The sequence below is a fragment of the Melozone crissalis genome, unplaced genomic scaffold (assembly GCF_028551555.1).
Source record: "Melozone crissalis strain CALT ecotype California unplaced genomic scaffold, PUWL_Pcris_2 ptg000124l_1, whole genome shotgun sequence".
In the NCBI taxonomy this organism is placed as follows: Eukaryota; Metazoa; Chordata; class Aves; order Passeriformes; family Passerellidae; genus Melozone; species Melozone crissalis.
The window spans coordinates 445,068-588,470 of NW_026535900.1; the positions used below are offsets into that span (position 1 = coordinate 445,068).

Consider the following 143,403-nt stretch of genomic DNA (forward strand, 5'->3'; position numbering starts at 1 on the left):
CCTCAGAACCAGGTCGCCTCGCCTTGCATCAGAAGGCGACAAGTGGTTCCAGAAACCCGGGATCGAACCAGTGCCTGGGGAACGGGGATCGCCTGGAGAGAGGACGGCGGCTGCACAGCTGGCCTTGTGCAGCGGAGGGGACGCCCTCGAATCATGGAAGCGATCGCAAAGGTAGTCAGTGAAATGCATGCACAATGGGGAATCGATTGTAAGCTCAAGGATATGACTCTCGCATTGCCGAGATTGATTAAGCTGGGGGCTATAGAGAGCCCCGTGGATATTTTACACCCGGAGGTGTGGGATAATTGTACGAAAACCCTGGCCGAGGATACCATGTGTTCAGGCTCGGGGAAAGCCCTAAAATCGTGGGGCAGAGTCATCCGTGCTCTGCAAAAGGCTCGACAAGAGCAAGAAACCTGGAAAGCTGCCAGAAGTTGTTTAATAGCCACTCCGCAGCTAGGGGTGGGGGCAGCGACACAGACCACCCCGGAAAGTGATCAGATTGCAGACGGGGATGTGCGGGGGCTAGGCGCGTCCCACCTCCCCTCGAGCCCGAGCCCAAAACCCCCGGGAGACCCCCCAGCCCCCCCGCGGAGCCCGCCAGATCCCAGCCCCCCCTCGGAGCCTCTCGACAAAACCGCGGCCCCTCTACCCGTCCCCCGCCCGCCGATTGCCGACCAGACGGAAGAGGCAGAGCAACGTGCGCGGTCTTTTTGGGGGGGGGCTGATGGAGGAGGCGCGGGAAGCGGCGGGACGGTCAGAAACCGCCCGGATCGATACAATCTCTCCGCCGCCGTATGGGCTCGAAGATGGCGGCCGGCCGAGTGGTCAGGGCGGAAGAGAAGAGGGGACAAAGGGTGGAAGTGGGATCAGCCCGCTTAACATCGCATGCGCGGGAGAGCGGGGAGGGGGGGCGGTCCCCGCGGTGAGGGGTGAGACCAATCAGAGCGCTCTATTCAAATTAAGCCCGTATAAGGCAAGGACCTCCCCCAGCAGGAGGCGGGGAGACCCCAGGGGGAGGGAACGGTCCGCCCCCCACAGGAGGGGGTGGGGCCGGAGCCCGAGAAAAAGGCAGAGCAGCCTGGAAATGCTTGGCCATTCCACTTCCAACTCCGACTCAGACTCGAGCCGGGACGAGTCCGAGAGGGAGTTGGGGAGCTCCGGTTCGGATACTAGCCTTAACAGAGGGAGAGCAGCAGCATACAAGATCTCTAGCCACAGCGCTCCCACATGGGTGAAGGGGTTATCAGAGAAAGACCGGATCCCTCTTACAAATTGGCGAAAAATAAAGATAGCCTGCGCCGAGTACACCCCTTCAGCCAAGCTAGTGTTCCCTGTCCGTGTGGGGGGGGCAGGCGAAAACCAAAGAAGGACCTATTCTCCAGTGAATCCAAAAGAGGTACAGGCAATTATTAAAGCGATTGCAGACAAGGGAATTAATTCTGCCATGGTTAACATGCTCATAGATGGGGTTTTTGGGGGGGATGACATGCTTCCCTTTGACATCAAACAGACACATAGGATGATTTTCGATGGCGCGGGGATGATTGTTTTTAAACAAGAGTGGGAGGATCAATGCGCAAAGGAGCTAGCCCAGATAACGGGGCCTGACCATCCACTGCACGGCTCCAGTATACAGAGATTGATGGGTAGAGACCCCACAATGATCACCCCCCAGGCTCAGGCTGAGGGATTAAGGGCCCATGAAGTTATGACAACCACTCGTGCTGCCCGGGAAGCCATCCCTGCTGCTGCCAAAGTAGTAGCCAAACCCTCACAGTGGTCTACCATAAGACAGAGTGAAAGTGAGAGCTTCACTCGGTTTGTGGACAGACTTCAGGCAGCATTAGATTCCTCCTCATTGCCCCCAGAGGCTAAGGGTCCCGTGCTGGCAAACTGCCTACGCCAGCAATGCAACTCAGCCACCAAGGACATTCTAAGATCACTGCCACCTGGGGCCAACATAGCAGACATGATCAGACACGTTGCAAAGGAGGAACACCTTGCTCCCATCCAAGCAGCAGTCCACACTGCAATAACCAGTGTGATGGCGTGCCTTAAGTGTGGCCAGGCAGGCCACGTGGCAGTAAACTGCCCCCAGCCAAGGCGCCGATCAGCAGCTGCTCCACCACGCCAGGGAGAACTTAGGGGACCGTGCTGGGCATGTGGGAAGAAGGGGCATTTAGCTAAGGAATGCAGATCCAGGCTTCAGGGAAACGGCAGAGGGAGGGGGTGGCCGGGCCGTGCTCAGCCCCCTCCCGCCTGGAATATGCAGCGGCCCAGCTACAGCAACCCCCAGTGGGGACCCTCATACCCCATGCCCCCACAGGGAGCAGTCAATTTTACATCCCCACCTACAACGCAATGCCAGAACTACACAACACCGCCAGTAATGCTTTCACACCCCCCACCACCACAAGCCACGCCGGTGTCACAGGACCAGCAGGGGACGCCTCAGCGCGGGATCCCTGGGTGGCCCTGGCCATGAGAATGGGGAAGGAACCCCTGATGGTGTGGGGGACATGCCGTCTTTACGGCGGTCAGGATCCCCACGTCATAGGGTTTCAGTTCTGGGCCGACACGGGATCAGACTGCACAATTATTCCCCAGGCGCATTGGCCCGGACATTGGCAATTCAAAGAAGTCCCTCCAGTGAACGGAGTGGGAGGGCAGTCCCGGGCATGGAAAAGCACCCAGCTGGTGGCTTTAACACTTCATACAAAAGAGGGACCAGAACAGACAGTAGCAATTTACCCCTACATTTTACAAAATTCTCCACCCTTGTTGGGAAGGGATGTTCTTTCCTTGCTAGGATTCCGGATCACAAATTTATCCTAAGGGCCACTGCTATGCACCCCCCGCTGCCAATCAAATTAACTTGGAAATCATCAGACCCCGTATGGGTCGAGCAGTGGCCCCTGACAGAGCCTCGAATGGCAGCCTTGCTGGAACTGGTCAACAGCGAACTGCAAAAGGGTCACATAGAACCCTCCGTCAGCCTGTGGAACACCCCTGTATTCGTGATCCCCAAAAGGTCTGGAGAAGGTTATCGCCTCGTCCACGACCTGAGAGAAGTGAACAAGACAATCCGACCCATGGGTCCAGTCCAGACACTGCTCCCCGCGAACTCAGCCATCCCCGAAGGGCAGCCGTGCGCAGTGCTGGACATCAAGGACTGCTTCTTTTCGATACCCCTGCACCCTGAGGACTGAGAGCGATTCGCCTTTTCCGTGGTGTTTCGGAACGGCGAGCGGCCCAACCTTCACTTCCAATGGAGAGTACTTCCACAAGGTCTTGTTGACAGCCCTGTCATATGCCAAATCACCGTGGACAAAGCACTGATGCCAGTCCGACACTCCTATCCCGATGCGACCATCATCCAATACATGGATGACATCTTAGTCGCAGCACCATCAGCAAGCAAAGTGGATCACCTGGTGTCCACAATCACGGAAACCCTTCAGGCCAACGGCTTCGAGATCGCGAGCGCAAAGATCAAGAGAGGACCCTGCGTGACCTTCCTGGGAGTGGGGATCACAAGCTCCTACGTGACACCCCCCAAAGCGAAAGTCCGTCGAGACATTGAAACACTCCACGACGTGCAACGCCTGGTGGGATCGCTGCAGTGGGTTCGCAACATCCTCCTAGTTCCCCCCGAGGTCATGGACCCTCTATATGACCTCCTGAAAGGAAAGAACCCTTGGGATCCCAAGAAGCTGACACCACAGGCAAGGAGCTCCCTCGACTTCATCGAAAGCCAGATGGCCACTGGCACACTTGCCAGGTGGAACCCAGCCATGCCCCTGGACCTGTACATCCACTTTACACCGAAGGGGGGAGTGGGAGCACTGGCCCAAGGACTTTCCGAAAAAGCCCGACCCATCCAATGGGTGGTGCTCGGAAGACCTGCCCGTGCGTTTTCCCCAGGAATAGAATGCATTGCTAACCTCATCATGAAGGGCAGGAAACTCGCTTTGAGACACCTGGGAACAGAGCCAACAAGCATCCACCTTCCTTTCCGCAAGCAACCGACCTTGGAGTCAGCCATAATATCGAAGCACCTAGCCCTCGCTCTCACCGGCTTCGGAGGGGAAATCTCCTACTCCTCCAAGCCACCCTGGACTAAGCTACTGACCATAGTCGACATGGACATGCCGCCAAAGGTCATGGGTCGACCGCAGCCAGGACCAACAGTCTTCACAGACGCTTCCTCCACGACCTCAACCGCAGCAGCAGTGTGGCAGACAGGAGAGCAATGGCATTGCGTCAAAGCGTGTGACCCCACACTGTCGGTGCAACAGCTGGAGGCAGCAGCAGTGGTCTTGGCATGCGGACTCTTCCAAGAAGAACACCTCAACATTGTAACAGACTCTATATTCGTGGCAAGGCTTTGCCTAGCCATGGCAGGACCAGGTGTGTCAACATCTGCAGCAGCCCTAATGCTGGAAGAAGCACTCTCCTCGCGACAGGGCACCGTGTCAGTCATTCACATCAACAGCCACGACCCAATCAAAGGTTACTTCCAGATCGGCAACGACAAAGCGGACGCCGCAGCGAAAGGCGTCTGGACGTTGCAGGAAGCTCGTCAACTGCACGAGTCGCTCCACATCGGAGCCAAAGCACTGGCAAAGAGATGCGGAATCCCGACAGCGGACGCGAAACATGTGGTAGCCACCTGCCCTCATTGCCGGAAGTCACCCCTGTGGACCTACGGGGTCAACCCGAGAGGTCTCAAGCCCTCAGAAATCTGGCAGTCGGACTTCACTTGGTGCGAACTGCTGAAGCCCCGAGTATGGCTTGCAGTGACAGTAGACACTTATAGTGGAATGATCATAGCCACACAGCACGCCAAAACAAACTCCAAGGCCACAATTCAGCACTGGCTGACAGCCATGATCTGGCTTGGTATCCCTAAACAGATCAAAACTGACAACGGTTCCAGTTTCATTTCTAAACCAGTACAGGAGTTCGCTTCGAAATGGGGCATCACATTAGTGCGAGGTATCCCGTATAACAGTACCGGACAGGCCATAGTCGAGAGAGCAAATCAGACCCTGAAAACCAAGATAGAAGTGTTGGTGGAAGCAGAGGGCTTTGCCAATGCCATTCCCCCAGGAGATCAGGCACGTATACTGGCAACCGCTCTGCTGGCATTGAACCAATTCCCCAGGGGAGATGAAACAAACAGTCCCGTTCAAAAACACTGGGTCACTCGAACGCTAGAGGAGGGCCCGCAGGTTGTAATCAGAAATGAGCTAGGCGAATGGGAACGGGGCTGGAGGTTGATGCTCACGGGGCGAGGGTACGCAGCTGTCAAAAAGGACAGCAAAACTAGGTGGTGTCCACTTAAGTCAATTAAGCCGGACCTCAATAGCGAGCAGAATGAGACTGATGAGAGTTGCGAGTTTCTGTTTACAGGACATGCTCGTGGGACGTCCTCGTGACGCGTACATCCCCATTCCAGAGGTCAGCGACAGACCACCAAGCCGTCAGGCAGCGCCCGAGAGGTCCGCACGGGTGAGACCCAAGCATCAACGGTGTTTTTGTGTGATTTTGCTGTTGGGGCTTGTCGCCAGAGGGCAAGCCAGCCCAGATCACTACCCCCATCGGCCATTCAGGTGGGTCATGCAACACCTTAGTAGTGACAAGGTGCTCAGAGAAATCACCACACTGAACACCCCATCCTTCGTGCTCCGCATCACCGACCTGTTCCCAGGACGACCAAAGGTAGACCCTCATTCCCCACACGCCACACACATGTACCTATCCTACTGGTGCCCAGCTTCTAACCCTGGGAAAAGCTACTGCAACCACCCAGGGTGGGGACACTGTGGGCACTGGGGCTGCGAAACCATTGTCACAGATGCCAGACCGTCGGGGCCTGGGTGGGATCCACAAGAGCCTGACAAATTCTTACAGTTCACTTGGGCACCCACCGGTTGCAAAACATCCATCCTCATACCTGGAAACTTCCATCGATATCGCCATAAAATCCCCAGATTTCGGAAATGCACAGATTACAACATGACAGTTTTACAGCCTCATCACCCTAGCTGGGCAACAGGCAAAACGTGGACAGTAGTCCTTCAAAGGTCAAAAGAAAAGGTGAACGCGCGAATTATTAGGCTCCAACCGTCGGCACCCCGAGCGGTTGGACCCAACAAAGTGATTAAAAGTGTGCCGAAAGGGAGAAACGCGACCCGCCCCAAAGCCTTACCCACAAGGGTCGCTGATATCCCGACCGGCCATGTAGAAGCCTTTCAGGTAGACCATTTAGCCGAGTCAGATTTAGACCCAATCCTTCGTATGTTAGAAGCTACCTTTCTATCCCTGAACGAATCTAACCCTAACCTAACCGAATCCTGCTGGCTTTGTTACGATGTCGAACCTCCCTTTTATGAAGGAGTTGCTCTAAACACTCCCTTCAGTTACTCCACAGCAGATGCACCCAACCAATGTAGATGGGACACCCCCCGCAAAGGAATCACCCTGAGTCAAGTCACAGGCCAGGGCAGATGCTCTGGCAATGCAACCCTAGCTAAGCGGAAAGGCAACGTCTGCACCGAAGTTGTCAAACCCGATGGGAAAAACAATAAGTGGGTAGTCCCATCCGCATCTGGGATGTGGGTTTGCCAGCGATCAGGAGTGAGTCCTTGTGTGTTCCTTGCCAAATTCGATGACTCTAACGACTTTTGTGTCCAAGTTCTGATTGTTCCTAGGATCCTGTACCGCGCAGATGAAGAAGTATACCCCCTTTTTGAGGAACCCAGCCGGCTTCACAAAAGAGAAATATTGACAGGTATAACTATCGCAATGCTGCTCGGCCTAGGAGCAGCCGGAACGGCCACGGGAGTCTCAGCCTTGGCGACCCAACACCAAGGACTGTCACAGCTGCAGGCAACAATCGACGAGGACCTGCAGAGGATCGAGAAATCCATCTCCTTCCTAGAGAAGTCAGTCTCCTCACTCTCAGAAGTAGTCTTGCAGAACAGGCGAGGTCTAGACCTCCTGTTCATGCAGCAAGGAGGCCTCTGTGCCGCCTTGAAGGAGGAGTGCTGCTTCTATGCAGACCACATGGGAGTCGTTAGAGACTCCATGGCGGAACTCCGAAACAGACTGGCTCAGAGACAGAAATTCAGGGAAGCCCAACAGGGTTGGTTTGAATCCTGGTTCAACCAATCACCATGGCTAACCACTCTGATTTCTACCCTAATAGGTCCCTTGGCATTGCTGCTTCTAGCAGTTACCTTCGGACCATGCCTGCTGAACAAGCTAGTCTCATTCATTCAGACCCGCCTGGAACGGGCCAACATCCTGTTCATAGGCCGGCAACAACTCCTGTGAATTCAACCAGAGAACACTGCCAGTCACAAGATTTTCTACCCGAGTTTACCAAACCTCTTTCTTTGTCAACAATCTCATACCTCGTCTCAGTGCCTATGTATATGACTACCTCATTCATTTGTGAAAAAGGGGGGGGAGATGTAGTAGACAGGGAGAGGCGCTCGGAAAATCTCGCGATGTCACGGAAAGCAGCAGGATTCCTCTCCCCCTAACTTCTAGTGATAAGGGATCACCCAAGAATGTAGTTCCCCCTAACATTAGTAACTTTTACTCCTTGCTAACCAATTACAGTAAGGTAAGACCCCCTGACGTAGAGAAAAAACTTGCAGAGTATAAAACCCGACGAGACAGGACAATAAAGGTCTTGAACCGTCCACCATACTGGTGCTAGCGTGTGTTCTTGGCCCGAGTGACCCTGGAGAGTTTGGGTTGCCGTGCCGTTTCCTCAGAACCAGGTCGCCTCGCCTTGCATCAGAAGGCGACACTCCGCTGTCTTTTACCTGGTTTGTTAGGCTGATTAAAATGGACCTGAGTCAGTCTTTGAATACACTGATCTAACTCCAAATCAGCATCCTTGCTCACAGGTATAGCATATGGCAAATTTAAAGGCAAATCAGCTTTACAGCGAGCTGCTATAATGCGTGAGGCACTAGTAATTTCAAGCTCTTTAAGTGCTTGCTGCAACTTCCATCTAATATATGCTATAACCACTTGTTCTGCACTCTCAAAAAGCTCCAATCCTGCCCTTCCTGGCAGGCCAGTACTTTGTTCAAGAGCTCTAACCCAGACAAAATCTTGAATCCACTTCCCGAAACAAGGTCCACACCATAAATTTGCTATTGTCTTTTGTAAGTACCAATAAATCTTATTACAACCTGCACAATGCAAAGCTATCCATGCATAGCACTTATCAGCATCCCTTTTGCAAACATAACAAGGAAGTGAATGTAAGTAAGGACCAGTATAAAAATCTGTCTCTTCGACCCAATGCAACCAGTTTAATGGTGATGATTGCAAAGCCTCTTCAACTTTCTTACTATATAAAGCTAATAGTTCAAGTTCTTTCTTTAACACAAGGTGTATCTTATTTCGTAATCGTTGTTCCTGCTCGTTATCTTCTTCAATAACTATATCCTCCCGAGGGTCCCACAACTGTAAAATTGTCCTAATCATAGAAAACTAATTAGCCTTATTTAGAGGAGGTTGTTCCCTTTCTAGCCTTCTTTTTCTTATCAGTTTTCAGTTTTGCTGCTCCTAATTTCACTGGTCCTGTCACTTGCAAACTTAATTTTTGCAACCTTTCAATGCAACAGTCTAGTGCTCTTTCAGGATTCCCCCTGAAGGGTCCTACAATAGAACGTTGTGTTGAAGGAACTAATTTCATACACCTTACAGAGACTATATGTGATTTACTCTGAACCTTAATTCTATTTACAACACATTGTACTTCCCAAAGATAATAAGCAAGAATTTTTTGTTCAGGAGACTCATAAAGATTTAAAGCTACATATGCATTTAGCCCCGTCTGCCTCCTTAATTCATCTTGCCAGTTTTTACCCTACGTGTGCTCGTGCTCACAAGTATGACACCATAAATCCCGTAATAATGATTGTTCTATCCAAAAAGTATTATCACAACCCCCGCAGCGTAGAACTATCCAGGCAGCACAATGTGGATCGTAACAGTCAAGGCAATGTTCCTTTGCCGGATTTGTTAAACGCAAAGTTGATAATGAGTCAATAAAACCAATCAACTCCTGGGCCGTCCGATAGTGACGTGTCAGTGCTCTGTCCAACACTTTCGAGTGTCCCTTCAACTGTAGCAGCAGCGGTTGTAGGACTAGAGGCAGTTTCTCCCTCAGTTGCTCCTTGTCCTCCTCCGTGAGGCGGTCCACCAGAGGCTGCATCAAAAACAGGTTTAGTCCACTTAGCAGGCACCCACAAAGGCCCTGTAGGTGAGGAAACACAAAGATACCCCCGACCCCAATATAATACTTTCGCAGGTTTTTCCCATAATCCTGTAGTCGGGTTCTTATACCTAACCCAGACCTCTGTCTCCTCAGTATTTTTCTGACCTGACCTTGGATGATGTTTAATCGCAGGAGGGGTATCATCTTCTCCAAAAATACATAAATGATTGATCACATACAGAACCTTAGCCAAACATGATTGTGGGTCTGTTAAATCTTGATGCTTCTCAATATACCGTTTAAGGGTACCGTTTGCCCTTTCCACTATTGCCTGTCCAGTAGAAGAGTGTGGAATACCTGTCACATGCTTAATGGACCACCGATTTAAGAATTTCTGGACCCTAGCACACACATAAGCTCGACCATTATCCGTTTTGATACTTCTTGGAACTCCTATAACAGCAAAGCAACTTAACAGGTGCCTAATAACATGTGTAGATTTTTGTCCTGCCTGAGCCGTAGCCCATATGTAGTGACTATATGTATCTATAGTGACATGCACGTACTTAACTTTACCAAATCTAGGTACCTGTGTAACATCCATTTGCCATTTTTCATTTATTTCCAAACCTTGAGGATTAACTCCCATGCCTAAACCTATTCCCCCATTATGATAACTACATGTTGGACATGCTCTAACAATGGCTTTGGCTTCTGATAAACTCAGCTCAAAATGTTTTGCAAGCCCTCTTGCATTTTGATGATATCTGCTATGTGCTTCTCTGGCCAATGTATGCTTGTCAATAGGACAAGAGTTATCAATGGGTAAAGTAACCAATTTGTCTGCACGTTCATTCCCTTCTCCTAAACCTTCAGACCATTTATGACTCCCAATATGAATCACAGAATACACTGCATTTCTCTCTCGTAAAGCTTTCCTTAATTGTATCAATAACTCATACAATCGTTTATTATTCACTTCCTTAATTGCTGCTTCCTCTATTCGTCTGGCTATTCCAGCAACATACATAGAATCTGTGACCACATTTAAAGGCTCCTGTAAGTTAGACATTGCCCATACTACTGCTAACAATTCCAAAGTTTGTAAGCTATCTGCAAGGTCTGCTGTGAGAAGTTGATGCTTCCATTGTCCTTTTTCTTGCCAGGTGACAGCAGCACGCCTTGATTTCTTTCCCGCATCTGTAAAAGCTGTAATAGCTCCTTCTATAGGGCGTTCTTCTCTCAATGGTCGAGTAATCCAGTTCCATTCTGTCATCCATTGCAAAACTTTAATTTACTGGTTTCTACTTTAGCAGATGATGCTAATAATGCTTCCTGCAAGTTCTTTGAATTAATCAAGTACCAGTCCAAAGTTTCTTTCTCCATAGGAAATCTAATGGTAGCAGGTTCTCAACCATCCACTTCAATAATTCTGAGATGCCCTTTTTTGACTAACACAGCCAATTATTCAATTTTTGAGAATATTGTTCTCTTATGTTGTAATGATGGTGACAACCATTCCAAAACTCATATCTCCCCTGTTTTCTCCTGTTGTTGAGAGAGAGCACCAAGCAAATGGCAAGGACTATTCCAAATAGTAAGGTCAATAGGGCAGTTGAGTTGTCGACGAGACACATATCCCTGTTGTACACAATTACTAATTTGTTGCAAGGCAAGGTGGTGCTCCTTTGTCAGGTGTACAGGAGTAGTAGGATCAATACCCTTTAACAAAGGCCGTAGGGTTTCTAACAAATGATTTGGTATTCCCACAATAGGTTTTAACCACTGTAAATCTCCCAGCAACTTCTGTGCATCATGCAAAGTTTTAATGTCCAATTGTAATTCCAATTTTTGAGGTATTACTTTTTGATCCGTTAAAGTCCATCCCAGATATTTCCATGGCGTGGTGGTCTGAATTTTCTCTGCAGCAATAACAAGCGAATATGCTGAAAGAGTATCTCTAATACTGTCAATCTGCAGAGAGGAGAATGGTTGTTGCTGTGCAAACAAAATATCATCCATGTAATGATATATTATAGTTGCTGGCCACTTACGACGTAGTGGCTGTAATGCAGCATCAACATAAAGCTGACATAACATCGGGGAATTCCGCATGCCTTGCGGAAGAGTCGTCCATTCAAATCTTTTATCTGGCTCTCCACGATTTATTGCCGGTAAAGTAAAAGCAAATCTCTTCATATCATCAGGATGCAGCCCAATAGTGAAAAAACAATCCTTTAGATCAATAATTAAAAGTGGCCAGTGTTCTGGGATCATAGCTGGATTTGGAAGACCAGGCTGTAAGGCCCCCATTGATTCCATTTGTTCATTTACAGCCCGTAAATCATGTATCAAACGATATTTCCCTGATTTCTTCTTGATAACAAAAATAGGTGTATTCCAAGGGCTTGTAGAAAGTCGTAAGTGTCCCTGTGAATATTGTTCCTTTACCAATTCATGGGCATGCATAAGACTCTCCCCTTTTAATGGCCATTGCTTAACCATCACCGGTGTGTCCGTTTTCCAGGTGAGTGGAATGGGGAAAGTCCAAGCAATGGCAATTACCCCAAAGGGTGATGATTAGTTAACACCACTCCCAATTGTGTTAAAATGTCCCTTCCAATTAAACAAGAAACTGTAGGTGGTAATTGAACAACTGAAAACACAGCAGACACTTGTTGATCATCAATACACACTAACAAAAGTGGTGATCTACTTGCTAATGTAAATCCCCCTACTCCGGTGAGCATATTTGATGATGGGAATAGAGGCCAATGTTGTGGCCATGCTTCTGGAGAAATAATGCTGGTATCTGCTCCTGTATCCAATAATCCATAAAGGGTTATGCTTTGATGTCCATGGGTAATTTCCACCTTTTGTTTTGGTCTATTTTGTAAATCCACAGTAAAAAGTGTAACACCAGTAGAGCCAAAACCTTTTTCATCCCGCGTTTGTCCAGTAAATGATGGTATACGAGATGTCATTTCTGATAGTGGTATTAATTGTGCAATGCGTTGTCCTTTTGTTATTTTAATAGGAGGATAAAGGGTATAAACCATAATTTGTATTTCCCCTGTATAATCCGCATCGATAACACCAGGCAATACAAATAATCCCAGCATAGTTGTTGAAGAATTTCCTAATAACAATGCTCCACATTTTTGTTCATTTAAAATGAGAGGACCCTTTACTCCAGTTGGTATCCTCTCAGGCCGGTTTGTCATTAGCGTGATGTCTACTGCTGCTGCTAAGTCCAAACCGAGGCTCCCTGCTGTGGCTGGTTGCAGACAGGAGGTAACAGCGATGTTGCGTCGGCAGCTGGTGTCTCCGATGTCACGGCGGCTACTTGTGTCTGGGCGCGTATGTCCCTCATTGCCGCATCGGTAACACTTGATGAACGGTCTCGAGCTCTGCGTGTCCGCCAGTGAGCCGCTTCGGAGAGGAGCAAGAGCAGCTAACACCTGATTCTGAGCAGCTAACACCTGATTTTGAGTAGACTCTGCTTGCTTTTGTAACCCTAATCCTAATTCCTTTAAAGTTTCTGCTATAAATGCCTGTGAAGCTGTTGGCATTAATGCCATTCACTCTAAAGCTTCCTCAATAGTCCAATTTGCCCCTAAAGTAGCCAACACTCTTGCATTTGCCTAACAGGTTCACTCTTTACTCCAAACTAACTAACCGTAGAACGTAACTGGGCTAACAACTTCCAATCTAAGGGATTATATTCCGCTATATTATGCGTAAGGTTCCCCTGTGCATCATATTGTGGTGTATATGTAACCGGACATGCAAGACTAGAGGCTACTTCCATCGCCTCGCCATCCCCCATTTGCTTTACTTCTTTTGCCACAGCAGCCCAAGCTTCCCTTCTCTGCTTAGCCATCTCCCCCAATAGGTCACTGTGTGCCCCCGGGATAGGATCTGACTTTTTAAGGGTGCTATGCTGCTGGCACTTCGGTACCGAGACCGAGGTTTCCGGCGGGGGAATCGGCCCCTCCCCCGCCGGAGCTGACTCATTCTGGGGAAGCGGCGGAGGCAAAGCCGGTGAAACCGGAGCCGGCTCGCGCGGGGGAAGCGCCCCCCCCCCACCGAAGCCGAAGGTGAAACCGGAGCTGGCTCGCGCGGGGGAAGCGACCCCCCCACTGAAGCCGACTCTCACGGGGGAAGCGGCGGAGGCAAAGCTGGAGGCGGAGGTGAAACTGGCTTGCTCCCACCCCCACCATCCAACCCGCCTGAAGCTGGCAGCGGAGGCGAGCTCTTTCCTCCACCATCCAGCCTGCCCTCCTCCCCCAACAGTAAAGGTGCAGACGGTTCCACACTATCTATAGGAAAATCCTGCACATCACTCTGCTGGGGACTCTTAGGCATAAGTATCTGAGTTACAGAAGGTGCCAGGGGATCATCCTCACGACCATACCCTATATTCTTCTTATAAGCTTCTGTTGCCCTTTCTGCTGCCTTTCTCTCAGAGACCTGCTGAAGCAACGTGTTATATACCACCCGCCATAACTTGCCAAATTTCTTTGCTGACTTATCATCATCTAACACTGCATCCCACAGGATATCCCCAAACTTTTTCCACTCTGCTATCTCACGAACTGTATGTGGATTAGCAAAAATTCCTTTAGAATGACCATAAGCTAATAACCCTGGTAACTCCTTTTTTAAATCTACCCCTTTTACTCCTCGCCTTTCTAAATATGAGGAGAAGAGGTCGTATGTCGCTTGCCTATCCATACCTATATATCAGCGCGCGCTGTTGCAGCCCTTCCAGGCTCCTGCGACACGTAGAGACTTGAGTCACCGTTGTGATCCTCAAGGGTGCTTTTAAAATCCGGCACCGTCCCGGCTGCAAGGACTCTCACCCAACTTCCCCAACCGTGGCGAGTTTCTTTGTAATCCAAGAAAGCAAGCGTTCAGGGGGTTGCCCGCATTCTCCACCATTTGTCGGAGGAAGGAGACCCAGACACCAGTTGGTTCATCCAAGTCCAATTTATTGATCGAATACGGCGGGTTAAATACAGTTCTTAATAAGCTTCATACATATTGCAAAAGTTGAGCTCAGGATTGGTTAGTTACATATCAGCAACTACACCTACTTCTACATTCTTGTGCTTATTCTTCTGTTACATTCTGCAGATATTCAGGACTAATCTCACCTCCCTTTCCTCATGTTGCAGCAAGGCCATCCGGCATTCTTGCTTGTCAGCAGTCACTGAATCAGAGACTGCTGACCTCCCTTTCAAGTTTAACCAGTGGCATTATGTCAGTATGGCCTTTCTCAGATAACCAACTCTTAATAAAATCCTCCACAGAAAGGTTAATGTTCTGCAAAGTTTTCCTTGTCCGAAAAAGGGTTAAAAGCTCGGGCTCTGCCCATCCAAAGCTCCCACAGCTGCCGGACCCCTTCTCGCTGCATCCCCCTGCCCTTCTCCACCAGCCGGGCTGTGCTGCCAGCACAGGATATCAAATTTCACGGTGGCACAGGCGCTCTCTGTCTCTCTCTCTCTGTGTCCTGGGGGGGAGTTGTGGCTGCCTGATGCCTCTCGGGGCTCTTCCACCCTTCCATCCTCGGGCCAGGCCTACCTCACCCAGCCCCAAACCAGCCAGGAGCTGGGCAGGGTAGGCCCGACCTGCTTCCCTCGCTGGAACCCAAGAGAGCTTCCCCCGGGAGTGCTCTGCTTTTTAACCCCTGAGTTCTCAGAGGCGTATCCAATGTCCCCAGCGGCCAAACGAGGTGCCAGTATTCAAATGTGAGCACCTATTGGCCTGACCACTTCATATCCCAGAAAACTAACTTCCTCTCAAACCACGACATCTATATAATCTCAGTCCAGTTCATCCCAGTCTGTAGGAACCCAGTCCATTTGATACCAATCCATATTTGATCCCAGTCCATAGCTTATCCTAGTCCATATTTGATCCCAGTCCATAAAATCTGTCATATTTGATCCAGGGCATATTTGATCCCAGTCCAAAGTTGATCCCAGTCCTGATTTGATCCCAGTCCTGTTTATCCCAGACCATAGTTGATTTTAGTCCATATTTGACCCCAGTCCATTTTTTATCCCAATTCATATTTGATCCCAGCCTGTATTTGATCTCAGTCTATATAAGCTCAGTCCAGTTTATCCCACACTGTAGTATTCCAATCAATAGTTGATCCAAGTCCCTGTTTGATCCTAGTCCATATTTGATCCCAACCCCTATTTGATCCCAGTCCATGTTTGATCCCAGTCCGTGTTGCCCTGCACACATTCCAAAAGTCTGCAATTCCAGCTCCCATCCAGGAAAAGATGTTCCTGCCCTTGAAGGGAAACGGAGCAAAATCCTACAGAGACATTTCCCTGCCAGCCTTCAGGACTTCAGCTCCTGGGACCGGGAATTAAAATAATAATTGGGAAATAAAATAATAAATAATCAGGGGAGGGTCTGTGAGGACAGAGGGGTCATCTAAATCAGGGCAGGGGTCAATTACATCAGGGGAAGGGGAATTAAAACAGGGAAAGGGTAAATTAAATCAGGGGAGGGGTCAATTCAGGGGAGGGGTCAATTAAATCAGGGAAAGGTCAACTAAATCAGGGGAGGGTCTTTGGTGGCAGGGGTGAATTAAATCAGGGGAGGGATCAATTAAATCAGGGCAGGGTCTCTGGTGGTCCGTGGGTCCAGGAGAGAAACAGAGCAGGCAAAGAGAGGCAGGAGAGAAAAGGGGACACAAAGACAATGAGCTGAGAAGGCGGCACTCTGCAAACAGAACTGCAACAGACTGAACATGAACAGGAGAGAAATCAGTAAGTCTCAGAGTTTTATTTGCTGTCAAATACATCCCACACACCCAGCCCCACACAATCTCCATCCCACCACTCTAATTGAGATCCCACAACTCTAAATCACCTCCCAGCCTCATGTCAGCCTGATGGCTGCGGAATCGAGTGAGTTTGGCATGAGACTGAGTTTTTTGAGGTGGGTTTGAGCTCTTTTTGGGGTAAGGTTGAGCTGTTTTCACTGGGATTTGAGTGGTTTGGAGGTGACAGATCTATTCCTCTTGGCTTTTGCAGTGCAAAGAGATGGAGAATAGAAAAAAATTAAGGTGAAATTAAAAGGTGAAGCAGCCAGCTGTGTTCTCAACATGGATCACAGAGAATGTGGCTCACCTGGGCAGTGCCCAAAGTGCCTCCTCCAGTGGGGGATGGAGCTGGAGCAGCGCACGAAGCTCTGCCCGCACTCGGGGCACTCGCAGGGCTTCCCTTACCGGTGCCTCCGTTGGTGTCGGGTCAAGTGAGAGCTCCTGGAGAAGCTCTTCCCACACTGGGGACACTCGTAGGGCCTCTCCCCAGTGTGGATGCGCCGGTGCCTGATGAGGTGGGAGTTTTGCTTGAATCCCTTCCCGCAGTCGGGGCAGCGGAAGGGCCTCTCCTCTGTGTGAATCCAATAGTGCTGGAGGAGACAGGAGCTGGTCTTAAACCTCTTCCTGCATTTATCACACTCGTAGAGCCTCTCCCCAGTGTGGGTGCGCCGGTGGGTGACAAGAGTGGAGTTGCGCTTGAATCCCTTCCCGCAGTCGGGGCATTGGAAGGGCCTCTCCTCTCTGTGAATCTGATAGTGCTGGAGGAGATCGGAGCTGGTCTGAAACCTCTTCCCACACTTGGAACACTCGTAGGGCCTCTCCCCAGTGTGGATCCTCTGGTGCGTAATCAGGCTGGAGCTCTGGCTGAAGCTCTTTCCACACTCCCCACACTCGTAAGGCCTCTCCCCAGTGTGGATCCTCTGGTGCCTGATCAGGTTGGAGCTCTGGCTGAAGCTCTTCCCGCACTCCCCACACTCGTAGGGCCGTTCCCCAGTGTGGCTCCGCTGGTGCACAATCAGGTCAGAGCTCCACCTGAAGTTCTTCCCACACTCCACGCACATGTGGGGCTTCTCCCCATCATGGAGCTGCTCATGGAGCACCAGCTCCGAGCTCTGGCTCCGTCTCCGGCCGCCTTCCCGGCCCAGGCTGGCTCTTTCCCCCTCAGATCCCCGCCGGCTGCGTTTGCAGCCCCTCCTCGTGCGGCATCTCCGGGGCTTTTCCTCCCCGTTGGCTTCCTGCGCCGTGGAGCCGCTCAAAACGGCCTCTTCCACCAGGTTCTGCCGCGGGCATTTGTCCTCCCTGCTCTCCATGCTCAGCTCCTGCTCTGGGGGAGGAAGGACAAGGACAGGATGGGATTTGCCTCCATGCCACAGGCAAGGGCAAGGAGAACCCCCAGGGCTGAGCTGCAGCCGGGGCCGTGCTGGGCTGGGAGATGGAGCAGCACAGAGGGGAAAGGGGCACTGACTTCGTCCTCACCTGCCTCAGTGTCCCGGGGCATCTTCCTCTTCCTCGCAGCCTCCCTGGGGTTGGCAATGGGAAATCCTGGTTTGGGGAAAACAAGGGATGAGCGCGTTTGTAGGAGCGTCGGGGGTAGGACGGTCGGGATGGACGGAGATGAGAGATCTCTGCAGTCAGGGCATGGAACTTGCACTTTATTGCAAAGGGCTTGGGCGCAGGGCCCTGCTGGGAGCTGCCAGACACAGCTCGGAGCAGGCCTGAGAGAAGAGAGGGGTAGAGAGGATGAGAGGGTAAGAGAGTAAGAGGAGAAGAGCATAAGAGAGTAAGGGTCCCGTTACAATACAATCAATCTTCTTCTCTTTTGAATATTCTATTTCTCACTAACCAATCTAGTACAAGATACAAATCCTAGAGCATTTACATATAGCCTGTAAGAATCATTACATCACCATACTGTGTTACATTTTACACCCTAAAAACTCCTCTTTGGACCCCTTCTATTGAGCTAGTAAGGTCTGCTCTGACCCTTGGATCTCTCTGCAAGCAGAGGGAATAGTTTCATCAAAAGGGGATTACCTTCAGTTGGGTCACACCATTGTTTTCCAGTTGTTCACTAACTGAGCTATCTCAGAGCTTGCTTTCATTTTAATCTTCCTTATACTTTTTATTTTCACAAAATCTTTTGCCACACAATCTTATTTATAAGGCTTTCCTGTTTCATCTTCCCCAACACACATTGAGTTTGAACGTCCCTCTGCCCAAGTCCATCTCTACAAGTCACTGGCCATCAGGGCTCCAGAAAAACCTCCCAAACATCCAAGATTCAGCCCTGAAAAAGCCTCCCAGGAGTTCCCCATCCCTGGTCCCTCCCCTCTGGTGTTCGGGGGTTCCCCCTGTCCCATCTGCTGGGGTCACGCTTGGATTGGGGGTCCCCCTTCTCCTCAGTGCCCGCCCTGCCCAGGCTGCTGGCAGTCCCAGCAATGCCAAAAGCTCCCCCTGCTTCCCTCTCCCCATTTCGGGATGCCGGGGCTGTTTGGGCTCCCGGGCTCCCTTCTCCCCTCATTCTCTGCTCTGGGCTGTGAATGAGACGAGGGCTGGTTGTCCCAGACCTGCCAAGTGAGTGCTGGAGTCTCCCACACTGCGTTTCCAACTTTCCTCGAGGGAAGCAGCCAGTAAAGAGACACAGCGAGTGATAAGAGGAGTGAGAGAATCCCCCGGGGTAACTGGGACTGGGTCTCAGAGAGGGGCTGGACCCCTCGGAGGAAGGGAGCAGAGGAGTTTCTGAGCCAAATCCACTAGGAAACAGGACAAAAGGGGCTCCTAAAAATTCTGCAGGATTGAGGGATAAGAGAGCCCAAGAGCATCCAGAATTAAAACCTGCTGGGTTGAGGAATTAACATTCCAAGAGCATCCAGGGTTGGGCAGAATTCTGCCAGATTGAGGATATGCTCAAGAGCATCTGGGGTTGGACAACACAGCTGGGTTGAGGGATATACAAGAGCACAGGGACTGGCCAGAAACACCTAAACTTGGAATAGGTGATGTGAAAGTGTAGTATATGGTAGAGATAATTCATGCTATTAATGTATAAAATATTGTAAAAATCCACACTAAGTCTCTTGACCATCCTGGCCGGCAGCACTGTCTTATTCATATACATCTAGCTCCTGGACTTGGTTGAGATAAACATCAGGGTTTTTAATGAAAGCATAGAAGCTTCCAGGGCGATAATCGCTGGCTTCCCCGGGTCACCATGGCCACCCAAGAGTGATTATTGCCTCGATGATTATACAGCTACCAAGATGATCCACAGCCCGACCCTGATGCATGTGAATGCTGACTTCCCTGGAGTCTACTGACAACATCAGACACCTGGACTGAGTCTTTGTCCACCTCTGCACAGGTAAAGACATGGTTATGCATGGGAAGAGACACAAAGAACATTCGGTCATCTCTGCCTCGGGCAGAATAAACTGAAAAAGAACTCGCTGTGTCAGGCAGCATTTGTGAACAGGGGGAGACTCTGACATTCGGAGCTCAGATCCGTGTTCACCCAGCACCAAACCCGGGCTCGACGCTGACCCTTGGCTGTGCTGGTTTTGACAACCGAACTTCAGTCGCACAGACAAATTAATAAATCTTTGCTAAATTTTCTTATAAGTTTGGCTCTCGATTTGATCATTTATAACAAAAGGTACCTTATTGTTGTCTTGTTGTGTGTGAGAGTGAGTCACACACAAAATCTGCCTCAGCTTCCCGGGCGGGTGGGAAGGGGGGCTGTGGAAAGAGGAGTGTGTGACCCACAAATAAGCCATTGTTCTCCTGGGCGTGTGGGGGCTGTGGCATAAGGCACAGGTGACCTGCAAAGGGGCCATTGTCCCCAGGGCGTGTGAGGGGGCCGTGGCTAAAGAGTGTGAGTGACACACAAATCAGCCTCACAGGTGAACGGGCACCGGAGGCAGCAGAGACAGGGCCCTCCCAGGAGGCCCGGAGATACTGAGACCCAGAGGCCACCCCAAGGTGAGGGGGGCCACAGGGACCCGCGATTCTCTGTCAACAGGGATCCACTCTGTGTCCTGAGGGTGGGAAAGAATGTGTGGAAGTGAGTGAGAAATAAAAGTGAGTGAATGCAAACGAATGAATGTAAAGGTAATGTGGATTGTGCATTTTAAGCTTCACTGTATCTCCTTGGAGGGAGGTGTATTGTACTGAAAGTAGTGTGAGAAAAAACTTTTTTATTTTTCTGTGTGTAGTTGAAAGAAAAGTTGTATTTAGGTTGTTTAGTGAAAGTAAAAATCAGAAACAGAAGATGATAGATAAAATCTTGAAAAATGAGATCAAAAACCAGTAAGCTGCATACAGGGGAAAAAAAGGAAAAAAATAGTCCTTTGGGAGTTATGTTAGCTAACAGAGATACACCTCCTTGCAAAAGGAGAAAATACAGGGTATGTACAAGTTGATGGGAAAAACATGCAAACTATGGAAAAAGGGAAATTAACCTTTAACTAGTAAGCTCAAACTTGTGAATTATATACTTTAAAAAGAGCACTAGAATATTTAACACAAAATAAAGGAACTATACATACTGATTCAAGGTATGCCTTTAGAGTAGTACATACCTTTAAAAAATTTGGAAAGGAAAAAGATGACTTAATTCAAGAAGAAAAGGACTAGTACATGAGGAACTTATTTTAGAGGCATTACAATTACCCAAAAGAGATAGCTATAGAACATATTAGGGAACTCCAAAAGGGAAAGACCCCAGAAAGGAGAGGAAATAATTTGGCAGATCACGAAGCTAAGGATGCAGCAGAAAATGGAGGTGAAAGAGTTATGTTAATATTAACTCCAAACCAGGAAAATCTGGAAATTCCAAAGTTTAGGGAAGCCAAGAAAAAAGAATTAAACAAGACAGGAAGTGAACAAGATAAATCAGGGAAATGGAAACTTCTTGATGGAAGACAATTACTTAATAAAATGTGCTTAATAGGAAAATATTAGAAGACAGGCATCAGAAAACCCACTGGGGTACTCAAGCTTTGTGTGATCATTTTTTAAGGAACTATGGGTGCACTGGGATTTTTGGATTTAGGATGTATCCTTAATTTGCCAAAGGATAAATAAAAAGGTGATGAGAGAAACAACATTAGGAGGTCATGACTTAGCTCGTTGGCCATTTCAAAGTATCAAAGCAGAAGTTTAGATTTGCTAGGCTCTGGATTTATTTGTAAAAAAAACCCAATTAATCTAGAAGAAAGAGAATATGCCATATGTAAGACAGGAGATTTTAGGAGAATAAAAATCTTTAAAGTATCAGAAAGCCCCGAGAAAAAAAAAACAAGAAAAGAAAAAAGGGGAAATGAAGGGGAAGGGAACAAGAGGAAAAATAAGAAAGAGAGTGGGATCCTCTACAGGTCTTGCCCCCTCTGTTCGCGGCCGAGGCGCCTGTCCCGGGTCCCGGCTCGCTGCCCGCCTCAGCTCCGCCTGCCCCGGTTTCCATCCCAGGTGTGGCCTCACTGCCCAGGGCAGCTCCACCTGCCCCGGCGCTGTCGCTCAATTTGTGTGCCCTGCTCCCACTGCCTGGCCCGCGGCCGCTCTGCCGGCCGTGCTGGGGAAGATGGGGGTTGCTCTGTCCTGCCGCCTGCTCCGAGGTCACCGCGCCCACCGCACCCAGGGGGGGTCCCAGCCATCCCATCCCCGGCTGCCCTGCCCGTGCCACCTGCGCTGGGCACCGCCGCTGCTGCCGGGCTCTCCCACCTGCCTTTGCTCTGCCGGAAGCTGCCGGATCAGCCGCCATCAGCCATGTGGGGGCTGCCCACGCTCCGCCTCGGGCTCCACGGGAAGATCCCCCTCTGCCGATTCCAGCAGCAGACCCTGCCCACAATCCTACCCAGCCTCAGCGGGATATCCTCCCCTGACCCCGTCCTGCTCTGAGTTACGTCCCCTCAGTAACCACAGCTCCGGCTGTTCAAGGAAACTCTGTCTCTCTCGAGAGGAAGCACCATATCAAAACACTAGCAGCTCAGTTAAAAGGCAGCCCTCTCCAAATTCTTTCTCAAAACATGAGAGAAAGGCCATAGAAGGTAAAAAAGTGAAAGAGTTAGCTGAAGGGATTGCTCTATTTCCGTTCAGAGAGGTTCCCATGGGAAGGATGCGCTGCCCCGCCTCGCGGGAGCCACCAGCGCCCCTGCCGGCCGTGCCCGGAACTGCACCCAAGGGGAAAGCGCCGCAGCCCAAAGGCCGGGACTGGGTCCGGGCTCTGTTTGTTCTCAGTGCCGCAGCTGTTGGTGTTTGTTTGCTTTATTATACACACTAGTAAAGAACTGGTATTCCTATTCCCATATCTTTGCCTGAGAGCCCCTTCATTTCACTAGTCTAAAAATTAAGAGGGAGGGGGGTTTGCATTCTCCATTCCAAGAGAGGCTTTTTCTGCCTTCCCGAGCAGACACCTCTCTTGTAAAGCAAGACAAGCACCCACAGGCACTGAGGGGGCTGCAGGAGGGGCACAAGAAGGCCCTGCAGCACTTGGGCACAAAGGCACAGCAGGTGAATGCAAGAAAGGAGCAGCAAAAGGCCAAACTGAAGGCAAAGGCCAGGGCACAGTTCCTACAGCCCCCAAGGGATCAACCCCAGGGCCCAAGGGGGCCCCAGCACCCAGGACATGGGCTCGGCCACAAGCACCTGGCAGAGGCATTGCCCTCCTCACCAGGGGAGAGCCCACCCAAACAGCCCCTGGCAAGGAACCAGGGCTCCAGCTGCAGGGCACAAGGACACTGCAAGCACAGACAGCAGCACCCTCAGGACCAGCAAGTCCACCCCTTGATGGACATGGATTGGCAGGGCTGGCACAGCTCCCATCACATCAGGGACCCTCCACACTGCAGCCCTTGAGAACATTCAGGGTGGGTGTGCATTGAGAGGAGGCATTTTCTGATGGACACAGGGGCCTCTCAATCCACTCTGAATCTTAGACCTAAGGGGGAAAATAGTAAAGGAATATTTTAATTTTTAAGGGAATGAGTGGGAAAGATGTGCAGGTATGATTTGTTCAACTACTACTAGAAGCTGTGGAGCATAGGTTTGAATAAAATGAATTTATTTTTCTTCCTCCTGTGATTGTAATTACCTAGGAAGGAATTTGAGAGTTGGATTTTAATACTGTAAAAGGGGTTGCAGAGGTCAGTTCTGTTCTACGTTTGTGTGAAAAGATTGAAAAGGCCTATGCTGAAGTGAACCCAGAAGTGTAGGCAGCTTCGCGGAAATGGGGAAAATTAGATATGGAGCCTCCACAAATTACTTTAAAGCAACGAGGAGGAGCAATATCCTGTTCCAAGAGAGGGAAGGAAGGGCTCACAGCCTGGTACTGAGTCCCTGTTAAAGGCAGGGCTTTTGGAGCCAGGGATGTCTCCCTACAACACTCCTATCCTGCCAGTCAACAAACTGGATGGATACACAGCAGGAGGAAACACAGAATTTTCAAGTGTTAAAATGAAGATTAACTGAGGTGGGTGGCCTGGGCCTTCCAGACAGGGAAAAAGAATTTGAATTACAGGTGGATGTTAAACAGGGTCTTGCCAAAGGAATTCTTGTGCTAAAATGTTTAATCCTATATAGGACCTCCTATACTTCAAGTCTGGCATCAAGTTAAAGCTCTGATAACCAAAAGAGCCTCTAAATGGATGAGCAGGGCTCAGTTATTACAGTATGAAACTTGTTCAATGGCACAGGAGGATTTCGAACTGAGGACAGGGCAAGGGTTTAACCCAGCCTCCTGTTGGAACAGCCTGGAGAGGGGCTGGCAAGGAACCCAGGACTGCACTCAAGGGACAGAGCTCCAGACCCAGGCTGGGACAGATTGATGGGACATTCCCTGGCCTGAGGGAGAAAATGTGTTTGTGGATGGCTCTGCAAGGGCAGCAGAAGGGAAAAGAGCTACAAGACAGGCGGTTATTAAGGAAGGGGAATCAGACACAGCACAGGTCACCGCCCCATGCTCAGCTCAACCCGCAGAGCTGTGGGTGCTTGTGAGAGCCTGGCACTGAAATGCCCTGAGCAGGAAGGCTTCAATATCTTCTGCTGACACCATGGCACCAAACAGGGGGGCAAAAGCAATTCTCACTGCTTCAGCAACCACTGGAGCAGATATCAAGGCACATTCTCCCACAGGAAGCTGGGCTGGCACTGAGCCTGCCCTGGCACTTTGCTGCTGCCAACACCCAGCCAGGACATCGGCTCCTGCCTAAGGAGTGCAAAGCAGCACCACTGGTGGCCAAGGGGCCCATGCCAAGTGTCCCCGAGGCCACAAACAGCCGCCAGCACAGCTCAACACAGGGGGACCCCTCAGCCTGGCCTCAAGGGCTCTGAAGCCCCGCAGATTTGCACTTCCCGCCTGCAGCAGGAGGATGGGAGGCCGCCCCTGAGCCTGCCCTGAAGGCAACGCAGCAGCAGCCAGGGCTCCACAGCGGGCCAAGCCCCTGCGCCTGCCCACAGATCCTCACCTGGAATCCTCTGCAATCCTGGCCACCCTCCTCTGCCATCTCCAGCCACTGGGGCCAAGCCTTGCTGCCACTGCTGCAGCTTCAGCGCTGGCTGGGCCTGCACTGCCACAGCTGCTGGGGAACACCACGGCAAAATTCCACCCTGGGGCTCACTGACACCCACACTCTGGGCTGCCTGCCATTGCACTGCTGCAAAATGTACCGATTTCGGTTGTTTCAAACCTTATTTCTCTGCTCAGAAAGGTTTCTCTACTCAAAGGTTTGCCTTTGGGAAAGGAATTTAAAGGTTTTATTTAAGGGATGTTACACCACTCAATGGAGATGAGTTTAACATCCGAACACACTGGGAACAGCCCAAAAGACACCCACAGAGATAACGACCAGCAACAAAACATCAACATTGCCCAGCAGCAAGCAGCAACCAACAGCTACCCCAGACACTGCCCCCAGCAGAGCTGGAGACACCTGGGCTGGAAAAGGCTGAGAAGGAAATCCAGGAGTGTGGACCGAATTCACATCAGAGGGGAAGAAATCCAGGTCCAACAGGAAACCAAATGCTAAAAACTTACACAATTGGGAACAAGGAACATTAAAGCATTGGATTTAGACTGGTTCAGACTACATAAAGTCTAGGAAAATCGAGTAAAACTCACATGGCATGGAATGATTTTCTCTGCACAGCCGGGCTATTTGTGAAAGAAATTATTTCTGTTGCACATCCTGGCCAGAACCAAGGAATGCCTTGACTCTCTAACACTAAAGAGATTCTTGGAGAGTTTTTGTTTTCCCTGCAGTTTCAGTGATAAGATAACAACATGATAATAATTTTTTATAAAAATTCCCACTTTATATTGTCAGGTGGGTTTGGGACAGAAGTGTGAGAATCAATTTTTGGTCTGGGTTTTTCCAAGTTCTCCTTTATGGGGCATTTGTAGAACTGAAGAGCTTTAACCGTAATACTTTGAACTTGTAAATAGTTAATACTTTTTTTTAAAACACAGCAGATTCTTGGGGGGCCACATGTGACTCACCAGATGGCTGCCCTGGAAGAGAAGCTCCATTCCAGGCAGCCTCCAGAGGAGCTTTAGAAATGCAAATGAACACTGCTGGGCAAAGTGTGGACAATGCACCTGGGTCTCTTGCCCGGGGCAGGAATTGGGCTGATTCCCTCTGCCCCTCACCCCAAGCTCTGCCTGCTTGCACTGATGGAATTTGCACAGCTCAAGGCAGAGCCCAGGGGGAGGATATCTGACCCTGCAACACAAACGGGTGAAGCTGCAAAGGGAAACAGCAAATGGAGAATGTTGGGAAAACTTCACTATAAACAAATGGGGGGGAATCATCCCTCTGCCCACTCCAATATGTGCTGTCACTGTCTGTGTTATATAGGGTGGATTAGAGCACCGAGAAATTCTTGCTGCCACAAGTTCAGGGAAGTCAGTTGGGAATCCAAGTATTTCATGATTCAATTAGAGAAAAGAGGTAAATTGATGAAGTCTTGGCTGAAGAGAGTGCCCACAATGGGGAAAAGATGAACGGCCAGCAGAACAAATCCTACAACACCATGGACCAGCCCCTGGGAACCCGAACCAATTCATATCAGGAGCCACAGAACCCATTTCTCATTTCAATGGCATCATTAGATTACAAGCTGTCCTCGCAATAACAACCAACCAGGCAGCTCCAGCTCCTGACCTTCCTGCTGACCAGCCCACTGAAATGAGGAACACAACACTTAACCATGGGATGGGATCAGATCATCTGTTAGCAGAAAAAGAGAGGAGTTTGTGGAAAATTAAATGACTCAAACTGCTGTTGGCAAAGAGATGACAAAGAAAAAGTGGTGAAACAGATAACAAAGGAAGTAAGAAAGCACCTCATGCTCCAGCCAAACGTGGAAAGGATGGGAATGGGCCACGGTTTTGTGGCTCCCTGGCAGACCATGGGTTAAACGAATGCTGTTTCTCCTCTGATGTGCAACAGCAACTCTTATCTTTTTACCATGCTCCACACCTTGAGAGTGCAGCTCATTCAGCAGCTGAGGGAGGGGTCAAGGATTTGCAGATCAGGAAGCAAGGGCGAAACCATCAGCTACAATAAATGTTACTAATTAACATGGATTGCTGCTCACAGAAAGACCTGCTAAATTCCTGAACTTCCAGAAGAAGAAAGACTTAACACAGACGTGAATATCGGCTGTTATACAAAAGTGGGGGTGCAAATTAACACGGACATGCAGTTGGCGGACCGGGACGTCTGAACCTTCCAAGCACCTCAGCCAGTGGGCAAAGGGAGAGGGAGATGAAGCCGGGAAAATGAGGATAAAAAGGAGGCTGCGAACTACAACAATGGCAGAGAGCGCACGGCAAATGCCCCACGGCCTCTCCCTCTGCTCAGCAATAAAGTCACTTTTACAGGACTCCTCTGTCTCCTCTGCGCACAGACACCTCCGGCCACGGCAATTTCCCCGCACAGCCCCGGGCACGGGGCAGCCCCCTCTGTCCCAGCCACAGCAACCGGGCCGAGCCAGCGCTGAAATAAACAGGGCCAGGAGACTTCTTCTCCTTTTCAATGCCTTTATTAAAAGTGATCAGCTCAGGAATGGGTGGCTCGACGGGTCTGCAGTCTCCGTCGTCTCTCCCAAAGCGACTCAGAGAAGGAGGATATGCGCAGCTCTGTCCGCAAGGGGCAGAGCTGGGGATCAAGTCCTCGTGGGAGCCTTTAGGGCCTGCTGATCCCGTCAGATGGTACCTTTGCCGGCTCAGTCAGCCTCGTCTCACCGCCGGGGTCGTCTCTCTTGGTCAGGGCGAGAGGCTCTGAAGGTGTTTTGCATCTCTGCAGGTTCAGCATTCGGCTCTTCACGTCTAGACATCACTCCAGTCTCTCAACTCTTAGGTGGCTCGTTGTTTTGGGGTTTTCTCCGTACACCGGGGGACCCATGCTGCATTGTGGTCTTGGAGTCACTTTGCATAGCCCCCCCCACCTTCTACTGTTCGGGAAGGTTCCCACCCTTCTGGGAAAGGTACAACTTAGCCTCGGGCGAGGCTCTGCTGATACAAAAGGAGCGATTAGCCACAACGACTCGTGATTACAATAACAAAACACGAAGAACTTCAGCAGCTACCCGTGGTCTGGCTGCTTTTTGTAACTTTTTTTCTCACAAAAAAAATATTACCCGAATTTTGTTCATAACAAGCGCTGCTCCGGCAGCGGCTCCAGCCGAGGCAGCGGCCGCAAGGAGACCGCGGGCAGCCGCTCCCGCAGCGCCCTCACGCCAGCGGCAACACGGGACCCACACGGCACAACGAACCCGCCCGAGCCCCCTGCCGCCCCCGAGGCCCGCAGCCAGCCCCGAGTCCCCGCACAACCCAGCGCGGCTCCCACCTGCGCTGCGGCCGCCTCCGAGCTCCGCCGCCGCCTCACCGCGCTCCGGCCGCTGCCGCCGCTCACGGCACCGCACACACGCTCCCACATCCGCGCCGCTGCCCAGCCACGGCCGCCCTCAGCCCGCCCCCGGGACCCTGCTCTGCCCCGCTCCCACCAATCAGCGCGCCACAACCACGACTGACGCCACCATCGCCCAATCCCAGACAGGGGCGGGCTCTGCACACGGCACAGACCCGCCCCGCGCTCTCAGGGCCCCCTGGGCTGCGTGAGGGCAGAGCCGGAGCTGAGGAGCAGCCCTAGAACGGGCCCGGGCCCGAGGGGATTGAGGTGAAAACAGAAAAAAAATTCTCCGCACCTCCCGCCACGGCTTTCCCGGCACTGCGGCTCCGGTGGCTCCGGCTCAGCGGGAAGCCCTGGAGCCTCACTTCTCCTATCCCTAATTAGGAGCATCAGTGCATCGCTTTGATTTCCCTCAAAAAGGAAAAACGGCTCAAAACCTCTGTGTATGAGTAGGGGAGGGGAGAGATTTCTGACAGAGAACTCCAAAAACTCAGAGCATGATAATGAGAAGTAAGTGGAGACCCTTAAATCCAGCTGTCCCCCACGCCTCCCTCCTTCCAGCTGCACTTCCTACCCCGGCAGTGCCGCGGACAGGGAATGGGGCCGGGCTCAGTTCATGCCCCGGGGCTTCTCCCTCTGCTCAGGGACAGGAGTCGTTCCCCTGCTGCACCCTGGGCTCTCTCCCACCGGAGACTTCTCCAGGAACTTCTCCAAGCTGAGTCCATCCCACGGGGCACAGCCCCCTCCAAGTGCTGCAGCGTGGGTCACTGTGCCCCGGGGTCAGCCCTGCCAGGACAGGCTGCTCCAGCGGGGCCCTCTGCCCGCGGGGTCACAGCCTCCTCTCAGGCATCGCCGTGCGGCAGCGTGGCTGCTCCGGGGGCTGCAGGGGGACCTCTGCATCCCCGTGGATCTGCAGGGGGATCTCTGCATCCCCATGGATCTGCAGGGGGATCTCTGCATCCCTATGGATCTGCAGGGGGATCTCTGCATCCCCGTGGATCTGCAGGGGGATCTCTGTATCCCCGTGGATGTGCAGGGGGATCTCTGCAGCCCCATGGATCTGCCGGGGGATCTCTGGATGCCCACTGATCTGCAGGGGGATCTCTGCATCCTCACGGATCTCTGCATCCGACATCGCCGTCTTTGGAGTCACCAGGTATAGGCTGAGCTCTGCCTGAAGCTCTTCTCACATTCTCCACACCTTTCCCAGCACAGGGGGGGTTTTACCTCCTCACAGCTCCCCAGGCTGCGTTTGCAGCCCCTCCTCTTGAGGGATCTCTGGGGCATTTCCTCCCCGTTGGATTCCTGAGCCGTGGAGCCGTTCCAAATGGCCTCTTCCACGAGGTTCTGTGGCAGGGATTTGTTCTCCCTGGTCTCTGTCCGCAACTTAGGACCTGGGGGAGGAAGGACAAGGAGAGGAAGAGACAGGGAGAAAGGAAAAGGAAAAGGCAGGAGGAGAGGAAGGAACAAGAAGGAACAAGGGAGGAAGGAGATGGGAAAGGAACATGGATGGATGAAGGACAGAATGAGCAGAGGAAGGAGGGTGGACAAGGAGAAGATGGGATTTGCCTCCATGCCAGAGGGCAGGGGAAGGAGATGCCCCCAGTCCATCCCTGGCAGGATGGCGTTGGCAGTGAGGCTGTCCTGCAGCAATACTGGGCTGGGAGATGGAGCAGCAGAGAGGGGAAAGGGGCAGTGATTCCTCCTGCCCTGCCTGGCATCCCAGTTTGGAGTGTCCTGGCGCTGCCGAGGCCCTTGGAGCGTCCGGCACTCTGGAGCCCAAAGCTCATGGCTGCTTTATAAAGCTGACAAAGTCGGCAGGATGGGTCTGGGTATGATCTGCAGCAAACTGGGTTTATTGGTACAGGAACAGGGCACAGAGCTGAACAGGGCCCAGGGACAAAGACAGGGTGCAAGCTGAGGGCACAGGGGGTTTTTATATGGGGTAGTGAGGGTGGAGCTGAGGGCCAGGGTCCAATGGATATGGGGGGAAATGGTGCAAAGGAGGGGTAAAGGGTCGGGTCAGCTAATGGGGAAACAGGGGCAGAGGAATGCAGTAAATTAGGGCCAATGGAGGGACAGAGAGGGAGAACATTCTAGGGACTAACCAAAGATGGGTAACATGGGTTGAACTAGGGTAATTAGGCCAACGGGCCAATGGGGTAACAATTTTCCATAAATCAGCATGTGCCTGCAAAGATCTATAGGAGAAGCAAGCTTCTCACCATAACCTTGAAATCTGTTCTTCTTATTGGAGACCAGTCCCCCACAGGTGGGTGATTGAGACTCCCATGTGCCTCCACACCAGTGCATCTTCCTTTTCCGTCGCAGCCTCCTTCTCCTCCATCCAGACAAAGTGTAGGATTGACAAATCCTGGCTTTGGGGGAAGAACAAGGGGTGAGCACCTTGGGTTTTGTGAGAAAGGAGCCTCACTCTTTAGAATTTTTGAAAGTTTAATAAGGAATAATAAGGGACAAATCAGTAACAGCGCTGGGTGCTTGGCAATGGCCAGAGGCACACCGGTTAACCACAGCAACTCTTCTTGTCTAGTTTTTCCACTGTATTGTTCAAATACGTCTTCATAATGGTTATACACGTTCAAACATTTCTTTGAACTTGTTTACTTGTTCTAGGAATTCTTTAGGTTTGTTTGACGCCCAACTCGCCGTTTTAGAGCACGTGCAGGAATCGTGGATTGCTGTTTTGAGGGTTGTGTGTCACTCCCTCACAAGGGCCCCTGTTCTGTGGTTTCAGCAGGTGACAGTTATTGACAGTGGAAGGGTCAGTGGCAGGGGTCCTCATCACATCCCTTCCTGAAATGTTATCTGACCATGCAGACGGTTTTACCTATTTCCACAAGTTCTTTAAATGAACATCAGCTATTTCACAGATATCTCTGAAGTGTTATTGTCAGTTATTTACAAAAATAAAAGCATTAGTTATTATTTCGCAACTACAGCTACTTCTGCAAAAGTTAACATTCCAATGCACAACACATGGCATCCACTTTAATGTTTTTCAAAAGCCAAAACTATAGTGTATGTCTTTCACACTGTCCACAAACTAAAATATCATCCATAAATTATGTTCTGAGGATATGAGCTACACAGGGGCCAGGGCATTGGCCACAAAAAGCTGACAAATTATACTATAGCAAAAGCAGTTAAAAGTGATTACAAACTGTACTCTATCAAAATCAGTGTGATTAAGAATAGATTGCAGAAGTCAATACATAATAGCAAAAGCAACACTGCCTAGTTATTTATAACAATCCCAGGGCAGGTTTTTCCCTTGCATGGAGCACTTGGGCCTTCCCCGGGCCCCTTCTGTCCTCGTGCAGAGCCGGTGGCATTTTCCAGCACACCCAGTTTGTAACCAAGAGCCGGGTGCAGCCGAGAAGGCTCCAAGCGCCTCCTTCCAGGCTGACTCTGCAGGTGCCGAGGCTGCTCTGGGCTCTGCCAGGGCTCTGCTGGGGCTCAGCTCTGGGCCAGGCTGGGCCCGCTCTCCCCTCACATTGCTCCGGGCAGCTGAGGCACAGCGGGAGAAGGAAGGGACACGGCAAGGCAGTTGAGGGTTAAGAGAGTTTTATTCAAAAGACTGCCATAACAAACAGGCTGTCCTAACTGCCATAAATAAGTACTAGTGCTAACCACCATAACTAACTACCAGTGCTAATTACCATAACTAACTACCACTGCTAACTACCATAACTAACTAGTTGTCCTGACTACTGTAACTGAAAGCTGTCCTCAAGTGCTTCATCTCCTCCGCTGCTCCCTCAGTTGCTTCGCTGCAGTGATCAGAGGGGTCAAGCTGGAGAGAGGCTTGGCTGATGATAAAAATGGGTGCTGCCCTAAGGATACAAAGGAAAGAAATGAACTGTTACTTTCCAGAGTCAAGTTCCTCACAGGCTCTGTTGCAACAGGACAAAGGGAAATGATTTGAAACTCAGGAGAGGGAAGCAGGCTCAGATTAGATCTAAGGAAGAATTTTTTAACCAGCAGAGTGGGGAAACACTGACAGAAGGTGCCCAGAGATGTGGGAGGTGCCTCCTCCCTGGAAACATCCAAGCTCAAGGTCAGGCAGGGCTCTGAGCCCCCTGAGCTGCTTGAAGATGTCCCTGCTCGCTGTGGGGCACCAGGCCCAGATGAGCTCCAAAGGAGCTGCCAAGCCACAGCAGGCGAGGATTCTGCTTGCTCTGCGTGTGGAACGCAGCGAGACTGGAGACTGTCGGAGGGGGCCCCACAAGAAAACCCCTCCCTGGCGCTGCTGCTTCCCCTGCAGCCCCTGGCCCTCAGCTGCAGCAGCTCCTGGGCAGCCCAGCGCCGCTCCTCGTCCGGCTCCAGGCTGCACTCGAGGCAGTCCCGCAGCAGAGCCGACAGGCGCTGGGGCTCCTGCAGCTGCGGGGTCCCGTTCTGCCGGATCAGAGCGCGAGCCTGCAGGGAAAGCAAACTCAGCGCTCTGCCAGCTCCCTTCACACCCACACGGGCTCACATCCACCCCGGGGCCTCAGCCCCAGCTCCAGGGGCACTTTCCTCCCTGCCACAGATGCTGCTCAGAGCTCATTTTGCTATGCCAACCAAAAACCCAAACCCTGGGGCTGCCACAGCCACTGCAACATCCAAATGGTCTCGCCTTGAGAACCAGTTCCATTGGCTGACTCTGTTAGTAGGAACCTCCATCAGAAATAGCACATTTTGCTTCTCCAAATGGGGACACCAGCTTTACAGGCCATTTTCCAGAGTCAGTGTGGTCTGCCTGTGTTATTTCAGAGGATTCTTGCATCAAGTGCATCTCTGCAGTGCCACTGACACTCAAGTAAATGCATTCCTGATGCCCCATCCCAGAAACTGCCAGGCAAGAAACAGGAGGTTTGTCACCGTGAATGATGATGACCCTGTCACCTCCCTGAGCCAAGCCCTGGCTGCTTGCAAGAGCACACCATGGATCTCCCAGAACCGTGTGACAATGGTGGCCAGCAAGTGGCAGGGGTTGGTGGCTGCACTTGTGGACAGCTGGGCCGAGCTGGCCAGGAAGGCCTCTGAGCTCCGCAACACCTGGAGGGAAGTGGCTGCTGAGGCGTCCACCACCCGGGCCAGGGAGCTGCAGGATGAGGCTGCCCATGATGGGACAGCTCAGGAAAACATGGTGGAGCTGGGTCAGGCCCTGGGCAGGGAAGAGGGGGCCGAGGTGGTGGCCGGGCATGGAGCCCAGGTGAGGAGAGAGGCCAGGGTTGCTGCCAGCGAGGCAACAAGGGCCACCATGGAGAGACAGTGGGTAGAGGCGGCCCTGGGGCTGCTGGAGCGCTTGGTGGCCGCGTGTGACGAAACCACCGCGTTCACCCGGGAGCTGCAGCTCAGGGTTGGGGACATTGAGGCCACCCTGAAGGGGACAAATGAGGCGTCCCCCAATGTCCCCGAGGACTTGGTGGCCAAGGTGGCTGTGGCCGAGTGGCTGTGGGAGGCCAACGCCCGCCTGGTCAAGGATCACCTGGGGGAGACACTTCAAGACATCATTGACTTCTATTTCAGTTGTGGTCCCGACAGTCCCTGTTGCCGCATCGTGGCCGAGTGGTTCCAAAGAGCAATCGAGGACATCCCAAGGCTTGTTCGATCCCCAGAGTGTCCCCAAGGTGTCCCCAATGTCTCCCCAGTGAGCATGGAGCTCCAAGAGGTGCGACAGGGGGATGGGGGACGCGGGGGGACGTGGGGACAGAGGGGACACGTGGCAGGGAGAGGAGGCACAGGGAGGGGGAAGGGGGCAATGGAGGATGTAGGGTACAGAGGATCGCAAAGGGGACAGGAGGGAGTGGCAGGAAGTGGGGACGTGATGGAGAAGGGGAGGAGACACAGAGAGGGATGGGGCAGTGGGGGATGGGGTGACATAGGGGGATGGGGACATGGGAGGTGGCAGAGGCTATGGGTGCGGTGGTAGGGGGTGGCAGAGGGGCAACAGTGTGCAGGCAGAGTGGAAGAGGGGACAGCAGAGGGACACAGTGCAGGAGGGGCTACGAGGGGAGGGGCAGGGGAATGGAGGGAACAAGAGGCTGAGAAAGGGACGGAGGTGACAGAGGGGACCCCTCGGGGGCAGGGGGCCACCTCAGTAGGCTGTAAGTGGCACCAGGTCCCTGACACCTCCCCTGTCCCCTCCCCAACTGTCCCCAGCCCTGCTGCAGCCACAGGTCACCGTGGTGGCCACTCTGGGCGAGCTGCTGGACAACCTGCCCAGTCTGGACATGATGATGCTGCTGGTCCTGTCTCCAAGCTGCCTGTACTGGGACCTGATGGACTTCACCAAGGAGCTCCAGATCACCCTGTACCGCTTTGATGCCGCCTGGTGGCACTGCAATGTCACTTCTGATGATGGCCCTGTCACCTCCCTGGCCGCCTACAAGAGCACCCCACGGACCACCTGCGACAATGTGACAATGGCAGCCAGCAAATGGCAGTGGTCGGTGTCTGTGCTTGTGAACAGATAGGCCCAGCTGGCCAGGGCGGCCACCAAGCTCCACAACACCTGCAGGGATTTGGCCACCAAGGCGGCCGACAGGGCTGCCACAACCACCGCCTGGGCCAGGGAGCTGCGGGACGAGGCTGCCCGTGATGGGACAGCTCAGGAAAACATGATGGAGCTGGGTCAGGCCCTGGGCGGGGAGGAGGAGGCTGAGGTGGTGGCCGGGCATGGAGCCCAGGTGAGGAGAGGGGCCAGGGTGGCTGCCAGTGAGGCAACAAGGGCCACCATGGTGAGACAGCGGGTGGAGGCGGCCCTGGGGCTGCTGGAGCGCTTGGTGGCCGCGTGTGATGAAGCCACCGCGTTCCCCCAGGAGCTGCGGCGCCTGCTCAGGGACATCGATGCCACCCTGGAGGGGACAGATGAGGCACCCCCCACTGTCCCTGAGGACTTGGTGGCCAAGGTGGCCGTGGCTGAGCTGCTGTGGGAGGCCAATGCCTGCCTGGCCAAGGATCACCTGGGGAAGACACTTCGGGACACCATCGAATTCTTGTTCACTGATGGTCCCAACAGCCCCAGTGCCTGTGAGGTGGCCAAGCAGTGCCAAAGAGCCATCGAGGACATCCCAAGGCTCCTTCGACCCCCAGAGTGTCCCCAGAGCGTCTCCAAAGTGTCCCCAGTGAGCATGGATCCCCAAGAGGCGCAACGGGGGGGGGGGTGAGGGGGACAGAGAGGACACTGGGGGGGATGGGCTAATGGGGGATGGGAGGTCCTGGGGGGTGGCAGGAGGGGACAGGGGGTCGTAAAGGGGACAAGAGTCAGTGGCAGGCGAGGGGGAGGTGCCAGGTGAGGAGACATGATGGGGAGGGGGCAGTGAGGAATTTGGGGGACATGGGGTGGTGGGGACATGGGGGCTGGCAGAAGGTGACAGACAGGACAGGAGGGGTTTTCAGGGGCTAGGAATGTGGTGGCAGGGGGTGGCAGAGAGGACAGCAGTGGGAGCAGGGTGGTGACAGAGGGGACAGCAGACAGGCAGGGGGCAGGAGGGGCTGCGAAGGGAGGGGCAGGGGGTGGCAGACGGAACAAGAGGCTGACAGAGGGATGCAGGGGACAAAAGGGAACCCATTGGGGGCGCAGGGCAACCCCAGGAGGCCACAAATGGCACCAGCTCCCTGACACCTCCCCTGTCCCCTCCCCAGCTGTCCCCGGCCCTGCTGCAACCACAGGTCACAATGGCGGCCATCCTGGGCGAGCTGCTGGCCACCCTGCCCAGTTGTGATGAGATGAATCTGCTGCTCACGCCCTCAAGGCACATGTACTCGCACCTATGGTCATTCAGCTGGCAGCTCAAGGCCATCCGGGACTGCATTGAAGTCCCCTGGTGGCGCCACAATGTCCCCTACGATGATGAAGACCCTTTCACCTCCCTGAGCCAGGCCCTGTTCGTCGTAGAGAAACCCCCATGGCCCCCCCAGAAGCGTGTGACAATGGCAGCCAGGAAGTGGCACAGGTCGGTGGTTCCGCTTGTGAACAGCTGGGCCCAGCTGGCCAGGGCGGCCACCAAGCTCCGCAACGCCTGCAGGGATTTGGCCACCAAGGCAGCCAACAGAGCTGCCACCGCCTGGGCCAGGGAGCTGCAGGACGAGGCTGCCCGTGATGGGACAGCTCAGGAAAACATGGTGGAGCTGGGTCAGGCCCTGGGCTGGGAGGAGGGGGCCGAGGTGGTGGCCGGGCATGGAGCCCAGGTGAGGAGAGAGGCCAGGGTGGCTGCCAGTGAGGCAACAAGGGCCACCATGGTGAGACAGCGGGTGGAGGCGGCCCTGGGGCTGCTGGAGCGCTTGGTGGCCGCGTGTGACGAAGCCACCGCGTTCCCCTGGGAGCTGCAGTGCCTGCTCTGGGACATCAAGACCACCCTGAAGGGGACAAATGAGGCATCCCCCAAAGTCCCTGAGGACTTGGTGGCCAAGGTGGCCGTGGCCGAGTGGCTGTGGGAGGCCAACGCCCGCCTGGTCAAGGGTCACCTGGCAGGGACAGTTCGAGACATCATCAAGTTGTATTTCGATAGTGGTACTGGCCGCCCCAGTGCCCACATCCTGAGACAGAGTAAAGATCCATTCTGAATTAGGTGAAGTGTCTAAGAGAGGTGAAAAGTCTGTGAGGCCAAAGCTGAAGGAAGAACTCGCATGCCGAGACAGCAAGGAGACAGAGAAAGAAAAACAGAAAAGACCACAAGATCGATTTGCCCCCGACTTAAAAATTCCTTTAATAAAAAAAACCTGGTGCTAAATGTCACACAAAATAAATATGTATGAACTTATTATGAAACTGTATGCATATGCATTTGGAAGGGGGATAAAAGAAGACCCGAGGTCTTCAGAGGCATGCATGCCTTGTTGGGGGACTTGCGTCCGGCGCGCGTCGTAATAAAAACATACCGGGCTTTACAACTTTTACAAAGTTGTGAGGTTTCTTCTTTTCTCCGCAAAACAATCCCAAGGCTCCTTCAACCCCCAGAGTGTCCCCAAGTTGTCCCCAATGTCTCCCCAGTGACCATGGAGCTCCAAGAGGTGCGATGGGTTGGGGGAGTGGTGGGGGGAGAGAGGAGCCAATGGGGGCTGGAGGGGACATGGGGGCTGGCGGGAGGGGACAGGGGTCACAAAGGGGATAGGAGGGAGTGGCAGGAAGGAGGGAGGTGACAGGTGGAGGGGAAAGGTGGGGGAAGGTGGCAGTGGGGGATGGGGATGACTGGGGGGGTTGGGGACACATGGTCTAGCGGGCAGTGGCTGAAGGAACAGCAGAGGGTGGCAGGGGCTACGAGTGTGGTGGTAGGGGGTGGCAGAGAGGACGAGGGGGTGACAAATGGACAGCGGGGGAAGCAGAGCCCTCAAGGGAGGGGACAAAGGGGACCCTGGGAAAGGACCGGGGCCTCTCGAGGAGGCCATAAGTGCCACCAGGTCCCTGACTCCTCTCCTGTCCCCTCTCCAGCTGTCCCCGGCCCTGCTGCAGCCAGAGGTCACTGTAGTGGCCATCCTGGGTGAGCTGCTGGGCACCCTGCCCAGGCAGGACGAGGAGATGAATCTGCTCTTGTTCCCAGGGTGCCTGTACGGGGACCTGGAGGTTTTCACCAGCAACCTCTGGGACACCCTCTACAGCACTGATGACACCTGGAGGCGCCGCAATGTCACATCAGATGACGATGGCCCTGTCACCTCCCTGTGCCAGGCCCTGGCTGCCTAGAAGAGCACCCCAGGGATCCCCCGGAACCATGTGACAATGGCAGCCAGCGAGTGGCAGTGGTCGGTGTCTGTGCGGATGAATAGCTGGGCTGAGCTGGCCAGGACAGCCACTGAGCTCCACAACACCTGCAGGGATTTGGCCACCAAGGCGGCCGACAGGGCGGCCACAGCCACCACCTGGGCCAGGGAGCTGCAGGACGAGGCTGCCCGTGATGGGACAGCTCAGGAAAACATGGTGGAGCTGGGTCAGGCCCTGGGCTGGGAGGAGGGGGCCGAGGTGGTGGCCGGGCATGGAGCCCAGGTGAGGAGAGAGGCCAGGGTTGCTGCCAGCGAGGCAACAAGGGCCACCATGGTGAGACAGCGGGTGGAGGTGGCCCTGGGGCTGCTGGAGCGCTTGGTGGCCGCGTGTGACGAAGCCTCTGCGTTCCCCCAGGAGCTGCGGCGCCTGCTCAGGGACATCGATGCCACCTTGGAGGGGACAAATGAGGCATCCCCTGATGCCCCCGAGGACTTGGTGGCCAAGGTGGCCGTGGCCGAGCAGCTGTGGGAGGCCAAGATGCACCTGGTCAAGGATCACCTGCTGGGGGCAGTTGATGACATCATCAAGCTCTATTTCACTGGTGGTCCTGCCTGCCCCAGTCCCTGTGGGGTGGCCGAGCGGTGCCAAAGAGCCATCGAGGGCATCCCAAGGCTCCTTCGACCCCCAGAGTGTCCCCAGAGCATCCCCAGTGTGTCCCCAGTGAGCGTGGAGCCCCAAGAGGTGCGATGGGGTGGGGGAGAGGGGGACAGAGGAGACACTGGGGGTGAGGGGCAGTGGAGGATGGGGGGAGATGGAGGATGTGGTGGGAGGGGACAGGGGGTGGCAAAGGGGACAGGAGGCAGTGGCAGGAAGGGGAGAGGTGACAGAGAGGGGGAGGGGAAATGGTGTGGGGGCAGGGGGGGATGGGGGTGATACAGGGGGATGGGGACATGAGGGCTGGCAGAAGGGACAACAGAGGGTGGCAGAGGCTACGAGTGTGGTGGCAGGGCCTGGCAGCAGTGACAGCAGGGAGGGTGGCAGGGGATGGCTGAGGTGATGAGGGGGTGACAAAGGGACAGAGGGGACAGCAGAGCCCTCCAGGGAAGGGACAAATGGGATCCCAGGAGGGCACAGGGGCCACACAAGAGGCCACATGTGCCACCAGGTCCCTGGCACTTCCCCTGTCCCCTCCTCAGCTGTCCCCTCCCCAGCTGCTGGAGGCTCTGGTGTCCGTGGTGGCCACTCTGGGCGATGTGACAGCCACCGTGACCGGGCCACACCGGGGCGTGCGGCGCTGTGCGCCCCCAAAGTTGCTGCATGCGGACCTGAGGATCTTCACCTGGAGCCTCCGTAAGGGCCTGGAACACCCCGGTGTCACCTCCCTGGGCCAGGCCCTGGCCACCCTCGGGGCCACCCCTGGGGCCACCTGGGCCGATGTGAGAGCCGCGGGCAGCGCCTGGCGGGCGTTGGTGTCTGCGTGTGAGGAGAGATGGAAACAGCTGGTCGAGGAGGTCACCAAGCTCCGTGATGCCTGCGAGGACGCGGCCCTCGCCTGGGCCAGGGACCAGCAGGACAAGGCCACCCGCGGGGGGACAGCTGGGGACAACCTGGCAGCCACAGCCCAGCAGCTGATGGTGGCCCTGGACAGGGATGAGGCGGCCTCAGTGAGGGCCACACGTGATGCCCAGGTGGCAATGGCCACCAACGAGGCCATGGGAGAGGCTGTGGTGGCCTCCAGGCGGGCGAGGGCGGCCATCAGGAGGAGACATTGGGCAGAGGTGGCCCTGGAGCCGCTGCAGCGCTTGGTGGGTGCGTGTGACAGAGCCACTGAGTTTATCAGTTACACGGAGTGCCAGCTCAGGGACATTGAGGCTGCCCTGGAGGGGACAAAGGAGGCGTCCTCCAATGTCCCTGAGGACTTGGTGGGGAAAGTGGCCAAGTTTGAGCAGCTGTGGGAGGCCAGCGCCCGCCTGTTCAAGCATCACCTTTTGGGGACACCTGGGGACATCCACGACCTCCTCTTGAGTCCCTATAGTGGCCACGGTGGCCCGGGTGGCCCCAGCAGCCGTGCAGTGGCTGAGCAGTGCCAAAAAGCCATCAAGGACATCCCAAGGCTGCTGCGGGGACAGTGATGTCACCACTGTGATGTCATTGGTGCAGTGATGTCATTGGAGAGACTTGTGGACAGTCGAGTGTCACCAGCTCCTTGAGTGCCACAGCGCTGTGTGTCACCAAGAGCCCCTCGAGTGCCACCAGCTTCTCGTGTCACCAAGAGCACCTCCAGTGCCACCAGCTCCTTATGTCACCACGAGCCTCCGGAGTGCCACCGGTTCCTCAAGTGCCACCAAGAGCCCCCCGAGTGTCACCAGGGCTGGCGCAGTCGCTGTGTGGGGGTCCCTGGTGTCACCGGGGTCTCTCTCTGTGTCACACGCTGTCCTTGAGCACCCACTGGGACCCCCCTGAGCACCGGGACCCCCGAATTTCACCGTCCTCATGCACCGGGATGCCCCCCTCAGGACCCCCCCTCAGGCATCAGGACCCTCGAGTTTCCCTCCCTCTCCTCGTGCACCGGCACCACTGGACCCCCCCCAAGGAACCGGGACCCTCCCCTGGTGCACCGGGACCACCGGAGACCCCCCCATCAATCAGTGCTGTCATCGTTCATTGGGACCCCCCCTCAGGCACTGGGACCACCAGAAACCCCCCCAAATCACCGAGCACCGAGACCCCCCCTCGTGCACTGGGGCCACTGGAGACTCCCCCGAATCACTGAGCACCCCCTGTGCACCCGCACCGGGACTGGACCCTCCTCGTGCCCTGATCCCCCCTCACCGAGCACCGGGACAGGGACCGGACCCCCCCTCGTGTGCCGGCCCCCCCGAGCACCGGGCCGGGACCCCCCTTTGTGCCCCCCCCCCATCACGGGGGTTCTGCCCCCTCCCCTTTGAGCCCCCAGAGCCGCGGGACCCCCGGGAGCAGCACCGGGACTGGGGGGAGCTGGGAGTGGGACCAGGGGGCTCCGAGCGCTGGGGGAGCACAGGGGGATCCCCAGCACTGGGGGCGTCCCTTGGGGCTCAGTCCTGTCCGCCCCTCCCCCATTATCAGCCGAGACCCCCTGTGAGAAACACGGGTCAGAATTGAAATATTTATAAAAGTTCGTTAAAGGTTAAAATTCTGGTGCTAATTGCCAAAAGCTCACCATTAATTAAGCCATGTTCTTTACGTCCTGTTACATCAAAGAGGTTTTCATGCATATTCATTAGGGTTTATGTATATTCATAATATAATGTTAATCAAAATATATATTAGTATTATATAGAGAGAGTAATACAATAGCATTATTATATATTTTATAAAAATATTTTACATAAATGTATTTTATGCTAACAATTTATATTATACTTATGTATTATATATATAATAACTAAAAATTTGCTCCTTTTTATAAAAAATTATGCATATATTTTTCTATATTCTATATAAATTATTTTCCAACATTCCTGTGAGTTCAGATGTTCTTTTGTTTGGTTTTAACCCTTGACTTGCCCCCATGCTATCCTGTGCATTAAACCAATTAATTTTATTTCTCCTTGCAGTTAAATCGTGTCGTGTTTCCACTCTCTGGTGACGAGACAAGAATTCATAAATTCTTCTTTTTTGCTTTTTTGCTACTGGGGTGGAACTGGGGACACTGGGAGAGAAATGGGAGCACTGGGACAGGGACACTGGGACAGGATGGGGACACTGGGATGGTGACATTGGTATGGGGACAATGGGGCGGTGGCACTGGGCTGGCACTGGGAGCACTGGGCTGGTGGCACTGGGACAGGACTGGGGACACTGGGCTGGCACTGGGTCGCTGATGCCAGCATTAATTAATTAATTAACCCCCCAAGCCCCGATTGTTTGCGAAGGCAAAGCTCGTTTTGCATCCATCGCTCAGGGGAACCCTTCCCATCGTTCCTTTGATCTCTCGGTGCCGGTTCGATCTCCCCGCGGAGCCAGAGCCGATGTCCAAGGAATGGCGCCCGCCGGAAAGGGGCGGGGCGATGTGACGTCACAACACCAGGCCCCGCCCCCCGCATGGCCCGGGCCCGCAGGCCGGGTGACACCGCGATGTCCCCTCACTCGCTGGGCTACCTGGCAGGACACGGCCACCGCGGGCAGGGCCAGCAGCAGGTGACCGTCCTCAGCCACCCCAGGGACACTGTGGGGACACGGGGACACCGCACAGGTGGCACCAGGGACACAGCAGTGCCACCCATCCAGTGCCACCTGTTCAATCCCAGTGGCACCAGTTCAATCCCAGTGTCCCTGTGCCACTGCCACCAGCCCTGTCCCCATGTCCCCAGTTCCATCCCCGTGCCACCAGTCCAGTGCCAGCAGTCCAGTGTCCCCAGGGCTGCCCCACTGTCACACCCCAGTGTCCCCAGTTCAATCCCAGTGCCACCAGGTTCATCCCAGTGCCACCAGCCCAGTTCTATCCCAGGGCTCTCAGTGCCAGCCCAGTGCCACCACCCCACTGTCCCCATACCAATGTCACCATCCCAGTCTTCCCAGTCCCCTCTCATTGTCCCCAGCTCCAGCCCAGCGTCCTCAGTCCTGCTCCAGTGCCACCTGCCCAGTTCCATCCCTGTGCTCCCAGTGCCACCACCCCATTGTCCCCATACCAATGTCTCCATCCCATTGCCACCAGTTTCACCCCAGTGTCCCCCTTCCTGTCCCACTATCCCTGTCCATTTTCCCGCCAGGATCTTGATTTGAAATTGGTTTTTGTGGATTGTTTTTGGAGATCCAGTAGGGGTCTGCACTTTCGGATTGGTTTGGATCCAGGATTTGTGACCTTTTAGGATTGGATTTGGGGTATCCAGCGGCATTTGGGATCTGGGAAGTTTTGGATCCAGGATTTGGGATTTGAGACCATTTGGGGTTATTCCTTGGGATCCAGTAGGATTTGGGATCGCTTGGGAGCCTTGGTGTCCCCAACAACCCCCCCGTGTCCCCAAGGGGTCTCTTTTTCTCCCCTTCCCAGGCTCCGCTTGGAACCCCGCCCCTTTCCCACGCCCCATTCCTTGCTCGCAAGGCCCCGCCCAGTTTCGTTCCCATTTAGGCCCCGCCCCTTTCCCCGCAACATCCCTTCTCCGTCAAGCCACGCCCACTTTTGTTTCCCTCCAGGCCCCGCCCCTTTCCCACACCCCCATTCCTTGCCCGCTTTTTCCCGCGATCACCTTTTTTCGCATTCCAGGCCACGCCCTCTCCCCTCCCCATTGGTCGCTGCTTATGGGGCTCCGCCCATTTTCTACGCTCCCATTCCTTGCCTTTCTAATCCTCGCCCCCTCCGCGCTCTGCCAGTCTCCATTGGCCGTCCCGCGAGGCCCCGCCTCCCCGTGGGCGTGACTACAAGCCCGATCGGCGTTGATTGACAGGCTCCGCTCAGCGGCGGCCCCACCGGCGCCCAACGCGGGCCGGGGGCTCGGGGGGGCCGGGGAGGGGCTGGGGGCGTTTCGGGGGGGTTCGATCAATGGGGGGGTGCCGGGGGGGTCCTGGTGAGTGCGGGGGGGTCCCATGGATTGGGGGGCCCTGGTGAGTGGGAGGGCAGTGAGGGGTGGGGGGTGGGGGTCGGGTCCCATGGATGGTGGTGTCGGTGTCCTGGCGCATTGGGGGGAGCTCATGGATCGGGGGGTCCCAGCGCTTTGGGGGAATCGGTGAAGGGGGGGAGCAGTGAATGGGGGGGCCCTGGTAAATTGGGGGGGGGTCCTTGATGATAACGGGGCTGAGGGCAGAGGCAGGGACTCAAGGCACCATTAGGCGAACAATAAATCGGTAACACAGTGCACACATCAACAGATAGATTATATTGTACCAGCAAGCAGCTGCAAGGGATTATCAGTCATCAGTATCAATACCAAGCACCATAGCAAAATACTTGTGATCAATAACAACAATTGCAAAAGCCAATACAGGAATTGCAAAAGCCAATTGTTATATTGTCATTTATAACCCGGCTCCACTGCAGCCACGGCGGAAAGCTGCCTCTGCTGCAAGGCATCGAGGGGGCTCATTCACCCCCTGACCTGCTACCATGTCCCTGCGTGTCCCCAAAGTGTCCCTGCGTGTCCCTGCGTGTCCCCAAAGTGTCCCTGCGTGTCCCTGAGCATCCCAAGTGACAGTACCCCAGGAATTCCCATCAGGATTTGGGACAATTTCAAAGAAAATTCCCAGAAAATTCCCTAAATTTGTCTCAAATCCCATGTGGGGAGTAGGGAGGGGACAAGTGACACCAGTGATGTCCCCAATGATGTCACTGTCCCCAGTGACAGCACAGTGGTGACATCACTGTTCCCACAGCAGACTTGGGATGTCCTCGATGGCTCTTTGGCATTTCTCGGCCACCTCACGGTGGCTATGGTTATCAAGCCATGGGTCATAACAGGAATCCCAGTAGATGCACTCCATGTCCCAAAGTGTGTGCAGCAGGTGATCGTTGGCCAGGCGGGCGCTGGCATCCCACAGCCGCTCGGCCTCGGCCACCTTGGCCGCCAAGGTCACACGGAAGTCGCGGGACGGCTCATTTGTCCCCTTCAGGGCAGCTTCGATGCCCGAACCCTGCGCCGCAGCTCCCAGGGGAATGCAGTGGCTTCGTCACGTGCGGCCACCAATTGCTCCAGCATCTCCAAGGCCGCCTCTGCCTGCTCTCTCATTGTGGTGGCCTCCTCCTCCTCCTCACTGCTGTCCACCTCGGCCTCTCCCATAGCATCTTCTATGGCCGCAGTGGTGCCCTCACCAGCGACCACGTCCCTGCAGGCATCCCGGAGCTCGGTGGCCTTCCCCAGCAGCTGGAACCAGCTGTCCACGAGTGTGGCCACCGACTTCTGCCAGGCCCTGGCCACCCTCGTCACCTGGGCCCAGGTGGTCCATGGGGTGCTCTCATAGGCAGCCAGGGCCTGGCCCAGGGAGGTGAGAGTGTACTTGCGCTCGAAGGTGACACCACGGTGCCACCAGGTGACGCCACCGTGGTCCAGGGTGTTCCGGAGGCGATTGGCGAAGCCCTCCAGGTCTGCGTGCAGGCACTCTGGGGGCACATCCAGCACCTCATCGATTTTTTCCAGCGGGGCCGTGGTGCCTGCCACCTTGTTCAGGGTGGCCACCACGGTGACCAGCGACTCCAGCAGGGATGGGAACAGCTGAGAAGGGGACAGGGGAGGTGTCAGGGACCTGGTGGCTCTTGTGGCCTCCTGCGGTGCTGCCTTTGTGCCCTCCCAGGGTCCCATCTGTCCCTTCCCTGGAGGGCTCTGCTGTCCCCTCTGTCCCTTTGTTACCCCCTCATCCCCTCTGCCACACCCTGCCCCCCACTGTCCCCCCAACCCCACCACCCTCAGTCCCCTCCATCCCTCTGTCACGTCCCCCCTTCCTGCCACACCCTCCTGTCCCCCTTGTGAACCCCTCTCCCCTCCTGCCCCCCCACCACCTTGGTCCCCTCTGGCCCCCCCGACCCCTCCCGCCACCCCCTGTGTCCCCTGTGTCCCCTGTGTCCCCTGTGTCCCCTCCCGCCCCCGCGTCGGGATTGTCGCACTTCGCGGGTCTCCATGGCTGCTGGGGGACACGCCGGGAACGCCTTGGAGACACTCTGGTGACACTTTGGTGACGCTCCGGGGAGTGAACACACCCGAGCGACAGTCAGAGACTCGCCCGAATGGGGCGGCCGGGGGGGTGGGGAGGGGCGAGGGAAAGGTGAGGTCACCCCCCCAGCACCGCCCCCCCGCCGGCAGGGCCAGGGCGGGGTCCCAAATGTCCCACCGATGTCCCCAACGAGACCCCAATGTCCCCTGAGTGTCCCCACATGGCCCTGATGTCTCCTCAGGGTCCTGAACAAGGCCCAAGTGTCCCCCGATGTCCTGTTGGGGACACTGCGGGGACATCAGGGACATTGTGGTGACCCAAAATGGGACAGGGGACGTCAAGTTGGCCCTGGTGTCTCCAAAGGAAGGACACGGGGGTGTCCCCAGGGTCCCCAATGTCCCTCAGGGTGTCCCCGTGCCCTGGCGGTGACAGTGCCACCCACGTGTCCCCACCCTGTCCCTACCCCTGCCCCGCCAGCGCCCCCATGGCCACCTCCAGCCTCCGTGTCACCTCCTTGTGCCCTTCCCCCAGTGTCCCCAAGGCCACCACGATGTCCCCGAGCACCCGGGCAGCGCTGGGGAAGCCCTGTCCCCTTGTTCCCCATGGCGTCACCTCCCTGTCCCGGGTGACAGCGGCCACCAACGTCCCCAGTGCCCGCGTCACCTCCTCCAGCTGCCCCAGCACATCCGCGGTGACCTCGTTGGTGGCTGTGGTGGCCTCGGCGCTGGCCCTGGTGGCCGCCACCCGCCGGGCGCGGTCATGCAGGCGCAGGGCCATGTCCCGCTCGTGGCCCCGCTGGTGGCCAGGTGATGCTGCAATGTCCCCAGATCCCGCCAGGCCACCTTGCAGGACACAGCCACCATGGCCAGGGCCAGCAGCAGGTGACCATCCTCAGCCACTCCCAGGGACACTGCAGGGACATGGGGACACTGGACAGGTGGCACCAGGGACACGGCAGTGCCACCAGCCCAGTGCCACCTGTTCAATCCCCATGTCCCTGTGCCACTGCCACCAGTCCTGTCCCAGTGTCCCCAGTTCCCCAGTGCCACCAATTCAACCCCAGTGCCACCAATTCCACCCCAGTGCCACCAGTTTTATCCCACTGTCACCACCCCAGTGTCCCTAGGGCTGTCCCAATGCCACCACCCCTGTGTCATCATTCCAGTGCCACCAATCCGGTGTCCCCAGCTTCATTCCATTGTCACGAAGCCAGTGCCACCAGTCCTGTCCCAGTGTCCCCAGTTCCATCCCAGTGCCACCAGCCCAGTGCCACCAATTCCACCCCAGTGCCACCAGTTCTATCCCACTGTCACTACCCCAGTGTCCCTAAGGACACTGTCCCAGTGCCACCACCCCTGTGTCATCATTCCAGTGCCACCAACCCGGTGTCCCCAGCCTCATTCCAGTGTCACCAACCCAATGCCCCAGTTCTGTCCCCCTGTCACCAGTGTTTTTGGGGGTTTGGGGGATCCCAGGTGGAGTTTGGGGGCTCCTGGGGGAGTTTGGGGGAATCGCAGATAAAGTTAGGAGGGTCCTGGGGGGTTGAGGGGATCCTGGATGGTTTGGAGGTCCCAGGTGAGGTTTTGGGGGTCCCAGGTGAGGTTTCCAGGGAATTGGGTAATCCCAGTTGAGAATTCCCAAAGATTTGGGGTTTCCCAGGTGAGAAAATGGGCCTGGGGCACAGGGGCACCGAGGGGCTCGGGCCTGGGAGCATTTTGGGGCCTTCAATCAATGGGGAGGGCCTGGGGGGTGCCGAGGGGGAGGCGTGGTGAGTGTGTGGGGGCCTCTCATGGATTTGATGCCTTAGGTTTTGGCTTTTCTGTTTTTCAGATTCTGTGCTGCTTTACTCTCTGGGTCTGGGCTTCATATTAAGGGATGCTGACCTCTGTTCACAGAGCAGGGAGACAAAACAATTCCTGCTCTAGCTGGGAACCCAAGGACAAATAATCCAAACCTCAGGCCCAAGTGCATAAACAACGGGCACTGAAGAGAGAAAAACAAGAAGGATGGGACTTCATAATCTAAAGACATAATTGGACAATTAACTCCAATATGCAAATGGAGCAGAACTTATAAAAGTGACAGACCTTGTGACCGGCCGTCCATTTTGTGGCCATTTTGGTCCATCTTGGGCGTAGCCCTGGCTGGGCTCTTTTTCTGCCCAAGGTGTATCCATGGAGGCCTTTTAACAAATGCCTGCTTTATTGTGTAACCGTGTCTGGCCTCTGTTCTAGGTCAGCCTTGTGAAGGCCTCAGTTTGTGGCGAGCACGAAGGGAGCCGAGGCACCTGGGCAGGGCTGGAGCAGAGGCAGAGGAAGGTGCAGCTGCTGCCCCCAGCCCGCGGCACTGGCGGGGCCCAGGTGCGGGGCAGAGGGTGCGGGAGGCCGAGAAGCTCGGGAGGAGCGAGAGAGGCGTGAGCGGCTGCAGGGGCGCTGTTTATCGGGTGAGCGCGGTGGGAAGGGGCGTTTTGTGCTCGGGAGCGCAGCGGGTGCGGGGCTCGCTGTGCCCCGGGCCGGGGAGGGCGGGCGCTGTGAGCAGCGGGGTTGGATTGCGGGGCTGGGCTTGGCCTGGGGCCGGCAGTGCTGGCGCAGGGATAGTTCCCGCACCGCCGCTCCGGAGCGCCGCGATCGGAATCTCGCTCTTTCTCTCTCTCGTTGGTTTTTTAAATTTCTACTCAGAGCTGTTAAAATTCCGTGCGTATATTCTGCTGCGAGTGCTGTCGTGGTAATATCCCGAGAGACAGTCCCCTGAGATTAGCACTGAGAAACTGGGGCACAGTGACCCACGCTGCAGCACTTGGAGGGGGCTGTGCCCCGTGGGATGGACTCAGCTCGGAGAAGTTCCTGGAGAAGTCTCCGGTGGGAGAGAGCCCAGGGTGCAGCAGGGGAACGACTCCTGTCCCTGAGCAGAGGGAGAAGCCCCGGGGCATGAACTGAGCCCGGCCCCATTCCCTGTCTCCGGCACTGCTGGGGTAGGAGGTGCAGCTGGAAGGAGGGAGGCGGGGAAAAGCTGCATTTAAGGGTCTTCACTTACTTCTCATTATCCTGCTCTGAGTTTTTGGGAGTTTTCTGTCCGAAATCTCTCCCCTCCCCGACTCATACACAGGGGTTTGGGGCGGTGTTCCCTTTTTGGGGGAAATCAAAGCGATGCACTGATGCTCTTAATTAGGGGTAGGAGAAGTCAGGCTCCAAGACTCCCGGCTGAGCTGGAGCCACCGGAGCCGCAGTGCCAGAAAAGCCGTGGCGGGAGGTGCGGAGAAGTTTGTTTGTGTTTTCAGCTCAATCCCCTCGGGCCCGGGCCCGTTCCAGGGCTGTTCCTCAGCTCCGGCTCTGCCCTCACGCAGCCCGGGGCGCCCTGAGAGCGCGGGGCGGGTCTGTGCCGTGTGCAGAGCCCGCCCCTGTCTGGGATTGGGCGATGGTGGCGTCAGTCGTGGTTGTGGCGCGCTGATTGGTGGGAGCGGGGCGGAGCAGGGTCCCGGGGGCGGGCTGAGGGCGGCCGTGGCTGGGCAGCGGCTCGTATGTGGGAGCGTGTGTGCGGTGCCGTGAGCGGCGGCAGCGGCCGGAGCGCGGTGAGGCGGCGGCGGAGCTCGGAGGCGGCCGCAGCGCAGGTGGGAGCCGCGCTGGGTTGTGCGGGGGCTCGGGGCTGGCTGCGGGCCTCGGGGGCGGCAGGGGGCTCGGGCGGGTTCGTTGTGCCGTGTCCGGCCCGTGTTGCCGCTGGCGTGAGGGCCCCGCGGGAGCGGCTGCCCGCGGTCTCCTTGCGGCCGCTGCCTCGGCAGGAGCCGCTGGCGGAGCAGCGCTGGCTCGGCCCGGTTGCTGTGGCTGGGACAGAGGGGGCTGCCCCGTGCCCGGGGCTGTGCGGGGAAATTCCCGTGGCCGGAGGTTTCTGTGCCCGGAGGAGACAGAGGAGTCCTGTAAAAGTGACTTTATTGCTGAGCAGAGGGAGAGGCCGTGGGGCATTTGCCGTGCGGTCTCTGCCGTTGTTGTAGTTCGCAGCCTCCTTTTTATCCTCATTTTCCCGGCTTCATCTCCCTCTCCCTTTGCCCACTGGCTGAGGTACTTGGAAGGTTCAGACCTGCCGATCCGCCAACTGCATGTCCTCGTTAATGTGCACCCCCACTTTTGTATAACAGCCGATATTCACGGCTCTGTTAAGTCTTTACTCTCTTGGAAGTTCAGGAATTCAGCGAGACTTTGTCTGAGCAGCAGTCGATGTTATTTAGTAAGAGTTCTCCGGGAATATTCACTCAGTTTGGTTTTTTTTTTTGTTTTGTTTTGTTTTTTTAGGTTTTTTTTTCTTTTTTCCTTACTGAGTCTTCTTTGGTTTTGCGATTATTCTCAATGCCTTCATTCCCTGTCGTTCTGTAGCCGTTTCTGGATCAGGAGGCCTGGCTGCCGCCTGCATCCCCTCTCTCCGCTGCTGAATGAGCTGCACTCTCAAGGTGTGGAGCATGGTAAAAAGATGAGAGTTGCTGTAGCACATCCGAGGAGAAACAGCATTCGTTTAACCCATGGTCTGCCAGGCAGTCACGAATCCGTGTCCCATTCCCATCCTTTCCACGTTTGGACTGGTACATGAGCTGCTTTCTTGTTTGCTTTGCTATCTGTTTCATCACTTTTCCTTTGTCATGTATTTGCCAACAGCAGTTTGTGTCATTTAATTTTCCAGAATCCTCCTCCTTTTTCTGCTAACAGATGATCTGATCCCATCCCATGGTTAAATGGTGTGTTCCTCATTTCAGTGGATTGGTCGGCAGGAAGGTCAGGAGCTGGAGCTGTCTGGTTGGTTATTATTCCGAGCAGAGCTTGTAATCTAATGATGCCATTGAAATGAGAAATGGGTTCTGTGGCTCCTGATATGAATTGGTTCGGGTTCCCAGAGGCTGGTCCATGGTGTTGTAGGATTTGTTCTGCTGGCCGTTCATCTTTTTCCATTTTTGGCCGCTCTCTCCAGCCAGGGCTGCATCAATTGACTGCTTTTCTCTAATTAAATCATCAAATCCTTGGATTCCCAACTGATTTCCCTGAATTTTAGGTAGCAAAATAATCCCCAGTGCTGTAATATACCCTATATAACAAAGACAGCGACAGCACATGTTGGAGTGGGCAGAGGGATGATTCTCCCCATTTATTTATAGTGAAGTTTTCCCAACATTCTCTATGCTGTTTCCCTTTGCAGCTTCACCGGTTTGTGTTGCAGGGTCAGATATCCTCCCCCTGGGCTCTGCCTTGAGCTATGCAAATTCCATCAGTGCAAGCAGGCAGAGCTTGGGGTGAGGGGCAGAGGGAATCAGCCCAATTCCTGCCCCAGGCAAGAGACCCAGGTGCTTTGTCCACACTTTGCCCAGCAGTGTTCATTTGCATTTCTAAAGCTCCTCTGGAGGCTGCCTGGAATGGAGCTTCTCATCCAGGGCAGCCATCTGGTGAGTCACATGTGGCCCCCTCAGAATCTTCTGTTTTTAAAAAAAGTATGAACTGTTTACCAGTTAAAAGTGTTACGGTTAAAGCTCTTCAATTTTGTAAAATAGAACATCAAGGCGAACATGGAAAAACGCAGACCAAAACTTGATTCTCACACTTCTGTCCCAAACCTACCTGACAATATAAAGTGGGAATATTATGTAAAATTTTTCTCATGTTGTAGTTTTGTCACTGAAACAATCTCTTTAGTGTTAGAGAGCCAAGGCATTCCTTGGTTCTGGCCAGGATGTGCAACAGAAATAATTTCTTTCACAAATAGCCCGGCTGTGCAGAGAAAATCATTCCATGGCATGTGAGTTTTTCAGGATTTTTCCTAAACTTTATGTAGTCTGAACCAATCTAAATGCACTACTTTAATGTTCTTTGCTTCCAAGTTGTGTAAGTTTTTCGTGTTTGGTTTCCTGTTGGACCCGGATTTCTTCCCCTCTGATGTGAATTCGGTTTCCACAACCCTGGATTTCCTTCTCAGCCTTTTCCAGCCCAGGTGTCTCCAGCTCTGCCGGGGGCAGTGTCTGGGGTAGCTGTTGGTTGCTGTTTGCTGCTGGGCAATGTTGATGTTTTGTTGCTGGTCGTTATCTCTGTGCGTGTCTTTTGGGCTATTCCCAGTCTGTTCAGATGTTAAACTCATCTCAATTCAGTGGTGTAAAACCCCTTAAATAAAACCTTTAAAATTCCTTTCCCCCAGGCAAACCTTTGAGTAGAGAAACCCTTCTGAGAGGAGAAATAAGATTGAAAAGAACCAAAATCGGTAAATCAGTACATTTTGCAGCAGTGCAATGCCAGGCCGCCCAGAGTGTGGGTGTCATTGAGCCCAAGAGTGGAAGTGTTCCCCAGCAGCTGTGGCAGTGCAGGCCCAGCCAGCGCTGAAGCTGCAGCAGTGGCAGCAAGGCTTGGCCCCAGGGGCTGGAGATGGCAGAGGAGGGTGGCCAGGATTGCAGAGGATTCCAGGTGAGGATCTGTGGGCAGGCGCAGGGGCTTGGCCCGCTGTGGAGCCCTGGCTGCTGCTGCGTTGCCTTCAGGGCAGGCTCCGGGGCGGCCTCCCATCCTCCTGCTGCAGGCGGGAAGTGCAAATCTGCGGGGCTTCAGAGCCCTTGAGGCCAGGCTGAGGGGTCCCCCTGTGTTGAGCTGTGCTGGCGGCTGTTTGTGGCCTCAGGGACACTTGGCATGGGCCCCTTGGCCACCAGTGGTGCTGCTTTGCACTCCTTAGGCAGGAGCCGATGTCCTGGCTGGGTGTTGGCAGCAGCAAAGTGCCAGGGCAGGCTCAGTGCCAGCCCAGCTTCCTGTGGGAGAATGTGCCTTGATATCTGCTCCAGTGGTTGCTGAAGCAGTGAGAATTGCTTTTACCCCCCTGTTAGGTGCCATGGTGTCAGCAGAAGATATTGAAGCCTTCCTGCTCAGGGCATTTCAGTGCCAGGCTCTCACAAGCACCCACAGCTGCGCGGATGGAGCTGAGCATGGGGCGGTGACCTGCGCTGTGTCTGATTCCCTTTCCTTCCCTCCCCTGGAACAGGGTGTTGCTGTTAGACACCACTTGTCCTGGTTGCGTCAGAGTGCTTTGGAGAGCCTCCATATCTAAATTTCCCTATTTCCCTGGGGCTGCCCACACTTCTGGGGTCACTTGGGCATAGGCCTCGCCAGACATTTGACACAAAGGTACAACAGTACTGGCCGCTGTATCACCTTTTATAATATTAATTTGCATTCCAAGTTTAGCGATCAAATCCCTTCCCAGTAAATCATGATAACAATTCAGACCAAGTAAAAATTCATGAATTTCAAATCCCTCTCCCAGATGTACCAATAGTGGTTGAATGAAACCACGCATGTTTCCCACTTAACTCCTCGCTAATCAAACATGTTTTTAGCATTTTCCCCCCCCATATGTCTAAGACTCATAGTGCACTGAGAGGCCCCTGTGTCCATCAGGAAATGCTTCCTCTCAATGCAGACCTAAATGTTCTCAAGGGCTGCAGTGTGGAGGGTCCCTGGTGTGATGGGAGCTGTGACAGCCCTGCCAATCCATGTCCATCAAGGGGTGGACTTGCTGGTCCTGAGGGTGCTGCTGTCTGTGCTTGCAGTGTACTTGTGCCCTGCAGCTGGAGCCCTGGTTCCTTGCCAGGGGCTGTTTGGGTGGGCTCTCCCCTGGTGAGGAGGGCAATGCCTCTGCCAGGTGCTTGTGGCCAAGCCGTGTCCTGGGTGCTGGGGCCCCCTTGGGCCCTGGGGTTGATCCCTTGGGGGCTGTAGGAACTGTGCCCTGGCCTTTGCCTTCAGCTTGGCCTTTTTCTGCTCCCTTCTTGCACTCACCTGCTGTGCCTTTGTGCCCAAGTGCTGCAGGGCCTTCTTCTGCCCCTTCAGCAGCCCCCCTCAGTGGCTGTGGGTGCTTGTCTTGCTTTACAAGAGAGGTGTCTGCTCGGGAAGGCAGAAAAAGCCTCTCTTGGAATGGAGAATGCAAACCCCTTCCCTCTTAATTTTTAGACTTGTGAAATGAAGGGGCTCTCAGGCAAAGATATGGGAATAGGAATACCAGTTCTTTACTAGTGTGTATAATAAAGCAAACAAACACCAACAGCTGCGGCACTGAGAGCAAACAGAGCCCGGACCCAGTCCCGGCCTTTGGGCTGCGGCGCTTTCCCCTTGGGTGCAGTTCCGGGCACGGCCGGCAGGGGCGCTGGTGGCTCCCGCGAGGCGGGGCAGCGCATCCTTCCCATGGGAACCTCTCTGAACGGAAATAGAGCAATCCCTTCATCTCACTCTTTCACTTTTTTACCTTCTATAGGCTTTCTCCCGTGTTTTGAGAAAGAATTTGGAGAGGGCTGCCTTTTAACTGAGCTCCTAGTGTTTCGATTAGGTGCTTTCTGTAGAGAGAGAGAGTTTCCCTGAACAGCCGGAGCTGTGGTTACCAAGGGGACGTAACTCAGAGCAGGACGGGGTCAGGGGAGGATATCCCGCCGAGGCTGGGTCGGAGTGTGGGCAGGGTCTGCTGCCGGAATCGGCAGAGGGGGATCTTCCCGTGGAGCCCGAGGTGGAGCGTGGGTAGCCCCCACATGGCTGATGGCGGCTGATCCGGCAGCTGCCGGCAGAGCAAAGGCAGGTGGGAGAGCCTGGCAGCAGCGGCGGTGCCCAGCGCAGGTGGCACGGGCAGGGCAGCCGGGGATGGGATGGCTGGGACCCCCCCCTGGATGCGGTGGGCGCGGTGACCTCGGAGCACACGGCAGGACAGAGCAACCCCCATCTTCCCCAGCATGGGCGGCAGAGCGGCCGCGGGCCAGGCAGTGGGAGCAGGGCACACAAATTGAGCGACAGCGCCGGGGCAGGTGGAGCTGCCCTGGGCAGTGAGGCCGCACCTGGGATGGAAACCGGGGCAGGCGGAGCTGAGGCGGGCAGCGAGCCGGGACCCGGGACAGGCGCCTGGGCCGCAAACGGAGGGGGCAAGACCTGCAGAGGATCCCACTCTCTTTCTTATTTTTCCTCTTGTTCCTCTCCCTTTCATGTCCCCTTTTTCTTTTCTTCTTTTTTCTCGGAGGTTTCTCATACTTTAAAGATTTTTACTCTCCTAAAATCTCCTGTCTATCATATGGCATATTCTCTTCTAGATTAAATGGGTTTTTTAACAAATAAATCCAGAGCCTAGCAAATCTAAACTTCTGCTTGGTACTTTGAAATAGTCAATGAGCTAACTCATGACCTCCTAATATTTTTTTTCTCATCACCTTTTTATTTATCCTTTGGCAAATTAAGCATCTTTCAGTTACTTGCTTTGCAACTCCAAAAATCCCAATGCACCCATAGTTCCATAAAACATGATCACACAAAGCTTGAGTACCCCAGTGTGTTTTCTGATGCATGTCTTCTAATATTGTCTTAGAAGCACATTTTATTAAGTAATTGTCTTCCATCATGAAGTTTCCATTTCCCTGATTTATCTTGTTCACTTCCTGTCTTGTTTAATCCTTTTTTCTCGGCTTCCCTAAACTTTGGAATTTCCGGTATTTCCTCATTTGGAGTTAATATTAACATAACTCTTTCAGCTCCATTTTCTGCTGCCTCCTTAGCTTTGTGATCCGCCAAATTATTTTCTCTTTCTGGGGTCTTTCCCTTTTGGAGTTCCCTAATATATACTATAGCTATCTCTTTTAGGTAATTGTAATGCCTCTAAAACCTCTAAAATAAGTTCCTCATGTACTAGTCCTTTTCTTCTTGAATTAAGTAAAATTTTCCCTTTCTAAATTTTTTAAAGGTATGTACTACTCTAAAGGCATACCTTGAATCAATATATGTAGTTCTTTTATTTTGTGTTAATTATTCTAGTGCTCTTTTTAAAGTATATAATTCACGAGTTTGAGCTTACTAGTTTAACAGTAATTTCCCTTTTTCCATAGTTTGCATGTTTTTCCCATCGACTACTACATACCCTCTATTTTCTTTTTTTGCAAGGAGTTGTATCTGTTAGCTAACATAACTCCCAAAGGATTATTTTTTCTTTTTTTTTTCCCTGTGTCCAACTTACTGGTTTTCTGTCTCATTTTTCATGATTTTATCTATTCATATTCTGCCTGTTTTTCCCTTTCACTAACAAGCTAAATATGACTTTTCTTTCCACTACACACACAAAAATAAAAAACTTTTTTCTCACACTTTCAGTACAATACACCTCCCTCCAAGGACATATGGTAAGGCCTAAAATGCACAATCCACATTACCTATACTTTCATTCATTTACATTCACTCATTTTTATTTCTCACGCACTTCCACACATTCTTTCCCACCCTCAGGACACAGAGTGGATCCCTGTTGACAGAGAATCGCGGGTCCCTGTGGCCCCCCCTCACCTTGGGGTGGCCTCTGGGTCTCAGTATCTCCGGGCCTCCTGGGAGGGCCCTGTCTCTGCTGCCTCTGGTGTCGTTCACCTGTGAGGCTGATTTGTGTGTCACTCACACTCTTTAGCCACGGCCCCCTCACACGCCCTGGGGACAATGGCCCCTTTGCAGGTCACCTGTACCTTATGCCACAGCCCCCACCCACCCAGGAGAACAATGGCTCATTTGTGGGTCATGCACTCCTCTTTCCACAGCCTCCCTTCCCACCCGCCCGGGAAGCCGAGGCAGATTTTGTGTGTGACTCACTCTCACACACAACAAGACAACAATAAGGTAACTTTTACTTTAACATCACCTATTACAATTTTAGTTGTTTCTGGCCAGTCCTGGTGGTCTTGGATATCCCTCAACCCAGCTGTGTTTTCCAACCCCAGATGCTCTTGGGTGTCGGAGTGTCAGGGGGTAGGACGGTCGGGACGGACGGAGACGAGAGATCTCTGCAGCCAGGTCGTGGAACTTGCGGTTTATTGCAAAGGGCCTGGGTGCAGGGCCCTGCTTGGAGCTGCCAGGCACAGCTCGGAGCAGGCCCAAGAGAAGAGAGGGGTAGAGAGGATGAGAGGGTGAGAGAGTAAGAGAGCAAAAGCGTAAGACAGTAAGGTTCCTGTTATAATACAATAAATCTTTTTCTGTGTTGAATATTCTATTTCTCACTAACCAGTCTAGTACAAGATACAAATCCTATAGCATTTACATACAGCCTATAAGAATCATTACATTACCATACTGTGTTACATTTTAAACCCTAAAAACTCCTCTTTGGACCCCTTCTGCTGAGCTAGTAGGGTCTGCTCTCACCCTTGGACCTGTCTGCAAGCAGAGGGAATTGTTTCATCAAAAGGGGATTACCTTTAGTCAGCCATACCATTGTTTTCCAGTTGTTCAGAAACTAAGGTACCTCAAAGCTTGCTTTCATTTCAGTCTCACTTATAGTTTCTATATTGTCAAAAAATCTTTTGCCAGACAACCATATATATAAGGCTTTCCTGTTTCATCTTCCCCAACACTTGGGAATTTTTTTATCCCTCAGCCCAGCTGTGTGCTCCAATCCCAGATGCTCTTGAACATATCTTCACTCTGGCAGAATTTTGCTCAACCCTGAATGGTCTTGGAATGTTAGTCCCTCAACCCAGCAGGTTTTAATTCTGGATGCTCTTGGGCACTCTTATCCCTCATTCCAGCAGGCATTTTTAGTGGCCCCTTTTGTCCCGTTTCCTAGTGGATTGGGCTAGGAAACTCCTCTGCTCCCTTCCTCCAAGGGGTCCAGCCCCTCTCTGGGACCCAGTCCCAGTTACCCCGGGGGATTCTCTCACTCCTGTTAACATTCACTTCCTCTCTCTCCTGGCCACTTACCGCGGAAAGTCGGAAACGCAGCGTGGGAGACTCCAGCACTCACTTGGCAGGTCTGGGACAACCAGCCCTCCTCTGATTCACACACATTCATCCCCCTGTACCTGCCCCCCTGAGAAATATTTACCAATCCCTCTTCCTTCCCGGGTTCTTAATGCACATTACTACTCTTAGGGGGCCAATTACCGCGGTTGTAGGGATCCTTTTTCCCTTCTCTTTGTTTTATTGTCCCCTTTTGTCCACCATAACCTGCGTCTGTCGGTCACCCCAGGGGGAACAGAGTGAGGCTGCCAACGGGGCAGGGCGCGCCTTCCCCACTCTGACTCTCCTAAAGCACCGGCAGCGAGGTGTTAGTAAGCATCCTCTGCTACCAAAATTGTGAAAAACGCCAATCACTTGCTTTTAAAATTTTCAAAGTTTAATGGTAATAAAATGGTTATAAAATATAGTAATAATATTAGAGTAATAACAATTGCGACAAATCCAATTCGGACAATATGAGACCACAAATACAAAGAGTTATGGATGTCCAGGTACCTTTTTCTGGGCAGCACGAGCCTGGAAAAGGACACCCAAAGGACACCCGTTAACACAGGATTAACCCTTACAAACAATTGCCTGTTGCATATTCATAGACTTCATACATGATGCATAAATTCCATTCAAACACAGGATTCTGTCTGGTCATCCTCAATTTCTTCCTCTGAATCCTAACAGCACCTTCGAGGTGGGGAAAAGTTCATTTCTTCTGATAAGAGAGCAATAAATTCTTTTTCGCTGAAAGATTTAGGTGCCCTGTGGCTGCTGTCTCGCTGCAAGTAATTTCTTTTAAAAAAGTCTCATACCAAGCATAGTTTCTATTCTAACATTTTTTTAATAACCTAAAACTATATTTAACCCACTACTTCAGAGAATTAATACAGCGTTACTTTCTAACACAAGACATATAATATTCATTTTAATAATTGTGAAAACCCAATCACAAAAAATGCACTTTTCACAAATATTTTCCCACTTATTTCCAGTCTCTCCCAGTATGGTCCCAGCTGCCACCAGCATGGTTCCAGTTGCTTCCTCAATCAACTCAGTGAGTCCCAGTATGATGCCATTTGCTCCCAGTTGCTCCCAGTCAGGCCCAGTATGGGGGATGATGTGCAGGGTGTGCTCACTGTGACACTCAGTTCCTCCCAGTATTAGTCCAGTCACTCCCAGTATGATCCAAATTTGGCCCCAGTGTGCTCCCAGTCTCTCCCAGAATAAACCAGTTGTGTTCCACATGGTTCCAGCTGCTCTCTTTCACCCTCATTTTCCTTCTAGTCAGTCCCAGTATATCCCAGCGTACCCCAGTTCCCTCCACCATCTTTCCAGTTCCTTCTAGTATGATCCCATTTGCTCCCAAGCACTCCCAGTCAGCCTCAGTGTAGTGGCACTCACTGCCAGTATGATCCTAGCCATCCTCAGCACCATCCCAGTTCATCCCAGTATATCCCATTTACCCCTAACATGGTCTCAGTTGCCCCCCCCAGGCTCCTACTCACTCCCAGTGTGATCTCAGCATGATCCCAGTATGATGGCAGCATGGAGTCATACAAACTCAGTACAATCCCAGTATGATGCCAATAGGATGTCAATAGAAAGCCAGTAAAGTCCCAGTCACTCCCAGTATGATCCCAGTATGATCCCAGTGTCCATCAGTGCGATCACAGTCTGCCCTGGCATGGCAATATGATCCCAGAATAATGTCAATACAAACCCAGTACAGTCCCAGTTACTCCCAGTACAATCCCAGTATGATATCTGTACAAGCCCAGTACAGTCCCAGTCACTCCCAGTACGATCCCTGTCCAGCCCAGTCCCTGGCAGTGCTGCCACTGCTGGGATCCCTCAGCCCTGTGTGCGTTCCCCCCTGGCGGATGTGCCAGGAGGAGCCCCAAGGGCTGGCAGTAGCCAGGCAGGGTCCCCAGCAAGGCCCAGTTTGGATGTGCAGCCCCCAGTTTGCCCAGTTTGCCTCTCCTTTGGCCCGGGCCGGGTTCTCCCCGCTCGCTGTGGCTGGGAGCAGCCGAGAGCCCCGCGCTGCCCATCCCGACCTGTCCCGGCTCCATCCCCGCTCCTGCCGCGGGCTGCGAGGGCTGCGGGAACGGGCACCGAGGGTGTGGCTGCTGCTGGGGGAGGAGGAGGAGGGAGGGAAGGGCAGGGATGAAGGGGGAGGAGGAGGTGGGGTTAGAGGGGAGGAGCAGGGGGAGAGATGGAAGAGAAGGGATGAAGGCGGAGAGAGAGCAGTGGTGGAAGAGGTGAAGGAGGTGGCCTTAGGGAGGAGGAGGAGTGCAGGGGATGGAAGGGGAGGAGCGGGAGGGAGAGGAAGAGGAGGGACAGAGGCAGATGGAGGCTGAGCTGAGGGAACCACGCGGTCGATCCCTGCCTGAATTCGCAGCCCCCACCTGTGGGATCATTGCCCCCCCCCCCCCCCCCCATTGAGCCGGTGAGCGAGGAGGGGGAGCTCGGCCCAGATATCACGTGTGGTCCCTGCGTTGGGCTTTTGGGGGATGTTGGAGAATGAAGAAGTCCAAGGCTGAGCGGAAAAGGCCCCTTGGGGGGATATCGGGGCGGTGGTGTTGGCGGCTGCCGGCAGAGGCAGCCTGGAGGAGCAGAGCCCTGTGTCCCCCAGGAGCCCAAAGTGGGGAGCCCAGAGAGGGGGGAGCGCCGCCATTGGCGGGAGCCTCAAGAGCCTGGAGAGGGGCAGGGGGGACTCCTTGGAGCCGCTGCAGCCCAGAGCAGAGAATGAGGGGAGAAGGGAGCCCGGGAGCCCAAACAGCCCCTGGATCCCAAAATGGGGAGAGCGAAGCAGGGGGAGCTTTTGGCATTGCTGGGACTGCCAGCAGCCTGGGCAGGGCGGGCACTGAGGAGAAGGGAGACCCCCAATCCAAGCGTGACCCCAAGCCGCTGGACTGGGGGAACCCTCGAACACCAGAGGGGAGGGACCAGGGATGGGGAACCCCTGGGAGGCTTTTTCAGGGCTGAATCTTGTGTTTGGGAGGTGTTTCTGGAGCCCAGATGGCCAGTGACTTGTAGAGATGGACTTGGGCAGAGGCACCTTCAAACTCAACGTGATCATTCCTTGTTTTCCCCAAACCAGGATTTCCCATTGCCAACTCCTGGGAGGCTGCGAGGAGGAGGAAGATGCCCCAGGACAATGAGGCAGGTGAGGAGGAAGTCAGTGTGTCTGGAATGCTTAAAATCAGAGGGTTTTGGGAAAGCTGCAAAAGACAAGCCTCAGAGACAGTAGAACTGATTTGAGCTTTGCAGCAGCCAATAGATTGGTCAGCAGAAAAATTATATAAGAAGTAGAAAGTAAGGAGAAATAGAACAATGGTCTGTGCATTAACACTTATCTAGAATAAATCCCTAACCTGCGGAAAAGTGTATCTAGCAAGATATTAGGAAGTTCCAAGCTTAATAGTGGAGCTCTGTGCATTGTGTTTTAAGGCTTACAAGCAGGTATTATACTTGAAATAAGCAAGCATTGTTTTAACTGTCAATGTGCTTATAGTGCTTGGATAGAACTACTGTCAATATGCTTTTGCTTTGTGTGATTTGTCAAAAACCTTTTAAAGTAAGTTTTAACATGAAGTCCTTTGTCTGCTACCTGTGAAGTGAGCTACAGGCATCTTCCCATTGTCATAACCAAGTAATGAGACAGATGGTTGGAAAATCACACAGCTCAGGACGCATTCCCAGCAGTCCAGTCCTGTTGGTGATTTGTGCACAGCCCCGAGCTGGCGATGAGTGCCCCTTTCCCCTCTGTGCTGCTCCATCTCCCAGCCCAGCACGGCCCCGGCTGCAGCTCAGCCCTGGGGGGATCTCCTTGCCCTTGCCTGTGGCACGGAGGCAAATCCCATCCTGTCCTTGTCCTTCCTCCCCCAGAGCAGGAGCTGAGCATGGAGAGCAGGGAGGACAAATGCCCATGGCAGAACCTGGTGGCAGAGGCCATTTTGAGCGGCTCCACGGCGCAGGAAGCCAACGGGGAGGAAAAGCCCCGGAGATGCCGCACGAGGAGGGGCTGCAAACGCAGCCGGCGGGGATCTGAGGGGGAAAGAGCCAGCCTGGGCCGGGAAGGCGGCCGGAGACGGAGCCAGAGCTCGGAGCTGGTGCTCCATGAGCAGCTCCATGATGGGGAGAAGCCCCACACGTGCGTGGAGTGTGGGAAGAGCTTCAGGTGGAACTCTGACCTGATTGTGCACCAGAGGATCCACACTGGGGAACGGCCCTACGAGTGTGGGGAGTGCGGGAAGAGCTTCAGCCAGAGCTCCAACCTGATTGTGCACCAGAGGATCCACACTGGGGAGAGGCCGTACAAGTGCTCCGAGTGTGGGATGTGCTTCAGAGAGAGCTCTAGCCTGATCACGCACCAGAGGACCCACACTGGGGAGAGGCCCTATGAGTGTTCCAAGTGTGGGAAGGGGTTTCAGACCAGCTCCAATCTCCTCCGGCACTATCGGATTCACACGGAGGAGAGGCCTTTCCAATGCCCCGACTGTGGGAAGGGATTCAAGCACAACTCCCACCTCATTACCCACCGGCGCATCCACACTGGGGAGAGACCCTACGAGTGTGATAAATGCAGGAAGAGGTTTCCGACCAGCTCCAGTCTCCTTGAGCACTATCATATTCACACAGAGGAGAGGCCCTTCCGCTGCCCTGACTGTGGGAAGGGATTCAAGCGCAACTCCATCCTCGTCACCCACCGGCGCATCCACACTGGGGAGAGGCCCTACGAGTGTCCCCAGTGTGGGAAGAGCTTCTGCAGCAGCTCTCACTTGACCCAACACCAACGGAGGCACCACTAAGGGAAGCCCTGCGAGTGCCCCGAGTGCGGGCAGAGCTTCGTGCGCTGCTCCAGCTCCATCCCCCACTGGAGGAGGCACTTTGGGCACAGCCCTGGTCACTCACATTCCCTGTGATCCATGTTGGAAACACACCTGGCTGCTTCGCCTTTTTGTTTGGCCTTAATTTTCCTCTACTTCACCTTCATCCTTTAAAAACACCCAAAACTGGGTTAAATCAAGGAAATTGATTGAATATATCTGAGTTCCATAATTTCTCAGTTGTTTTAGAGGGAACTTAGGATTTGGGGACAGGTTCTGTGTGGAGTGCTGCTGTTGCTATGAGGCAGGAATTTAATGTCACCCTTCTTGTGTTGCTAAGAACTCCTCCCCTGACCCCAACCCCAACTCCACCCTTGGGATACCCTATAAAAACTCCACTTCCTATGCCCTGTCTTAGGGGGGTAAGAAATGGATTCCCAAAGGATCAGCCCTATTCCTACTGGATTCCAAAGGATCACCGTCATTTTTCACTGGATTCCTAGAGGATCAAGCTTTTCCCACTGGATTCCCAGGGGATCAGCCCTTTTCCCACTGGATTCCAAGGGATCAACCTTTTTCACTGGATTCCAAGAGGATTCTGACTCTGTCACTGTTGTTTTTTTGTTTGTACTAGTGCGTTTGTATTTTTAGTTTTTCCTAAGAAAGAACTGTTATTTCTACTCCCATATCTTTTCCTGAGAGCCCTTTAATTTCAAATTATTTTTATTATTATTATTAATATTAGTAGTAGTAGTAGTAGTAGTAATCAAAGGATGGGCCATATAAAATATTTCATGAAATATGTAAATGAGTTTATTGTTATGCATGAGGGTCTATGAATCTGCAACAGGCTGATGTAATCAAGCCAGAATAATTGAGGGGTGTCCCCGAAAATAACTGGCGCGTCTTGGTGGCCATAACAACCTTTGCTCGATGGTCCTTGTCTCCCATGACATCAGCCTGTTGCATATTCATAGACTCTTTGCATATCCATAAATGCATTTACATATCCTTGGAACAAAATTGGCTTCCTCCTGTTTGGGGTCCCACCCCCATCCCAGCTCAATTTGGGGTGTCCCATCCCTCTCCCAGCTCAGTTCTGGGATCCCATTCCCCTCCCAGCTTAATTTTGGTGTCCCATTCCCCTCCCACCTCAATTTGGGGGTCCCATCCCCTCCCAGCTCAATTTTGGGGTCCCAACCCTCTTTTCCCCACTCTCCCTCCCCTTTCCGATCGTTCCCCCAATCCCCTCCCCCGTGTTTGGTTTTGGGGGCTCCAGGCCCCTCCTGCTCCGTTTTGGGGTCCCGACCCCGTTTTGGATTAATTTGGGGTCCCCAGCCCATCCCCAGGGTCACCTTCCCCCCTCCCCCACCAAATGCGCTCCTGGCAACTGATGAGTCATCAGCAAGACACGCTCTGATTGGCTGGAAATTACCCCGCCAGATCTCTGAGTATTTACCGCAGTGAGAGGCCTTGGTCTGTGCCCGGCAAGTGATGAGTCAGAGTCGAGCCGGGCGCTGATTGGCTGAAAATCGCTGGGCGGGGCTCGTGCTCTGAGTTTGAGCCCAGCAGTTGGAACGTCGTCAGTGCCGCGCGTTCTGATTGGTCGGGATCTGTTTTGGGGTGGGGACGTGAGGAACTGGGGATTCTTGGGGTTTATTTGTGTTTATTTAGGGTTTGTTTGGGGTTATTGATGGACTATTTGGGGTTTATCTTGGGTTTTACTGGGTTTATTTCTTGTTTATTTGGGGTTATTTGGAATTATTTATTTGGAAGTATTAGTGTTTGTTTGGGCTTATTTGGGTTTATGTGGGTTTATTTGGAAGTATTTGGGGTTCTTGGGGTTAATGTTGGTGTATATGGGGGTTTTTTCGGTGTGCTTGATATCATTAGGGGTTTTTTGGCTTTAACTTGGTGGAGGGGTTTTTTTCGTTTTTTGGGGTTATTTGGGGGATTTCTAGGTATTGTTTGGGGTTCTTTGTGGTTATTGGGGGTTTTTTCCAAGTGTTTTGGGGTTATTTGAGTTATTTGGGGTCACGTAGGGTCAAAAGCTCCAGGAATGTTTCTCCTGCAAAAATCGGGAATTTTTCCTTAAAAATCTGAGAGTTTCCCCCCAAAAGTCCGGGAATGTTCCCTTAAAAATCCCGGACTTTTCTCAACCAGTAGTTGCGCGCCCTGCTCCAAACCATCCAATCACCGCGGGTCTCCCCTCGGGAACACCAGGCTCTCTGTGCACCGATCCACCCAATCACTGCATGCCTCCCCTCAGACACGCCCGCCTCTCACACCGAACAATCCAATCACCGCGTTTCTCCTCTCAGCTACTCTCGCCTCTCTCGTCCTGAACCGACCAATCACCGGGCGTCTTCCCTCAGCAGCTCCCGTCTTCTTTGCCTTTATCCAACCAATCACCGTGCGCCTCCCCTCGGCAAACCCGCCTCCCCCGCCCATCTCCTGTCAATCACCGCACCCTCTACGAAACCAACCAATCACTGGCCAACTCCCCATAGCAACTCCCGCCCTCCCCACGCGTACCAGCCAATCAGAACCGAGCCCGAAGCAGCGCCCCCTGACCCCGGGGCCGGGCATGGAGCGGGCGCCCCCTCCCTCCGCCCCGCCCCCCGGGACCCCCTCAGGGACCCCCGGGAGCCGCCCCGGGCTTGGGCGGGTCCTGCGGGAGGCGCTGGAGAGAGCGGGGGAGGCGCTGGGAGAGGACGGGGGGCTCCGGGAGCTGCTGAGGAGGCGCAGGGACAGGTGAGGGGTCCTGGAGGGGTCGTGAGGGGAATTTGGGGAGGGGTCTTGAGGAGATTTGGAGAGGGTCTGGGGGGAACTTAAGGGGGTTTTAGCGGGGTCTGGGGGTGTTGGGGATGCTTTGGGGAGGAATTTGGGGAGGGGTCCTCGGGGGGTGTCACAATCCGTCCTCATGGACGGGTTTCGTGATGGTTCGTGGATTTGATCTCAGGGTGCAAAAAGAACCGACACGGTACAAGGGGGTTTGCAATGATAATCGAAACAAATGCACCTTTATTGAATGACCACAGCAAAATGCAATAAAGGGATTAAGGGAGAGAAAAGATAAAGGAAGAGAGAGGGAATAGGGCTGCCAAACGTAGAGACAAACTCCTTTGGTCCAGTCCAGTTGAGGATCCGCCTGTTGCATCGGGGAGATCTCGAAGTCTCTTGCTAACTCAGAGGTTTTTATTATGATAACTCTATTGGAAATTACGAGGGGGGGGAAACAGATACAATAAGGAACAGATGTAACAGGTAGTCCATGCTCTCAGCAGTGAGCGAGAGCCATTGTCTTCTTGGTCCAGCGGTCACAACCTGCAGGCAAACATCTCGCTTCGGTCAGCTTGCCTCCCCCACACACCTGCCCCGGGCTGGGGGTTTCAGTCCCAGTCCTTGGAAGGAGCAGAGGGGCCTTTTCACATGGGGGTTCCATGTCTCAGTCCTTGATGGAGAGGCTCCTTACATCTCAGTCTGTCTGTCCCGGTGGTTGTAAAACAGGTGAGGGTCTTCTGTGGGGGGACCACCTGAAACTGAGGAGAAGTCCAGCCAGGCCGAGAGGTGGGACAGCTCCCAAGGCTGTTGTTGCAAAAAGGGCGTGGTGCCCCTTCTTCTTCTCATTGGGTTCAGTGTAGCACACAGCAAACAACAGCTGTGAGAACAATGGCTTAGCAACGCTCTCAGATCTAGGGCGTTGTTGGCATGTGACTTTCTCCTTTGGAGCTAGAGATTTAAGACAGGGGTGGTCTTTTCTTAGTGGTCCCCAAATGATGATCCTGAGGCAGACGAGGGAAAATTCGGGACCGACTCTTACATCAATATAAAATTATTTTTTAAATCATATAAATTTAAGTTGTATGGTGTTTTCATAAATTGAAATAACATTTTATTAAAATTAAAAAGTATTAGTTATTTTAAATTAATTAGATATTCTTAACAAGGGTTGAGCTCTCCCTCCCTGCTCAGTGCAGGATGTAGGGAGGAGGCAATGCTGACGGGGCTGGGGGGGCTGCAGCTCTGGGGGCGTGGAAAAACGGCGAGGTTCTGGTGCTGCTGCTCTTCTTCCTCCTCTTCTTCTTCTTTCCAGTTTCTCCTTCCCCCACCTGCTCCTCATTTCTTATCCTGCCTCCTTCTCCTCCTCTCTCTGGCCTTTCTCCTGATCCTTCCTCTTCCTCTTCTTCCTCTTTCTCTTCCTCTTCCTCTTCCTCCTCCTCCTCCTCCTCTTCCCGCTCCCCCCGGGCCCAGCCCCCACCCTTTGTCCCCCTCCCTCTTTCCAGATCCCTCCCCATCGCCCCCCCCCAAACCACTCCCCATCGCCCCCCAATAAACGGCTCCGGGCTCAACTGGGAAGCTTTATTGGGAGCACTGGGAGCAGGCACTGGGCGGGGGCAGAGCGCCAGCGGGGCTGGGGGGGACACGGGACCCCCCCCAAAGTCAGCGGAGCGGGGACGGAGCGGGGGGTCCCGGCCGGGCCCGAGCCCACGGGGAGGGGCTGCGGCCGCCGCCGGCTCAGGAGCTCTGTGGGCAGAGAAAAGGGGGTGACACCGGGCTGGGGGCCCCGGCGGGAGCGCACACGCTCCGCCACGGCGGGGACGCCACCCCCGGCACCCGCCCTGACCTTCTTGCGCAGGGAGAAGCCGAGCCCCAGCGCCAGGAAGACCAAGCCCAAGACGAAGCCCCCGATGCCCGTCAGCATCTTGCTGCGGGCGGCGTCCGGCGGCATCTCTGGGGGGTCCGCAGGGCTCAGCACCCCCAAAACCTCTCACCGACACCCCGAGCCCCTCCCAGCGCCCTCCCTGTGGCCCCCGGCCCAGCCAGGGCCCCCTGAAACCTCCCCCCGATCCCTTTTTGTCCTGGCCAGGAGCCACCAAAGCCCCTCCCGTCCCTCTCAGCATCCCACAGCCCCCTCCCAGGTGCCCCCAGCGCCCCAGGACCCCCAAAGCCTCTCGCAGTCCCTTGGCAGCCCCAGCAGGACTCAGCCAGAGCCCTCCCAGGCTGTGCCCAGCACAACCGAGCTCATGGCGAGCCCCGCTTTGCCATCGCCGATCTCCTTCCAGCCCCTCGGGGCTCACTGCGATCCCTCCCAGGCACACCCAGCACCCCCAAACTCCCTCCCAGTGCCCACCAGGACCCCCAAACTCCCTCCCAGTGTCCACCAGGACCCGCTCAACCCCATCCCACCCTCCCCAGCATCCCCCAAACCCCTTCCCAGCCCTTGCCCAGCCCCCAGCCCCTCTCCCAGTTGCAGCCCGCCTCTCTCCAGCTCCCTCCCAGTGGCTCCCAGCACAGCCCAGCGGCTCTGCCAGCGCCCCCAGGGGCTCCCCCGTACCCCAGTGCCGCCTCAGGGGCTGCTCCAGGCTGACGTGCTCCACCTGGCAGCTGTAGCTGAGCCCGCGCCGGGGGGGCGTTTCCAGCAGCACCAGCAGCTGGTGGGTCCAGTCCCCGTTGGGGACCACGTCGGTGGCCACCACGTGCTCCGAGAGCTCCTGCTGGCCCTGGAACCACCTGACCTGGTTGGCAGCAGGGTAGAAATCCATGACGGAGCAGAGCAGGCGGCCGGGGCCGGGCTGGGAGCTCGAGTGGGCACCAGCGAGATGGACACGCTGGGGGACACTGGGAGAGAGAGCAAGAGAGAGGGGAGGGCTGGGGTGGGCTGGTGAGAGACTGGCATGGACTGGGAGTGATAAGGAATGGCCAGGGGAATGTGGTGGGAGGGACTGGGGATGGGCTGGGATGGATTGGGAATGTACTGGGACGGAGTGGGATGGACTGGGAGGGAATTGAATGGCACTGGGAGAGGTGGGAGGGGATGGAGAGTACTGGGAGAGAGGATGGAGGTCTGGGAGTGAACTGGGAATGAACTGAGAATAGACTGGGAATTGAGTTAGAGTGGGTGGACCGAACTGGGAAGGACTGGGAGGAACTGGAAATGGACGGAGAGGAACTGAGGTGGTTTTGAGAGAAATGGGAGGAGATGAGGGGCCCTGGAATTGGAGATTGTGCTGAGGGAATGAACTTGGAATGAACTGGGAATGGCCTCAGTAGGACTGGGAGGGACTGAGTAGGTACTGGGAGGGATTGGCAATGGACTGGGAGGGAGTTTGAAAGACTCTGGTGGCACTGGGAGGAACTGGGAATGACGTGCGCGGCACTGGGAGGCCGAGCCCAGCCCGGGGCAGTCGGCGCTGCGGGTCTGCCTGGCAACAGATGAGTCATCAGAGGTTCGTGCTTTGATTGGCTGAGAAGCGTCAGCTCCACGCTCGGCTGAGCTGGAGGCGCGGGGACGCACTGGGAGGAACTGGGATGGACTGGGCGAGCCACAAAGGTCAATGGGTGGATCAGGGGGTTCCGGAGATGTGTTCAAGGAGCGCTGAGGGCTCTGGGTCGATGTCCAGGGAGGTTTTGTGGTGTTCCGGGGTCATTGGCAGGGCAGGGCCCGAGGGGACACGCTCTGCCCCGAGCTCACCTCGGCGCCCCAGGAGGAACGGGGTGGCCACCTCGTAGTTGTTCCGGCAGTACCTGTCCACCTGAGCCCTTTTGTACTCCAGTTTAGCCGAGTCGCTGTTCCAGGACTTAGCCACCTTCTCCCCATAGGGGGTGAACCCTACGTAGTGCCCCACGTCGCTGTCGAACATCGCGAACTGCATCCGGTTGTAGATGAACCACTCCACGTACCGCATCTTCTCCGTGCCGTTAATGAAGTGACACTCCGATGTTATCTGCTCCTGAAACACCCCTGTGAGTGCAGAACATAGATCGGGGGGTGCCCTCCCAGCACACCCCAGCAGAAACCGCAGAGCTCCGGGGCCCACCCCGGATCCCCACTCCGCACCCCCTGTGCCCCACGGCCGCCATGGGACGCTCCTGCCCGCGCTGCCGCTTCCTCTTTGCCACCCTTCCCCCATTTCCCCTTCCACATCCTCTCCCCTCCCACCTCCGGCCGCTCCCAAATCACTTTTGGGGTCCCATTTCCCCATTTTCCCACAAATTCCCCAATCCCCAGCCCCCTCGGGGGGGTCACCCCTCCCCCGTTCCCCCCTTTCCCCCCTTCCCCACCCTCTCCCACTTCTCCCTCTCCTCCCCCCACACCTCAGCCCCTCCCGCTCTCCCTTTGGGGGGTCCCCTCCTCCTCCCCCTCCATTCCGGGCTCCCCCCTTCGCCCCCTTTTCCCCATTCTCCCCCCCGTCCCAGCGCCTCCCGCCCCCCGCTCACCCGAGACCTCCGCCCCCGCAGCCGGAGGGGCTCCCAGCACCACCAGTGCCACCAGCAGGGCCCCAGCTGCCGCCCCTCGCCCCATGGCCGGGGCCGGGCAGGGAGCAGCAGCCCCAAAGCAGCCGCGCTGCGCTGGGAGCGCCAGTCCGGAGCAGGGCGGGCTCGGCAGCGCCGCGCGCTCTCATTGGCTGCCGCCGCTTCTGGGCAGCGACCGGCCACGGGCTCTGCCCGACAACCGATGAGGCAATCCAACGCCCCGAGCTCTCATTGGCTAAGCCGCCTCCTGCCTGCGCTGCCATTGGCTGAGACCTTTCCGGGACGCTGCAGCCCCGGGCTGGGGGTTTTTTGGGCAGGGGGAACCTTGGGGCGCTGGGCAGGTGGGGGCGGGGATGGAGAGGCGCGGGCTGTGGTGGGCCAGCCAATCAGAGCCGCTCATTTCACAATTAACCCCTCTTTTTGGGTTACTGAGCTAGTTTAGGATTTTCTGTTCGGATCCATTGGTCCCGCTGTCCTGGTTTGAAAAGGAAGTGCGTTTTTTGGGATCAAACCAATGTGTGGTTTTATCAAACTAATAGGTCAAACCAATAGGTCCTCAGATTTGAATTTTGCACCTGGTGTGGCCACTGCGGACATGGATATGCCTCTGAGCACACAGGGGGTTAAAAGCATAGAACTCCCAGGGGAAGCTCTCTTGGTTCCGGTGGGTGAAAGGTTCAGAGCTGCCCTGCCCGGCTGCGGGCTGGGTGTGGGAGGGGAAGCCATGCGGCCGGGTGAGGGGAGCTGGGCCTTGGACAGAGAAGGGAGGTGAATGCCCCTGCAGGATGGAAGGGTGGTTTAGCAGTGCCAAGTATCTCCTTCAATCTGCCATCAGGGACCTGGGCAGGTGAGTTTTGTTTCCAGGGAAATGGGCTGGCATTGCTGTTCAGGGGCCTGTGTCCCAGAGTGGCCAGCTGGCTGCTGAAATTCCGCATTGCACAGGATGCCTCCCAGATTAAAACTGGCAGGGTTGGTTTGACAGTGCCAAGTGGCTCCTACAATCTTCCATCGGGAACCTGGCCGGGTGAGTTTTGTGTGCAAGGAACAATTGTGGCGATGGTGTTTGGATTCCTGTGGTGCTGAGTGCCCGGCCGTCTGCTGGGGTTTTGAAATCCAGGTTGCCCCTGCCCCGTCCCTCACTTCCCCCACTGCCCACCGGTGACTCCCTGCAGCAGCACGTGGGATCCTGAACGCGCCTCTGGGAGACACACAGACATTGCTGAGGGGCAAAGATGGGGGGGCTGGACAGCTGGAGAGCTGACCCTGAGGGTTGGGGTGCACAGGACACGGGGTACCAGGCAGGGTTAGGGCACAGGTGCCACCCTCATGGTGGGACAGCCCCAGAGCGCTCCCAGCAGCTGCAGGCAGTTACCCCGATTGGAAGGTAGAGATGAGGTTTGGAGGCCACAGAGTTACAGGTAGGAGTTGAACAGACGTTTAGGGGTTTCATTAGGTTTTTTTTCAGGGATTTTTAAGGATATTTTAGGGGTTTTTTTTGCAAGAGTTTTTTAGGAATTCTCTGGGAATGTTTAAGAACCTTTAGGGCTTTTTCAGGGCTTTTAAAAAACATTTTAGGGTGTTGTAAGGGATGTCTTACCACTAATTGGAATTGTTAGGGGTGTTTTCAGATATTTTGGGGGCTTTTTAAGGACTACTTAAAAGGTTTTAGGGCTTTTTGAAGGGTATTGAGGGTATATGGAGAACTTTTTTTACGACTAGGTTATTTCTAGGGTTTTTGGGGGAATTTTATAGGCTTTTTTAGGGTCTTACAGGGCATTTTCAAGATTTTAGGGGTATTCTCAGAGCTCTTTAAAAAATCTCTAAGTAGTCCCAAAAGGTTCTTTGGAGATTTTTAGAGGTGTTTTAGGGGCTTCTTAAAAGTAGGGTGTTTTTAGTGTATTCTGAGGCTATTTTTTGTTTTTGTGGGGTGTTTAGGACACTTTGAAAACTATGCCTTTTTTAGGGAATTGAGAGGGTTTTTTAGGGTCCTTTCAGGGCATGACAGAGGCTGAGGGGCAGCTTGAGGGGTACTGTGGGGGCTGGAGGGTGGCAGAGGCTGGGAGCTGAGGGAGGAGCAGGGAGAGGGGACAGTGGGTGACACACAGAGATGCTGAGGGTGGCAGGGGCAGCTGGAGGGTGACACTGAGAAGCTGGGGGCTGAGGGGCAAAGGAGAGGGATTAATGGTGACACACAGGAGCTGAGGGGCAGCTGAGAGGGGCCTTGAGGGGCATAGGGGGGGCTTGAGGGTGACAGACAGAGCCTGAGGGGTTGAGGGAGGGCTTGAGGGGTCAAGGGAGAAGGCTTGAGGGCTGCACAGTGCACTGGAGATCAGGGCTACAGGGAACAGCTTAGGAGGCAAGTTAGGGTACAGGTGCACCAGCCCTCAGCCCAGCCCTCACCTCAGCCTAAGCAGCCCTCCTAACAATAGCACAGCCTTTTCCCCCAACAGCAGCACAACACAGCAACCCTGACAGGGAGACCAGAGCGGAACCCTCCCGGTGGGACAGGACAGCAACCCTCACACCAGGACAACGACAGAACTCTCAGAGGACAAGATCCACGGCAAAAAGGTAGGCAAGGCATCTGAGGGTTAGAGAGATAGGTGGGGTGTCACAGACATCTTTTCATAAAAATCCTTTCTTTAGGATTTTTCTCCCTTCTGAGAAGCTGTGGCCTCAGCAACAAAGTGTAAACAATGGTTATCTGCCGCTGTGGAATGCAACAGGTGGATCCGTGATTGGTCTCCTGTGGATGTTTGGATTTACTGACCATTCCTGGCAGAGCTGCTCTTGCTTTCTGCCGGGACACAGACCTTTGTTATTCATTCTTTTCTATTCTTAGCTTAGCTAGCCTTCTGAGAACTTTTCCTTCTATTCTTTGTAGTATAGTAATAACGTAATATATATCATAAAATAATAAATCAAGCCTTCTGAACATGAGGTCAACATTCTCGTCTCTCTTTACACCCTGAAGACCCTTGTGCGTCTGTGACAATTGGTGAACCCCGAGTGAGTGAGGAGGACAAAACCATCAATTGGTGATCCCTCGTCTGAAGAGCAAATTACTTGGAGAGACCCCCAGAGGAACAATTGCTGCACTGGGTAAACCCCGAATGTGTGGCATTGATGGTTGCTTCACAAGTGACCACAGAAGTGGATTCTAGCCAGGAGCTGAAGAACTGAAGATCCTGATTTGGAGTTCACAGCAAGGCTGACCACAAAGAGAACCTTCTGAAAAGCCTCCAGGAAGATGTTCGGAAAGCACAGTAGCGCAATGGAGCTGGCAAGAGCATGCTGGACTCTTTCAAAAGGTACTGTTGGCTTTTCCCTTCCTGAAAATGCAGCCCTTGGTAGTTTGTGGCTGCTGATGTGGAGGGCTTCCCCCATAGAGGAGGAGGTTCGGTTCTCCCCTTCAGAGGAGAAGCTTATTGCCCTCTGTCAAAAATGGGGTGAAGAGGACGGACTTTGCCTGTTGGAGACAGATTTCTATGAGTTTTTTCAATGGGCAAAGATTTTTGGGTTCTTTACAAATGTGCTCTGTGCCCTTGATGCTTTCGTATGGGAGTACATGGACTCCATTTTCCAATTCGTTTTGGACCATGGGTTTGGATACCCCCAGATTTATCCAGCATTTAGGATGTTCTTTCCAGTTTTGAACCGGAGAGCAGCTGTTTTTCCCTGGATTGCCAACTGCAACGGGCTCGTCCCATGTCCTCTGACTCCAGCGGGAGAAGATCCTTTGGAGGAGGATGATCTGTTGCTTCCCAGCCCCCCTGCATCCCGGCAGTGGGGGGGAAGTTTTGCCAGGAGACGAAGTATTTTTACTGCGTCTTCGGAGCATGGTCAGATGCAGCCATCCCTTCCCTCCCCCTCTCTCTCTCTGGGGGGATGGGAGTGGGCTGCACCGCCCCTTACAGCCCTGCAGGCCCCGCCCTGGCCGGCCTCCTGGGCCCTGCCCCGCTCAGAGATGGGGGCAGCACCGGTCTCCGAGGTCCCGCCTGCCAGGCCTTCAGGGCCTCCTCCTGGACCCGCCCCGCGGCCGCCTCCCCGGGTGGTCCTGCCCATGCCTTCACCGGCTTCCACGCCTGCGCCTGAGAGCTCAGAAACACCGCTCCCTGCGGCTGCATCGCTGTTGGCAGGAGACGCCCTCGGCGACAACAGCGACTCGGCACCGCCCCCCCGGCTGCCCTGCTGCGTCCACCAGCCCCCTCTCCGGCCCCGCCGCCTCAAACCGAGCCAGTGCCTGTTCAGGATGATGCTGAAGACGGCGCCGAACCCACGGGACCCTCGGAGCAGCCCACAGCGGCTCCTGCACCCAGCGTGGCTTCCCCCCCGAGTTTTTCGGGCTGTCCCGGGGCTGCCCCTGCAGGGGAAGCTGGGACAGGGGAAGAGGGCGCCGGCCTCCCTTTCTGTGGAGGAGGCATGGCCCGACAGCTGGCTGTGGGTGCAGCCCATCTGCCTGCATTCAAAATCAGCATTCTTGGCGGGTTGGGGGCTGTTTGGTCAGTTGCTTTCCCTTGGGGGGTGCGAATCTCTCTGCTGCCCCTCTCGCGCCCCAGCGGCGAGGGGCAGGTGGGTGCCGAGAGTTCTGCCTTTGGTCCCCAGCCCAGAGGGGGTGGTGCCGTGAGGCAGATGGGAGACACACCTGTTGCATTTGCATTGCAGAGGGCACAGCAGGAAGTGATCATGGCTTGTTTGCTGTGGAGAAAAAACATTCCTAGACACGAGATGAGGGTTCTTGGGGCTTCTTCTATTTCCCTGCTGCTGGCATGCCTTGGTGATTTTGGGGAAAAGAAGCGTTTGGTCACCATTCCGTTGGCAGTGCGGGGCCAGGCTGTGGGAAGGCAGAGCCCGCCTGCCATGTTGGGCCTGGGCTGTTGGGCTCGGGTCCCTGGGCCAGGGCCACCTCCCGGCCTCCTAATGGGTTTGGTGGTTTTGCTTCTCCCTATTGGTCTTGGCCCGCCTTTCTGTGGGCCAGATCTGGGGTTCCTGATCCCTCCACATGGGCCAGGGCCCACCAGGGACTTTCTTTGGCTGCTCTGCTGCTGCTGCTCTTTTTGATAAAAAAAAAAAAAAAAAAAAAAAAAAAAAAAAAAAAGAAGAAAAAAAAAAAAGTTGAAATAGCTGGCAGCAACTCTGAAGCATTGAAGGGCCAAAAATTAGCTTCAGCCCAAAATTATTCAATAAAGGGCTGTGGAAGGACATTCCAGAAGTTGTCTCAAATTGTTTGAAATTGTTTGATGACTGTCAATGGCTTTTGATAACTATTGATGGACTTTTCTGCAGCAAGCCTGTTTCAGGACCAAAAGGGACTTTCAGAGATGGCAAAGAGGAACATCTTCAGTCCATGGACTTTTTCCTGAAACTCAGCTGTTTGGGCTTGAACTTTCTTTGCATTGGTTTTGCATTTTCTTATATTGTAAAATTGTTTTGGTGATTTGATAGAATTGTATGTTCTACAGGTGAAGAAATTCCCTGTTCATTCCACACCAGCGCTTGAGTAAAGTTTTGATTGGCAACAGATAACCACAATAATTTTCTCTGCACAGCTCCTTTGTTATTCATTCCTTTTCAATTGTTAGCTTAGCTAGCCTTCTGAGAACTCTCTTTCTATTCTTTTTAGTATAGTCATAATGTAATATATATCATAAAATAATAAATCAAGCCTTCTGAACATGAGGTCAACATTCTCGCCTCTCTCTTCATGCTGCAACCCTTGTGACCTCTGTCACACACCATTTCTCCCATACAAGCACTGAGCAAAGAAGCTGGGTTCCCAATGTTAGTTACCACAATTTCTACATCATCCTGTTCCCCCATTATGGATTGGTATTTCAGGAATCTCTGTGGGGAGAGCCAATGTCCCTCCTTTACTTCCAGCACTGCAGACACTGTGTGGGACACCAGCACTGTCATCTTCTGGCCCAGGGTGAACTTGTGTGCTTCCTGAATGTTCACTGCCACAGCCACAACAGCTCTGGGGCATCCTGGCCACCCCTTAGCTGCTGCATCCAGCTGCTTAGAGAGGTAGGGTGTCGCAATACGACACAAAATGAACGACACTCACACCCTGAGATGTCCAAGGCAAAAAAGGCACATTTTTTTCTGGACCTCGATATTTATAAAATTCCAAAAGCATCCATGGATTGGAAGATGAAATTGCCACCTCTCCAACCACACTGGTCAAACCAACAGTCCATCAATTTTCTCCTCCTGCAGAAAGGACTGCAAAACAATCATTATTTACATGGAAAGTGTGTAAAAAACTCCATTACAAAAATGTAAACATCAGAAGGCTTAGAAGAACCTTCAAAGAACAGGGCGACATCTCACCCTTTTTCCATTAAAAAAAAAAAAAAAGAAAGAAAAACAAGCAATGTTAAGAGGAAAAATGAACAACATTCAGTGTCCACTCATGGAGGAATCATCGGAGTGATCACTCACACCATCTGTATCTGAGTCATCACTCAACGATTCATCCACTTGATGACTTTCAGTTTGGTCAGTTTCCATTTTGCCTGTGTGCTGGATTCTGTCTCTGCAGTCGCAGGTCAGGACGAACACACTTCAAAGGTACCCAGGGTACCCCAGTATCTGTGGATACACAAGCATACCCACGCCCCAAAGTGATAAGGTCATAGAGACCTTCCCACTGTTTGGTGACTAAATTCCACATCTGAACCTTCGCTTGAGGCTGACGTGTCTCGTCCAGAGCCTGCAACAAAAGGTGATGATTCAAAATGACAGGATTTTTTGAGTTCTGTAGCACAGTGAGATGATTGATGGTGTACAAAGCTTTTGCCAACTGACTGTGTGGGGTTTTACCCTACATTCCCCATTTTTGTTTCTGAAGAACCCGCTTCAGAGTACCACAAGCATCTTCTACAGTAGCCTGACCAGTCGGAGCATGAGGGATACCAAACCTGTGTGACACACCCCACAACTGCAGGAACTGCCACATCTTCTGTGATGCATAAGCAGGACCATTGTCTCCTTTCCACAAATCATACAGAGGAGACAGTTGTGTGTTGGTCAGTCCCAAGTACGGACGTAACCAAGTGATGACACCTACCAATTTCTGGGTCTTCAGCTTCAGCGTCTTCACCAAATGTACAAATTGCACCTCCTGGTGTCGGATTGTCTATTCCAGAATTTTGACCCCCAAATACTTCCAAGGAGGTTGTTGTTGAACCTTTTCTGGAGCCACCTGCAGCCCATGAGAGTACAAAGCATTGAGCAACTGAGGCTTAATCCTCAGCAGCTTGTCCTGGATGCAGACACTAAAATGTCGTCCATATAATGATACAGACGTGCATCAGAAAACTGCTTGTGAACTCCAGAGAGGACACAGGCCACATACCTTTGGCATATGGCCGGAGAATTTTGCATTCCTTGGCGCAAAACTTTCCATTGATATCTCTGCGTGGGCTCAGCATTGTAATTGCTGGCACCGAGAAGGCAAATTTTGGTCTTATTGGAATATGAATCCAAATATTACCAGTTAGATTGCGCCTGGGCCAGTCTGACCCTCGCTGCTGGGCCAAAGGCAGCAACTGTGGTGTAATCACCCCAGAGATACCTTGGCTCGCTGGTGGTTGCAGCTGGGCACTGAACAAGTCCAGGCTTGTTAGGAACTCCGTTTACCTCAGGAGGAAGAGCTTCTGGCGATGGTGAAGAGAAAAAGGAGAGGATTCTGCTGGAGGGTTTAAATCCAGAGGTTTATTCCATGGTTACAGATGTCTGAATGTGAGCAACTGCTCCAACAGAATTGATGACCGCATGGCCTGATTACCTTTTTAAGCTCAGGGACAGGGGGAGGGGAGGTACAGGTGAGTCACCCAACTAGGTGAGAGGGGCCAGGTCTCAGGGGGGGAATGACACCTAGACAGGCCAATGACCTCCGGGCCTAAGGGGCATCCTTTGAACTTGACCAACCACACGACGCCTTGCTGGAATGTTAAGCCTGATTGACAGGACTCACTCAGCATGGAGGCAAGGGGGAAGGGAGAGAGGTATAGGCACACCTGGGAAAGGGACCCGGAAGTTTCAGACACACCGCAACATCTCCCCCTAGTTTTGTTTAAAAAGAAGAGGACTGTGTTTGTGGTGCAGAATGATTGCCAAACCATGGTTGGTAAATCAGTTCTTCCTCTACAGGAGGGTCAGTGTTTTCCACTGAGGCTTCCAGGTCGTCCATTGGAGCACTGAGGGCTTCCAAATGGTAGACCTCAGGAGGGGGAGATGAGCTTGAAATTAACTTGAGAATCATGCGTTTGATTAGTCCAAAAACAATGCTAACAACTACAAAACTATAGAAAAAATAAACAGCACTAAAAACACAGTTTTCAGAATAGATCCCAACCAGCCCGAGAGTCCCCAGCCTTTGAACAGTCCATTCAGCCCGTTGTCAGTTTCTCTGTTGATGTCCGAGAACCTTTGCCAAGGTAGTCCATATGTGGTTTGGGCTGCAGCACTATGCAGGATATCGCAGGTGGGATGATCATGAGTAGGACAAGAAGCAGGCTCAGTCTCATGGCATCTCGAGGCTACACACGAACAGTGGGATCTAAACTGGTACAAAAACTTGAAACAAACATATATTACAAACTATTCCAGATAGGAGGCTTAAATGGAATTTCCTCCAGAGAACGCGTGCGGCGTTTCCTTCTCCAGGCAGCATGAGCAACCTGGGGTGCTTCTGTAGATTTCTCTGAGACCTTGGGAACATAGGGCTTTACCCATTTGGAAGGAACCCACCTTAAACCAGAGAGGGTGGACACACAGGCGTATCCACGTCCCCAAGTAACCAATTTGTAAGGTCTCTCCATCTTCCAAGTCTCAGGGTCCTTTACTAAAACTGGAGGTTTTTCTTTCATCAACCTATGATTGCTCCCCCCAAAGTGGCGTAGGATGGGCGGGTTCAGGCTGTCAAAAGAACAATTCAGAAAATTGATTGTGAATAGCGCCCTAGATAACCGGATGTGGGGAGGTTCCACCTTCAGAACCTGTTGTTGCTGGTCCAGGACCCTTTTAATATCACGGTGAGTTCTTTCTACAATGGCTTGACCTGTAGGAGAGTAGGGGATGCCAGTTTTGTGCTCTACTCCCCATTGCTGCAGGAAGCTCCTGAATTCCTTGGATTTATAAGCAGGCCCATTATCAGTTTTCAGCTCCTTGGGGATGCCCATGAAAGAAAAAGCCTGTAAGAGGTGCTTAATAGCATCAATAGATGATTCTCCTGTGTGGGCAGAAGCATAGACCACTCCAGAAAAGATATCTACACTAACATGAACATATTTCTGCTGTCCAAAAGACTGTATGTGTGTTACATCTGTTTGCCATAGTTCACAACTGTTCAGTCCCCTTGGGTTTGCTCCCGTACTCACTGTAGGGAGTGCATGTTGTTGGCAATTTGGGCATGTGGCCACAATCGCTTTGGCCTGTTCTCAAGTGATGTTAAACTGACGAACCAGGCCAGGTGCATTTTGGTGGAAAAGCTGGTGGCTAATCTTTGCCTGTTCAAAAACATTTGGGAGAGTGGCTATCACTGCAGGTGCAGCAAGAGCATCTGCCCTTCTCTTGCCTTCAGCGATAAACCCTGGCAAGTCCGTGTGTGACCTGACATGCATCACATAAAATGGTTGCTCTCGGTGAGTGACTAACTTTACCAGTTTTGAGAGCAATTTGAAAAGTGTGATGTTAGACACATCTTGCAGTATTGCTTGATCTGCCCTGGATACTACTCCTGCCACGTATGCAGAGTCTGTAATCAGATTAAATGGTTCTGAGAACCTTTCAAAAGCCCTAACAACTGCAGCCAATTCAGCAACCTGAGGTGAACCTTCCACCTCAGCAATGTCCATCTCCCACTGCTAGGTTTGAGGATCCTTCCAAGTCATAACAGACTTGTGGGACCTCCCGGACGCATCTGTAAAGACAGTCAGAGCCCTTTTTAAAGGTCTCCTACTTAGAGCACTTCTCAATTTCAGAGTGAATTGAACATCTTGTTCGAACAATTTGTGAGTGGGCCACGCTACGGAAATTTGTCCTGAGTAGGAATCTAGAGCAAACTGCAACACTACATTTTCTTGAAACAATTGTTCCAGTATTTTCATAGTATTTTGACCTGATTTTAACTTAACTGGGATGTGAATGCACTTAAAATCACATCCTGCTAACTCCCTGATCCGGGTCCTTGCTTTCCGGATCAGTTCTGCTACCAGCTCCTGAGGCTTTGTCAATCTCTTGGACCTTTTGTGACTGAGGAAAACCCATTCTATGATCAAGAGAGGGTCCCTCTGGTCCCGGTCCTTTTTTGGTGTGTTCTTTGCCTTAGGTGTTTGTTTTTCCTCCCACTGGAAAATAATTCCATGGAGGTGTGGCAACTTACCTAGAATGATATATTTGAATGGCAGGTCAGGCTGGCATCGCTTGGCCTGTCTTGTGGACATTGCAATCTGAACCTTTTCTAGAGCTTTCCGTGCCTCTGGGGTAATAGACCTAAGAGCACCTGGGTCCTCTCCCCCTTTCAATAAATTGAAAAGAGGGGCAAGGTCTTCGTTAGTCAGACCAAGCCATGGTCTTACCCAATTCAAAGACCCACACAACTTGTGGACATCTGCAAGGGTCTTGATCCTTGGATTGATTTCTAGTTTTTGAGGAACAATGGTCCTATTTCCAATTTCTAAGCCCAAATACTTCCAAGGTGGCATCTTTTGAATTTTCTTTTCCTGGAGCTCGAACCCTGCAACAATCAATGCATTGATCGTTAGGTCAAGCACATGTGTGAGTAAATCATCATTGCGGGCACACACAAGGATATCATCCATATAATGATAGATGATGGCCTTCTCTGCGGCTGCATATACTGGGGAAAGCAGGGAAGAGACATACCACTGGCAGATGGCTGGAGATACCTTCAATCCCTGAGGAAGAACGGTCCAATGGTACCTTTTCATAGGGGCTTCTAAATTGATGGAGAGGACCGAGAATGCAAAACATGGTGCATCGTCAGGGTGCAAGGGGATTTGGAAAAAACAATCTTTAATATCAATAACAGCTAATTTCCAATCTTGGGGAAGTATTGTTGGGGATGGCATACCAGGTTGGGGAGAACCCATATCTTCAATTACATTATTAATTTGTTGGAGGTCGCAGAGGAGCCGCCATCTCTTTTTGTCAGCTTTTTGGATGACAAACACTGGAGAGTTCCATGGGGACATGGTCTCCACAATGTGGCCCTTTTTTAGTTGCTCTTGCACTAGTTCCTCAAGCACCTTTATTTTTTGTTTACTGAGTGGCCACTGTTTCACATCAACTGGTTTGTCTGTTTTCCACTTCAGTTTTTGGGTGGGGCGCTGTTGTTCCATGACTGCTGCACAAAAATGCTGTGGGGAGTCTGGAATATCAATTGTGACACCCCACTGGGCCATTAAATCTCTCCCTAACAAAGGTTCCGAATAATCTAACACAAATGGACAGATATTTGCCAATTGTCCGTTTGGTCCCTCAAATTGAATAATACTTTTGGATTGTCTTGTTAATTGCAGACCTCCTACACCTCGAAGATGACCAGCAACATTTTGCAAAGGCCAATGTGCTGGCCAGTCTTGTACTGGAATCACTGTGCAGTCTGCACCTGTGTCTACAAGCATCTCAATGCATTTTGACTCCCCACCCCCACTGACATTACACCATAATTTGGGTTTGTCTTTCCCAATAACTTGTACTCGGGTGACTGTGGGCCCTTGTTTTTCGATATTTTCAGGTAAAGATGGCACAGGGATAGCTTGTGCAACAATTTGTCCCTTGGGAAGAAACAGCGGTGGGTGGAAACAGTGCAGGCCGAGAACAAATTGCTCAGGATCTGATGTTGTCATTCCCAGAGCAATTTCGATCTCTTGTGGTGTGTGTTTGGTGTCCCCAATGACGATGTACTTACAACGAATTCGGTTCCAAGTACCCTTCTGTTCAGGATTGACAGAGACAAAATGCCAGGCAGTGTCCTTCAGGAGAAGTGACTCTGTCAGCTGCAACCTGTAAGGCTCATTGACAGAAGACGTGGTTAACACCGGATCACCTAAATCATAACAAAGGTTATTTTGTTTCACTTTAAACATTGGACCAGCAGACCTGGTCTTTGAAGCACCTGCTTCACTTACACAAATATTAATATTATCGCACGCTTGATTTGTTTTGCTACCCTTATTCCCTTGGCCTGCTCTTTTTGTGTCTGCATGCCTGGCAGGCCGGCGCTCCCTCTTCAGTTTTTTTGTTGTTGTTGACCCCCAGGGAGGGCTTGTAGTTCTCTTCCCCTGCCATTTCTAAATTCATCAAATTCCCTTTTCAGGGGGCACTGGTTACTCCAGTGCCCTAGGTTATTACAAAGCAGGCATGGTTTTGTGGGCTCAACCATTGCTGGTCTCCGCTGCTGCCCAGGGTACTGCTGTGCTGAGGGAAAAGGCGCAGGGCTGGCAACGGCGACACGCTGAGGTGGTCTTGGCAGCAGCCTTGGTCTGGTGTCCTCAGCTACACTCATCAGAGGCACTTTCCTGTTACAGACTAGAAGCATATCTTTTAGGATTGGGGGAGGTTCTGTAGGAAGGCTCAGGATTGCTGCTTGACACTGTTCATTTGCATTTGTAAATGCCATTTCCTCTAAAATTGCTTCCCTAGCATTCTCTTTTTTAACTTGTATTTCAATAGCTCTAGCTAACCTTTCTACAAATTTCAAAAAAGGTTCTGATGGTAGCTGTTTAATTTTACTATAGGGCTCAAAAGGCCCCTCAGGTTGGAGGGAAAAGAATACTTTTTCAGCTGCTTCTTTTACCTTCTTGAGTGTTTCTGCAGGAATTGCAGTAGCTTGGACTGAGGGTGAAGACCACTGGCCCTCACCGCAGAGGTGCTCAGTGGTGATAGGGTTACCACTGTTGTCTTTGGCTGTGTTTGGATCAGTATGCAAGCCTGGGAGAGCATCTTTTAGCATTTGTTTCCATGCTATTTCCCATAATTTGAATTCCGTGGAGGTCATGAGACAGGAAAAAAGCTGTTTTAAATCATGTGGAATCACCACAGTCCTACGCAATTCAGAATTTAAAAGGCCATGGAAATATGGACTGTGTGGACCATATTCTTTATGAGATTTACAGATCTCTTTAATCAATTGTCGTCCAAAAGAACTCCAATTAGCAGTTGGGGGTGCTCCTCCCTGAGCTGCAGGCTGAAAGGTAACAGGAGCCAGTGACAGCATGGGATTATGCATTGAATCTGCTGTTCCCTGCTCTGTATCCCTTGAATTGGAAGCATTGGGATCACAGATACAGGTTTGGGGAGAGGCAGTGGGTGTGTCCCCACCGTGGGAACCCGGGGAGGGGGCGGGGACAGGGGGCTGGCAAGGGGCGGGGAAACCGTGGGAACAGGGGGCGGGGACACCGTGGTTACAAGGGGCGGGGTCAAAGGGCGAGGAGGGGGCGGGGACACCTGGTGACATCACGTCAGCAGACACCCCCTGGGAGTAGAGGGGCGGAGCTGAGGGTACTGCAGGAAAGGGGGGGGAAGGGGGGAAGGTATCACGAGGAACAGGAGGAGAGGGGGATGGGGCTGGAATTTTGGGATGCTTAAGAGGATTTTGGGAAGAAGAAGACCAGGTTTGGGAAGATGCCACGTGGCATCCACCATTTTGTGGACCCCCTAGGGACTGGGGGCTATTTTGGGCATCACTGCTCTCTGGAAAGCTGACACGTGCTCTGGGTTTCAGAGGATGGGACACAGGGGATTGGGAAAGGTTCCACGCAGCCTGGCCAGGGCCTTGTGGACAGGGCAACTCAGGCATTTCAACAGACTCTGGGAGTCGACTTCCAAATGAGTTTGTTCTCTTTAAAATATCAAGTTTTGGGGTAAGGGGTTTAGGGGTTTTAGAGCTAGGAGAGGGAGAAACAGGGAGTGCAGAGGTACATGGCTTGGCATCTGGCTTTTTCTCCATTTCCTTTTGTTTGCGCAAGGCTGTTCAAATTTGTAAACTCCAGAACACGAATTTAGCTGAGGGTGCATTGCCAGATTGTCCTAAGGTTATCAATTCATTCCCAACTTTATCCCAGAATTGAATATTGTGGATTTCTTCAGGGGGCATTTTTGGGAAGTGGAGGAAAAGCCATCTTATAAACTGTTTCAATTTTCCTTTATTTTCCTTTTGAGAACTTCACATTACCACTGACTAAAATGCTAACAATATTATAAACACTCCTTTTTGTACAATGCTGAGTTTGGAACCCATGTTAGATGTAAAGGCAAAATACTAAATCCTGCCTGACCAAAAACAAAGCCAAAATCAGCTACCAATTTCTAAAACAAAAAAACCACAGATAGGAAAGCGATAACAAACAGACAAGAGCTTCACAATGCAGCTGTATATACTGCCCAGCCGAGGTGGAAACAAAGCCTCCCCCGCCGTGGAATGCAACTCCCCCCACAGAGCTGAGAGAGCAGCCACACCACGTGGCAAGCCGAAACCGGGGCCCCCCGCGCCACGTGTACCGAGAGCGCCCCTCCCCCGCACCGAGAGAGAGAGAGAGAGAGAGAGAGAGAGAGAGAGGGATCCCCCGAGCACGTGGAGAGAGCCGAGCACGCTGCTGCGCTGCAGAGCCGGGGGGAAGGGCAGAGAGCAATCCCACTCCGGCGCGAATTCCAAAAGAGAGCAACACTCGCGGCAGAAAGCTAAAGCTAGAACGCAATGAATTCTCTCTGTGGGGCTACACAGCCAAAAATGCAAAGGCAAAAAAGGAACAGAACTCACGGCAGAGTCTGTTTCTGAGCTTCTGCTCTACCGAAAGCAGAGATACTCACCCGAAATGGAAGCTGTAGCTGGCTGGGTGCAGGCAGGTCTCCTCACTGGAACAGGACCTCTCTGTGGGCAAGAGAGGCTACCCTGTCCTCCCTCTGGAAAATCTGCTCACCAGAAAGGAGCTGGGCTTTCCAGAGGCGCCGAACAGTCCACAAAACTTCTTCTGGGAATATTCCCAAAGTCTCTAGCTGAGGGCGATGCAACCAAAGCCATTCCAGCTGGATGCACGGCTGCCAGAAGCTTCTCCGAGGTACTGCGAGTCTGTTCTCGGGCTGCAGAGTCACTTTGCCCGTCGTTGGGCGCCAAAATATTAGAATATGAATCCCAATATTACCAGTTAGATTGCGCCTGGGCCAGTCTGACCCTCGCTGCTGGGCCAAAGGCAGCAACTGTGGTGTAATCACCCCAGAGATACCTTGGCTCGCTGGAGGTTGCAGCTGGGCACTGAACAAGTCCAGGCTTGTTAGGAACTCCGTTTACCTCAGGAGGAAGAGCTTCTGGCGAATGGTGAGGAGAAAAAGGAGATGGATTCTGCTGGAGGGTTTAATGTCCAGAGGTTTATTCCATGGTTACAGAGGTCTGAACGTGGGTAACTGCTCCAACAGAATCGGTGACCGCATGGCCTGATTACCTTTTTAAGCTCAGGGACAGGGGGAGGGGAGGTACAGGTGAGTCACCCAACTAGGTGAGAGGGGCCGGGTCTCAGGGGGGGGATGACACCTAGACAGGCCAATGACCTCCGGGCCTAAGGGGCATCCTTTGAACTTGACCAACCACACGACGCCTTGCTGGAATGTTAAGCCTGATTGACAGGACTCACTCAGCATGGAGGCAAGGGGGAAGGGAGAGAGGTATAGGCACACCTGGGAAAGGGACCCAGAAGTTTAAGACACACCGCAACAGGTCTGTCATCAGGATGCAAAGGAATTGCAAAAAACAATCCTTCAGATCCACGACGAGGACTGGCCAGTTTGCGGGAAGCATGGTAGGCGACGGCATGCCCACCTGCAATGTTCCCATGCTTTCCATCATGGCATTGACCTTTCGGAGGCCTTGTAACAACTTCCATTTCCTGTATTTTATCTTGATGCAGAAGACAGGAGTGTTACCAGGGACTGGTAGAAGTCTCCAGATGACCCTGGTCCAACTGCTCCTGCACCAGATTTCGAAGGTGTCCTAGGGTGACGTTATGATGCTTGTGTCCCCATTCATGTGTTCTGTTAATGCTGGATATCATGTTCTGTGCCTTTAAGACTGGCTCTGAAGACTGAAAGTTTTGTTTGGGTATTCTCATCAGCCTGGCGGGACATAGAGAGACTGCGGGTCTTGATTTTGCTGCTTTTGCTTTTTGCTTTGCTCTCTCTCTCTCTACTCTTGCTTCTGCTTGCTTTTGCTCCTGCTCATTAACTAGTTTAGCTAAACAGTCCAAATTCCTTCCTGGACTGTTTGTCCTCTCCTCTTTTTTGACCATCTCAAACCTGCTCCAGACTGGGACCTGGGAACACTGTGAGTTTGCACCTTGTGGCTGCAGCAGCTGCCCCAGTGCCGGAGGGACTGAGAACAGAGCGACCACCCCCGAGAGAGACTTTCTGAATTTGTCACCTTTTTCAGAGCGGTGTCATCTGGTATTGTTCATTCTGTGTGCTGGGGGGTGCTGTGCCTGTTAAATAAACAGGTTCTTTCCACTTCTCTCTGAGGAATCCTTCCCAAACCGGTTGGGGGGAGGGGCCGTGTGGGTTTGCTTTCTGGAGGGGCCCCTTTGGAGATTCTCTACCAAATTTGCCCTACACCAGGACAAAATTCAGCACCCATCCTGACTGCATTTTGGTTGCTATTACTCTGTGTTCGTTTAAATCAGCTAATAGCCATGCTTTTTGAATTCATAATATCTGTTGGGGTGAAGGCTTGCATGCATTTCTGGTCCCTAGGGTTTTTTGAGATTTTAATACCTCTCTGGTCCCTAGGTTTATTTTCTTATCCAGAAATAGCTTTAGTATTGTCCCTAATACGTAGTTTTTAAATCAGAGGGGCAGCGACCAGAGTGGCTATCCTGCTGGGCTTGGTGGCAATAATGTGCAAGAAGTTTATAAACATGCTGGGGTCTGCTCCAGGTATGAATGGTTCGTGGCTATGGTTATGCATCCAGTTTGTTGCAGGAGGAGCAGGAGGGAATGAGGGTTTTCAGCCTCTGCTTTCCTTCTTCTCCTATGTATCAGTTGCATCACTATGGAAGGATGTTCAGTTTCCCCTCAATGTTAAAGAAACCATCTTCCTGGTATTCAATCTGGTAACCTTCGTCTATACAGCCTGCTGCTTCTCTAGGATGAGGGCTGAGATTTCTAGACGGGCTGATGAGACCCTTGACTCAGGAGTAGACCCCGGTGTGGAAAATCCTAAGTGGTGTGGGAAATGGGAGGATATGGGCCAAATCCTGAAGGAATTCTCTGACCCTATAGTCTGGGATTTTCCCCATGAACAAATTCAGGACCCAGCTGAGGTGGGGAAATATCTGAAAGAGAAGTACCAGGATGAGCCTAAGGAGAGGAAGGTCATTGCAGTGAGCTGGGCCCTGGCTTGTGCCCATCGCTCACTGCTAGATCCTGTCGGGCAGCAGACAGAGGCAGGGGAGCAGGGAGATAAATCAGCAACTATCCCGGTGACTCAGGCTGCAGCCAACAGCCCAGGCTCGAAGCCAGCAGCCAAACCAGATAGTGAGCCTAAGCCAGCAGCTAACCCAGAAAATAAGCCTCAACCAATGGCTGTTGCTGCCAGTACTAGAAGTGGGAAATGCACGGACAAGACCAATCAACCAAGGGATGACGATGATGATGATGATGATGATGATGATGATGATGAAGGAGAAGGAACCTCAATGCCTCCTGACATAAAATCAGGAGTCAAAGCAGCAGGTGCAAGATCAGATGCAAATATTGAGTCTTATTCCCTGAAGGACCTTCGTGGCCTAAGGAAGGATTACACTTGAAGGCCTGATGAATCCATAATTAGTTGGCTGGTCCATCTCTGGGATGCTGCAGGTGAGGCTACAATTCTGGACGGCACTGAAGCCAGGCATTTGGGATCCCTGTCACAGGATCCTGTCATAGACCAAGGAATGATGAGGGGGGCTAACTCTCACAGCCTCTGGGTCCTAAGAAGTGTAGCACAAAATACCTGTGCGCAGACGATCTCTATATGCAGCAAACCCAGTGGAAAACCATAGAACAAGGGATCCAATGCCTGAGAGAAATGGCAGTGGCAGAGATTATCTTCTCAGATGATGTAACAACTAGGAACCCAGACTTAGTACCATGCACGTCTGTGATGTGGCGAAAACTTGTACAACTTGGGTCACAAGAATATGCTTCTGCCTTAGCCATCATGAAGAGGGATGAGAGGGGTGAGACTATGCTTGACATGGCAAGGAAGCTCCGAGCATATGCAGATGCTGTACATGGCCTGACACATGCCAGAATCGCAGCGGTAGAAACACGTCTGCAGAACTTAGAGGATAAGATAGAGGAGAACCATAAGAAGCTTAGAGAGGAGATTAAAGAAGACCTTCTCTTTCTCCAAATTTCAGCAGTACAGATCCGAGGTTCTGGTATCCAAGGCAGATGTTTCCCAGATGGTGAGAGAAGATACACCCCACGAGTTGAGCTGTGGTTTTACCTGCGTGATTGTGGGGAAAACAGGAGAAGGTGGGATAGGAAACCTACTGCTGTTCTGGCACGATGGGTGAGAGAACTGAAGGAAGCCACGAGAAGGAAAGCAGCTCCAGTTGCCCGTAGCCGAACGGCCAGGTATGATGATGATGACATGTCTGATCCCCTTGAAGGAACATCCAAAACATATGCCCAGGGAAAGAAGGATAACCAGGCTTAGAGGGGCCCTGACTCTAGCCAGGTAGAGGCAAGGGAAAATCGTGTTTTTTGGTCTGTGTGGATTCGTTGGCCTGGCACATCGGAACCACAAGAGTACAAAGCTTTGGTCGATACTGGTGCGCAATGCACATTAATCCCATCAAGACATGTGGGGACAGAGTCTGTTTCTATTGCTGGGGTGACAGGGGGATCCCAGGATTTTACTTTGGTGGAAGCTGATGTGAGCCTAACGGGAAATGAGTGGAAGAAGCATCCTATTGTGGCTGGCCCAGAGGCCCCATGTATTTTGGGCATAGACTACCTTCAAAGTGGGTATTTCAAAGACTCAAAAGGACTCAGATGGGCATTTGGAATAGCTGCTGTAGAGACAGAGGGCATCCAGCAATTGAACACCTTGCTGGGTTGTCTGAGAATCCATCTGCAGTAGGATGCCTGACGAAAGAAGAGCAACAAGAGCCAATTGCCACTTCCATAGTGCATCGACGACAGCATAGAGCCACGCGAGATGCTATGATCCCCATCCAAAAGATGATCCGAGAGCTGGAGAGCCAAGGGGTGGTCAGCAAGACCCACTCAGCCTTCAACAGCCCCATTTGGCCTGTGCGAAAATCTGAAGGAGAATGGAGATTGACTGTGGACTACCGTGCATTGAATGAAGTGACTCCACCACTGAGCGCTGCCGTGCCAGACATATTAGAGCTCCAGTACGAGCTGGAGTCCAAGGCAGCAAAGTGCTTTGACACTATAGACATTGCTAATGCATTTTTTTCCATTCCTCTGGCAGCAGAATGCAGGCCTCAGTTTGCTTTCACATGGAGGGGAGGGCAGTACACCCGGAACCGACTGCCCCAGGGGTGGAAGCACAGCCCCACCATCTGCCATGGACTGATCCAGGCTGCACTAGAAAGGGGAGAGGCTCCAGAACATCTGCAGTATATTGATGACATCATTGTGTGGGGGAACACAACTGTGGAAGTGTTTGAGAAAGGGAAGGAAATCATCCAAATCCTCCTAGGAGCTGGTTTTGCCATTAAAAAGTCAAGGTAAAGGGACCAGCTCGTGAGATTCAGTTCCTGGCAGTGAAGTGGCAAGATGGACTGTAGTAAACCCCATACATTTAGCAAAAGCACCATGGAGAATCTAACAAAAGGAATGCTGACACAGCAGCAAGGAAGCTTCTTGACTCCATGGACACCTGCCCTATAAACTGTCTCTATAACCATGTAAGGCAATGCCATGGTAGCCTTTACCTATCGGACATTTTATGGTCCCCCTAATCCCTTGCCATTGGTCAAGTTTGGATACTTGCCAAGCCTATAAAAGTAGCATGCTGTACCCTACTAGCTCAGAAGAAGAAGAGCCGAGACCCTTCGCGGACCCCCAGATAAAGCCTTCTCTGTGGAACAGCTTCTGCCTTCTCCTTCTCCTCTCTCCGTCTGCTGCTGCCTCAAGCCCGGGGCTCCACTACCCAGCAAGCAAAGAGCTGAGGTCCTAAGAGCTGCTAATCACTATAGAGCTGAATATCACCAGGCTTGCTAGAAAGGCAGCCTGCGGCATTGGCCTGAGCTGGCTTCGGGCACCCGGTCCCTCCTCAGGGACTGAGATCCTGAGCACCAAGGCTCTGCTTCATGATAAGGCTGATCGGAGGCCTTATTAATGAACGGCATCAGATTCCTACAGACGTAATCAACAAGATCACAGCGATGTCTCCACCCACCAATAGGAAAGAAACACAAACTTTCCTAGACGCCATAGGCTTTTGGAGGATGCACATTCCTGAGTACAGTCAGATGGTGAGCCCTCTTTACCTGGTCACCTGCAAGAAGAACGAGTTCCACTGGGGCCCTGAGCAGCAACAAGCCTTTGCCCAGATCAAGCAGGAGATTGCTCATGCAGTTGCCCTTGGCCCAGTCAGGACAGGAGCAGAGGTGAAGAACGTGCTCTACTCTGCAGCCGGGAACCATGGCTTCTCCTGGAGCCTTTGGCAGAAGGTGCCTGGGGAGACTCGAGGCCGACCACTGGGATTTTGGAGTCGAAGCTACAGAGGGTGAGAAGCCAACTACACTCCCACAGAGAAGGAAATCTTGGCTGCCTATGAAGGAGTCCAGGCTGCCTCAGAGGTGATTGGCACAGAAGCACAACTCCTCCTGGCACCCCGACTACAAGTGCTGGGGTGGATGTTCAAAGGAAAGGTTCCCACCCCCCACCACACCACTGACGCTACATGGAGTGAACGGATTGCTCTTATCCCACAGTGCGCCCGTATTGGAAACCTGAATTGCCCTGGGATTTTGGAGATAATTACAAACTGGCCAGAAGGTGAGAACTTTGGTCTTACTGATGAAGAGCAACAAGAACCAGCGACACGTGCTGAAGAGGCTCCTCCCTATAACCAACTGCCCCCACAGGAAACGCGCTACGCTCTTTTCACTGACGGTTCCTGTCGCATCGCAGGGATGGACCAGAAGTGGAAAGCAGCCATATGGAGCCCCACATGACAGGTTGCAGAGGCTGCTGAAGGAGAAGGTGGATCAAGTCAACTTACAGAACTCAAAGCTGTTCAGCTGGGCCTGGACAATGCTAAGGCAGAGAAATGGCCAAAGCTCTACCTCTACACTGATTCATGGATGGTAGCCAATGCTCTGTGGGGATGGCTGGAGAGATGGAAAAAGGCCAACTGGCAGTGTAGGTGTCATGGTTTGATGCTGGCACAATGCCAGTGCCCCCATGAAAATATATGCTCCCTGGTGTCTGCTGTGAGATGTAACCAGGAATAAGCAAAGCAGGCCCCCACTTAGAAATAAAGAAACCTTTATTAACTAAACTACAACTCTAAGTAACAAGAAACACACAGAGAAAATGAAAACTTTCCAAAAATATTTCCTCCCCCCCCCACCAAATTTCCAATACATCTATCCCCCAAATCACCAACTCTCGGTCCATCACCACCCTTTAGGTAATCAATTCTCAGTTCATCAAGGAGAGAGGAGTCCTTCTTGTGCCATAGGCTTCCCCAGGAAACACCATTGAAACCTTGTGTGTTTCCACGTCACACGTGGCACCACCCAGAGAACATCGTGACCTCTTCCTTCCATGTCCAGTGCTCTCACCACTGCACATGGACCAGAGCTGCTTCTAGGGTTGTCCTTTTAAGGATGCTTTGTCCCGTTCCAAAAAGGGCACAGTCTCACCTTTGGGACACCTGTGCCTCCCAAATTTCACCCCCTGGGGCCAAGGGGTACCAACACTGAACCCTCTTGGCTTTGAGCCATTGCCTCCCCCTGGATGCAGTCTCTGTGTCACAGGAAACATGGTTCTGTCCATGGCCATACAGGAAAAGTCCAGCTAAGGCCACTCCATCATCTCTTCCCACCTAAGATTCTTCTCTACTCTCCTGACATCTTTCACTTGCCCAGACCTTCACACTTGCACATTTCCTTCCTCCATTTCATCTCTTATCTCTCTTCTAGGAAAGATTAATGTTCTGCAAAGTTTTCCTTGTCTGAAAAAGGGTTAAAAGCTCGGGCTCTGCCCATCCAGAGCTCCCACAGTGGCCGGACCCGTTCTTGCTGCCCTTCTCCCTTCCCCCCCAGCCGGGCTGTGCTGCCAGCACAGGATATCAAATTTCACGGTGGCACAGGCGCTCTGTCTCCCTCTGTGTCCTGGGGGGAAGGTGTGGCTGCCCGATGCCTCTCGGGGCTCTTCCACCCTTCCATCCTCGGGCCAGGCCTACCTCACCCAGCCCCAAACCAGCCAGGAGCTGGGCAGGGTAGGCCCGACCTGCTTCCCTTGCTGGAACCCAAGAGAGCTTCCCCCGGGAGTGCTCTGCTCTTTAACTCCTGAGTTCTCAGAGGCGTATCCAATGTCCCCAGTGGCCAAACCAGGTGCCAGTATTCAAATGTGAGCACCTATTGGCCTGACCACTTCATATCCCAGAAAACTAACTTCCTCTCAAACCACGACATCTATATAATCTCAGTCCAGTTCATCCCAGTCTGTAAGAACCCAGTCCATTTGATCCCAATCCATATTTGATCCCAGTCCATATTTAATCCCTGTCCATAGCTTATCCTAGTCCATATTTGATCCCAGTCCATAAAATCTGTCATATTTGATCCAGGCCATATTTGATCCCAGTCCTGATTTGATCCCAGTCCAGTTTATCCAACTCCATAGTTGATTTTAGTCCATATTTGATCCCAGTCCATTTTTATCCCAATTAATATTTGATCCCAGCCCGTATTTGATCTCAGTCTATATAAGCTCAGTCCAGTTTATCCCACACTGTAGTATTCCAATCAATAGTTGATCCCAGTCCCTGTTTGATCCTAGTCCATATTTGATCCCGACCCCTATTTGATCCCAGTCCCTGTTTGATCCTAGTCCATATTTGATCCCAACCCCTATCTGATCCTAGTCCATGTTTGATGCCAGTCCGTACTGCCCTGCACACATTCCAAAAGTCTGCAATTCCAACTCCCAGCCAGGAAAAGATGTTCCTGCCCTTGAAGGGAAATGGAGCAAAATCCTACAGAGACATTTCCCTGCCAGCCTTCAGGACTTCAGCTGCTGGGACTGGGAATTAAAATAATAATTGGGAAATAAAATAATAAATAATCAGGGGAGGGTCTGTGGTGACAGAGGGGTCATCTATATCAGGGCAGGGGTCAATTAAATCAGGGAAGGAGACAGCTAAATCAGGGCAGGGATCAATTAAATCAGGGGAAGGGGAATTAAAAGAGGGAAAGGTCAGTTAAATCAGGGGAGGCTCTTTGGTGGGGGGGGTCAATTAAATCAGGGGAGGGGTCAATTAAATCAGGGGAGGGTCTTTGGTGGGCACTGGGGCAATAAATCAGGGGAGGGTATTGGGTGGTCCCTGAGGCAATTAAATATAGGGAGGGTCTCTGGTGGTGCCTGGGTCAATTAAATCAGGGGAGGGTCTCTGGTGGTCCATGGGTCCAGGGAGACACTGAGAGAGAAACAGAGCAGGCAAAGAGAGGCAGGAGAGAAAAGGGGACACCAAGACAATGAGCTGAGAAGGCGGCACTCTGCAAACAGAACTGCAACAGACTGAACATGAACGGGAGAGAAATCAGTAAGTCTGAGTTTTATTTGCTGTCAAATACATCCCACACACCCAGCCCCACACAATCTCCATCCCACCACTCTAAATCATTTCCCAACTTCATCTCAGCCTGATGGCTGCGGAATCAAGTGAGTTTGGCATGCGATTGAGTTTTTTGAGGTGGGTTTGTGCTCTTTTTGGGGTAAGATTGAGCTGTTTTCACTGGGATTTGAGTGGTTTGGAGGTGACAGATCTATTCCTCTTGGCTTTTGCAGTGCAAAGAGATGGAGAATAGAAAAAAATTAAGGTGAAATTAAAAGTAGAAGCAGCCAGGTGTGTTCTCAACATGGATAACAGGGAATGTGGCTCACCTGGGCTGTGCCCAAAGTGCCTCCTCCAGTGGGGGATGGAGCTGGAGCAGCGCACCAAGCTCTGCCTGCACTCGGGGCACTCGCAGAGCTTCCCTTAGTGGTGCCTCTGTTGGTGTTGGGTCAAGCTAGAGCTGCTGGAGAAGCTCTTCCCACACTGGGGACACTCATAGGGCCTCTCCCCAGTGTGGATGCGCCGGTGCCTGATGAGGTGGGAGTTGCGCTTGAATCCCTTCCCGCAGTCGGGGCAGCGGAAGGGCCTCTCCTCTCTGTGAATCCGATAGTGCCGGAGGAGATCGGAGCTGGTCTGAAACCCCTTCCCACACTTGGAACACTCATAGGGCCTCTCCCCAGTGTGGGTCCTCTGGTGCGTGATCAGGATGGAGCTCTGGCTGAAGCACATCCCACACTCGGAGCACTTGTACGGCCTTTCTCCAGTGTGGGTTCTCTGGTGCCTGATCAGGTTGGAGCTCTGGTTGAAGCTCTTCCCACACTCCCCACACTCGTAGGGCTGCTCCCAAGTGTGGATCCTCTGGTGCCTGATCAGGTCGGAGCTCTGGCTGAAACTCTTCCCACACTCCCCACACTCATAGGGCCGTTCCCCAGTGTGGATCCTCTGGTGCACAATCAGGTTGGAGTTCCACCTGAAGCTCTTCCCACACTCCACGCACGTGTGGGGCTTCTCCCCATCATGGAGCTGCTCATGGAGCACCAGCTCCGAGCTCTGGCTCCGTCTCCGGCCGCCTTCCCGGCCCAGGCTGGCTCTTTCCGCCTCAGATCCCCGCCGGCTGCGTTTGCAGCCCCTCCTCGTGCGGCATCTCCGGGGCTTTTCCTCCCCGTTGGCTTCCTGCGCCGTGGAGCCGCTCAAAACGGCCTCTGCCACCAGGTTCTGCCGCGGGCATTTGTCCTCCCTGCTCTCCATGCTCAGCTCCTGCTCTGGGGGAGGAAGGACAAGGACAGGATGGGATTTGCCTCCGTGCCACAGGCAAGGGCAAGGAGATCCCCCCAGGGCTGAGCTGCAGCCGGGGCCGTGCTGGGCTGGGAGATGGAGCAGCACAGAGGGGAAAGGGGCACTGACTTCCTCCTCACCTGCCTCAGTGTCCCAGGGCATCTTCCTCTTCCTCGCGGCCTCCCTGGGGCTGGCAATGGGAAATCCTGGTTTGGGGAAAACAAGGGATGAGCGTGTTTGTAGGAGTGTCAGGGGGTAGGACGGTCGGGACGGACGGAGACGAGAGAGCTCTGCAGCCAGGTCGTGGAACTTGCGGTTTATTGCAAAGGGCCTGGGTGCAGGGCCCTGCTTGGAGCTGCCAGGCACAGCTCGGAGCAGGCCCGAGAGAAGAGAGGGGTAGAGAGGATGAGAGGGCAAGAGAGTAAGAGGAGAAGAGCGTAAGAGAGGAAGGGTTCCGTTACAATACAATAAATTTTCTTCTGTGTTGAATATTCTATTTCTCACTAACCAATCTAGTACAAGATACAAATCCTAGAGTATTTACATACAGCCTGTAAAAATCATTACATCACCATACTGTGTTACATTTTAAACCCTAAAAACTCCTCTTTGGACCCTTTCTATTGAGCTAGTGGGGTCTGCTCTGACCCTTGGATCTGTCTGCAAGCAGAGGGAATTGTTTCATCAAAAGGGGATTACCTTCAGTTGGGCCACACCATTGTTTTCCAGTTGTTCACTAACTAACGTATCTCAAAGCTTGATTTCATTTCAATCTTCCTTATACTTTTTATGTTCACAAAATCTTTTGCCAGACAATCGTATTTATAAGGTTTTCCTGTTTCATCTTCCCCAACACACATTGAGTTTGAAGGTCCCTCTGCCCAAGTCCATCTCTACAATCACTGGCCATCTGGGCTCCAGAAAAACCTCCCAAACACCAAGATTCAGCCCTGAAAAAGCCTCCCAGGAGTTCCCCGTCCCTGGTCCCTCCCTTCTGGTGTTCAGCGGTTCCCCCCTGTCCCAGCTGCTGGGGGTCATGCTTGGATTGGGGGTCCCCCTTCTCCTCGGTGCCCGCCCTGCCCAGGCTGCTGGCAGTCCCAGCAATCCCAAAAGCTCCCCCTGATTCTCTCTCCCCATTTCAGGATGCCGGGGCTTTTTGGGCTCCCGGGCTCCCTTCTCCCCTCATTCTCTGCTTTGGGCTGTGAATGAGACGAGGGCTGGTTGTCCCAGACCTGCCAAGTGAGTGCTGGAGTCTCCCACGCTGCGTTTCCAACTTTCCTCGAGGGAAGCAGCCAGTAAAGAGACACAGCGAGTGATAAGAGGAGTGAGAGAATCCCCCGAGGTAACTGGGACTGGGTCCCAGTGAGGGGCTGGACCCCTCTCGGAGGAAGGGAGCAGAGGAGTTTCTGAGCCCAATACACTAGGAAATGGGACAAAAGGGAACCCTAAAAATGCTGTTGGTTTGAGGGATAAGAGAGCCCAAGAGCATCCAGAATTAAAACCTGCTGGGTTGAGGAATTAATATTCCAAGAGCATCCACGATTGAGCAAAATTCTGCCGGATTGAGGATATGCTCAAGAGCATCTGGGATTGGACAACACAGCTGGGTTGAGGGATATCCAAGAGCACCAGGACTGGCCAGAAACACCTAAACTTGTAATAGGTGATGTGAAAGTCTAGTATATGGAAGAGATAATTTCTGCTACTAATGTATAAAATATTGTAAAATCCGCATTATGTCTTTTGAGCATCCTGGCCAGGAGCAGTGTCTTATTCATATACATCTAGTTCCTGGACTTGGCTGAGATAAACATCGGGGTTTTTAATGAAAGCATAGAAGCTTCCAGGGCGATAATCGCTGGCTTCCCCGGGTCACCAGGTCCACCCAAGAGTGATTAACGCCTCGTCGATTACAGCTACCACAATGATCCACAGCCCCACTCTGATGCATGTGAATGCTGACTTCCCTGGAGTCTACTGACAACATCAGACACCTGGACTGAGTCTTTGTCCACCTCTGCACAGGTAAAGACACAGTAATGCATGGGAAGAGACACAAAGAACATTCGGTCATCTCTGCCTCGAGCAGAATAAACTGTAAAAGAACTCGCTGCGTCAGGCAGCATTTGTGAACAGGGGGAGACTCTGACATTCGGAGCTCAGATCCGTGTTCACCCAGCACCGAACCCGGGCTCGACGCTGACCCTTGGCTGTGCTGGTTTTGACGACTGAACTTTCAGTCTCACAGACAAATTAATAAATCTTTGCTAAATTTTCTTATAAGTTTGGCTCTCGATTTGATCATTTATAACAAAAGATAACTTATTGTTGTCTTGTTGTGTGTGAGAGTGAGTCACACACAAAATCAGCCTCAGCTTCCCGGGCGGGTGGGAAGGGGGGCTGTGGAAAGAGGAGTGTGTGACCCACAAATAAGCCATTGTTCTCCTGGGTGGGTGGGGGCTGTGGCATAAGGTACAGGTGACCTGCAAAGGGGCCATTGTCCCCAGGGCGTGTGACGGGGCATGGCTAAAGAGTGTGAGTGACACACAAATCAGCCTCACAGGTGAACGGCACCGGAGGCAGCAGAGTCAGGGCCCTCCCAGGAGGCCCGGAGATACTGAGACCCAGAGGCCACCCCAAGGTGAGGGGGGGCCACAGGGACCCGCGATTCTCTGCCAACAGGGATCCACTCTGTGTCCTGAGGGTGGGAAAGAATGTGTGGAAGTGAATGGGAAATAAAAGTGAGTGAATGTAGACGAATGGAAGTATAGATAATGTAGATTCTGTATTTTTAGCTTCACTATATCTCCTTGAAGGGAGGTGTATTGTACTGAAAGTAGTGTGAGAAAAAAGTTTTTTATTTTTGTGTGTGTAGTTGAAAGAAAAGTGGTATTTAGGTTGTTAGTGAATGTGAAAAACACAAACAGAAGATGAAAGATAAGATCTTGAAAAATGAGATCAAAAACCAGTAAGTTGGATGCAGGGAAAAAAAAGAAAAAAAAATAGTCCTGTGGGAGTTATGTTAGCTAACAGAGTTACAACTCCTTGCAAAAAGAGAAAATACAGGGTATGTAGTAGTCGATGGGAAAAACATGCAAACTATGGAAAAAGGGAAATGAACCTTAAATTAGTAAGCTCAAACCTGTCAATTATATACTTTAAAAAGAGCACTAGAATATTTAACACAAAATAAAGGAACTATATATACTGATTCAAGGTATGCCTTTAGAGTAGTACATACCTTTAAAAAATTTGGAAAGGGAAAAGATTACTAAATACAAGAAGAAAAGGACTAGTACATGAGGAACTTATTTTAGAGGTTTTAGAGGCATTACAATTACCCAAAAGAGATAGCTATAGAACATATTATGGAACTCCAAAAGGGAAAGACACCAGAAAGAAGAGGAAATAATTTGGCAGATCACAAAGCTAAGGATGCAGCAGAAAATGGAGCTGAAAGAGTTATGTTAATATTAACTCCAAATGAGGAAAAAACCACAAATTCCAAAGTTTAGGGTAGCCGAGAAAAAAGACTTAAACAAGACAGGACGTGAACAAGATAAATCAGGGAAATGGAAACTTCATGATGGAAGACAATTACTTAATAAAATGTGCTTCTAGGAAAATATTAGAAGACAGGCATCAGAAAACCCACTGGGGCACTCAAGATTTGTGCCATCATTTTTAAGGAACTATGGGTGCATTGGGATTTTTGGATTTGCAAAGCAAGTAACTGAAAGATGCCTAATTTGCCAAAGGATAAATGAAAAGGTGATGAGAAAAACAACATTAGGGGGTCGTGAGTTAGCTCATCGGCCATTTCAAAGTATCCAAGAAGAAGTTTAGATTTGCTAGGCTCTGGATTTATTTGTAAAAAAACCCATTAAATCTAGAAGAAAGAGAATATGCCATATGTTAGACAGGAGATTTTAGAAGAATAAAAATCTTTAAAGTATGAAAAACCTCCGAGAAAAAAACAAGAAAAGACAAAGGGAAATGAAAGGGAAGGGAACACGAGGAAAAATCATAAAGAGTGGGATCCTCTGCAGGTCTTGCCCCCTCCGTTCGCGGCCCAGGCGCCTGTCCCGGGTCCCGGCTCGCTGCCCGCCTCAGCTCCGCCTGCCCCGGTTTCCATCCCAGGTGCGGCCTCACTGCCCAGGGCAGCTCCACCTGCCCCGGCGCTGTCGCTCAATTTGTGTGCCCTGCTCCCACTGCCTGGCCCGCGGCCGCTCTGCCGCCCATGCTGGGGAAGATGGGGGTTGCTCTGTCCTGCCGTGTGCTCCGAGGTCACCGCGCCCACCGCATCCAGGGGGGGTCCCAGCCATCCCATCCCCGGCTGCCCTGCCCGTGCCACCTGCGCTGGGCACCGCCGCTGCTGCCAGGCTCTCCCACCTGCCTTTGCTCTGCCGGCAGCTGCCGGATCAGCCGCCATCAGCCATGTGGGGGCTACCCACGCTCCGCCTCGGGCTCCACGGGAAGATCCCCCTCTGCTGATTCCGGCAGCAGACCCTGCCCACACTCCCACCGAGCCTCGGCGGGATATCCTCCCCTGACCCCGTCCTGCTCTGAGTTACGTCCCCTTGGTAACCACAGCTCCGGCTGTTCAGGGAAACTCTGTCTCTCTACAGGAAGCACCTTATTGAAACACTAGGAGCTCAGTTAAAAGGCAGCCCTCTCCAAATTCTTTCTCAAAACATGGGAGAAAGGCTATAGAAGGTAAAAAAGTGAAAGAGTTAGATGAAGGCATTGCTCTATTTCCGTTCAGAGAGGTTCCCATGGGAGGGATGCGCTGCCCCGCCCCGCGGGAGCCACCAGCGCCCCTGCCGGCCGTGCCCGGAACTGCGCCCAAGGGCAAAGCGCCGCAGCCCAAAGGCCGGGACTGGGTCCGGGCTCTGTTTGCTGTCAGTGCCGCAGCTGTTGGTGTTTGTTTGCTTTATTATACACACTAGTAAACAACTGGTATTCCTATTCCCATATCTTTGCCTGAGAGTCCCTTGATTTCACTGATCTAGAAATTAAGAGGGAGGGGGTTTCCATTCTCCATTCCAAGAGAGGCTTTTTCTGCCTTCCCGAGCAGACACCTCTCTTGTAAAGCAAGACAAGCACCCACAGGCACTGAGGGGGCTGCAGGAGGGGCACAAGAAGGCCCTGCAGCACTTGGGCACAAAGTGAGCAGGTGAGTGCAAGCAGGGAGCAGCAAAAGGCCAAGCTGAAGGCAAAGGCCAGGGGACAGTTCCTACAGCCCCTGAGGGATCAACCCCAGGGCCCAAGGGGGCCCCAGCACCCAGGGCACGGGCTCGGCCACAAGCACCTGGCAGAGGCATTGCCCTCCTCAGCAGGGGAGAGCCCACCCAAACAGCCCCTGGCAAGGTGTGGAGAGTTTAGTTCAAGAATGGCTTAAAGAAAGGGGCCATGAGACATACAATTGAGAGAAAAGTAAGAGGGAAAAGTAAAAGCAGTTTCTAACAGTTCTCAGCCTTCTGATTTGTATAAACAATTAGACTCTCTCAGGGATCACTTTATAAACAATAAAGTTCTCAGACTGTCTTCCCATAACAAGCAGAACACCGTCTCTGGGAAGGCCTGCCATCCTGGGAACAGATGAAGAAGTTTTGGGAACACTGGTTCTGTTTTTAATAAACAATTGTAGGTATTCTAAAACAAGAGGAGTGGTTAGAAGTTTCTCTGTTAGCCTATCATGAAACTGGATTACAGAATATTCATGGAGTTCGTTAGCACTGTTATTTAAGGTGATTGATTGATCAATAAAGTTGGAGTTCAATGCATTATAGAATGGTCGTTCACCCCTTCATTTCAATAGCAAGGAACCAGGGCTCCAGCTGCAGGGCACAAGGACACTGCAAGCACAGACAGCAGCACCCTCAGGACCAGCAAGTCCACCCCTTGATGGACATGGATTGGCAGGGCTGTCACAGCTCCCATCACACCAGGGACCCTCCACACTGCAGCCCTTGGGAACATTCAGGGTGGGTCTGCATTGAGAGGAGACATTTCCTGACGGACACAGGGGTCTCTAAATCCACTCTAAATCTTAGACCTAAGGGGGGGAAAATGCTAAAAATATGTTTCATTAGTGAGGGGATAAGTGGGAAAGATGTATGGTTTCATTCAATCACTTTTAGTAGATCCGGGAGATGGGTTTGAAATGCGTGAAATTTTATTTGCTCCTAATTGTTATCATGATTTACTGGGAAGGGATTTGATCACTAAACTCGTAACACAAATAAATATTATAAAAAGGGATACAGAGGCCGGTTCTGTTGTAACTCTGTGTCAAATGTCTGATGAGGCCCATGCTGAAGTGAACCCAGAAGTGGTGGCAGCCCCAGGAAAATAGGGAAAATTAGATATGGAGCCTCTCCAAAGTACTCTGAAGCAACCAGGACAAGTGGTGTCTAAAAGCAATAGCCTGTTCTGGGGGAGGGAAGGAAGGGGAATCAGACACAGCGCAGGTCACCGCCCCGTGCTCAGCTCAACCCGCGGAGCTGTGGCTGCTTGTGAGAGCCTGGCACTGAAATGCCCTGAGCAGGAAGGCTTCAACATCTTCTGCTGACACCATGGCACCTAACAGGGGGGCAAAAGCAATTCTCACTGCTTCAGCAACCACTGGAGCAGATATCAAGGCACATTCTCCCACAGCAAGCTGGGCTGGCACACAGCCTGCCCTGGCACTTTGCTGCTGCCAACACCCAGCCAGGACATCGGCTCCTGCCTAAGGAGTGCAAAGCAGCACCACTGGTGGCCAAGGGGCCCATGCCAAGTGTCCCTGAGGCCACAAACAGCCGCCAGCACAGCTCTACACGGGGGACCCCTCAGCCTGGCCTCAAGGGCTCTGAAGCCCCGCAGATTTGCACTTCCCGCCCGCAGCAGGAGGATGGGAGGCCGCCCCTGAGCCTGCCCTGAAGGCAACGCAGCAGCAGCCAGGGCTCCACAGCGGGCCAAGCCCCTGCGTCTGCCCACAGATCCTCGGCCGGAATCCTCTGCAATCCTGGCCACCCTCCTCTGCCATCTCCAGCCACTGGGGCCAAGCCTTGCTGCCACTGCTGCAGCTTCAGCGCTGGCTGGGCCTGCACTGCCACAGCTGCTGGGGAACACCACGGCACAATTCCACTCTGGGACTCACTGACACCCACACTCTGGGCTGCCTGCCATTGCACTGCTGCAAAATGTACCGATTTTGATCCTTTTAAATCTTATTTCTCTGCTCAGGCTTGGTTTGTCTTTGAGTTTGGGAAGGAATTTTCAAGGTTTTATTTAAGGGATGTTATACCACTCAATGGAGATGAGTTTAACATTCGAACAGACTGGGAATACCCAGCAGCGAACAGCAACCAACAGCTACCCCAGGCACTGCCCCCGGCAGAGCTGGAGACACCTGGGCTGGAAAAGGCTGAGAAGGAAATCCAGGAGTGTGGAGACCGAATTCACATCAGAGGGGAAGGAATCCGGGTCCAACAGGAAACCAAATACTGAAAACTTACACAACTTGGAAGCAATGAACATTAAAGCAGTGGATTTAGACTGGTTCAGACTACATAAAGTTTAGGAAAACTCACATGGCATGGAATGATTTTCTCTGCACAGCTGGGCTATTTGTGAAAGAAATTATTTCTGTTGCACATCCTGGCTAGAACCAAGGAATGCTTTGACTCTCTAACACTAAAGAGATTCTTGGAGAGTTTTTGTTTTCCATGAAGTTTCAGTGAAAAAATTACAGCATGACAAAAATTTTTCATAATATTCCCACTTTATATTGCCAGGTAGGTTTGGGACAGAAGTGTGAGAATCAAGTTTTGGTCTGGATTTTTCCCACATTCTCCTTTATGTTGCATTTTGCAAAATCGAAGAGATTTAACTGTAATACTTTGAACATAAATAGTTAATACTTTTTTTTAAAAAAGCAGATTCTGGGGGGGGCCACATGTGACTCACCAGATGGCTGCCCTGGAAGAGAAGCTTCATTCCAGGCAGCCTGCAGAGGAGTTTTAGAAATGCAAATGAACACTGCTGGGCAAAGTGTGGACAATGTACCTGGGTCCTTTGCCTGGGGCAGGAATTGGGCTGATTCCCTCTGCCCCTCACCCCAAGCTCTGCCTGCTGGCACTGATGGAATTTGCACAGCTCGAGGCAGAGCCCAAGGTGAGTGAAGTAAAGTGAAAATTTTCCAGGATAGAAATCCATTTTAATTTAAGTGAAATGTACATTTTTGAGTTGAGTCTGTAGTTAGAAACCATAGTTATTTAGCTAGACTGCAAGGTCTAAGCTCAGTGGAGTTACTTCAGCGAAGGACAGAGATAAAGGGGGGAGACAGAAGATGATAGAAGGAGACAGAGAGTGCTATAAGGGCAAGTCAACCTGACCTCGGAATTTTTTCTGATATAAAGGAACTAGTGGTAAATGTCACACGAAACCCATAAAAATGAATATGTGCGAACCTATTGTGAAACTGCATGCATATGTATTTAAGAGAGAGATAAAAAGAGACCTGAAGTTCTCAGAGGTACGCATGCCTTTTTTGAAGAGAGCAATCTCCACATGCATCCATCACTGTAATAAACATACCAATTTTACAACTTTGACAAAGTTGTAGAGTTTTCTTCTTTTCTCCGCAAAACATTATGGTGAGCCAAGGCAGGAGTTCTCTGTCCCTGCAGGGGTGGGGGGATAGACAGACCTCCAAGGCGTTCCCTACGATTTTTTTCCTGGTGGGCCTCTGCTCGTCTCGACTTGCTTCCTGCGAGGACACACAAGGACCTGCTGGCCTGCGGAGGAGAATACGGTATGTACTGAGGGGCCCCCGGGGGAAAAGAGAGTTAGGGAGTAAATCACTCAGAGACGTCTAGGTGTAGCTGGTGGAGCAGCTGGATTAGAGATGGGGGGGGGGGGAGGGGGGTTCATTGTTCTGATAGAGTAGCCGCTAGCGACCCTGGGGGTGGGTCGAGTGGACCTCTATGTGTGTGTATGTGTGTAGTGTCCGGACACTGTATTGGGGGTTCATTGTCTGATAGAGCAGCCGCTAGCGACCCTGGGGGTGGGTCGAATGAATCTCTATATGCGTGTGTGTGTCAAACACTGTGTCACTGTATGGTTAATGCATTGTGTGGTCAGTGCACTGTGTTTCTAATCGTGCAAGTGTATAAGTGTATGGTGTATAAAAGAGAGTAGATCTACAGTGCCCTACAGTGCGGGGGAGTGAGTACCACCCGTGTTTGAAGCAGCCGAGTGAGGCCTGAGGCGCCGGCTGCAGCAGGCTGTGGGGGCAGGGAGAGAAGTGTCCCGCGGAGAAGCAGGTGGAGAAACGTCAGTGACGGTATTTATTGTGTTTAAATGTAGTGATTTGTGTAGATTTGGTACATTTTAACCGTGAGTACGAGCTCAGAGAGTTCCTTTGCCCTGAATGTTTGGACTTGATCTCTGGACTGTGTCCTTTATTTTGATTGTGTCCAGGGAAAACTGATGTGAGTAAATGCTGAATTATGGTATGCTGTGCTGTGTTGAGGAAAGTGAGCACTTTGAGAGATATGCCCTTTCCCAGTGATTTTGTGTGGTGATTTTCTTCCACTGCATTGTGGTAATTTGATTCTCGGATTGTATAGTGGTGTTTGTGGAGATTTTAAGATTTTGTTTGCAACAAGAGTAGCATTTTACACAGAAGAACTATGGTATGGTGATTTATGTTTAACTACGGTAAAGCAAATTAAAGGAATTCCAAGAATTCTCCCCTCACAGCAATTCAAGCCCTGGCTGTAGTGAATTTGAGATAAAGGGGGGGGGGGTGCGTGTGTCTGTGTCTGTGGGCGTATCAGAGTTTCTGCTGTGACAAGCACAGCCTTTTTGCAAGGCAGTAAAACGAGTGTAAGTAGACACAGTGCTTAATTAGATTGTGCAAGAAGAGAACTAGGAAGGACTGATATTTTGTAAAATGGAGTTTAGATAGAAGAGATGAATGAGTTTATGAGACTTCAGCTGGTACTATAGTATTGAAGTGAAGGGAGACACGACTATCCGATTGATGCATCGAACTCCAACTTTATTGATCAATCAATCACCTTAAATAACAGTGCTAACGAACGCCATGAATATTCTGTAACCCAGATTCGTGATAGGCTAACAAAGAAATTTCTAACCACTCCCTTTGTTTTAGAATACCTACAATTGTTTGTTAAAAAACAGAAACCAAAACAGAAACCAGAAACTAAAACAGAAACCAGTGTTCCCAAAACTTCTACATCTGTTCTCAGGATGGCAGGCCTTCCCAGAGACGGTGTTCTGCTTGTTATGGGAAGACAATCTGAGAACTCCATTGTTTATAGAATGATGCCTGAGAGAGTCTAATTGTTTATACAAATCAGAAGGCTGAGAACTGTTAGAAACTGCTTTTACTTTTCCCTCTTACTTTTCTCTCAATTGTATGTCTCATGGCCTTTTCTTTAAGTCATTCCTGAAAAACTCTCCAACACTATAGTAAGTCTGGACTGGCAACAGCCTTCTGTAGGGATTTAGAGTTCTCTGTAATAAACAGAACAGCCTGCCTCTGTGGGCAATTCCTTCGGTGCATCAAGAGGCTGGCATGCTGCATGGGTATTATTGCAGTGCGGTGTTTGTGAGAAACGCTGGTATTGCTGTTCTAAAAAGCGTCAGGGCACATGCCCCGAGTGTAAATTAAAGGTTTCTGATCAAGCTGATTCAGAACCTAAGATCTTAAAGCTCGTGTGTGAGAAATCACATCTGACACCTGCCACCTGGAGCTGTGTGTGTGTGTAGGAGGAAGACTGAGAAACTGTTGTGAAGCTTTGTAAAGAGAAGATTGGGTGGAAGCGAGATAGGGCAAAGAGAAAGAGATAATGAGAACTGACCAGAGCAAAGAGGTTGCTCAACTAGCCCCTTTTAGGAGGGGCTCACTGGGAGAAGGCTGCCAGTAGGAGCAGCTCAGAAAATAAGAAGATTTATAATACTTCATTGCAGTTAATACTGTTTTAAAATAGGAAGGTAAATGGGATGGGGTTTTGTATGCTGATATGTCTTTTTGTTTTAAGAAATCACCCAGAATGGCAAAGAGACTGTGAGATCAGACTGCCTTCTGGTCTTGGCCCTTGAAAAGGAAAACAAGGCAAAGAGAAAGCAAATCAAATGTGTTGTTCAGCATGCAGCATAAGATATCAACATATGAAGTCAAACAAAGATTATCATGCTGAAATGCAAAGTGATTACAGTTCACAAAATGAGTACATATGATTTGTAAAGGCTCCTCCTAAGGTAAGGGAGGAAGGATAAAGATGACCTCCCCAAAAGGGAAGAAGGCTTAGGCTCCAAAATATACCCACTCGAACCCATCCCCCTCCTGGCAGTTCAATTTCATCCAGAACTAGGATGTAACAGGCCCCTCTGCAAGAGGCAGTGAGATCAGAAGAAAGAAAAGGGTAGAATTTTAGTCAACACAAGGGCCATATATTCAGTTTTAAATAAAGCTTTAGTACTTGTGGAGAATGTTTAGGTTGTAGTGTGGGGAACAACTGGCCAGTCTGAGAAGGCATGCTTTTGCATACCCTTAAAGTAACATGTGTACTATGTGTACTTAGAAGCTTTTGTACAATTCGCTCAATTCGCTAAACATTCTCAAATGAGAAAGGTTACTCTGGAGGCAAATGATATAAAGATGTTAGGCTTAACATTAACAGCCATTGAAATTAAGAAAGACATTAGTAAAGAGATACTAGAATAAGTAAATAAGTGTTTTTGAGGGTATGGGCCTCTGCTGTACCAGGGAGGGTGAAAAATGCCCCCACATAGTAATCAAGCTTAAGGAAAGAACACAACCAGTGAGAATTGAGTAGTACCCTCAAAAGGAAGATAGAGAAGGAATCAGCCCAATAATTGATAGTACTGGATTGAGGGCTGTCAATAAGATAACACAGAATTTATACCCTGTGGTAGCAAATCCATATACTTTACTAACTTGTTTAACACCTGAGCTAACCTGGTTCACTGTTTTAGGCCTAAGAGATGCCTTCTTTTGCCTCCCTATCCACAAAGCCAGCCAGAAAATTTTTGCATTGAAAGACAGCTCACATAGTCCATGTGCCTGAAGGCTTCAAAATTCCCCACTCTGACTGGAGAACAGCTTGCAAAGACCCAGAGTCCCAGGAAGCTCCACAAGAGGAAAGGAGGCTGTTGCAGTACGTGGATGATCTTCTAGTAGCCACTCGGACGAGGGAAGCCTGGATGGTAAGCCTTTTGAATTTCCTAGGACTCCAAGGATGCAGAGTCTCAAAGAAAAAGGCACAGGTAGTGAAACAGAAGGTAATCTACCTGGGGTAAGAAGTGAGTGCTGAGCAGCAGGCTTTAAGGCAGGGAAGCCCTATGCCAAACCCCAAAACCCCAGACAACAAAGGAACTCCGAACCTTCTTAGGCATGGCAGGGTGGTGCCGGCTGTGGGTTTATAGCTATGCACTGCTCGTCAGACCCCTCTATGCTCTTATTGCCGATGGAAACAGAGATCTCTAGTGGACAAAAGGAGCCACACGGGCCTTTCACCAGCTAGAGAGTGTCCTTATGTCAGCTCCAGCCTTGAGACTTCCAGATGTAAGTAAACCATTCTTTCTATTTTCCCATGCAAGTAATTGCCCTGGGAATACTGGCTCAGGACTTGGGTCCATACCGAAGGGCAGTTGCTTACTTCTCTAAGCAACCAGATGCAACAGCCAAAGGATGGCCAGGTTGCCTCAGAGGTGTAGCAGCAGTTGTGCTGAATACTCAAGAAGCACCCAAGTCTACCCTAGGACAAAAATGACTGTGCTAGTGTCCCACACATTGTCCGTAGTACTGGAAGTAAAGGGTGGCCACAGGCTTTCACCAGAGAGGTTTCTGAAACACCAGGCCATCATAGTAGAGCAAGATGATGTAGAGATAGTGGTGACTAATATTGTCAACCCAGCTTTTATTCTCAGGGGAATCAAGGAGAAGCAGTACACCATGACTGCCTGGAGACCATTGAAGCTACCTACTCCTGCTGCCCAGACTTAAAGGGCACTCCTTTGGACGATGCAGAGACCTGGCTCACTGACGGGAGCAGCTACATTGCCAGTGGAAAGCGACATGCAAAGTACACAGTGACTACCTGCAGAGCGATAATAGAGTCTGGACCCTTACCAACAGGTACCTCTGCACAGAAGGCTGAGATAAATGCATTGACCCATGCCTTAGAAACAGCAAAAAGCATTCAGAGTCGTGCATGCGCATGGAGCCATCTGGAAGGAGAGGGGACTGCTGACCTCACAAGGGAAGAAGAGACAATCCGGCTGCTGGAAGCAGTTCAGCTACCTGAAAAAGCATATTAAGGCACACCAGAGAGTGAGCTTAAAATTGGAGGAAAGAAATGAGCTGGCGGATGGAGAGGCAAAGAAAGCAGCAAAGGGTGAGGTAATTATGGACAGATTTTCCTCGAAGGTAAGCCATAATACAATAATAGTAATCAAAACAGACATACAACTACAAGGGGTGTGTCACCCTGGTTTTTTAGGATTTTCTATGCCTTCTGATGTTGACATTCTTGTAGTGAACTTTCTCACACACTTTCTGTAAATAACTCATTGTTTTGCATTCCTTGATGGAGGAGGAGAGAGTTGATGGACTCTTGGTTTAACCAGTGTCATTGGAGAGGTGTCACTGTCACCCTCCAGTCCACTGTCACTTTTGTAAAACTATAAATATTGGAGTCAGAAAATAAACTTCCCTTTTTTCCTTCACCTTGAGAACGGTGGTGTACTTGTGTTCTTTCGTGTCCTACAGCGACATCTGGTGACCGCCCAAGTGCTCCTCACCACCTTTACTGCAATCACGATTAAGGAAGAAAGCACCTAGATCCATCATTCCCGAGTGAAGAAGGCTCCTGAGGGACTTTAGAAAGTTACAATGGGTAACAACAAACTGAAATTAAAACTTTCTCGAGAAAATAGAGTGTGAGTAAAATGATAAGCACAGTGTAATAATCCCCCCAAAGAACAGAACGACTTGTGGTTGAAATAGATAATCAAGTAGGTGTAGCTTAGAGAGTTGTGGCATTTATGATTATTGCTGTAACCACAGCTAATGCAGCACCACTTCCATATCATGGGACTAGTATATAAGTGCCAAGGGAAAGCCTATGATTTTAACTCCCATAAGTCTCTGGGTCAAATGCTAAAAATTACAAATGCCACTGTGTAAGAAAGAAGAAATGGTTGGGGATGTAAATATGTGTTTGTCCAAGACAGATTCCATGAATCTCATCAAGAATTCTAAATACCGTGACAAATGCTTAACTAGCTGCTCTGAGTTTAGACTTAGATACAGAGCAAAGTATTTATCACTTTGAAATGCATCCCATTAACCAGACAACCTTGCCTGTGTATACAAGACAAGGTTGTATCTGCCTCAGAACAGCATGCCCCACTATAATAGTAGATGAGATCACAGTGAAGGAAACTCAATTTAACTTGTGCATTTGTAACTTTGTCAAAATCAAAGGATGCGCTTTTTCCTATCAGGCACCTGTCGTATCATACCAACATAGAAAGGCGAATTTGGTCACTGTCCAAGAAATATTGCCTGTGCCCATAGGGATGAACTTAATTTTGGTTGCCAAATTGTTAAAACATTATGAATTAAAGAAAATTCTTAAAAAAGTTAAAGATAAAAGGAAAAGAACTTTGATTACAATACACCATGACACAGAGACTATACGGAAAGTATTTAAAAGATTGGAAAAAGGCCCATCCCATCATTAGTGGGATGTGCTTTGTGAGCAGTCTCCAATGGCAACTGACTTGCTCAGTACATTCGTTCATCCAATTATTGTTTTACTTCTCTTGGTTAGTTCAAGTTTGATTTTGTCTGTTACAGTACTTATTTAGAATTAGAGACTGTTGCAGCAAGTAGCAGCTTTAACTTCACTATCGAGAACATATGGTACGGTTTTAAGAAACACCACATAAGTTGGCTAGACAAAGAAGAATCTATATGTTAGTGAAAGAATTTACCAACCTTGAAGAAGGAGTAGGGATTGAATTATGATTTAAAAAATTTAAGATTTTAACTGAGGGTTAGAACCAATTCATATTGAAGTCAGATACACCAACAACTGGTTAATGATTATTAGATGCTTAAGTTAAAGCTAATTGTTACATTATGAGCTCATTTGTAGAAGGAAGAGGAGCAAGTGAAGCAATATAGGAACATATTGAAACCAGCAGAACAATGCCCAGCACCTGGACTCTGTGTCAATCCATCACGAAGCAGGGGGCCTTGGATTGTGCCAGAGGGTCACAGAGAACTGATGAAGACATTCCTGACTTCATCCCTGGGACCACTGACCCAATTTGGGACCACTGACCCAATTCAAGAGAAGAATTGCGCACACGTGAAGGACTAATAACCTCATTTTAATACAAAGCGGGGATGGGAGGTGCTGGGGTTATGCATATGTATTATTTTGGGAAATAAATAGAAGGCAAAAATCCTTGTGTAGTGCGGTCACGCATTTCAAGAATGACCCCTTCCAGGCCACCCACCAGCGTAATAAACATACCACTTTCTAACTTTAACTAGTTAGAGAGTCTTTGTCCCTGATTTTCAGTTTTAATGATTAAGTGACAATGCTATAGACCCAAAACTGACTACATCTGGGACTGCACAAAAGATTATGTGCATACAAAATAATAAGAAAGACCACTTGGAAGAAGCAAAAATTATTTATGAAAAATAAAGGCAAATAATGGAGGATAGAAAAAAAGAAATACTGCTCAAGCCAAATTATTTGTAAAAAGGGAAGAGGAATGATTATTATAGATGCTTATTATATTGTTATATTAAGACGAATCTTATATGTACAATGTTAAAATAACTTTGCTCTTATTTCTGCTGTTAATAAAAACTTAGACATGGCAGTAGTGGTAGCTGATCTAGTCAGGAGTGAACTGTCTGTTTGGTCGGGATAACATCCAGTGAACACGTCATGAGCACCCTGCTATTGATGTGCCAACTATCAGCATCTGCTGTCTGAAGAAAGTGTGGACCAAGGCCCAGAGTGGAAGTGATCAAGAGAGGGAACCAAAACCACAGCCAAGCAACACACATGCTCTGAAAAGGCAGAGCTGAGGAGGAGCCATGCTAAACAGTTCCTGAAATATGTAAACTAGATGATGGATATGCATAAGAGTCTATGAATATGCAACAGGCTGATGTAATAGAAATGGTATCAAAAGGGTGTTTCCCAAACTAGCAGGGATGCTCTTGGCTTAGTACCAAGATGCACTGAGCAGTAATTTTTGTTTTACTGTCTCTGTCTCCTACTGTCCTTTATTAAAGTTTTAAATTTTAACAGGAAAGTGAACCGTGTTTTTCACAAGGAAAGATGGAACCTTAACGTGTATCGGTCCCTGGTTGCCAACAGCTGGTCGTAGTGGGGATTGTAAAACCGGTTCTTTTCTCGTTTTTTAGCTTGTACGTTTCACTATGGGGCTACACTCTTTGATGGCTTTTCTCACGATCTTTCCCCTCCTTCGCTTGCTCAAGGCTGCAATGAGTTCATCAATTTCACCTTCCCCGGAGCTGCTGGAGCAGGAGCTGTCTGGTTCGGCTGACCCTGTTGTACCATATAATCTATTTTGCCGACCCCCGATCCTAGGGAGCCCCACGCGGGATTTGCTGCGTCTTTTAACCCGGGCTGCGCGTCCGCCCGCGCCGGTGACGTCATCCCCCGAAGCCGCTCCCCGGCGTTCAGGGTTGCCATGGAAACTGACAGGGCTGGGAGAGGAGAGACCCCGCCCCCATGGGAGGTTCCCTCTCCGCCCTCCCGGCACAAGGCTCCGCCCCCGGCTCCTCCTCCTCCTCTCGGGGCGGTGCCGTGGGCGGTGCCCGCCATCCATCCCCTCCCCTCTCCCGGCACAAGGCTCCGCCCCCGGCTCCTCCTCCTGGCCCGGGGCCGGCGCCATCCCTGCCTGCCCGGGCTCGCCTTTCTCCTCCTTCCCCGGCTGGGCCCCGTCTGAGCTGCGCCTCCCCCGCCTCCCGATCGTGTCGGCGCTGGCGGCGGCAGCGGCGGGGGGGCGGTGGCGGCGGGGGGGGCGCGCCTTGGCCCGGACCCGACCGACCCCACCCTCAGGGCGGGAGCGACTCGATCTGAGCCTTTTTCCTCACTTGTTTTACTTTTGTTTGCCAATATTGGCTCTTTTTTCCCTTTTCTCCCCTTTTCCCTTTCAGACTAAGGGATGCTCTTCCTTTTGCTTTGCTGCGGGACTCCCCTGACATGCTGGCACCATAAAGAGCCTCGCATACTCCAGCTCACCTGAGCACCCTGAGTATTTATCCTCACGTCTACGGCAAATCAAACTTGATATTAATCTCTTGTCCCAACTACCAAACTCGGGCCTCGTCTGATTGTCCTCTAGCTCCTCTATACCGCGGCCAGATCTTTTCTGAGTCCAATGAGTTTGCATTTGAAAAACAAGGCTCCCCCCGGTAAGGGCTCCCCAGTTTCTCAGTGCTAATCCTACAGGACTGTCTCTCGGGATATTATCACTACAGCACTCGCAGCAGAATATACACACGGAATTTTAACAGTTCTGAGCAGAAATTAAAAGAACCAACGAGAGAGAGAAAGAGCGAGATTCCGATCGCGGCGCTCCGGAGCGGCGGTGGGGGAGCGATCCCTGCGCCAGCACTGCCGGTCCCAGGCCAAGCCCAGCCCCGCAATCCAACCCCGCTGCTCACAGCGCCCGCCCTCCCCGGCCCGGGGCACAGCGAGCCCCGCACCCGCTGCGCTCCCGAGCACAAAACGCCCCTTCCCACCGCGCTCACCCGATAAACAGCGCCCCTGCAGCCGCTCACGCCTCTCTCGCTCCTCCCGAGCTTCTCGGCCTCCCGCACCCTCTGCCCCGCACCTGGGCCCCGCCAGTGCCGCGGGCTGGGGGCAGCAGCTGCACCTTCCTCTGCCTCTGCTCCAGCCCTGCCCAGGTGCCTCGGCTCCCTTCGTGCTCGCCACAAACTGAGGCTTTCACAAGGCTGACCTAGAACAGAGGCCAGACACGGTTACACAATAAAGCAGGCATTTGTTAAAAGGCCTCCATGGATACACCTTGGGCAGAACAAGAGCCCAGCCAGGGCTATGCCCAAGATGGACCAAAATGGCCACAAAATGGATGGCCGGTCACGAGGTCTGTCACTTTTATAAGTTCTGCTCCATTTGCATATTGGAGTTATTTGTCCAATTATGTCTTTAGACGATGAAGTCCCATCCTTCTTGTTTTTCTCTCTTCAGTGCCCGTTGTTTATGCTCTTGGGCCTGAAGTTTGGATTATTTGTCCTTGGGTTCCCAGCTAGAAAGGAATTGTTTTGTCTCCGTGCTCTGTGAACAGAGCTCAGCATCCCTTAATATGAAGCCCAGACCCACAGAGTAAAGCAGCACAGAATCTGAAAAACAGAAAAGCCAAAACCTGAGGCATCAAATCCATGAGAGCCCCCCACACACTCACCACGCCTCCCCCTCGGCACCACCCAGGCCCTCCCCATTGATTGAAGCCCCCAAAATGCTCCCAGGCCCGAGCCCCTTGGCCCCCCTTAAGCCCCTGGCCCGTGTTCTCACCTGGGAAACCCCAAATCTTTGGGAATTCTCAACTGGGATTACCTAATTCCCTGGAAACCTCACCTGGGACCCCCAAAACCTCCCCTGGGAGCTCCAAACCTTCCAGGATCCCCCCAACCCCCCCAGGACCCTCCAAACTTTATCTGGGATTCCCCCAAACTCCCCCGGGAGCCCCCAGACTCCACCTTGGATCCCCCAAACCCCCCAAAACACTGGTAACAGTGGGACAGAACTGGGGCTTTGGGTTGCTGACACTGGAATGGAACAGGGGACACCGGGTTGGTGGCACTGCAATGATGACACAGGGGTGGTGGCACTGGGACTGCCTTAGGGACACTGGGGTGGTGACAGTGGGATAGAACTGGTGGCACTGGGGTGGAATTGGTGGCACTGGGCTGGTGGCACTGGGATGGAACTGGGGACACTGGGACAGGACTGGTGGCAGTGGCACAGGGACACGGGGATTTAACTGGTGGCACTGGGCTGGTGGCACTGCCGTGTCCCTGGTGCCACCTGTCCAGTGTCCCCATGTCCCTGCAGTGTCCCTGGGGGTGGCCGAGGATGGTCACCTGCTGCTGGCCCTGGCCATGGTGGCCGTGTCCTGCAGGGTGGCCTGGCAGGATCTGGGGACATTGCAGCGTCACCTGGCCACCAGCGGGGCCACGAGCAGGACATGGCCCTGCGCCTGCATGACCGCGCCCGGCGGGTGGCGGCCACCAGGGCCAGCGCCGAGGCCACCGCGGCCACCAACGAGGTCACCGCGGATGTGCTGGGGCAGCTGGAGGAGGTGACGCGGGCACTGGGGACGTTGGTGGCCGCTGTCACCCGGGACAGGGAGGTGACGCTATGGGGGACAAGGGGACAGGGCTTCCCCAGCGCTGCCCGGGCACTCGGGGACATCGTGGTGGCCTTGGGGACACCGGGGGAAGGGCACAAGGAGGTGACACGGAGGCTGGAGGTGGCCCAGGGGGCGCTGGCGGGGCAGGGGTAGGGACAGGTTGGGGACACGTGGGTGGCACTGTCACCGCTGGGGCACGGGGACACCCTGAGGGACATTGGGGACCTTGGGGACACCCCCGTGTCCTTCCCTTCGAGACACCAGGGCCAACTTGACGTTCCCTGTCCCGTTTTGGGTCACCACAATGTCCCTGATGTCCCCGCAGTGTCCCCAGCAGGACATCGGGGGACACTTGGGCCTTGTTCAGGACCCTGAGGAGACATCAGGGCCATATGGGGACACTCAGGGGACATTGGGGTCTCGTTGGGGACATCGGCGGGACATTGGGGACCCCGCCCTGGCCCTGCCGGCGGGGGGGCGGTGCTGGGGGGGTGACCTCACCTTTCCCTCGCCCCTCCCCACCCCCCCGGCCGCCCCATTCGGGCGAGTCTCTGACTGTCGCTCGGGTGTGTTCACTCCCCGGAGCGTCACCAAAGTGTCACCAGAGTGTCTCCAAGGCGTCCCCGGCGTGTCCCCCAGCAGCCATGGAGCCCCGCGAAGTGCGACAATCCCGACGCGGGGGCGGGAGGGGACACAGGGGACACAGGGGACACAGGGAACACAGGGGGTGGCGGGAGGGGCCGGGGGGCCAGAGGGGACCAAGGTGGTGGGGGGGCAGGAGGGGAGAGGGGTTCACAAGGGGGACAGGAGGGTGTGGCAGGAAGGGGGGACGTGACAGAGGGATGGAGGGGACTGAGGGTGGTGGGGTTGGGGGGACAGTGGGGGGCAGGGTGTGGCAGAGGGGACAAGGGGGGTAACAAAGGGACAGAGGGGACAGCAGAGCCCTCCAGGGAGGGGACGAATGGGACCCTGAGAGGGCACAAAGGCACCACCGCAGGAGGCCACAAGAGCCACCAGGTCCCTGACACCTCCCCTGTCCCCTCCTCAGCTGTTCCCATCCCTGCTGGAGTCGCTGGTCACCGTGGTGGCCACCCTGAACAAGGTGGCAGACACCACGGCCCCGTTGGAAAAAATCGATGAGGTGCTGGATGTGCCCCCAGAGTGCCTGCACGCAGGCCTGGAGGGCTTCGCCAATCGCCTCCGGAACACCCTGGACCACGGTGGCGTCACCTGGTGGCACCGTGGTGTCACCTTCGAGCGCAAGTACACTCTCACCTCCCTGGGCCAGGCCCTGGCCGCCTATGAGAGCACCCCATGGACCACCTGGGCCCAGGTGACGAGGGTGGCCAGGGCCTGGCGGAAGTCGGTGGCCACACTGGTGGACAGCTGGTTCCAGCTGCTGGGGAAGGCCACCGAGCTCCGGGACGCCTGCAGGGACGTGGTCGCCGGTGAGGGCACCACTGCGGCCATAGAAGATGCTATGGGAGAGGCCGAGGTGGACAGCAGTGAGGAGGAGGAGGAGGCCACCACAATGAGAGAGCAGGCAGAGGCGGCCTTGGAGATGCTGGAGCAATTGGTGGCCGCACGTGACGAAGCCACTGCATTCCCCCGGGAGCTGCAGCACAGGGTTCGGGACATCGAAGCTGCCCTGAAGGGGACAAATGAGCCGTCCCGCGACTTCCGTGTGACCTTGGCGGCCAAGGTGGCCGAGGCCGAGCGGCTGTGGGATGCCAGCACCCGCCTGGCCAACGATCACCTGCTGCACACACTTTGGGACATGGAGTGCATCTACTGGGATTCCTGTTATGACCCTTGGCTTGATAACCATAGCCACCGTGAGGTGGCCGAGAAATGCCAAAGAGCCATCGAGGACATCCCAAGTCTGCTGTGGGCACAGTGATGTCACCACTGTGCTGTCACTGGGGACAGTGACATCATTGGGGACATCACTGGTGTCACTTGTCCCCTCTCTACTCCCCACATGGGATTTGAGACCAATTTAGGGAATTTTCTGGGAATTTTCTTTGAAATCGTCCCAAATCCTGATGGGAATTCCTGGGGTACTGTCACTTGGGATGCTCAGGGACACGCAGGGACACTTTGGGGACACGCAGGGACATGCAGGGACATGGTAGCAGGTCAGAGGGTGAATGAGCCCCCTCGGTGCCTTCAGCAGAGGCAGCTTTCCGCCGTGGCTGCAGTGGAGCCGGGTTATAAATGACAATATAACAATTGGCTTTTGCAATTCCTGTATTGGCTTTTGCAATTGTTGTTATTGATCACAAGTATTTTGCTATGGTGCTTGATATTGATACTGATGACTGATAATCCCTTGCAGCTGCTTGCTGGTACAATATAATCTATACGTTGATGTGTGCACCGTGTTACCGATTTATTGTTTGCCTAATGGTGCCTTGAGTCGCTGCCTCTGCCCCCAGCCCCGTTATCATCAAGGACCCCCCCCCAATTTACCAGGGGCCCCCCATTCACTGCTCCCCCCCTTCACCGATTCCCCCAAAGCGCTGGGACCCCCCCGATCCATGAGCTCCCCCCAGTGCGCCAGGACACCGACACCACCATCCATGGGACCCGACCCCCACCCCCCACCCCTCACTGCCCTCCCACTCACCAGGACCCCCCAATCCATGGGACCACCCCCGCACTCACCAGGACCCCCCCGGCACCCCCCCATTGATTGAACCCCCCCGAAACGCCCCCAGCCCCTCCCCGGCGCCCCCGAGCCCCCGGCCCGCGTTGGGCCCCGGTGGGGCCGCCTCTGAGCGGAGCCTGTCAATCAAAGCCGATCGGGCTTGTAGTCACGCCCACGGGGAGGCGGGGCCCCGCGGGACGGCCAATGGAGACTGGCAGAGCGGGGAGGGGGCGGGGATTGGAAAGGCGAGGAATGGGAGAGTAGAAAAGGGGCGGAGCCCCATGAGCTGCAGCCAATGGGAAGGGGAGAGGGTGTGGCCTGGGATGCGAAAAAAGGGGAGCGCGGGAAAAAGCAGGCAAGGAATGGGGGGGTGCGAAAGGGGCGGGGCCTGGAGCTAAACAAAAGTGGGCGCAGCTTGACGGAGAAAGAATGGGGCGGGGAAAGGGGAGAGGCCTAAAAGGAAACAAAACTGGGCGGGGCCTGGCGAGCAAGGAATGGGGCGTGGGAAAGGGGCGGGGTTCCAAGCGGAGCCTGGGAAGGGGAGAAAAAGACACCCCTTGGGGACACTGGGGGGTTGCTGGGGACACCAAGGCTCCCAAGCGATCCCAAATCCTACTGGATCCCAAGGAATAACCCCAAATGGTCTCAAATCCCAAATCCTGGATCTAAAACTTCCCAGATCCCAAATGCCACTGGATACCCGAAATCCAATCCTAAAAGGTCACAAATCCTGGATCCAAACCAATCCCAAAGCCCAGACCCCTACTGGATCTCCAAAAACAATCCACAAAAACCAATTTCAAATCAAGATCCTGGCAGGAAAATGGACAGGGATAGTGGGACAGGAAGGGGGACACTGGGGTGAAACTGGTGGCAATGGGATGGAGACATTGGTATGGGGACAATGGGGTGGTGGCACTGGGAGCACAGGGATGGAACTGGGCAGGTGGCACTGGAGCAGGACTGAGGACGCTGGGCTGGAGCTGGGGACAATGAGAGGGGACTGGGAAGACTGGGATGGTGACATTGGTATGGGGACAGTGGGGTGGTGGCACTGGGCTGGCACTGAGAGCACCGGGATAGAACTGGGCTGGTGGCACTGGGATGAACCTGGTGGCACTGGGATTGAACTGGGGACACTGGGGTGTGACAGTGGGGCAGCCCTGGGGACACTGGACTGCTGGCGCTGGACTGTTGGCACTGGGATGGAACTGGGGACATGGGGACAGGGCTGGTGGCAGTGGCACAGGGACACTGGGATTGAACTGGTGCCACTGGGATTGAACAGGTGGCACTGGATGGGTGGCACTGCTGTGTCCCGGGTGCCACCTGTGCGGTGTCCCCGTGTCCCCACAGTGTCCCTGGGGTGGCTGAGGACGGTCACCTGCTGCTGGCCCTGCCCGCGGTGGCCGTGTCCTGCCAGGTGGCCCAGCGAGTGAGGGGACATCGCGGTGTCACCTGGCCACCAGCGGGGCCGCCAGCGGGCCGTGGCCGTGCGGGGGGCGGGGCCTGGTGTTGTGACGTCACCTCGCACCGCCCCTTTCCGGCGGGCGCCATTCCTTGGACATCGGCTCTGGCTCCGCGGGGAGATCGAACCGGCACCGAGAGATCAAAGGAACGATGGGAAGGGTTCCCCTGAGCGATGGATGCAAAACGAGCTTTGCCTTCACAAACAATCGGGGCTTGGGGGGTTAATGAATTAATTATTGCTGGCATCAGCAACCCAGTGCCAGCCCAGTGTCCCCAGTCCTGTCCCAGTGCCACCAACCCAGTGCTCCCAGTGCCAGCCCAGTGCCACCGCCCCATTGTCCCCATACCAATGTCATCATCCCAGTGTCCCCATCCTGTCCCAGCGTCCCTGTCCCAGTGCTCCCATTTCTGTCCCAGTGTCCCCAGTTCCACCCCGGTAGCAAAACAGCAAAAAAGAAGAATTTATAAATTCTTCTCTCGTCACCAGAGAGTGGAAACACGACACGATTTAACTGCAAGGAGAAATAAAATAAATTGGTTTAATGCTATTGGTTTAATAGCATGGGGGCAAGTCAAGGGTTAAAACCAAACAAAAGAACATCTGAACTCACAGAAATGTTTGAAAATAATTTATATAGAATATAGAAAATTATATGCATAATTTTATATAAAAAGGAGCAAATTTTTAGTTAATATATTAATAATACATAAGTATAACATAAATTGTTAGTATAAAATACATTAATGTAAAATATTTTGATAAAATATATAATATTGCTATTGTATTACTCTCTCTATATAATACTAATATATATTTTGATTAACATTATATTATGAATATGCATAAACCCTAATGAATATGCATGAAAACCTCTTTGAAGTAACAGGACGTAAAGAACATGGCTTAATTAACGGTGAGCTTTTGGCAATTAGCCCCACAATTTTAACCTTTAACAAACTTTTATAAATATTTCAATTCTGACCCGTGTTTCTCACAGGGGGTCCCGGCTGATAATGGGGGAGGGGGAGACAGGACTGAGCCCCAAGGGACCCCCCCGGTGCTGGGGACCCCCCTGTGCCCCCCCAGCACTCGGAGCCCCCCGGTCCCACTCCCGGCTCCCCCCAGTCCCGGTGCTGCTCCCGGGGGTCCCGCGGCTCTGGGGGCTCAAAGGGGAGGGGGCAGAACCCCCGTGATGGGGGGGGGGCACAAAGGGGGGTCCCGGCCCGGTGCTCGGGGGGGCCGGCACACGAGGGGGGTCCGGTCCCTGTCCCGGTGCTCGGTGAGGGGGGATCAGGGCACGAGGAGGGTCCAGTCCCGGTGCTGGTGCACAGGGGGTGCTCAGTGATTCGGGGGAGTCTCCAGTGGCCCCAGTGCACGAGGGGGGGTCTCGGTGCTCGGTGATTTGGGGGGTTTCTGGTGGTCCCAGTGCCTGAGGGGGGGTCCCAATGAACGATGACAGCACTGATTGATGGGGGGGTCTCCGGTGGTCCCGGTGCACCAGGGGAGGGTCCCGGTTCCTCGGGGGGTTCCGGTGGTGCCGGTGCACGAGGAGAGGGAGGGAAACTCGAGGGTCCTGATGCCTGAGGGGGGTCCTGAGGGGGGCGTCCCGGTGCATGAGGACGGTGAAATTCGGGGGTCCCGGTGCTCAGGGGGGTCCCAGTGGGTGCTCAAGGACGGCGTGTGACACAGAGAGAGACCCCGGTGACACCAGGGACTCCCACACAGCGACTGGGCCAGTCCTGGTGACACTCGGGGGTCTCTTGGTGAAACTTGAGGAACCAGTGGCACTCCGGAGGCTCGTGATGACATAAGGAGCTGGTGGCACTGGAGGTGCTCTTGGTGACATGAGAAGCTGGTGGCACTTGAGGAACTGGTGGCACTCGAGGGGCTCTTGGTGACACACAGCGCTGTGGCATTCAAGGAGCTGGTGACACTCGACTGTCCACAAGTCTCTCCAGTGACATCACTGCACCAATGACATCACAGTGGTGACGTCACTGTCCCCGCAGCAGCCTTGGGATGTTCTCGATGGCTTTTTGGCACTGCTCAGCCACTGCACGGCTGCCGGGGCCACCCGGGCCACCGTGGCCACTATAGGAACTCAAGAGGAGGTCGTGGATGTACCCAAGTGTCCCCAAAAGGTGATGCTTGAACAGGCGGGCGCTGGCCTCCCGCACCTGCTCAAACTTGGCCACTTTCGCCACCAAGTGCTCAGGGACATTGGGGGATGCCTCTTTTGTCCCCTCTAGGGCAGCCTCAATGTCCCTGAGCTGGCACTCCATGTAACTGATAAACTCAGGCTTTGGGGACAGGGGAGGTGTCAGGGACCTAGTGGCACTTACGGCCTCCTGCGATGACCCCTGTGCCCTCCCGGGCTCCCCTTTGTCCCCTCCCTGGAGGGCTCTGCTGTCCCCTCTGTCCCTCTGTCAACCCCCCGACCCCTCTGCTACCCCGCACTGTCGCTCCCGTGTGCTCCCCATTCCCCACTGCCCCCTCCCCCACCGTCGCACCTCTTGGGGCTCCATGCTCACTGGGGACACCTTGGGGACGCTCCGCTGCCGAAGGAGCCCCGGCACCAGCTCCGGTCCCGGCCCAGAACAGGCCCCGGGGTCGGCGCCGGGAAAAGGCGGAGCCCCCTCAGGAGGGGCCGGAAAAGGGGTTGGGCGAGGTGACGTCACCGCCCGCCCTTTCCAGTACCGCCCCTGTCCATGGAAAGCGCCTGGATTTGGCCGTTTTGGTTGAATCCCAGGGGATTTAGGCTCAGTTGAAGGGGATTTAGGCTCCATCCCCAGGGGATTTAGGCTCCATCCCACCATTTCTAGGCGGATTCATTCCGCAGTTCCCGGCTGGATTTACGAGGGAACGCGGAGCGCTCTGAGGAACCCGCAGAGTTGCCCTCAACAAACAGGGCCGCGCTGCTTCTCTCGCGAGACCTCTGCCGAGAAGCCCCAGAGGCGGCGCGGACCAATCAGAAGCCGCGCCCGGCCAGAAGTACTGGCAGAAGTTGCCGTTGCTTCGGCGTCGGCAGCTGCTTCCGGCGAATCCGCGGTGCATTGTGGGCATTGTGGTCCCGGTGGGGCCCAGAGGCGGCGGAGCGGGGCTGAGGCCGCGGGGGGGGAGGGGGCGGGGCGGGAATTTGCGGGCGCCGAGGGAGCCCCGGGACCCCCCCCGGCAGCGCGGGATGGGCGACAGCGACCGCGGTTAGCACCGGGAGAGGGGGAGGGGCGATGAGGGTGGGTTTGGAGGGGTTATGAAAGGATTGGGAGGGACTGAGGGAGAACTGGGGATCCTGAGGGGATGTGGGGTGTCCTGACGGCGTTTGGGGAGATCGAGAGGGAGAACTGGGGGTCGTGAGGAGGTTTGGGGGCTCCTGAGGGGATTGGAGGGGTTGTGAGGGGATTTTGGGGGGTGAGAGAGAGAACTGGGGATCCTGAGGGTATTTGGGGGGTTCTGAGGGGGTTTGGGTGGGATTGTGAGGGGATGTGAGGGGGCTGAGGGGTTGTGAGGGGGTTTGGGACGTGGTGAGGGGATGTGGAGGGTCCCTCGGGAGAATTAGGTATCCTGAGGGGGTTTGTGGGGCTCTGAGGAGATCTGGGGGGGTCTTGAGGGGATATGGGGAACTCATGAGGAAATCTGGGGGGATTCTGAGGAGATTTTTGAGGGTCCTAAGGAGGATATGGGAGCCCTGCGGGGGACGTGAGGTACTGAGGGTAGTTTGGAGGATTGTGAGGGCATTTGGGGGCATTCTGAGTGGGTTTGGGAGGATTTTGGGGGTTTCCGACTAGATTTGGGGCATCCTGAGGGAATTTTGGAGATCCCCGAGTGGACTTTATGGGTCCCTGACTGGATTTGGGTTGGTTTGGAGTTATTTTGGGGAACCTGACTAGATTTTGTGGCATTTGGGGAATTTTGTGATCCCTGGCTGGATTTTGGGGTATTTTCAGGTAATTTTGGGGTCCCTGACTGGATTCTGTGAAGATTTGGGGTAATTTAGGAGTCTCTGATGGTATTTTGGGGTATTTTCAGGTGTTTTTGGGGTAAGTTTGGCCTTCTGACCAGATTTTGGGGTGCCTGCCCTGATTTTGGGATATTTTGGAATACCTGACTGCATTTTGGGGTATTTTCGGGTCATTTTGGGGTTCCTCACCAGATTTTGGCCATTTTGTGGTAATTTCATGGTCCCTGACCGAAGTTTGGGGATTTTTTGGGGGTATTTTGGAGTAATTTTGTGATCTCTGACTGGACTTTGGGGGTTTTTGGGGGTATTTTTGTAGGACAACAGGGGTAGTATGGTCAGAATGGAGAGAGACAAGAGATCTCTGAAGCCAGGTCATGGAGCTTGGGGTTTATTGCAAAGGGCCTGGGTGCAGGGCCCTGCTTGGAGCTGCCAGGCACAGCTGGAGCAGGCCTGAGAGAGGGAGAAGAGTGGTGTTATATTTGCCCAATTATCCCATCATCAACAAAACCAAACAATATTAAAGGTAGCAGCAATTTTCATTGAATAGCTTAGAATATATAAAATCGGATACACTTGAAATATTGACAATGTGATTTGGTTAAAATAAGAGATAATTTGGTTCCAATAATAGCGTATTAGCAAAAAAAAAAAAACCAAACAGCGAGGGGTACGGAGTGCAGGGCCCTTGGACCCCTGCACCCTCACATGCGAGCTTGCCAAGGGAAAATTCCCCCTTTTGTGCCATGTGTCAATGCCATCTCCTCCCATTTTCGAATCATCACACTTCCACCTCCGCCCTCATCACCACCTTTACCGCGCACGCTCCACCACTCGGTTTGGTGGTCACACCCGTCTTTGGAGGTTGTCACTGATGAAGGCTCTCCTCTTCCTCGATGTCCTTTCATTCACCTTTGCGTTACACATTCACACCAAGCCAGTATAATGTAAGCCAAAACTAACATAATATTATATTTAAGCTTCAAAGCAATAAATCTCGTATAGCGGGCATTTTCTTGAGATACAACCAGATTTTCCTTTCTTTCTGGTAATTTTTAGTAACTGTTGTCTCTTGCTTTTTCCTGCCTTGAACAACTGCAGGAGGGGGGAGGGAATCGAAACCCTCCTCTCCCTTTCTTGGCATCACACCTTTTAACTGTTTTATTATTTCCAAATATTAATTACTGTATCAGTATTGATTGCTGTTTCAATTTTGTACGAATCATACCTATTCAGCACACTTCTCATTATCCTGCTCTGACTTTTTGGAGTTTTCTGTCAGAAATCTCTCCCCTCCCCCACTCATCCACAGAGCTTTGGGGCGGTTTTCCATTTTTGGGGGAAATCAAAGCGATGCCCTGATTCTCCTAATTAGGGGTAGGAGAAGTGAGGCTCCGGGGCTTCCCGCTGAGCCGGAGCCACCGGAGCCGCAGTGCCGGGAAAGCCGTGGCGGGAGCTGCGGAGAAGTTTGTGTTTTCAGCTCAATCCGCTCGGGCCCGGGCCCGTTCCAGGGCTGTTCCTCAGCTCCGGCTCTGCCCTCACGCAGCCCGGGGCGCCCTGAGAGCGCGGGGCGGGGCTGTGCCGTGTGCAGAGCCCGGCCCTGGCTGGGATTGGGCGATGGTGCCGTCAGTCGTGGTTGTGGCGCGCTGATTGGTGGGAGCGGGGCGGAGCAGGGCCCCGGTGGCGGGCTGAGGGCGGCCGTGGCTGGGCAGCGGCGCCATTGTCGGAGCGTTTGTGCGGGTCCGCGAGCGGCGGCAGCGGCCGGAGCGCGGTGAGGCGGCGGCGGAGCTCGGAGGCGGCCGCAGCGCAGGTGGGAGCCGCGCTGGGTTGTGCGGGGTCTCGGGGCTCGCTGCGGGCCTCGGGGGCGGCAGGGGGCTCGGGCGGATTCGTTGTGCCGTGTCCGGCCCGTGTTGCCGCTGGCGTGAGGGCGGTGCGGGAGCGGCTGCCCGCGGTCTCCTTGCGGCCGCTGCCTCGGCAGGAGCCGCTGGCGGAGCAGCGCTGGCTCGGCCTGGTTTCTGTGGCTGGGACAGAGGGGGCTGCCCCGTGCCCGGGGCTGTGCGGGGAAATTCCCGTGGCCGGAGGTTTCTGTGCCCAGAGGACACAGAGGAGTCCTGTAAAAGTGACTTTATTGCTGAGCAGAGGGAGAGGCCGAGGGGCATTTGCCGTGCGCTCTCTGCCATTGTTGTATTTCGCAGCCTCCTTTTTATCCTCATTTTCCCGGCCGCATCTCCCTCTCCCTTTGCCCCCTGGCTGAGGTACTTGGAAGGTTCAGACCTCCCGATCCACCAACTGCATGTCCTCGTTAATATGCACCCCCACTATTGTATAACAGCCGATATTCACGGCTCTGTTAAGTCTTTCTTCTTCTGGAAGTTCAGGAATTTAGCGGGACTTTTGGGAGCGGGAGTGCAGTTAATTAGTAACATTTATTGCAGCTGGTAGTTTCGCCCTTTACTTCCTTATCTACGAGTCTCTGGCCCCTCGCTCAGCTGCTGAATGAGCTGCACTCTCAAGGTGTGGAGCATGGTAAAAAGATGAGAGTTGCTGTCGCACATCCGAGGAGAAACAGCATTCGTTTAACCCATGGTCTGCCACGGAGCCACGAAACCGTGTCCCATTCCCATCCTTTCCACGTTTGGACCAATACATGAGCTGCTTTTTTATTTCAATTGTTGATTTTTTTTTTCACCACTTTTCCTTTGTCATCTATTTGCCAACAGCAGTTTGAGTCATTTAATTTTCCACAAACTCCTCTTTTTTATGCTAAAATGTAATCTGATCCCATCCCATGGTTAAGTGTTGTGTTCCTCATTTCAGTGGATTGGTCGGCAGGGAGGTCAGGAGCTGGAGCTGTCTGGTTGGTTATTGCGAGGACAGCTTGTAATCTAATGATGCCATTGAAATGAGAAATGGGTTCTGTGGCTCCTGATATGAATTGGTTCGGGTTCCCAGGGGCTGGTCCATGGTGTTGTAGGATTTGTTCTGCTGGCCATTCATCTTTTCCCCATTTTTGGCCGTTCTCTCCAGCCAGGGCTGCATCAATTGACTGCTCTTCTCTAAATAAATTATCAAATCCATGGATTCCCAACTGATTTCCCTGAATTTTTGGTAGCAAAACATCCCCAGTGCTCTAATGCACCCTATATAACACAGACAATGACAGCACATGTTGGAGTGGGCAGAGGGCTGATTCCCCCCATTTATTTATAGTGAAGTTTTCCCAACATTCTCCATGTGCTGTTTCCCTTTGCAGCTTCACCCGTATCTGTTGCAGGGTCAGATATCCTCCCCCTGGGCTCTGCCTTGAGCAGTGCAAATTCCATCAGTGCAAGCAGACAGAGCTTGGGGTGAGGGACAGAGGGAATCAGCCCAATTCCTGCCCCGGGCAAGAGACCCAGGTGCATTGTCCACACTTTGCCCAGCAGTGTTCATTTACATTTCTATAGCTCCTCTGCAGGCTGCCTGGAATGAAGCTTCTCTTCCTGCTGCTGGGCAATGTTGATGTTTTGTTGCTAGTCGTTATCTCTGTGGGTATCTTTTGGGCTATTCCCACTCTGTTGAGATGTTAAACTCATCTCCATTGAATGGTGTAACACCCATTAAATTAAACCTTTTAAATTCCTTTCCCAATGGAAAACCTTTGAGTAGAGAAACCTTTCTGAGCAGAAAAATAAGGTTTAAAAGAACCAAATTCGGTACATTTTGCAGCAGTGCTATGGTAGGCAGCCCAGAGTGTGGGTGTCAGTGAGCCCAGGGTGGAATTGTGCCGTGGTGTTCCCCAGCAGCTGTGGCAGTGCAGGCCCAGCCAGCGCTGAAGCTGCAGCAGTGGCAGCAAGGCTTGGCCCCAGTGGCTGGAGATGGCAGAGGAGGGTGGCCAGGATTGCAGAGGATTCCAGCCGAGGATCTGTGGGCAGGCGCAGGGGCTTGGCCCGCTGTGGAGCCCTGGCTGCTGCTGCGTTGCCTTCAGGGCAGGCTCAGGGGCGGCCTCCCATCCTCCTGCTGCAGGCGGGAAGTGCAAATCTGCGGGGCTTCAGAGCCCTTGAGGCCAGGCTGAGGGGTCCCCCGTGTTGAGCTGTGCTGGCGGCTGTTTGTGGCCTCAGGGACACTTGGCATGGGCCCCTTGGCCACCAGTGGTGCTGCTTTGCACTCCTTAGGCAGGAGCCGATGTCCTGGCTGGGTGTTGGCAGCAGCAAAGTGCCAGGGCAGGCTGTGTGCCAGCCCAGCTTGCTGTGGGAGAATGTGCCTTGATATCTGCTCCAGTGGTTGCTGAAGCAGTGAGAATTGCTTTTGCCCCCCTGTTTGGTGCCATGGTGTCAGCAGAAGATATTGAAGCCTTCCTGCTCAGGGCATTTCAGTGCCAGGCTCTCACAAGCACCCACAGCTGCGCGGGTTGAGCTGAGCATGGGGCGGTGACCTGCGCTGTGTCTGATTGCCCTTCCTTAATAACAGCCTGTCTTGTAGCTCTTTTCCCTTCTGCTGCCGTTGCAGAGCCATCCACAAACACATTTTCTCCCTCAGGCCAGGGAATGTCCCATCAATCTGTCCCAGCCTGGGTCTGGAGCTCTGTCCCTTGAGTGCAGTCCTGGGTTCCTTGCCAGCCGCTCTGCAGGCTGTTCAAACAGGAGGCTGGGTTAAACGCTTGCCCTGTCCTCAGTTCTAAATCCTCCTGTGCCATTGAACAAGTTTCATACTGTAGTAACCGAGCCCTGCTCATCCATTTAGAGGCTCTTTTCGTTGTCAGACCTTTAACTTGATGTCAGACTTGAACTATAGGATATCCTATGTAGGGTTAAACATTTTAGCACAAGAATTCCTTAGGCAAGACCCTGTTTAACATCCACCTGTAATTCAAAGTCCTTTTCCCTGTCTGGAAGAACCAGGCCAGCTGCCTCAGGTAACCTTCATTTTAACACTTGCAAATTCTGTGTTTCCTCCTCCTGTCCATCCATCCAGTTTGTTGACTGGCAGGATAGGAGTGTTGTAGGGAGACATCCCTGGCTCCAAAAGCCCTGCCTTTAACAGGGACTCAATCCCAGGCTGTGAGCCCTTCCTTCCCTCTCTTGGAACAGGGTATTGCTTGTTCTGGTTGCTTTAAAGTAATTTGTAGAGGCTCCATATCTAATTTTCCCTCTTTCCCTGGGGCTGCCCACACTTCTGGGTTCACTTCAGCATGGGCCTTGTCACATTTTGGCACAAAGGTAGAACAGAACTGGTCTCTGTATCCCTTTTGCAGTATTAAAACCCAGCTCACAAATTCCTTCCTAGTTAATTACAAGCACAGGAGGAAGAAAAAGCAATTCATTTATTTCTGACCTATCCCCCACAGCTTCTAATAGTGGTTGAACAAATCATACCTGGTCATCTTTCCCACTCATTCCCTTAAAAATTAAAACATTCCTTTACTATTTTCCCCCTAGGTCTAAGATTCAGAGTGGATTGAGAGGCCCCTGTGTCCATCAGGAAATGCTTGCTCTCAATGCAGACCCACCCTGAATGTTCTCAAGGGCTGCAGTGTGGAGGGTCCCTGGTGTGATGGGGGCTGTGACAGCCCTGCCAATCCATGTCCATCAAGGGGTGGACTTGCTGGTCCTGAGGGTGCTGCTGTCTGTGCTTGCAGTGTCCTTGTGCCCTGCAGCTGGAGCCCTGATTCCTTGCCAGGGGCTGTTTGGGTGGGCTCTCCTGTGCCGAGGAGGGCAATGCCTCTGCCAGGTGCTTGTGGCCGAGCCCGTGCCCTGGGTGCTGGGGCCTCCTTGGGCCCTGGGGTTGATCCCTCAGGGGCTGTAGGAACTGTGCCCTGGCCTTTGCCTTCAGCTTGGCCTTTTTCTGCTCCCTTCTTGCACTCACCTGCTGTGCCTTTGTGCCCAAGTGCTGCAGGGCCTTCTTGTGCCCCTCCTGCAGCCCCCTCAGTGCCTGTGGGTGCTTGTCTTGCTTTACAAAAGAGGTGTCTGCTTGGGAAGGCAGAAAAAGCCTCTCTTGGAATGGAGAATGCAAACCCCCTCCGTCTTAATTTCTAGACTAGTGAAATCAAAGGGCTCTCAGGCAAAGATATGGGAATAGGAATACCAGTTCTTTACTAGTGTGTATAATAAAGCAAAGAAACACCAACAGCTGCGGCACTGACAGCAAACAGAGCCCGGACCCAGTCCCGGCCTTTGGGCTGCGGCGCTTTGCCCTTGGGTGCAGTTCCGGGCACGGCCGGCAGGGGCGCTGGTGGCTCCCGCGGGGCGGGGCAGCGCATCCCTCCCATGGGAACCTCTCTGAACGGAAATAGAGCAATGCCTTCATCTAACTCTTTCACTTTTTTACCTTCTCTAGCCTTTCTCCCGTGTTTTGGGAAATAATTTGGAGAGGGCTGCCTTTTAACTGAGCTGCTAGTGTTTCGATAAGGTGCTTCCTGTAGAGAGAGAGAGTTTCCCTGAACAGCCGGAGCTGTGGTAACCAAGGGGACGTAACTCAGAGCAGGACGGGGTCAGGGGAGGATATCCCGCCGAGGCTCGGTGGGAGTGTGGGCAGGGTCTGCCGCCGGAATCAGCAGAGGGGGATCTTCCCGTGGAGCCCGAGGCGGAGCGTGGGCAGCCCCCACATGGCTGATGGCGGCTGATCCGGCAGCTGCCGGCAGAGCAAAGGCAGGTGGGAGAGCCCGGCAGCAGCGGCGGTGCCCAGCGCAGGTGGCACGGGCAGGGCAGCCGGGGATGGGATGGCTGGGACCCCCCCCTGGGTGCGGTGGGCGCAGTGACCTCGGAGCAGGCGGCAGGACAGAGCAACCCCCATCTTCCCCAGCATGGGCGGCAGAGCGGCCGCGGGCCAGGCAGTGGGAGCAGGGCACACAAATTGAGCGACAGCGCCGGGGCAGGTGGAGCTGCCCTGGGCCGTGAGGCCGCACCTGGGATGGAAACCGGGGCAGGTGGAGCTGAGGCGGGCAGCGAGCCGGGACCCGGGACAGGCGCCTGGGCCGCGAACGGAGGGGGCAAGACCTGCAGAGGATCCCACTCTCTTTCTGATTTTTCCTCCTGTTCCCTTCCCTTCCCTTTCATTTCCCTTTTTCTTTTCTTGTTTTTTCTCGGGGCATTCTGATACTTCAAAGATTTTTATTCTCCTGAAATCTCCTGTCTAACATATGGCATATTCTCTTTCTTCTATATTAAATGGGGTTTTTTTACAAATAAACCCACAACCTAACAAATCTAAACTTCTGCTTGGATACTTTGAAATGGCCAACGAGCTGACTCAGGACCTCCTAATGTTGTTTTTCTCATCACCTTTTTATTTATCCTTTCGCAAATTAAGGATACCTCCTAAATCCAAAAATCCCAGTGCACGTATCGTTCCTTAAAAAATGATCACACAAAGCTTGAGTACCCCAGCGGATTTTCTGATGCATGTCTTCTATTTTTTTCCTAGAAGTAAAGTAATTTATTAAGTAATTGTCTTCCATCAAGAAGTTTCCATTTCCCTGATTTATCTTGTTCACTTCCTGTCTTGTTTAATTCTTTTTTCTTGACTTCCCTAAACTTTGGAATTTCCAGTTTTTCCTCATTTGGAGTTAATATTAACATAACTCTTTCAGCTCCATTTTCTGCTGCATCCTTAGCTTCGTGATCTGCCAAATTATTTCCTCTTCTTTCTGGGGTCTTTCCCTTTTGGAGTTCCCTAATATGTACTATAGCTATCTCTTTTAGTTGATTGTAATGCCTCTAAAATAAGTTCCTCATGTACCAGTCCTTTTCTTCTTCAATTATGTAATCTTCTTCCTTTTCAAATTTTTTACAGATATGTACTACTCTAAAGGCATACCTTGAATCAGTATATATAGTTCCTTTATTTTGTGTTAAATATTCTAGTGCTCTTTTTAAATTATATAATTCACAAGTTTGAGTTTACTAGTTTAACAGTAATTTCCCTTTTTCCATAGTTTGCGTGTTATCCCATCAACTACTACATACCCTATATTTTCTCCTTTTGCAAGGAGTTGTATCTCTGTTAGCTAACATAACTCCCAAAGGAATTTTTTTTTTCATTTTTTTTTCCCCTGTGCCTAACTTACTGGTTTTCTGTCTCATTTTTCAAGATCTTATCTATTCATCGTCTTCCTCTGTTTTTCACATTCACTAACAACCTAAATACCACTTTTCTTTCAAATACACTCATGAAAATAAAAAATCTTTTTCTCACACTACTTTCAATACAATACACCTCCCTCCAAGGAAATATATTGAAGCTTACAATAGACAATCGACATTAGCTATACTTTCATTCATCTACATTCACTCACTTTTATTTCCCATTCTCTTCCACACATTCTTTCCCACCCTCAGGACACAGAGTGGATCCCTGTTGGCAGAGAATCGCGGGTCCCTGTGGTCCCCCCTCTCCTTGGGGTGGCCTCTGGGTCTCAGTATCTCCGGGCCTCCTGGGAGGGCCCTGACTCTGCTGCCTCCGGTGCCGTTCACCTGTGAGGCTGATTTGTGTGTCACTCACACTCTTTAGCCACGGCCCTCTCACACGCCCTGGGGACAATGGCCCGTTTGCAGGTCACCTGTACCTTATGCCACAGCCCCCACCCACCCAGGAGAACAATGGCTTATTTGTGGGTCACACACTCCTCTTTCCACAGCCCCCCTTCCCACCCGCCCGGGAAGCTGAGGCTGATTTTGTGTGTGACTCACTCTCACACACAACAAGACAACAATAAGGTACCTTTTACTTTCACATCACCTATTAAAACTTTAGGTGTTTCTGGCCAGTCCTGGTGCTCTTGGATATCCCTCAACCCAGCTGTGTTTTCCAACCCCAGATGCTCTTGGGTGTCGGAGTGTCAGGGGGTAGGACGGTCGGGACGGACGGAGTTGAGAGAGCTCTGCAGCCAGGTCGTGGAACTTGCGGTTTATTGCAAAGGGCCTGGGTGCAGGGCCCTGCTTGGAGCTGCCAGGCACAGCTCGGAGCAGGCCCGAGAGAAGAGAGGGGTGGAGAGGGTGAGAGGGTGAGAGAGTAAAAGCGTAAGAGAGCGAGGTTCCCGTTACAATACAATAAATTTTCTGTGTTGAATATTCTATTACTCACTAACCAATCTAGTACAAGATAGAAATCCTAGAGCGTTTACATGCAGCCTATAAGAATCATTACATCACCATACTGTGTTACATTTTAAACCCTTAAAACTCCTTTTTGGACCCCTTCTGCTGAGCTAGTAGAGTCTGCTCTGACCCTTGGACCTGTCTGTAAGCAGAGGGAATTGTTTCATCAAAAGGGGATTACCTTCAGCAAGCCATACCATTGTTTTCCAGTTGTTCAGAAACGAAGATATCTCAAAGCTTGCTTTCATTTCAATCTCGCTTATAGTTTCTATATTGTCAAAATCTTTTGCTAGACAATCATATTTATAAGGCTTTCCTGTCTCATCGTCCCCAACACTTGGGAATTTTTTTATCCCTCAGCCCAGCTGTGTGCTCCAATCCCAGATGCTCTTGAGGATATCTTCACTCTGGCAGAATTTTGCTCAACCCTGAATGGTCTTGGAATGTTAGTCCCTCAGCCCAGCAGGTTTTAATTCTGGATGCTCTTGGGCACTCTTATCCCTCAATCCAGCAGGTTTTTAGGGGCCTCATTTGTCCCGTTTCCCAGTGGATTGGGCTAGGAAACTCCTCTGCTCCCTTCCTCCGAGGGGTCCAGCCCCTCTCTGGGACCCAGTCCCAGTTACCCCGGGGGATTCTCTCACTCCTGTTAACATTCACTTCCTCTCTCTCCTGGCCACTTACCGCGGATAGTCGGAAACGCAGCGTGGGAGACTCCAGCACTCACTTGGCAGGTCTGGGACAACCAGCCCTTCTCTCATTCACACACATTCATCCCCCTGTACCTGCCCCCCTGAGAAATACTTACCAATCCCTTTTCCTTCCCGGGTTCTTCGTGCACATTACTACTCTTAGGGGACGAGTTACCACGGTTGTAGGGAGCCTTTTTCCCTTCTCTTTGTTTTATTGTCTCCTTTTGTCCACCATAACCTGCGTCTGTGGTCACCCCAGGGGAGACAGAGCGAGGCTGCCAACGGGGCAGGGCACGCCTTCCCCACTCTGACTCTCCTAAAGCACCGGCAGCGAGGTGTTAGTAACCATCCTCTGCTACCAAATCGTGAAAAATGCCAATCACTTGCTTTTAAAATTTGCAAAGTTTAATGGTAATAAAATGGTTATAAAAAATAGTAATAATATTAGAGTAATAACAATTGCGACAAATCCAATTAGGACAATATGAGACAACAATTACAAAGTTACGCATGTCTGGGTACCTTTTTCTGGGCAGCACAAGCCTGAAAAAGGACACCGGTTAACACAGGATTAACCATTTAAAACAATAGCCTGTTGCATATTCATACACTTCATACATGATGCATAAATTCCATTCAAACACAGGATTCTGTCTGGTCATTGTCAACTTCTTCCTCTGAAACCTAACAGCAGCTTCGAGGCAGGAATAAGTTATTTCTCCTGAGAAGAGAGCAATAAATTCTTTTTCCTTGAAAGATTTAGGTGTCCTGTGGCTGCTATCTCGCTGCAAGTCCTTTCTTTAAAAAAGTCTCATACCAAGCATAGTTTCTATTTTAACATTTTTTTAATAACCTAAAACTATATTTAACCCACTACTTAAGAGAATTAATACAGCGTTACTTTCTAACACAAGACATATAATATTCATATTAATAATTGTGAAAACCCAATCACAAAATATGCGCTTTTCAAAAGTATATTCCCACTTACTTCCAGTCTCTCCCAGTATGGTCCCAGCTGTCTCCAGCATGGTTCCAGTTGCTTCCTCAATCAACTCAGTGAGTCCCAGTATGATGCCATTTGCTCCCAGTTGCTCCCAGTCAGGCCCAATATGGGGGATGATGTGCAGGGAGGGCTCACTGTGACACTCAGTTCCTCCCAGTATTAGTCCAGTCCCTTCCAGTATGATCCAAATATGAGCCCAGTGTGCTCCCAGTCTCTGCCAGAATAAACCAGTTTTGCTCCACATGGTTCCAGTTCCTCTCTTTCACCCTCACTTTCCTTCCAGTCACTCCCAGTATATCCCAGGGTACCCCAGTTCCCTCCACCATCTTTCCCGTTCCTTCCAGTATGATCCCATTTGCTCCCAAGCACTCCCAGTCAGCCTCAGAGTAGTGGCACTCACTGCCAGTATGATCCTAGCCATCCTCAGCACCATCCCAGTTCATCCCAGTATGTCCCATTTACCCCTAACATGGTCTCAATTGCCCCCTCCAGGCTCCTACTCACTCCCAGTGTGATCTCAGCATGATCCCAGTATGATGGCAGCATGGAGTCAGTACAAACTCAGTACAATCCCAGTATGATGCCAATAGGATGTCAATAGAAAGCCAGTCCCAGTCACTCCCAGTATGATCCCAGAATGATCCCACTGTCCATCAGTGCGATCACAGTCTGCCCTGGCATGGCAATATGATCCCGGAATAATGTCAGTACAAACCCAGTACAGTCCCATCATGATCCCAGTACAATCCCAGTATGATGTCAGTATCAACCCAGTACAGTCCCAGTCACTCCCAGTACGATCCCAGTATGATATCTGTACGAACCCAGTACAGTCCCAGTCACTCCCAGTAGGATCCCAGTCCAGCCCAGTCCCTGGCAGTGCTGCCACTGCTGGGATCCCCCAGCCCTGTGTGCGCTCCCCCCTGGCAGATGTGCCGAGAGGAGCCCCAAGGGCTGGCAGTGCCCAGGCAGGGTCCCCAGTAAGGCCCAGTTTGGATGTGCAGCCCCCAGTTTGCCCAGTTTGTGTCTCCTTTGGCCCGGGCCGGCTTCCCCCCGCCCGCAGCGGCTGGGAGCAGCCGAGAGCCCTGCGCTGCCCATCCCGACCTGTCCCGGCTCCATCCCCGCTCCTGCCGCGGCTGTGAGGGCTGCGGGAACGGGGCAGTGAGGGTGTGGCTGCTGCTGGGGGAGGAGGAGAAGGGAGGGAAGGGCAGGGATGGAGGGGGAGGAGGAGGTGGGGTTTGGGAGGAGGAGCAGGGGGAGGGATGGAAGAGAAGGGATGAAGGCGGAGAGAGAGCAGTGATGAAAGAGGCAAAGGAGGTGGGAATAAGACAGAGGGGAAGGAGGAGTGCCGGGGATGGAAGGGGAGGAGTGGGAGGAAGAGGAAGAGGAGGGACAAAGGCAGATCGAGGCTGAGCCGAGGTAGGGAACCATGCAGTCGATCCCTGCCTGAATTCGCAGCCCCCACCTGTGGGATCATCGCCCCCCCATCGCACGTATGAGCGGGGAGGGGGAGCTCGCCCCAGATATCCTGGGGGGTCCCTGGGTTGGGGTTTTTGGGGGATGTTTGGAGAATGAAGAAGTCCAAGGCTGAGCGGAAAAGGCCCCTTGGGGGGACATCGGGGGGTGGTGGTGGTGGCTGCTGGCAGAGGCAGCCTGGAGGAGCAGAGCCCGGTGTTCCCCAGGAGCCCAAAGTGGGGAGCCCAGAGAGGGGGGAGCGCCGCCATTGCGGGAGCCTCAAGAGCCTGGAGAGGGGCAGGGGGGACTCCTTGGAGCCGCTGGAGCCCAGAGCAGAGAATGAGGGGAGAAGGGAGCCCGGGAGCCCAAACAGCCCCGGCATCCCGAAATGGGGAGAGCGAAGCAGGGGCAGCTTTTGGGATTGCTGGGACTGCCAGCTGCCTGGGCAGGGCGGGCACCGAGGAGAAGGGGGACCCCCAATCCAAGCGTGACCCCCGCAGCTGGGACAGGGGGAACCCCCGAACACCAGAGGGGAGGGACCAGGGATGGGGAACCCCTGGGAGGCTTTTTCCGGGCTGAATCTTGGTGTTTGGGAGGTTTTTCTGGAGCCCAGAGTGATGCCGAATTTTGCCCCAAAAGGCGATAATAAGCTGCCCAGAGACTAGATTTGAGGTCTATAGGCAGGAGGTATTTATTGACAACGCGTTGGAGAAATCACCAAGTGGATTTCTAAATTAGGTACAGCAAAAGCAGGTTTTTATACAATTTTGAACAAGAATTACATCATTTATTACATGCATATTCATAGGCAGGTAGGAATATAGGCGGAGTCTTCCGGGAACTCTTGGTCTTCCTTGGTTAAATTTTAAGCTTCTCCTAATTTGGGCATTTTCCTGTCATCCTTGGCATGTTTTTCCATGACTTGGCAGAAATCACTGTTGCACTTGGCTTGATTCTGACGGCTTGGCAGGTCACCTTAACTTTTTGGCTTCTACTTTCGCTTCTTCAAATATTCTAATTCCAAAGTTTCTTTTGTGAGTGTATTTTAGATTATTTATTAACTTATCTAATCAAAGTTTTCCCAAACAATGTATTTTAGGTTATTTATTAACTTCTGTGTTTCCCTTGATAGAGTGTCTTTTAATTCTTTTATTCCTCAGATCTTTTAATTCTTTTATTCCTCGGAAACTACTGTTCATTGTAATGAATGGCTTCATTCCCCCCTTTTCTTATAACTTACGAATTCTTTCGTCAAATTCTAATCCTATAGGGCGCTGGTACGCTCGTACCATAGCCCAAAACATTTGGGTCCTTTTCATTATGATTCCTAGTAGTTGAAGACCTGTGTAGCTGTTGAGTAGTATACAGCATTGAGCAGTATAATAGGAACAAGCTTTATTTTTCTTTCTGCCTTCTCTGTTTTTCCTTTCTTTGTTGTCTTTTCCCTGGTTTGTTAGAATGTCTATTATAAGGCTGTGTCAATTTTTGAATGCACTGGTCTAATTCCAAATCTGCATCTTTGCTTACAGGTATAGCGTGAGGTAAGTTTGAAGGCAAATCAGCTTTACAGCGAGCTGCTATAATGCGGGAGGATGTAGTAATTTCAAGCTCTCTAAGTACTTGCTGTAATTTCCACCTCATATATGCTATGGCCACTTGTTCTGTACTCTCATAAAGTTGTAATCCTGACCTTCCTGGTAGACCAGTACTGTGCTCAAGAGCTCTATACCAGGAAGAATATCGAATCCATCTTCCAAAACAAGGTCTACACCATAAAAATCCTATTGATCTTTGTGAGTACCAGTAAATCTGATTACAATCAGCACAATGCAGAGCTATCCAAGCATAGCACTTATCAACATCCCTTTTACAAACATAACAAGGAAGTGAATGTAAGTAAGGGCCAGTATAAAAGTCTGATTCTTCAATCCAATATAACCAATTCAATGGTGGTGACTGTAAAGCCTCTTCGGCTTTCTTACTATATGCGGCTACGAATTCAAGCTCCTTCTTTAAGGCAACATGTATCTTACTTCGTAATCGTTGTTCTTGTTCTTCAACACCTATAGCATGCCACGAAGCAGGGTCCCATGGAGCAACAGCATCCCACAAGGCAGGGTCCCTTAGACGTGAAATTGTCCTAATCATAGGGAACTAATTAACAATTACTAATAACCTTATTTAGATGAAGTCGTTCCTTTTCTTGCCTTCTTTTTCTTATCTATTTTCAGTTTTGCTGCTCCTAACTTTACTGGTCCCGTCACTTGCAAACTCAATTTTTGCAATTTTCCAATACAATGATCTAATGCCTTTTCAGGATTTCCCCTGAAGGGCCCTACAATTGAACGCTGTGTTAAAGGTACTAATTTTCTACACCTTACAGAAACTATACGCGATTTACTTTGAACCTTAATTCTATTCACATTGTACTTTCCAACGACAATAAGCAAGAATTTTCTGTTCGGGAGACTCATAACGATTTAAAGCTGCATATGCATTTGCCCCGTCTGTCTCCTTAATTCATTTTCCCAGCTTCTACCCGACGTGTGCTCGTGCTCACAAGTATGACACCATAAATCCCATAATAATGATTGTTCTATCCAAAAAGTGTTATCACAACCTCCACAATGTAAAGCTATCCAGGTAGCACAATGTGGATCATAACAATCAAGGCAAGGTGCCTTTGCCGGACTTGACTAATGAGTCAATAAAATCATTCAAATCCTGGGCCGTTTGATAGTGACGTATCAGAGCTCTGTCTAACCCTCTCGAGTGTCCCTTCAGCTGTAGCAGCAGTGGTCGTAGGACTAGGGGCAGTTTCTTCTTCAGTCGCTCCCTGTCCTCTTCCGTGGGGTGCCAAGGCTGCATCAAAAACAGGTTTCGCCCACAAGGCCACCCATTGGCCTGTGGACAGTAAGGTGTGTGTAATTGCCATTTAATTTGTAATGCTCTGCTTATTGCTCTCACCACTTTTGCACAGAAATGTGTGCCCCTATCCGAAGATATGCTCTTCGGTACTCCAAACCGTGGAATAATTTCATTCAACAATACTTTAGTCACCTCTCTTTCCTTATTTGTCCTGCAAGGGAATGCTTCAGGCCACCCAGAAAATGTATCAGTTAATACCAACAAGTACCGAAACCCCCCCTTTTCTTGGGAGTTCAGAAAAATCAATTTGCCATACCTCACCTGGAAATTTACCTCGATTTATTGCTCCCTGGTGTATCTTAGTCCCTGTATTCGGGTTGTTCTTCAAGCATCGCTCACACTGGGATGTGACACGTTTTATGGTGATAAATAATTTCAGTCCTGCTATCCTGGCTTGCAAATATTGGTAAAGTGGATCTAGACCCCAATGGGCCTTTTCATGCTCCGTCTTTACAATCTGCCACATTAGGTTCCCTGGTATTACCAACTGTCCTGTCTCTAATTGTCCCCATCCACTGTCTAACAGTTTACCTTTATTCCTTTGAATCCATCTATGATCTTGATTCCTGATAGTTTGGTTGGAGGTTTACATCCAGCTCTCCTGGTATCAGAGCTGCTATATTTACCTTTCCGGTCCTTGCAGCAGCTAATTTAGCTTCTGCATCTGCCTTTCTACTCCCAACTTCTGGAATAGTGTTACCTTTTAGATGTCCTTTACAATGCATTATGGCCACTTGTGCTGGGAGTTGGACTGCTTCTAGCAATCGTAGAATCTCCTCTGCATGTTTGACTGTTTTCCTTTGAGTAGTCAACAATCCTCTTTCTTTCCAAATGGCTCCATGAGCGTGAACAACGGAGAAGGCATGCTTAGAGTCTATCCAAATATTTATTCGCATGTTCTCTGCCAATTCTAGGGCTCGAGTCAGAGCTATCAATTCTGCCTTCTGGGCTGAGGTCCCTGCAGGCAAAGGGTTTGACTCGATTACCTTTTCTGTGGTAGTTACTGCATAACCAGCCATTCTTATTCCTTGTTTTACGAAGCTGCTACCATCCGAGAACCAATCGTCTGCATCTTCGAATGGCTCTTCTTTGAGATCCGGGCGACTGGAGTAAACGGCTTCGATCGTTTCCAGGCAATCGTGCTCGATGGGTTCTGCTGAGGTTTTCCCTTCTAGGAATGAAGCTGGGTTCACAACGTTAGTTACCTGAATAGTAACATCATCTGACTCAGCCAAAACAGCTTGATACTTTGGGAATCTGGAAGGTGACAGCCAGTGATTCCCTTTCTGCTCTAACACAGCAAACACAGTGTGAGCCACTAACACAGTCATTTTCTGGCCCAGCGTGAGCTTTCTGGCCTCTTCAATGTTGATTATCACTGCGGCCACTACACTCAGGCAGCCAGGCCATCCTTTACTCACTTCATCCAATTGTTTGGAGAAGTAGGCCACAGCCCTTTTATGTGGTCCTAACTGTTGTGCTAGGACTCCTAGGGCCATTCCTTGTCACTCATGAGAAAACAGCCAGAATGGTTTTGTCACGTCTGGAAGACCCAAGGCTGGTGCTCTCATGAGTTCCTGTTTCAGTCTCTTATAGGCTCCCTTTGCCTCGGGAGTCCAAACTAGAACACCCTTACTTTCCTTCAGTAAGTCATAGAGTGGTTTGGCGAGTATTCCATATTGATAGATCCATAGCCGACACCAACCGGTCATCCCTAGGAAGGCGCGCAAATCTCTCACCGTCTGTGGTCTAGGCATTTGGCAGATGGCTTCTTTCCTGGCTGCTCCCAGGGATCGCTGTCCTCTGGAAACTTCACATCCCAGATACACCACTTCTTCTTGCACCAGCTGTGCTTTCTGTTGAGAAACTCAATATGCACTTAAACCCAGAAATTTTAACAGGGAAATAGTCCATTCAGTGCACTCTTCTTCTGTTTCTGTTGCTATTAGGAGGTCGTCTACATATTGCAAAAGAGTACCATCTCCCAGCGGCCTTTCCCACTGTTCTAATTATTTGGCTAACTGCAGATTCCCATTCAAACACAAAGATCTTTTGGCTCTCCGGAGCTAAAGGAAGGCAGAAGAATGCGTCTTTTAAATCTAACACTGTGAACCATGTCAAATTTCCTTTTAATTTAGTTAAGAGTGTGTAAGGGTTAGCAACTACCAGATGTAGCGTCTTGGTTATCTCATTTACTGCCCTCAGGTCTTGGACTAATCTATCAGCTCCATTAGGTTTCTTTACTGGCAGAATTGGGGTGTTAAAATATGATTCACATTCTATCAATAAACCTAATTCTAAAAACCTTTTGATTATGGGCTCAATTCCCTTTCTATCTTCTAACCTCAGTGGGTATTGTTTCCTAACTACCGGCCTCGCTCCAGGTATAAGTTCAATAATGATAGGTGTTGCTTGTTTTGATCTCCCAGGTATATCGGTAGCCCATACTAATGGATATGTTTCACTCAGGATACGCTCAATATTGTGGCCTTCAGGCTTCGGTTCTATACAACTGATTGTTAGGCTTAAGGCTGTAATCAGTTGCTCTTCACTTACTTGAAATTCCAATTTGTCTTTGTTGAATTTTATAATGGCTCCCAAGTTCTCCAGTAAGTCTCTTCCTAGTAGAGGCTTTGGTGAATTTGGCAAATACAGAAACTGGTGAATTCCCATTTGTTTCCCAATTTTGTATTTAATAGGTTTCAAAAGTAAGCTTTTTCTGGTTGGCCTGTTGCTCCCACAACTTGTACAAATTCATCACTCTTAGGTACCAATTCTTGATTTAAAACCGAAAATGTTGCTCCTGTATCAATCAAAAATCCAATTCCTTTTTACCTTCCCCTAGCTCCATTTTAACCAGTGGGTCTGCTAGGGTACGGCCCACCGGTCCCCCTCATTCACTGCCCTGATGTGCGATAGTAGTAGTGTCCATTGATCTTTCTCTTAATTGGGGGCACTCATGTTTCCAGTGTCCCGTTTGGAAGCAATAAGCACACTGGTTTGGCCCTATTCTAACTGGGTGGGGTTGGAACCTCCCTCCCCCTCTCACTGGGTAGCCTCTACCTCTACCCCTGGTGTTAGGCCCCAAATGGTTTGTATTTTGAGCTCCTACTGCTACAGCCACTATTCGAGCTAGCCTCTTATCTTCCTTTTCCTTTTCCTCTATTTCCCTATTATTATACACCTTCCATGCCTCATTCAGCAATGCCTCCAGGTTTATATTTGCTGGATGTTCGAGCTTTTGTAATTTCTTCCTGATGTCTGGATTACTCTGTCCCATCATTAATCCTAACAGGTGTTGCTTCCCTTCTTCCGTTGCTGGGTCCAGGGGTGTATACTGTCTCATGGCTGCCCTAAGTCTATCCAAAAACTCTGATGGGGTCTCATCCTTTCCCTGCCTGATGTCATATAGCATCGACCAACTGATAGCCTTAGGGATCGCATTACGCAAGCCCATCGCTATCAGTTTTCTATACTGTACCAGCCGCCGATAGTGCTCTTCGTTGCCCGGGTCCCATTCTGGTTTACTGCTGGGGAAATTATCTTCTAGTCTCCCTGATAATACTTGAGCATGTCGTTTCCCTGTTTCCAATACGAGTTCCCTTTCGGTATCTGTCAATTCTGAAAGCATCACCTCTATATCTTCCCAATCAATATCTAAATTCTTTGCCATTAATTCAAACCTCTTCGCTATTCCCTCTGGGTTCCTCCTGAAGTTCCTTGCCTCATCTCTCCAATTGTTCAGATCACTCGTGGAGAACGGCACCTTTACCCTAGTCCTTTCCCCTACCATTGGCATAATTTGTCGGAGAGGAGCTATCGTATGGTTACCTTCCTCTCTTTGCTTCGCTTCCCTCCGTGCCACAGATCTGGTATAATACGAGTGACTGATCCCCTCCCCGGGATCTTCTTCCTGTGCCTCAGTGTCTTCCCTATTCTTTCTCTTCCCTTTTCTCTTTCCCTTTCCCTGTTCTTCATCTTCACTTTCAATTTCTGTCAACTCTTTTCCTACTACTTCCCTAGCATGGTTTACACAGTCCAACCGCCTCTCGCTCTGCATCTGTCGCCTTTCTTCCCGCATCTGCCGGCGCCTGTCCTGTTCCGGGCTACTGTCCTCCTCATCTTCCGTTCCCCTTCCGTCTCTCTTATCCTCTATCTGGATTACTATACTCAGCTTCTGTGAGTTGTTCTCTGCCTCTCTTTCGCATGCCTCATTGTCATTCTTCTCACTATATTTCAACTCAGAGACATCGCCTCCCAGTGAGCTACTTTTGTCTTTAGTCCTCTGTGTGCTAGTTTCCATTCTACAAGTACCTGATTTCCTTAAACTTCCATTCTTAGGTGTGCTACTATAGACTTAGTTCGGGCAGGCTGCGTGTCTCCCCTCGGCTCTCAGCTCCATGTGGACTGGCTTCTTCCCTCCCAACTTCTAGTCTAGGTGGGCTGTCAGCATCCCTGTAGTTCCCCGACCCCTGTGGACTATCTGGTCCCTGCGGGCTGCTTTCCCTCTTTTCAATCCCCGATTTCGATGGGCTACCTTCTCCCCAACTGTTGTCTAACTTCTGAGGGCTATGCCCAAACTTAGATTTCCACCATCATTCCGGTTCCTTTAATGGGCTAAGATCCCCTTGTTCCTCTTTTGGCCTGGGAAGGGGGCCCTTCCCATCCTGGGGCGAATGGATGATATTCCCACAGGCTTATTTCACTCTCCTTTCCACTATCCCTTCTTGTTAACTTAAGACATTGTTCCCCAATGCTACATGCATCACAGCAACGTTCTTTAGGCTTTGAACCTTTCTTATCTTTTTCTAGAGCTAGTACTAGGGGGTCCTGAGGTGCTACATAAAGAACATGTCAGCATACATCACTTCATCCCATTTATTAAGTCAACGGAGGAAAAGCATCAGTTGTAAAATAGTGTTATAATTAGTTGTTCCCTCCGGTGGCCATTTCTCATTGTCATCTAACTTATACAATGGCCACCACTGTGTGCAATATTTAAGGAGTGTCTTTTTACTTATGTTTCCCCCCGGAATCCCTCCCAAGTCCTTCCAGTGCTTTAGGATACATCCTAAGGGGGTTTTCATATTTACGTCCTTACTCTGTTGACCTCCCATTGCTATTTCCCGTGTCTGCGTTTTCTGTTTAACCGGAACAGTCTCTTTTTCGCAAATACTGTATGCCAATTGATTTTAACACTTCACACACACAATTTCCAATCGCTTTGTCCGTTTCCGACCTGGCTTCTCGCGAAGAACAGGAAATGCGGAGTGGGACTCCCTCTCGCTTCGCAGCGATGCTGCGTCTCATTCACTCTCACCCACACACCTTTATGAAATAGTTCCTACCTTATGGTCTATATCAGAACGGATTGTTTACCAGGTAGGGTCACGAGAGGTCGCCTACAGACCGTGAGATACCGGTTTGCCAGATTCATGCAATCGCAAAGCACCGTAACAATTGCAGGGGGTGACAAATTTCTTCCCGGGATTGAGACGTGCGTCTATTACATGAAGAGTGACAAGACGCCTCCTGTAAGATTTTGCAACAGACACATAGAGCAGACACAAAAATACCACAAACTGACCGACCTCTCTTCCGGTCTCAGAGAACAATTTCAGTTCTTGACCCTTAATTCACAGTATTATAACATTAAACACAATGTTAAAACGGTTTCCCACATAATGAGAACAAACCAAAGATACCAAGATAAACGAAAACAAATATTCTTTCCAAAGATACCAAGATAAACGAAAAACAAATACTCCTTTCAGCAGGACTCTAACCTGCGTTACGAAAAACAAATATTCCTCACAGCAGGACTCTAACCTGCGTTACTATTACCGTACCTCTAACACAACTGGGATTCTTTACCAGGGCGTCCCCCGGCTTCCCTTCGAGCGGTCACGTCTGACCCTCGTTTCCCAATAAAGCGCTTTACCATAAAACCCTTAAGCAAAGATAAATACCTCTTAATTTGGAGCAGGAGATGCAGAAAGTTCTTGTCCACCGTTGCGCGTTGGCTGGGGGATGGGGATCCCTTCTGACAGAATTCCGTCAAGGGCCCCGAAGAGATCCCGGTCCCCCGAGCCAAGGCTCGGGAGGACCCTTTCCGTCCTGCCGCGGTCGCCAAAAATGATGCCGAATTTTGCCCCAAAAGGCGATAATAAGCTGCCCAGAGACTAGATTTGAGGTCTATAGGCAGGAGGTATTTATTGACAACGCGTTGGAGAAATCACCAAGTGGATTTCTAAATTAGGTACAGCAAAAGCAGGTTTTTATACAATTTTGAACAAGAATTACATCATTTATTACATGCATATTCATAGGCAGGTAGGAATATAGGCGGAGTCTTCCGGGAACTCTTGGTCTTCCTTGGTTAAATTTTAAGCTTCTCCTAATTTGGGCATTTTCCTGTCATCCTTGGCATGTTTTTCCATGACTTGG

General features: G+C 52.1%; 1 pseudogene; it reads right to left on the reverse strand.

Moving 5' to 3' along the window:
- Positions 1-66,379: 66,379 nt before the first annotated feature.
- LOC128948360 (class II histocompatibility antigen, B-L beta chain-like) lies at positions 66,380-69,199 on the reverse strand (annotated as a pseudogene).
- Positions 69,200-143,403: the final 74,204 nt, after the last annotated feature.